Source organism: Triturus cristatus, chromosome 3_1 (genome assembly GCF_964204655.1).
Source record: "Triturus cristatus chromosome 3_1, aTriCri1.1, whole genome shotgun sequence".
Taxonomy (NCBI): domain Eukaryota; kingdom Metazoa; phylum Chordata; class Amphibia; order Caudata; family Salamandridae; genus Triturus; species Triturus cristatus.
In genome coordinates, this window is record NC_140583.1 from 389715495 (window position 1) to 389859673 (window position 144179).

Sequence of the window (144179 nt, forward strand, 5' to 3'; positions counted from 1 at the left end):
CGTTAGGCCAAGTTCTTCCCAGAATATTGAGTGCCGGGGCTCTAGTTAGGAGGCAGTTTGTAACAACACATTTCTCCTGTTAGTGCTGCCTACCGAGGAGAGTCCCGGCACTTTTTATTTGATAAATTACCACTGTCTAAAAACAAACAAGCAAGAAAAACATCAGTAAAACATAGCATTGTTGCAGTTCAAGTCGTAGTACAAACGAACAACATCATTTAGTGTGGTTACTTAAGTTATTATAATTAACAATACAGTGTTCATTCATAAAACGGAAAACTACACCAACATAACAACATAAACTTTCATGGTGCACACTGATGAAGGATAAGAATGAGTAACAACAAAACATACAGATGTAACTTTCTGCTTTATGTACATCACATGTGATGTGGCACTCAGGGAGGTGAAGCTGACAAATGACAATAGAATAATCCTTACACAATGAATGCTGTTGTACACCTATGGCAGACATGGGGTTGATTAATTGATTATTCAACACAAGAAGGGAGTGGCCCCACTAACCAAGAGATGGGGTACCATATACAGTCAATGTAAAAATAGAGATTTCTCTTGGATAATGACTGATACAGGGTCAGATTCCACCATACGATGAACATTCGAGTACTTAATCCACTCTTGATTCGGAACCCGTAAGCCAATTATAAACACACAACATATCTTTCATGAATATCATAAAAGTTGATTTATTAAAACCACATTCCATAATATCAAAAACCATAATTTGAACAGATTTAAAACGATTAAAAATGTATTCTGACACATTTATACATATGATAAAAAGGAACTTATTTCAATATACAAGAGAGGCAAAAACAAGTGAAACCTTAAAAATCATCATAGCTCTGTTAATTCGATTGAACCAATTGCGTTGGATTCTATCAATCCTTTTATGCTTAGGCTCAAATGTTCTTTGAATTTAAAAATACAAGGGGAGCGTCAACGAGTTTCGTGGACTATATATTTTTCGAAGCCACCTTCTTCAGGACTTTATTTTTTATGTCTCTCCTAAAATTGGCACAATGTCATATATGCCTGTTTAAAAAACAAAAATTGTAAAATGTATATCACATATCACAATTCTACTGCATATATCATGGAACAACACATATGAACATCAAATAACATTTAAAAACAAATATTTTATTTAAAAACAATCATTTATACAGTTTATAATTGTTTTAAGGGCCCTTATATCTATTCATCAATTCATTCACACTTCTGGGTATCAGCCAACATCATTCACTCCTCTTTTTTCCTCAGTCCTCTTTTATTCAGAGGTATTCCATATACCTTCCTATGAATCAATGAGATTGTAAAATATAGGTATGCGTCATCATACCCACCTCTAGACTTATTATATATCCGGGATTGAGCCTAAAATGTCTCCCTACAAATATCAATAATCTAATTATGATGACAATGGCATATTTCTGTACATAGGTCTTCAGATACATGTTTGAAGCTTTTATTATATTAATGTGGTATACCTTTTTTTAACACCATTCCATCAAGGAAAATGAATTTCCAAACCTTTTTCATTATCAGAATTTTATATCTTCTGTTCGTTAAATGTTGTAGATTCTGGTTTAGGGAAAATAATAATACAATAAGAATCAGAATAGTCCTGTCCTAGTTGTAATCTCAAATTTATAGTTCTTGAGAACACTACTGACCCACCTCAAACTTTGACGATCATTGATTAATCAAAGAATGAATTGTTGGGGGTCAAAATTCCTTTACCTTAACGACTGCAGGGTGTGATGGCCCTATGAAAAAATATATAGATGAGGATCATAAATATCACGTTCCTGTATTTTTTATGTAACTAATATTACCTAAATAAAAAATATTTAATCATAGATCACAGATCAGATCCACATACCTCCAGTTGCAGCAATATTCTCACAAAAGGCTAATCAGTCTTTCCCTTATTAAGAGAGGGGTGGTAACTCCCTCAGTCATCCAAATAATATCCCAATATTTTTTACACGATTCCCGGGAAATATATACAGAGTTTTAGTGTCTTGGAAGATTAACCCTCCATACATCTGTCTCATCTAGATTTGGGTTAAAAATGTCCTTGTATTCCTTAAATCCAACAAAGAGGGGAAAGGGAGGAAAAGGAAAAGCGTGGCGTTGAGGGGGGATACTAAGTCTCTGCCTAGTTCCGAGTCCTGCCCAGTATTCCCTATTTCTTACCTTTCAGGGAAACCTTCCTTGGCATAAATAAAAATGTCCGGTTCCGCTACGCAATAGGAAGACTAAAAAGCTGGTTTTCCTGCAGTCTTAAATATCCGCGTATAATGCCGCACACCTGATGTTGTTTCAAAACATCATCAAAGTGCGCGTGACACCGCATACGTCGACATTTCATTTAAAGCGATCACTATGTGTGTTTTTGCGCATTCGGGCCAACTTGTGTCCAGAGCTTGTAAATAAACAATATAGAGGAAATGCTTCCAATGTAAAGAGAATATATTTGGAAGTATATTAGTTACTATTCAGACACAGTTATTAACAATAATGTTCTAAAATAAGATCCACAGTGGAATCCATTCTATTATTTACCAACAATTTTTTTTATATATATATATATTATTGTTCAGGTTTATCCACTTTACTGTCGTTATATGTCTGATTTACTATGTATCAAAAGGATTAATACCATGTCTTAGGAATCTATCAGATGTAATATTTTTTATTTCCTTCAAGATTACCAATAGTGGGTCCATTGGTTGTGAAGTAGGTCTCGGCCGGTACAAGAACCCGCTACTCAGACCAAGGTGCTCCATAATGGCAAAACTCTCAGGTTGGGGTACTGCCAGAGTTTTTTTCCAATAGTACAGAGTTAGGTTCAATTAAATACTACTCACCTATTACTCCAAAGACATAATTTAGCCAATTAGTCTCATCCAATCTTCTTTGGAGTTAAGACCTGTTCTCACTGTATCTAAAAGGGAGGTATACCACTGCTCTCGGGTTTTTACATTTAACAGTGAGATTATCTCCTCTTTTATTCCCTTTGATTGTTTTCAGTCATGAACCATTTAAAGTCAGTACATACATGACCTGCCTTATTATAATGGTCCACAAGTGGAGCATTAACCTTACTGTTCTTTATAGCTTATTTGTGCTCTAAGAGGCGGACTTGCAGTTTCGCCCACGTATCCTAAGTTACATGGGCATAAGAGTAAGTAAACAATACTGCTACTTCTGCAGTTATTAAGGGCCTTCGCTAAAAGAGTATGTTTGTTGTATGTGATGTTTTTACCCACTACACAATAATCACAAATCATCTATATAAGTGTGTACCAGTTCTCTTTTTCAATTATTGTTGCGTTTAAATGCAAACAATGGCCTATGCTAGACGGAGGGGAACATAGCTGCCGCTAGTTAGAGCAGTCACAGTCTCTTGCTCAATTCTGGCGGATTAAATGCATTAAAAACACGGTACCTGGATGTGAATCTATGTGAAGCTGCCATAAGGCGGGGGTGGTGTAAGGGGATTTTCGCTCCCGTATTTCTCGGTGTTTGTTGCCTGAAGTGACGGTGGTGACCAGAGTGGTGGAGACACCGCATAGGAGCCGGTGGACGGTAGAGGCAGTGCGGATCGCGAGTGACAGGTGCGCCGCAGCCAGGGTCGGCTTCTGGGGCAGCGGGAGCCGGGTAACGGCTCTGACAGCTCCATGCGTCTCTACGCATTTTTTTCCTGAAGCCGATGCCAACTTAGGATTCCCTGAGACTCGCTTGTTCCGAAGCAATGGCGGGACAGCGCATCTGGAAAATCTGGGCTATGGTATATGGCACTCGTGAATGACCCCGGTAAGGAGGAGGAAAAAGGGGGTTTGGGGGTCGACGTTGAATGTGGGGGAGGGTACTGCTTGTGAAGAGCAGCAAGCCACCAGAAAAAAGAATCAGGCTGATTCACACATTGGCGTAAACAAGCTAAATAGATATACCCTCAGAAGTAGGGGTATCTGGGGCGAAATGCAGTCCCCTTCTGAAGCTCAAATTAGGGAAATGACACCGCCCACGGTGCGAATTAAATCTCAAAAAAACTCAGAAGCCCGCTCCTGTCCCCTTACCCTACAAAATAAAAAAGCATCTGCAGAGAGAAATCCCCTGACCAGGGGAAAAGCGCTAACCAAAAGTAAATCTGCTAATATTCGAGTTACTCCTTCACTCCTACTTTAAGGGACAGGCTCAATCTACCTCACTTACTCAATCCACCCAGTCTACTCAAGCTACCCAGGCTAGTCAGTCCAGCACCCTTACCCCCACGGTGGCCATGAGTAGCAGTAGCAGTATTGGCTGTACGCTATTGAATTCTTTTGAATTGCCCAGGATGGCAAACACTGGGGTTTTGGAAACAGACATGAATAGTGGTCCTCTTGAAAATAGATTCGCTCCTTTGGCCCCTTTGGCAGTAGTAGAACATGACAACAGTTGCTCTCCACATGATCCTAGGTTTGAGATTCCGCTGAATCAGTCCACCTAACAGAAAGATGTGCTAAGGGAATCAGCTACCGGCCCCAATTCAGGGGTCCTATCATCCACAGAAGGCCTAATAGCTACGCAACTCACCGAAATCAGGGAAAAATTTGCCGTCTCTGAATGTAATCAAACAAAAATCCATACAGGCTCCGAAACGGTGGAAGAAAAAATTAAGGACATGATGGAAAGAGTCGGAGCAATGGAGACAGCCTTAGAAGATCTTTCAAAACAAGTGGGAAAAAATTCATCTGAAATTTCGAGATTAAAATACAATGACAAAGATTGAGGGATAAACTAGAAAGTTTAGAGAATAGCGCTAAAAGAAATAACATTAGGATCCAGAATGTCCCAGAAGAGGCTGAGGGAGGGGACATAAGGTCCTTTGCTATTAGCCTTCTTAGAGAATTTCACCCTGACATAGAAAGACAGATCCTGGAAGATGATATTCAGAGAGTCCATCGTGACCCTTATACTAAAAGACCTGGAAAGAAAAACCCAAGAAGAATCCTAGTTAATTACAAAACATACTCAGTAAAGCAGGAGTATATAATAAGGGAGACTGGTCTTTTCGTGTCAGGTCAGACATCTCACGTACCACACAAGACAGGCAGTGGGAATTAGGGAAATATATTCAAGAGTTAAGGGGCCTAGGCGCTACAGCAAACCTACGATTCCCCGCCTCTTTGAAGGTGAGCGATGGTTCCCCGGGGTGAGGGCAATGGAAGGAAGGGGTGGGATGGGTCACAGATAAAAATAAAATTCCAAAAATAAAGGTTTCCTGTTCGTGCACGGGGTAGGGGGAGCATGTGGGAAAAAAGGAAAAAAAATGACAGCCAATTATCTCAAATTGACTTGTATAAACCTTTCATTTCTTTAATCATGTGTAGCTTACATAAGTTTTTCGTTCTTAAGTTATTACATAGCTATCTATATTTTCCATGACAGATTTAGGTAGGACAGAGATAGCAACGTGTTCTATATCCAAGAGTCACACCTGCTTAAAGATGAATGTATGCAATTTAAAAAAATTAAAACTGGGTAGAACACTGTATCTGCACAACCGTGTACAGTAAAAGGGGTTGCTCTCATGTTTAAAAAAGACACCCAAGCTATACTTGGGGATTCCATTGTCGATCCTCTGCGAAGGTGGGCAATTGCCAGGGCCAAAATCAATGGTTCCTGGCTGACTTTTGTGGACTATTATGGACCACATTTAGATGACCGGCCTCATTACATTCTCTATTCCTCCAACTAATCAACATAAATGATCCGATTATACTGGGCGGCGATTTTTACTTGGTTTTGGATCCTAGTCAAGATTCAACCTCAAGTAGAGCAGAGGCAGCGACTCAAAATATGAGAGCTGCCCTAAAACAGCTTTGTGGAAGTTACTGATTTTAAATATTTACATTCATCCGGAAAAGAAAAAGAAAATGGAAAGATTGTCAAATTTGATAAACTTAATAAAAACTTTACAAGTAATATATCAAAATTATGAGATGGTAGTGTCTGGCGATTTTAAATGCAATTTAATAGGGGGTCACCTTAACAAGATCGGACGACAAAGCAGGCATGAAGTAAACAAATGAAAGCAAGACTTGGAATCCCTAGGCCTTGTTATTTTGAATGGGAACACAAAGGGAGACCAACCAGCGTGAATTACCTTTTTAAGTGGAAAGAAACAATCCACAATAGATTACACAATGATCCGTAAGGACCTTTTGAACTTAGTTGATTATTTTTCCATAAAAATTCGACCAGAGAGTGACCATTTTCCCCAAGAAACAGCACTACACTTAAATTTGCTGCATAAAAAGAGTACAGCATCCGTAGCCGTAATGCCGGAAGCACATAACCAAAGGAGACTTAAATGGAGAGGAACAAACATTAAAGAAATAATGGATTCAGTGAATATACATGTGGAGAATAATGAGTCATTGGGCGCCCATTTGATAGTACAGGATTGGGAGCATCTGTGCACGTCTTTGTTAGATAAATTCCCATCAATCCCAGCACGCAAAGCTTTGTACGGATCCAGAAAAGAACCATGGTATAATGTACAGCTGAGAGACCAGAAGAGGAATATTTTAAAGGAGGCAAAAGTAACGGCCTCAGCAGCCAGAATGGGGAAAGTAATAGATAACAGCAAGCTCACAAAAATGAGAGAGGTATATAACAAAATGTGCAGCGAGGCAAAAAGGGCACAGACTGAAAAGCTCTGGGAGAAATTGCTGTGGGCAAGCAAACTACCGAACAGCAGTGAATTTTGGGGATTAATAAATAAGCTAACAAAGGGAACAGAAACCCACCAGAATGTAGGAATAAGTGAGTCAGCTTGGACACAATACATTGACAAATTGTATAATAACATACAAACAGATACTCACAGATGGGTAGACATAAGTCCAGACGAACCAGAGGAATTCAATCTGAAATCTACTACAATAGGCAGTCCCACTTTTGAAAAAGGGCAACCTGTAACGCAAGATCTAATACCTTTTACAACAACAAAACAATTAAAGGTAGTGATAAAAAATTTGAAATCCGCAGGCGCAGCTGGGCCAAACGACCTTCCAAATGCCCTTTTCAAGCATGGCCCGGAATTTTGGGCCAATAACCTCGCCCCACTTTTCAACCAACTATATTCCGAGAATAAGACACCACATTCCTGGAGAGGAAGTCTATTTCATCCAATTCATAACAAGCATTGGCATAGCCAATAGGTCTCGCCTTTGGGACCTTATAAGTGTTTAGCTAAGCAACAGTTGCATAAATAAATACTTATAAGGTCACAAAAGCGAGACCTATTGGCTATGCAAAGCGCTCGCGATCAAACATCAAAGCGGCCGTGGGGCCGCGAAAGTGAAAGTAATCGCGGTAAAGTGCGGCGCACGCGCCCGCGCACATGCACTGTAGCTCTAGGCTGGCCTGGTAGCACTTTTTGGAGCCCTCTCAATAAGTCTCGCCAGACCAGCGCATGCGCTGGGTCAGGCGAGTCCTAAAAACGGCAGCCGAACAGAACCTGGGAACTATAGACTCATTGCCCTTATTGATGTAGAGGCAAAACTTTTTGCGTCTTGCATTTTACAATACTTACAGGAGTGGACGGAGCAAAAAAGAATAATCCCGAAATTTCAAACAGGGCATGGGCACCATCACAAACCTGGCAGCATTGGCGATCTTAATTGAAAAAGCTGCAAATAAAAAAACAGGTCTATTAGCATGTTATATTGTATTGAAATCTGCTTTTGATAGAGTGCCGCAAGACCATCTTTGGCTGAAACTGAAAGAATGGGGATTACCTCAAAAATTGATAGATACAATAATATCTCTATACAGCGAAACTTGGGCCAGGGTGAAGCTTGGAGACGGCAGCAGAATATCATCAAAGATAAAAATAACCAATGGATTAAAACAAGGCTTTCACCATGCCTCTTTAATCTATACTTAGCAGACTTAAACAACTACTTGCTAAAGACAAACGGCCATCCGCCCAAACTGGCAAATGTGTCACTTCAGTTCCTGCAATATACGGATGACATTGTGGTAGTGTGTCAAACTCCAATAGGGCTGCAAAGAGTCATAAACAAAGTGACTGATTATTTTGATCTCTTAAGATTGGAAGTAAATAAGACAAAAACCAAGGTGGTGCGATTAGCAGACCCTAGATAAGGAAAATATAAATCGTATGCAAAGGGACCACAAATTGAGGAAATTAGCTCATATAAATATTTGGGAATCAAACTGGGTCGAAGGATGACCTCTATGAATCAAAAAATGGATATAAACACAAAAGCCCAATCATTAATTTTTGCCTACAAACAGCTCTATAAGAAATTGCAATGTCCTTCCCACGACCATCTTTTGAAAATAATGGCAGCACAACTGCTTCCAACTTTGTCCTATGGCCTGGAAATCTGGCATGGGCAAAAAATTGCCATTTTAAACGAGCTGCAGACAAAAGTATATACAGCAGTTTTTAATCTCCCTAAAGGAGCATCCCCAGCACAGATACACTTGGAATTTGGCCTACAGAATCAGGAATTTCAAAGAGAAGCAATATTGCGAAATTGTGGTGGAAATTCAGAGCATCGGAACCTGGATCGCTGAACAACTTATGCTGGACCGAAATAAGATCACAGTTTGATTTTTTTTAAAACCTCATGGGGCGAATTTCTGTGTACAGCCCTGGAAGTACTAGAGATTGATGAAACCTGGAATAACAAGTTGGAAAGAACAACATTTAATAGAGCGTGTAACGCCATGGCTAAGAAATTATCACTCATGGAAGATAAAAGAAGAGTGACCAAACGACGTCATGCCTGGGCAGTAATAAACTCGTATACCAAGCTAAAACCGGACCCTACTTAGTGGCGTACTTTCGACTATCATTAAAAAAGAGGTTTATGTGGTACAGATTAGGCGACCATAATTCGAAGGATTTGGTCCCTACCTGGAAAAGCAAACAACAAGTTGAAAATTGCCATCTGTGTGGATATCGTAAAGAATCCATATGCCACTTGATGTGCGTTTGTGACTCATTAAAAACCGAAAGAGGGAAGATGCTAAAAGCATCTTTAAATGACATACAGATTCGCACTTACAGACAGGCGGTAATAAGCTGGATGGGGGGTTCTTCAAATATTTTAATTTGTCGTGGTGTAAAAGTCATGACCCTAGTGGACAACCTCTTATTGAAAGCGGATAAAGAACAAATGCTTGGGGTTTGAACAGCTCTGGGAATTTTATAGAAAGTGTAAATATTCAAAAGTTTTATTGATAATATGATATTTTTGAAACTTCAATTGTTATATATTTTATTGTGTTTGCTTTATGGTTGTGATAAACCCAATAAAGTTGTTTTCGACTGACTGACTGACTGATTGACTGACAAACAGCTGATGATAGAGATGGTTTTTTAGGAGGACAAGGGTACCCCAATATGCGAACGAGGGGTGATACGTTGTAGAAAGAAACAGTGGTTCTAGGTGACCTAAAAAGGTCCAGGGAGAATTGACCCTGTAAAGGGCAATGAGGTCAGTAGAGGTATAGGAACTTAATTCTCAGAAGAGAGCAGTAGTTAATAAAAGGAGGGACATGTGGGTCAATGTATGAAAAGTATTTATTACACATTGATGGAATTCAGGTGCTCACACAATAAGTGACAATAAGCGTGACGTGAGGGTGAACTTAAAATAAAAACATCGCACTGACAACCGTAGTAAGTCCACCTTTAAAGATTTTTTACACAGTTTCGAACTCAATTATTCGATAATAATTTAATTTATTGAAATGTGACCGGCAATAATAATTAATTCCCCAGCGCATGCACGTTGCCACTCAGCAGCAAAGTGACTCCTTGATTCCGCCCCACGTTACCAAGCTAATTCCTCCCTCCGGGCAGCACTAACGCGCATTAACAAGCAGGCTATCCCAGCCTTGTTTGGCAGCAAAGCACTCTGCAGACGCCTACAGACACGGACAATTATTACCGTTTCAACCCGCCTAATTCTAGTTGCTCACTCTTAGTCCTGAAGATGAACTTGAATAATTGAGTTTGAAACGTCGTCGACCCCTTACAACATGAACTCCTTAAACTGTGTAAAAAATCTTTAAAGGTGGTTCTACTACTGTTGTCAATGCGATGTTTTTATTTTAAGTTCACCCTAACTTCTCATGTCACGCTTATTGTCACTTATTGTGTGAGCACCTGAATTCCAATAAATACTTTTCATACATTGACCTACATGTCCCTCCTTATATTAACTACTGCTCTCTTCTGAGAATTAAGTACCTATATCTCTACTGACCTCATTGCCCTTTACAGGGTCAATTCTCCCTGGGCCTTTTTAGGCCAAATAGAAATACTGTTCCTTTCTACAACGATGATAGATATGGGACTTTTAGATATTTAGAGAGAGATGGGATGTAAGGCAGGGACAGCGGGGTGAACTTCACTTTTCATAAGAAAAAGTGTGGACATCGTTCCAGGATTGATTTTTTTCCTGGTTGATGCCTCCACTTGTAAGAACAAGTCAGTCAAGTCCCAGAACATTTAACTGATCACTCTGCTGTGGCCTTGGAAATAGCCATTGTGAAGAGACCCTCCTCTCGTAGGTGGACTCTTAATCGCTCACTACTCCTGGAATCCTCAGTAATTGAAAAGCTAAAAATAGCAACTAATGAGTTCTTTGCATTTAATATTAATTCAGCACCCCTTCACATGGCATGGGACTCATATAAGGCCTTCTTAAGAGGTATCTTAACAACTTTCTTTATTGCTCAAACTAAGAGAGTGAGAGATGAAATCAGAGCCCTAGAAGCTGTAGTATACACCAATCAGGTAGTGTTAGAACAAACCCCTGATAATCTGAATATCTCACAAATTTAATAGCAGCAAAACATAAACTCGTGGATTACCTTGAAGCAATATTTAAAAGAAAGTGGGAAGTTAGTAGGCTGTCTCACCACGAATATGGGGAGGGGTGTGGCAAACTCCTTGCGTGGAAAGCCAAGACAGACCAGTTCAGTCCAGAAATTTGATAAAAGATCTTAGATGTTCGAACTCTGGTAATATCATCACTGACGATTCTGGGATTGAAAATGCCTTTGTTCAATTTTTCCAAGGTCTCTATGCAGAGGACTCAACATAAAGTAAAAGTTTTATGGAGGAGTTTCTTCTAGCTCTTCATCTCCCCTCACTCCAGATTGCAGAAAAAACAAACTTAAGTCGCCCCATAACTTTGGAGGAAATCTCTCAAACGATTAGTACCCTTAAAAAAGGGAGAGTCGCTGGCCCCGATTCCATTCCAAATGAGATTTCTGTTATCTTAAAGGAAGAGCTTGCCCCATTTATGCTCCAACTATTCAACTCTGCTTTCACATCTGGTCAAGACCTCCCCTTATCCTGGGATGAAGCCCCTATAACTATTCTCTTAAAACCAAACAAGAATCCAAGATCAATCAATCAATCAATCAAACATTTGTAGAGCGTGCTACTCACCCGTGAGGGTTCCCAAGGCGCTGCAGGGAGGGTGGGAACAGCTACAGGTCAAACAGCCAGGTCTTGAGACGTCTCCTGAAGGTCAGCAGGTCCTCGGTCTGATGCAGGTGGACGGGGAGGGTGTTCTATGTCTTGGCGGCGAGGTGAGAGCAAGATATTCCACCGGTGGTCGTTTGGCGGATGCGTGGGACGGTGGCAAATGCGAGGTCGGCGGAGCAAAGTTGGCAGTTCAGGGTGTAGAAGGACAGTAGTTTGTTGCGGTATGCAGGTCCAGTGTTGTGGAGCGCTTTGTCAGCATGGGTGAGGAGCTTGAAGGTGATCCTCTTGTTGACCGGGAGCCAGTGCAGATCTCTCAGGAGGGTGGTGATGTGGCTGTGGCGAGGGAGTCCAAGGATGAGGCGTGCGGAGGCGTTTTGTATACATTGGAGTCTCTTCTGGAGTGTGGCCGCTATTCCTGCGTAGAGGGCGTTGCCGTAGTCCAGCCTGCTGCTGACGAGTGCTTGGGTGACCGTTCTTCTGGTTTCGGTGGGGATCCATCTGTTAATCTTGCAGAGCATGTGGAGGGTGTTGAAGCAGGAGGAGGAAACTGTGTTTACTTGCTGGGTCATAGAGTGCGTTGAGACCAGAATGACTTCCAGGTTGCGTGCATAGTAGGTGGGTGTCGGGGCAGCACCCAGCGTGGCCGGCCACCAGGAGTCGTCCCAAGCAGAAGGGGTGGATCCCAGGATGAGGATCTCAGTATTGTCTGAGTTCAGTTTCAGCCGGCTAGTCTTCATCCACTCTGCAACGGCCTTCATTCCCTCATGGAGGTTGGATGTGGCGGTGGCCGGGTCCTTGGTGAGGGAGAGGATCAGCTGGGTGTCGTCAGCGTATGAGATGATGTTGAGGTGGTGTGCTCGGACAATGCTGGCGAGCAGTGCCATGTAGATGTTAAAAAGGGTCGGGCTGCGGATGATCCTTGGGGTACGTCGCAGGTGATTGTGGTGGCTTTGCCAGGCCTATTTTCCCTAAATCAGAATCTACAACTTTTAACAAACAGAAGATATAATATTCTGACAATGAAAAAGGATTGAAAATTCATTTCTCCTTGATGGAATAGTGTTATAAAAATGTATACCACATTAATATAATAAAAGCTTAAAACATGTATTTGAAGACATATGTACAGACATATTTCATTGTCATCATAATTAGAATAATGATATTTGTAGGATGACATTTTAGGCTCAATCCCCGGATATATAATAAGTCTAGAGGTGTGGATGATGACGCATACCTATATTTTACAATCTCAGTCATTCATAGGAAGGTATATGGAATACCTCTGAATAAAAGAGGACTGTAGAAAAAAGAGGAGTGAATGATGTTGGCTGATACCCAGAAGTGTGAATGAATTGATGAATAGATATAAGGGCCCTTAAGACAATTATAAACTGTATAAAGGTATTGCTTTTAAATAAAATATATGTTTTTAAATGTTGTTTGAATGTATGATTTTTAATCACAAAGTTGTTCATTTGTGTTGTTTCTATTATATATGCAATAGAATTGTGGAGTATGATATATATTTTACAATTGTTTTTTTTTTAAATAGGCATATATGACATTGTGCCAATTTTAGGAGAGACATTAAAAATAAAAGTCCTGAAGAAGATGGCTTAGAAAAATATATAGCCCACCGAAACGCATTGATGCCCCTCCCTGTATTGTTAACACATTTGAGCCTAATCATAAAAGGATTGATAGACTCCAACGCAATTGATTCAATCGAATTAACACAGCTATGATGATTTTTAATGTTTCACTTGTTTTTGTCTCTTGTGTATATTGAAATAATTTCCTTTTTGTCATATGTATACATCTGTCAGAATAAATTTTTAACCGTTTTTAATCTGTTCTAATTATGGTTTTTGATATTATTTACTGTGGTTTTAAAAAATAAACTTTTGTGATATTCACAAAAGATTTGTTGTGTGTTTATAATTGGCTTATGGGTTCTGAACCGAGTGTAGATTAAGTAATTGAATGTCCGTCGTATGGTTGAATGTGGTGGAATCTGACCCTGTATGAGTCGTTATCCAAGAGACATCTCTATTTTTACATTGACTCATTGATGCCAAATGTTATGAAAAGGGTTAAAAAAAATAATGTAATGATAAAATACATTATGAAAATAAATAAATAAAGAAAACAAATGTAAATAAATAAATTACCATACTTTTATTTACATAAAAACTAAACTTGAAAAAAACTAAAATAAAATAATTATAAATAAGTGACATTATCCTCAAGCATATAATTTTAATAAACTGCTATGTAATTGCTCAACCATCCATGCAAGCATATGGCAAAGGGCCACACTGACTGGACACGCAAAATGGCTGCCTGCCATTGCCACATGGCCATCAACAACAACACAGAGCAAAAAGGCATTGGAAACAAAGATAAGACATTCAGTCCTATGACAAAGGCACACTGGCTACATACACAAAATGGCCACTGACTGACCACATGGTGAACCAGTAAGCAAGGAGGCATGGCCGCATCATAATGATAGAAAAACAACACATGCAAGCCTATGGCTAAAGCACACTGGATGCCTACACAAAATGGCCACCAGCCACATGATCAAACAGCAAGCAATGAGGAATGGGGAACAAAGAGAAGATATATAGGCCTAAGGCAAAATCACACTAGCAGGCTACACAAAATGGCGATGAGCCACATGGTCAGAACAACAACAACCAGGAAGAAGGCATGGTCACTCATAAACAGAGAAGAAATGCAGGCCTATGGCAAAAGCACATTGGCTGGCTACACAAAATTGCCGCCAGCCACATGGTCAGAACAGAGACAACCAGCAAGGAGCCATGGCCACAAACAGAGAAGACATGCAGGCCTATTGGAAAAGCACACTGGCTGGATACACAAAATGACTGCCAGCCACATGGTCAGACAACCACAACAACCAACAAGAAGGCATGCTCACAAACAGAGAAGACGTGCAGGCCTAAGGCAAAAGCACACTGACTGGCTACACAAAATAGCCTCCAGTCACATGGTCAGAACAACAACAACCAGCAAGGAGGATGGTCACAAATAAAGAAGACATACAGGCCTATGGCAAAAACACACTGGCTGGCTGCACAACAAGTCTGCCAGCCACATGGTCACATCAGCAACAACCAGCAAGGAGTCATGGCCACAAACAAAGATGAAATGCAGGCCTATGGGGAAAGCACATTGGCTAGCTACATAAAATAGCCGCCAGCCACATGGTCAGAAAAACAACAAGCAGGAGGCCTGGAAAACAAAGACCACATGCAGGCCTAGGGTGGACACTGACTATACAAAATAGCCCCTGGCCACATGGCATATGGCACAACAAAGGCAAATGATGGCCTATGCCAAACACACATACACCCACACACAAACTGGCCACATAAAAGAGGCATGGTAACACAAAGAACGCAGCATTAATTCACCGATGCCAAAAACGAAAATTAACAGGGCAAAAAACATTCACAACAACACACATCCTCCAAAGGCATTACCCCACCTAAAAACTGTTTTTTAATCCAATGCCATCCATGGCCTAAATGATGTTTCAATTCAACAGACACCCCAGAAACCGTTTTTTCATTCTCCTATGAATAGTACAGGGCCTACTGCCTGGAAGACCCATTGGCAGACTAGGCCACATAGTGAATTAAAGCATTCAATATTGAAAACTTATTAAAAAACATGGAGAAGAAAATGAACTGAAATGTGCCAGAGTCATCTGGATGGTTTCATAGACTTCTAATAGGGCAGCTTCTGTGTAGTGCTTAGGTCTGAGGCCTGATTGGCGGACATGTAGGGAGTTGGAGCTCTCCATAAAGGAGGTGAGTTAGCCATTCACAAATGTTTCCAGTATTTTGGCCAGCGTGATAAGTAATATCTACCAAAGGCATTACCCCACCTAAAAACTGTTTGCAGGGGAAAAACATGAACTACCACAAAAAAACACATTTTGTATTTTAATCCAATGCCATCCATGGCCTAAATGATGTTTCAATTCAACAGACACCCCAGAAACCGTTTTTTCATTCACCTATGAATAGTACAGGGCCTACTGCCTGGAAGACCCATTGGCAGACTAGGCCACTTAGTGAATTAAAGCAATCAATATTGAAAACTTATTAAAAAACATGGAGAAGAAAATGAACTGAAATGTGCAACATTTTTCTTACAAAAGAAGATAGATTTCATGCAAAAAAATAACTAGGCCCTTATTTGTTGTGTTGATGTTCCAATAACACCAACACACCAGTAGCCAGAGTCATCTGGATGGTTTCATAGACTTCTAATAGGGCAGCTTCTGTGTAGTGCTTAGGTCTGAGGCCTGATTGGCGGACATGTAGTGAGTTGGAGCTCTCCATAAAGGAGGTGAGTTAGCCATTCACAAATGTTTCCAGTATTTTGGCCAGCGTGGTAAGTAATATCTATGGATCCAGGCAGAGTCAGCCACTTGATCTTACACTCTGTAGAGCTTCTATATTTCTTGCATGGGCCTCAACACAGATTATGTTGCCAGGATAGTACTGTGGGCCATTTCAGCATCAGGAGTTGTTATTTTGTGTCTTTGTGTGGTAGCGTGACGTGTTCATGGCTGGAGCTACCTCTCAGTGTTTCTTACCATGGGTATGATGGAGTCTCCCATTACAGATATTTTGGTCTTTCTGCCACTCAGGCAAGAGCCACTCTTCTTCATTAGAGATGTGTGTCATGAAGATTGAGATGTTTCAACACTTTTCTCTGTTGTTACTCAATGTGATGAGGATCTGGGTAATGCCCACACATCAAGTAGCGTTGATAATTCCAAAATTGCTGAATTTGATTTGAAATGGGTGTCTGACACCCCTGGAAGGAGTATCCAGTGATTCCAGTCCACCTTTCCAAACACTATTAAAATTTGCAGTTGACTTCAGTCGAGTGCAGGGAACAGATCTTCTGTAATATTTGATGCAATATAATTTAGATTTTACTTATTAAATATGTATATCTCAGTGCTTTTATCGTGCACTCCTTGATCTTGGAAGCCCATGGGAACTGCCTTGATGTGTTATATTGGGTTTTATTTAATTATTATTTCAAGCACATTTAAAATAAATGCATCACATCGTATTCTATCTGAAAATTCTTAGTATTAGGTTCTTGTTGGAAAGCTGTTGGTATCAATAGTACATATTTAACCGTATGATGAATGAATGAATAGATACTTATAGAGTGCAACTGCTGCTTCAAAAGAAGTTTGAACGGGTCAGGTCAGGTCAGAGTGGAGGATTACAGTTCACCAAACAGGACTGTTTTTAACTGGGCCTTGAACACACTTTCACTGGTAATGGTACAAAGGGTGGGAGAGCGTTCCATAGATCGGAGGCCGCCTCATCTGGGTTTGCGGAATCTGGGAATCACAGAAGGCTGTGGTCGAAGGAGCTAAGAGCTCTTTTGGGAGAGTAGCGTTTGAGATTGTCTTGAGAATATCTGGGGCCAGGGCCCTTCTGGTGGAATGCTCTATGAGTGATCATAAGCATCTCAAATGATATTCTAGAGTAGATTGGTAGCCAAAGTAGATCTTTGAGTCCTAGTCTGATAGACTGTTGTTTGGGGATGTCTAGAATGAGCCTGGCTGAGGCATTTGGCACTCGCTGCTGGCGAGACAGCAGATACTGGGGGGGCACCAAGATAGAGTATGCTAGCTTAATCCAGTCTGGAGGTGATTAGCGTGTGTACAATTCCTATGCAGGTGTGAAGGAGGAGACATTTAAGGAGTATTTTCAGGGGCTTTAGCAGACCAAGACAGGTGTCTGCAGTGGCTTTGACGTCTGTTTTGAAGGACAGGGCAGTGCCCATCATAACCCCCAGGCTCCTGACAGAGGAGGAAGGGGACGGAGCCGGCCCTAGGTCAGACAGACAGAGGCGCAGTGCATTGAGGGGAGAGGATGATCCAAACATCAAAATCTCTGTTTAGTCTGAATTGATTTGTAGGCAACTGTCATGTATCCAATGAGCGATGGAAGCAAGGCAGCCCTGGAATTTCCCAGTAAAATTGTCATTGAGCTGGAGGAAGGATAGCATACGTTAAGCATCATCCGCATAGGAGATGATATTCATACCCTAGCTTTGAGTGCCTAAGGCTAATGGAGCGAGATAGATGTTAAATGGGGTTGGGCTGAGTGAAGAGCACTGAGGGATACCGAGGTTTGTGGCCCTGGATTTAGAGGTAAAAGGGAAGAGGAAGACCACCTGTTGTGTGACTGTTAGGAAGGAATGGAGTCATTTCAGGGTGTTGCTCAAAACCCGCCTATGTATAATTATCTTATGCGATACAGTGTAAAATGTGGCGGAGAGCTCTAATGGGATAACCACCGCCCTCTGTTGTGTGTCGAGGTTGGCTCTGATGTATTCAGTGATTCAGAGAAGAACTAATTCTGTGCTGACACTGGCACAGATGCCTGACTGGGAGGGGTGACGAATTTCGTGCAGTTCCACATAGCTGGTGATCTGATGGTTCACCAGGGCTTCTAGCATTTTGCCAAGATGGGGAAGGAGCGAGATGGGCCTGAAATTGCTCAGGTTGTGTGGGTCGGCATTTGCTATTTTAAGCAGAGGAATTACTAGGTTCTTCTGATGCAGCGTGGAATTTTAAATCTTCGTCACAGACCAAATGTCACACTAACATATTCACTTAATACATTCATTGGTGGGGCCCATAACACCAACACTCACACTTCATTGATCCGTTCTCACGGGACGGATACATTGTCCAAACGCTGACATGAAAGGAATACCTTCTTCACCTAAAGAACCTACATTAAGTACCTTTATTAAACTCAGAACTTCAATATATTCCCTCCATTTAGTAGATGGATCAGTTAGTTGAAATTGGATAATTGGTGACTCAATTCTTTCATCTACATTTAATCTTATTCTAATTTCTCCAAATAAATCACCCGACACATTTGTTTGTTGGAATAATAATTTTGTTTATCTAATCATTTGCAATTTTAATAGATCATAAACCAAACCACCGAACATTATATTTACCTAATCTGGCTATTAGTCGTCTTCTAAGTCAATCAAGTCGTGGAAAAGTCTTTAATTCATCAAAGTCAGGCAGCAATTCAGTCTGTCAAAGATTCAGGATAATCAGCTGTCCAGCAGTGTCACCGTCCTCTTCGTCAGCGTCAGCATTCTCAGCCTTATGATAATTTCCTCTCTATTCTACCATCTTTTATAATAAATGTAATGTCAAAATGTAACAAAAATTAGTTTTAGACAGTCCTGATTGGAGGATTTGGGGTCATTCGGTGAAGTTCTCACATAGTCTATTTTGTTAGATCATCACGCTTGCTTGTTCCGGTTTTAAAGACAGTCTTTTGTTTAACAAACTTGGCAACTCTCCCAGTGCGTCCTTGATGGGTACATCTCACATGAGGTCAAGACGCGACCACTCGTTGCTGGCTGTGGCGCAGGCGCACTTCACACGAAACCTTGTGGAACGGTGACTAGGCCGTCGTGTCCATGGATCGGCCATTTTGTCATAGGCCAAATTGGTCAACTTAAGCAAAACAAACACAAAACATAATTAAAACATTGAAATGGCTAATAAAATGTTAAACCCTCACTAATTCCCCTATGTGTATGTAATTATCTAGCACGATAGCAACATTCAAAGCGTTTATATTCACCCAACGATGTCATCTGGTGCAACTTACAATTACATCACAAAAGCAACATGTATCATGCAATATTCTAATTTCTACTATTAGTATGCGTACATATATTAGTATACAAATTAGTTTAGCCATGCAAATGCAAATCCCACGTGTAATTCTTTCATTAATATAGTTGGTTAGATATCACTTCAAACAGATTAATAATATTACAATTAATAGATTATTTGGATTAATATAAACATGCAGAAATGGGGGGGTATACAAAATGTTGTACTATCCGCTCCAGCAATCCCCCCTTTGGTGATTATATCACCACACCATCAAAATTTTGTATCTCTTTTACGGAATTTCAAAGTGATTTCTTGTTTTTATTCATAATTCAGTTTCCCCTGTCTCTTCTCTTTTTGCTGATTTGTACATACTCTCCTTAACTTCCTCCAATTCTATCTCATCAAATTCTCTCTCTTGTTTTACGTCTTTTATCCTTAAATTTTCTCTTTTTAACTTTTTCTGGTTTTTATTCTTTTTACGACAGATACACCCTAATCTTATTATTAATACTATGAAAATCACACATGTTAATGGAAATAATATCTTAGCTAGAAACGTACTACCTAAATTTACTAAGAAATCTTTAATAGCTGATATTTTCTTTCCAATCTTTTCCCATACACCTTCAACCTCCAGTGGTACAATTTCGTCATGCAATTCTGTAATATTTTTAATATACATTTTCAAATCTTTACTTTCATCAGGAATGTAAGTACAACAATGTTGAACTTTCAGCATTCCACAGACTCCACCCTGTTTTGCCAATAATATATCAAGGGCAAGTCGATTTTGCATTACCATAGCACGCATGGCAACCATTTCAGTGTTTACCAATAAAAATCCTCCAGAGGTACTTGTTGACAAGCGATCCACTACTGTTGAAAGTCTTCTAATTTTGTTTGCATTCAGAGATATTCCCACTGCCGGTATCAATGCTCCAAAAATATCACCTACGATTTCTGACCAAGATTCTCTCTTACTACGTGCTAAATTACTACCTAAGCTATGTACACCATCGTCTCCTCTATCCATGTGAAAAATCTTCGGAAAGACCAGGCCTACATAACATGTGCCATACCAGTGGTCTGGCAAACGATAATATGCCCTGTTCCCACAAATGAAATATAATCCAGGAAAAACTGGCTATTTTCCACCTTTAAATCCCCATCCACCCATGATTCGGTATGTATCATGGCACCGCTATTCCCTACAATATAGTTATCATATGCAGTTTTATTCATTCTAATACACAATTTTCCTTTCTGAGACCAATCTAAAGCCCTAGTTGGACTAGTTTCCCCTTCCAAGTGTTTTTCTATTTCTACACCCCAGACTGTTTTCTCCACCTTTCCTTCTGATGCCTTTCTTTGCATTTTCAGTCTCCTTTCTTCAACCATATCTAAAAATGTCTTTTCCTCTTTCTTTAAACTGCAAGTCAAATTGTTTTCAAATATGTATTCTAATGTTAGTTCTTTAGTCTCTAAGAAAAATTCACCTAATACCTTTGCAGGTCTTACCTTGTTTAGCTTGTTAATTGACGGTATTTGTGAAAATATAGTATCTACATCTGAAAAATAATATTCTAATTTCCCTATTTGATAAAATAGACTAGCTATTACACTACATGTTATTCCATAAGTTACTGGAAGGTGGTGATAAGTCACTCCCTCCGATACAGAGGCAGGTAACTGCACACAGACATAGCAGTCCCTTACATCCATGGTCTTTACATATTCATACAACAATTTCGAAAACACATTGTTAGAAAAATTAGTTATAGACCTATCTTTATGTAAATAGTTTTTATCTATTCTAGTCGGACCTACCTTTTGAATCTTTCCTATATTAGTTATGTTTTCACTATGTCATTCTATTGTATCTATAGTAACTTTAAATGAGATCAGGAGAGCAAGTACACTCCATAGAAGCATTAATAATCCTGTACAACAACAACACATCTTACACCATCTCTTCAAAAATGTACATCTACCTTTCCCTATCTATGTTTGCCATCTTTGCTAAAATGGACTGTGTCTTTTGACTTAGCCTCTTCTACTTCACAACTAGTTTTCTAACCCAAAGCTCTAAGCACCTACTTGTTTCTACCAGTCTTTTGTCTTTTTCTGTATTTGTTATTGTCTTTCCATCAGTTGTTTTCTTATCTCATTCAGTTTGGCATTTCATCATCTTTCACTTTTCCTTCGTGATCTATATACAGAATGTCCTGAACATCCGCTTCTTCTCTAATATCGGACAAGATAACTCTCAGGATTTCCGATTCTTCGTCTTCCTCAACCACTTCTGGATTTCCTTGGCTATCTGCCTCTTCTTTTACTCCAGGCAGGGCCACATACGTCCATTCTGGTGATTTAAACTTCTGGTTAGGTTTTCTGGTTCTTTTGCTCTCTTTAATTTCAATGGTTTCTTCGTCTTTTGACTTCACCTGACTTGTCACTTCATTCACCTGTTCAGCCCTTGGTGAATTTACTCGTGTCAGTCGGTATCTCGATCTTTTTATTTTATTCGGCCAAACATCATCTTTTGCTGCTCTTTTCAATCTACTTCTTTTATCATTCTTTTCAGTTCTCCAAGCTCTTTTTCTTAGAGCTCGACCTTCAGGTATTTAATCTTCGCTTTCCTCTGACTCTGTTTCACTTGCTTTTTACTCTCAACAGTTTCTTTTTCCACCACTTCTTTTGTTTTCCCTACTTCTGTCCCTCCTCGAATCTCCGACACGCAATCTTCCTGTTGACTACTTGTCCCTGCTTCTAACTGGATGTTGGAGTTCCCTACACCTCCTCGGGGGTCTTCCGCAATAATCTTTCCCTCTCTCTCTGTATCTGGCACCTGTCCATCTAAATGTGTTGTCTCAGGTGGAATTTCTCTCAATCTTTCATCTAGCACTTCCTTTTCATGAATCACTTTTATTGTCTCTTCACTGTCTTTTTCTTTGGTTTTCCCTTGTTTTTCCCTTGAACACTTCGCTCCTTGTTCGGTCTCTAAATCTGAACTAGTATCAGAGATCTGTAACCTTCTTCTCAGGGAAATACTTCTTGGAACATGTGTTAGACTTTGTTCTGTTTCCCCCCTTTCAGGGTTTTCTTTTGTTTTTGGCTCTCCGTCATCTAACCCAGTACTGGATTCTGCTTCATCAAAATACTCCTTTTCTGTGCTGTCCACTGGATTTGGAATTCTCAATGTATGGCTTGCATGGATCCAGTTTTTCAATTCAGCACACTTAACAGCTGTTGTTGTGGTCAAGATGACTTGTCTTGGTTTTCCCCACCTTGGAACCAAACAGTTTCTTCTTCTGTGAACTTTTATCCTCACCCAATCCCCTGGGCTTAGATCATGGGCGGGCCTCTTTTCAAGGGTGGTGGCATCCGCTCCAACCTGATGAAACACAGAATGAACTGCGTCAGCCAGGCTTTTACAGTATTCCAACACCATGTCATCAGTTATAGTCATCAGCTTGTTGACTGATATAAACACGGGCCGCATGGCTCGTCCCATGATGATTTCATGGGGGCTTAACCCTGTAGTTCTATCTGGAATTGATCATGAGTACCAGAGGCAAGACATCAGGCCATTTCATACCTGTGGCTAAACACATTTTCCCTAGCCTGTTTTTGATAGTACCATTCATTTGTTCCACCACACCAGAAGCCTCTGGTCTGTAGGCACAATGTAGTTTTTGTTGTATATTCAATGCTTCACAAATCAGTTTTATGATCTCATTATGGAAATGTCCTCCTCGGTCTGATTCAATTGTCACTGGGAACCCAAATCTAGGGATAAATTCCCTCAAACGTAATTTTGAAACTGTCATCCCATCATTTCTTCTTGTTGGGAATGCCTCTACCCATCTGGAAAACAGACAGACCATAACCAAAACATATCTCAGTCTGTTACAGGGAGGCATCTCAATGAAATCCACTTGCATTCTGGTAAAAGGCCCTCCTTCTCGACCAATTGTTCCTAGACTTTCTTCCAGGATTGTATTGCTGACATATTAGGCATCTCTGACAAAGACTTTCTGCTACAAGTCTGAATTTTGCATTGTACCAGGTTTGTTTAAATGACCTGACCATAGCATCTCTCCCTATGTGTCCCTGACCATGATACATCCGTGCCATGGCAGACATCATGCTATCAGGCATGACGGGTCTTCCATTTGATACACCCACACAAGATCCTTCTCTCTTGGTGCACATCCTGCTTTTACCCACTGCTTCATTTCCTCATTTCCTGCTTCTTCCTGTAATTGTCTCACTTCTTCCCATGTTCCCACAATGTTAGTAAACATCAAGGAACAAGAAATCACCCCTCTTTCCTTAGCCCGATTAATGGAATTCTGATTTTGTGCACAGTATTGGGCCATGTCATTAGCGTATTTGTTGCCAGTGGCAATATAATCACCACTTTGACTATGGGCAGCACACTTCACAACAGCCAATTGCCTAGGCAGCTGTATTGCCTCAAGCAATTTTCCAACCACTTCAGCATTCTTAATGGGAGTTCCACTTGATGTCAGAAATCCTCTCTGCAGCCATATCTGACCGAAGTCATGTACGACTCCGAATCCGTACTGGCTGTCAGTTATCACAGTCACTCTCACACTCTTTCCAATCCTGCATGCTCTAGTCAAAGCAACAAGTTCAGCTACTTGTGTCGATTTTACTCCTTTCAGATATGATGCTTCCATTACTGCTGCAACCGTACATACTGCATATGCTGCACTTAACACTCCATCATCTGTTCTCAAACAAGACCCGTCCACAAACAGAACAAAATCACTTTCTGGTAAGGGTACATCTCTTTTGTCAGGTTGAGGTTTTGTACAGAAATCAAGTACATCCAGACAATCATGATCTGCTTCATCTCTGACTTCCACATTCTCAGCATCAGGCAGTAATGTTGAAAGATTCACATTTAAACATCTCACAAGACTTACATTCGTGGCACCTAGTATAACTTTCTCATACTTAGTCAGCCGACTATGTGTCATATACTGAGTAAGACTTCTTGTTAAAAGGATTGCCACATCATGAGGTACAAACACTTTCACAGGATATCCCATCACAATTCCCTCACTCTGTTCCATGTGGAAATTTAGCTTGTAACTGAACATTATCTGCGCCATCTTGCCTCTCCCCAGCGCCACGCACAGCGAATGCACGGCCGCCATTTTAGGCACCCCACTCTCTCCCCGCTCATTCTCGATCGCCAGCGCTTTCCCCTGGCGCTGCAAGCATCCCCCGCGCGCCGGCCACCCCCGCTCTCTCATACACGGGCCATAAACCCTCTCATTCTGCGCGACCCTGCCATGGAACCACATCCCACGCCTGGCCGACATCCCATACATGGTCATGCCTCTCTTTGATAACCCCCTTCCTCTGCGCCCCATTGTCCGAACCGATCCCAGGCCATCACCTAGCCCTGCGGATGAAGTTTATTGCCCCTACTGTAAGGGAAACACCCCACATCAAAGGGATTACAGTGGATCAAAGCCCCACCCCCTGAGACCCGGCCGGTTGCACACACCCCCGGGAATTGGCGGAATGTCCAGCTGCGTGATAGACATCTCCTACTGTAGATGGGGTGGAGACTTCTACTGTAGATATGTGTGGGAACGAGCTTGAAGTGGGGGTTCCAAGGAATGTCTTTCCGTACATCAAAGTCTCAATAAGAATGTACCATATGTAATAAAGCAATAAACCTGTGTATAAGAGACCAGGTCTCAGAGATGCAGTTAGAGCACCTCGTGACGATACCTTGCTGTCTGATCTGATGTGTTCTGCTCCGACGGAATAAAACTTTGTTTCCTGTCTTCCAGTCTCCGGCGCCTGCCTCTTTCATTGGTAAATTATCGAGTGGTATGAGAGGCGATTACCGCCGGGCAATACTTGAAGGGTTATCGACTGAAATTGCCGCTACCATTTAACAATTGGCGTCTCAAACGTGGGGCCCATCAGCGACACGTGGATCCAGTGGGAGAGGTCCCGACGACAGAGTGAACGACTGCAACGATCGGGAGAGCTCCTGCCCAATAGACCCTCGTCTGGCAGCCGATCATCCGAACTTCACTGGTTCCGAGCAGACCTCTCTCGAGTGATCTACGGTCCTGACTGGGAACCATCAGGAGTGCCGCGGCAAATACGGAGAGTAGAGGACGATCGGGCGCTGGAGGCGGAAGACGAGAAACTGTCCACGCGGTCCGGGTAAGGTCGTGATACACGACAAATTGCGAAATAATTGATTGATTGTTTGAAGCTTTGGAATACTAGTATTGCTCATTGATTGTGCTCATTGATTGTTCTCTTTGAGATATTCGCTGTCTACAAACGGGGAGGAGTAGAAATACTCTCTCTCTCTCTCCCTTTGCAGATAGTGAAGGGTAGGTAACGCAGACTTTTGTCCCCGTTGAAACCCGTCGTGCCTATCTTTATCTCCCCACTGATTGATTGTCCGAACATTGATTGTTTTGAAGAATAGTGCTCTCTGAGATATTCTCTGTTTGCAAATAACGTAGAATAGAAATATTCTGTCTAGTCTTTGCAAATAGTGAAGGGTAGGTAACGCAGACTTTTGTCCCCGTTGTAACCCGTCGTGCCTATCTTTATCTCCCCATTGATTGATTGATTGATTGTCCGAACACTAGTTGTTCGATATTGGTTCTTTTGGAGGTATTCTCTGCTTACAAATAACGAGGAATAGAGATATTCTGTCTAGTCTTTGCAAGCAGTGAAAAGATAGGTAGTGCTGACTTTTGTCCCCATTGAAACCCGTCATGCCTATCTTCTCCCCACTGATTGGTAGTTGGTTCTGCCCGGACCGCTTATTAGAGGTGGACCATCCGGCCCCACTGGAAGGCACCCCTAATAAGGACATGTTCACTAAATATGGACTAGTCGCCGTAGCTTATACCAAGCTATGGCATAAATATACAAAGAAGGACCCCGAGAGTCAGTGGCCACTGATGGGATCCTTCGACGACCATAAGATAGAAGTGCTAGAAATAGCTCTGCGTAGCAATAAGACGACGCCTACTATGCTTGACAGTATCGGCATGTGGCGCAAAGAAGCAACGCAACGGAAAAAGAGGGAAGAAGTAAAAGCAGAAAAGGAATTACGAAAAGCAGCTCACCTTGCCGCTAGAAAGTTAGAAGAAGAAATAAAGGAGAGAAGGGAAACTAAACTAAGACAGGAGCCCGAAACATCAGGCCAGTACGCTGTTAGGACCCCTTCTTTGCTCTACCCTGAGTTGTCCTCTAAGCAGCGAACAAATGATGAATTACTATTAGGTCCCCCGATCATTTACATGCCCCCTCCATACGCACCCTCCCAATCAATAGTGCAACACCCACAACCCCTAAACACGAGCGAAAGCAGTACAGGGGCCTCGGTCCTCACGGCCTCCGCGCCGGCCGAGCCTCCTGTACTGAACACAACGTCGGCAATAACGTTGGATGACCCTGAGATGAGAAAGAAAGATTCCACCAGAATGAATCGACTAACGAAGGATGAACGAGCAGGAATCGACAAAATAGTAAAGACACTAGTGGAGCGTAAGGAAAGTGAGGAGTATATAACAGACGTATATAACTCGTATGCAGACAGCCGCAGACGACACTTTGTCGTACGACTTTGTTATCATGCCCTAAATGCATATGAGGATAGGTACCGCGATAAAGGTCCCGAAGGCTTAGCGACCCTATATAGGAAGGTAGACATTGGGGAAGAAGGAGAGGGCGATGTAACGAACCTCTTCACTCGTACACTCGAGGTCTATCGACACCTTAGAGAACACAGGCAGACCACCAAAGCAGAAACCCCCATAGCGACTAAGCCCCAAGAAGGAAGGGCTGATACCATGATGCCCATCAAAGAGGCTGCCCCCTACTGGGTCCCCCCACGAGGTCAGGGAACACATGACGACATCAACCACCAAGATGCGAAGGGAAGGGTTGTATATAATTGGGTCTACCAGCCATGGGACCGACAAGATATTTTGACCTTTAGAAAAACTCTACCCGACTTAAGAAAGAACCCGACTGCCTTCTACACCGAACTAGGTACAGCCTTAGGCTCAACAATAATGACTTTAGCAGATATCGACTTGTTCTTCGGATTATGTCTGCCGGCTGATGTGTGGAAACAAATCCGGAAAGTTGACCACGCTGAGCCGTTCGGATATACCTGGGTACAACTCGATACCATAGATAAACAGCGAGAACCGGGACAGAAACCCCCGAAAGCCATATTAGAGCTCCCAGACAAGATTGTACTTAAGTTGAAGACTCTAATCCCGGAAAGAAAGGTAGATTGGTCAATAGTGACGGCTTGTCGCCAGAAACCCCAGGAGGATCTGTCTGAATATTTCTCTCGGTTCGAGACTGTGTTTTCCGATTATAGTGGCCAGGACATGACCACTGCAACCGGACATCACCTCTTTGTCCAGAATTATGTGAAGGGTCTGTCACAAGAAGTCTCCCAGAAGCTGCAGACCAGCGAGAGTAGTTGGGCAGCCTCCAAACCCGCAGCAATCCTCCAGATGGCCCAATACTACGAAAACCAAAAGAATGAGAACGATAGGGCGTCAGAGAGGAAGAAAAAGGAACTGAAGGAGAGGGTAGTGATAGCACAGTTGCAAGGGGTGACCCTAGGAAGGGAACCCCCGAAAGGGAATTACCAACCATCGCCCCTAGAAAGCTACCCCCTAGAGACCATACCCCTGCACCCTACAACGGACGGAGAGACTTAGATGGGAATCAATGTGCGTTCTGTAGAGGGTTCGGACACTGGAAATCCCAGTGCCCGGTCCTTCTGGAAATGAACAAAAATAGGGACCCCAGAGACACAGCATATGACCCCAGAAATAGAGGACAGGGACGAGGGTACACGAACGACGCCATCAACGACAGGCCAGGCAGACCAAACACCTTTGATCGCCCCCGACAAAACCAGTGTCAACAGTCCGACTATGAAAGCACCCATGACTTCGCATAGGACCGCCAGGGGCAAGGGAGGGATCCAGTCGAACTCCGTGTTGACCAGCAAGGTCCTTACGTCACTGCTAAGGTCTTGGGCACAAAATCTCCATTCCTGGTAGACACTGGGGCGACACGTAGTGCGTTATCCAAACGACTGATTCCTAGGGCACCCTTGTCTGGCTCACATGTAACCTCAATAGGCTTCGATGGAACGCCCTCCACTAACCCCTTATCAGCACCAATCTCCTTTGACTTAGAAGATAACACCACTGACACGACCTTTCTGCTCTCCTCCAACACCCCCGATGCTATTATGGGACTTGATTTGCTAAAACATTTTCGAGCTACCATCAGATGCTCCCCAGACGGAGTTCGAGTCATCCTACACGATAACCCAGATCTGTCCAGACCCTGTCACACACGGCGTATGCTCCCTATAACCGATGCTGACCTGTCCCTACTCGACACATTACCTTCACATCTATGGGCTAAAACCGACTCAGATGTAGGGCGCATGGTGATCGACCCAGTACACATAACCGTCCGACCGGACGCAGTGCTCCCAAAGCTTCCACAGTATCGGATATCACCCGAAGGCGAGAAGGCATTGGTGGAAATCATCGAGTCCCTAGTCGAGGCAGGAGTGGTAGAAGAAGTAGTCAGTAATGTTTGCAACAGCCCTATCCTACCCATTGTAAAGAAGCAAGGCGAGGGAGATGAGAAAGCCTACCGTTTCATTGTTGATTTGCGAGAGGTTAACAAAGTAGTCATACCCCAGTACCCCGTGGTCTCAGACATCACCACCATCCTCACCCTGATTCCATCCACTGCCACCACCTTTACTGTTATTGATCTCAAGAACGCATTCTTTTCCATCCCCATCCACCCAGACAGCCGCTACCTGTTCGGCTTCACTTTAAAAGCCCGTTCGTACAGATTCTGCAGGGCACCCCAAGGCTACACTGAGAGTCCCAGTATTTATAGCCAAGCCCTCAAGAGGCAACTAGATGCAGTCCAACTACCCGATGGAGTGGTGTTGATACAGTACGTCGATGACATTCTTTTGGCGGCCGACACCACTCCACTTGCCGTCACAGCCACCATTCACCTCCTCCGCTTCCTTGCGGAGAACGGTCACAAGGTCTCCAGAAAGAAATTGCAATTCTGCCAGCCCCAAGTAACGTATCTAGGCCACCTACTATCCAAAGACGGGAGGAAACTTACCCCTGACCGAATTCAGACCATCCTAGAAACCCCTGTTCCCAAAACTCAGAAGCAAGTGCGGTCCCTAGTAGGCCTCACCTCCTTTTGTCGACAATGGTTGCCAAACTTCAGTCTTATCGTAAAACCTCTGCTTTCCCTGCTGGCTAAAGATGTCCCCTTCCCCCTCCCCTGGACACCCGAATGTCAATCCTCCTTCAAAGAATTACGAGACGCCCTCTGTTCGGCCCCAGTCCTAGGAACCCCAGACTACACTAAACCTTTCTCCCTCTACACCCACGAAAGGGAGGGATGTGCGTTGTCTGTCCTAACCCAGTCCATAGGCCCTAAACAACGCCCTTGTGCCTACTTCTCTGCCACTCTTGACCCTGTAGCCAGAGCTTTGCCCGCATGCCTTCGAGCAGTAGCCGCCGCGGCTATCTCTATCCGGCAAAGCGAGGGGATCGTACTCTCAAACCCCCTCACAGTATTGGTACCCCATGCGGTTGACACCCTCCTGAACCAAACCAAGACTCAACACCTGACTAGCGCACGACTGACCGGTTACGAACTGACTCTGCTTGCACCCCACATCACATTGAAACGATGCACCACTCTGAATCCAGCTACTCTACTACCTCTCCCTGACACTGATCCCAATGCGTCCCCTATACACGACTGTGTGACCCTCACCGACGAACAGACCAAGAGTAGGGTCGACCTCCGAGATACTGCCTTCCCGGACCCTGACGGAGAACTGTGGGTGGATGGCTCATGCATCAAGCTCCCCGATGGCACCACCTCAGCTGCCTATGCAGTCACCACAGCCCGAACAGTTGTTGAGACAGCCCGCATCACACAGCGATCCGCACAGGCGGCGGAACTAATTGCTCTCACACGAGCCTGCATCCTGGCAGCAGGGACAACCGCAAACATTTACACAGACAGTCAGTACGCCTTCGGGGTAGTTCACCACTTTGGGCTCTTATGGAAAGAGAGGGGATTCTTGACTTCTCATGGCACACCCATCCTGCATGGAGATCTAGTCTCTGCCCTGACCGAAGCAGTCCTCCTCCCCACACGGTTAGCTGTGATCAAATGCCAGGCACACAAGAAGGTGACAGACATTATAGGACAGGGAAATGCACTGGCTGACATTACTGCCCGAACCACAGCCGAGAATAGGTCCACGACCCGTATGTACGTGACCAGGTCACAAACTGAGAAATGGAAGGATGCTAGGGAAACAATTAGGGATATCCAACTAGCCAGCACACCACACGAATTAACTGAATGGGCCCGGGTGGGATTGAAGGACGATGACGGTTGCTGGCGAACTAAAGACTTGAACAAATGGTTGCTACCAGATTCATACTTGATCCCCGTGCTGACCATGGCACACTCCCCCGCACACATAGGGTCTGCCCCCATGATCGAGCTCATCTCCAAAGTCTGGCACAACGACAAAATCCCAGACTCAGCCAAACGTCTGGTCCAACAATGCCTAGTATGCCTCCAACACAACCCTGGGAAGGGAACTGCTGTACCCCGGGGAGGGTTTGGGGTCCCCAATCACCCCTTTGAAGTCCTACAAATGGACTATGTCCAGTTAGAAAGGTGCCAAGGTTTGAAGTATATACTTGTCGTTGTGTGTGCCTTCAGCAAGTGGGTGGAAGCCTACCCAACCCATGACAACACCGCTATGACTACCGCAAACGTACTACTGAAGGAATTCTTCCCCCGATACGGCCTTTGTCGAATTTTGTGGAGCGACAACGGCCCCCACTTCGTAGCCGAAGTTATCCAACTCATCTTAAAAGGGTTGGGTGTAAAACAGAAATTCCATGCGGTCTTCCATCCCCAATCTGCAGGCTTGGTTGAGCGACACAACGCCACATTGAAGCTTAAGATAGCAAAAATAGTCGCCACCACAGGACTGAGATGGCCAGACGCTCTCCCGCTAGCATTGCTATCAATGCGTTCCACCCCCACTAAACACCACTTAACCCCCTACGAGGTCGTTTTCGGGCGGCCCATGAACCTTTGGGCTGCTCCAAAGCCAACATCCATCCACGACGTCCCGGACGTCCTCATGTCTGACTATTTGTATAACCTAACTAAAACGTTGTATGTCATCCATCAGCAGGTGCTGCACGCCATTCCCGATGTTTCCAGGGGCCCCGGACACGACATCCAACCCGGTGACTTCGTCTTAGTGCGTAACTTCCAGCGCACCAAGAGTCTGGAGCCCCGGTGGACGGGCCCCCTGCAAGTCCTGATCACCACCCGAACAGCTCTTCGAGTGGAGGGGAAACGCAATTGGCTGCATGCACACCACTGCAAGAAGGTATCACCGACCCTGACAACCACGGACAACATCACCGCCCAAGAAGAACTTCTGGACAAAGACCGACCATCCCTGAGCCGCTGCCCAGATACAGAGACACTCGAGTTAGTAAGATATCCTGATCCCACCGTGCCATCCAAGGAAGGGTATAACTTGCGACGAAAGGAGAGAACTTCGGCTAAGCAGACCACAGGCTAAGTGGAAATCTCAGAGCGGTAGCCTAGTCACCTCAAAGGCCACCAGGAGAGAAACTAAACAAAGTCTGTGGTTCTGCCCGCTACCGAGTCTCTTGAAGGTGATGGAAGCGCCCGACATGAAGATGATGGAAGCAACCGGACGTCCGAAGATCCACTACAAAAACCCAAAGACTGACCGAATGCACAGCTTAAAGACTATTGCACTTTTCATTACCCTTCTCTTTTGCCTTCTCCTCGTGGTCACCTTCTGGATCATGGAGGAGAGCACACCCGCGCATAAGACATTGCTGACCACCGTTCAACCTACCACCACGAAAGAACACCATCTGATCTCACTTTCACCCCAACTCCGAGAAAGGCGTAAGGAGTTCTGGAATAACTATTTTGTGCAGTTGCTCCACCAACACAATCTTGCTGCCAACGCCACTAATTGCTGGATCTGTGGATTGCTACCACATGCCACTGGACACTCTATCCCTTTCATCCCTTCACCTTTTTCTGTCCATGGTTCCTGCCTCGCCTGGCTAATCCTCCTGCAAGAAAGCTACAAGGACAATGCCACTTCCGGCAGAACCATGTCACACTTCTACCATGGGTTCTGGCTGAACAAAACTGGAAGAACTTCTGCCCTCTTCTGCCCTTTGAGATCGAACACTTCCCTTCACATGGACATCCCTGCCAAAGAACGAGTTGAAATGCAAGTGTTCAACAACCCAGCCAGACCCACCTTCTCTTACCTCCGGAAACGGACGGCCGCCACCCTAACAGTGGCCCTGTCCGTCATCAACATCACTGGATTTGTGTGCCTCGAAGGCCTGGGGGCGCAGCTGGTGGGCCACAGCTCCTGCCTCATCACCCGAACATTGGACTCAGTTGACCCACCCTCCTTTGTTGCCTCCCCGAATATGTACTTCGTCTGTGGTACTAAGGCCTACACCTGGCTTCCGAAAGGTTGGGGAGGCACCTGCTACATCGCCTTTGTCCTTCCTCCGACATATGTGGCTCCAGCAAACCATCACCGACAGAAACGGGCCAAAGACATTGTGCAAGCCGACTCCGCCGGAGCACAGTTCATGGACGCAGTAAAAGGCCTTGTTCCACTCTGGGGTCCAATGGCAAACAGCCGTGCCATCCGCCACTTAACCCAGGCAGTCGAAACGGCGATGAACATTACGGCTGGCGCCCTCGCCAACAACACCGCCGAGCTCCAGGCCGTCCGCTTAGTGGCCCTTCAGAACCGCCTCGTTCTAGATGTGGTTCTGGCTGATCGTGGAGGAGCATGCCGCATCATTGGGTCCAGCTGTTGTACCTACGTACCGGATAACTCACCCTCAGTCTACAAAGCAATTGAACACCTCCACAGACTGTCCGCAGAGGTCCATCAAGAGCAAGAAGAATGGTCACTGGGGAGTTGGTTTTGGGACACTATTAAAAGTTGGGGATGGAGGCTGTTTTCATTTATCCTAATACCGATTGTGATACTATGTGGATGTTGCTTGGGGATTCAGTGTCTGCCACCTTTATGTTCGCTTTTTATGAACTGCATCTGCCCTAAGACTTTGGACTTTGAAACAGAGCGAATGAAAGCTCTGTATGAGGTGGAAGCTCGGAGTATTATGGGGATAGATCCGAACTAGACAAGCTGGCGAGATATGTTAAAAGGGAGGACTGTGGAAATTTAGCTTGTAACTGAACATTATCTGCGCCATCTTGCCTCTCCCCAGCGCCACGCACAGCGAATGCACGGCCGCCATTTTAGGCACCCCACTCTCTCCCCGCTCATTCTCGATCGCCAGCGCTTTCCCCTGGTGCTGCAAGCATCCCCCGCGCGCCGGCCACCCCCGCTCTCTCATACACGGGCCATAAACCCTCTCATTCTGCGCGACCCTGCCATGGAACCACATCCCACGCCTGGCCGACATCCCATACATGGTCATGCCTCTCTTTGATAACCCCCTTCCTCTGCGCCCCATTGTCCGAACCGATCCCAGGCCATCACCTAGCCCTGCGGATGAAGTTTATTGCCCCTACTGTAAGGGAAACACCCCACATCAAAGGGATTACAGTGGATCAAAGCCCCTACCCCCTGAGACCCGGCCGGTTGCACACACCCCCGGGAATTGGCGGAATGTCCAGCTGCGTGATAGCCATCTCCTACTGTAGATGGGGTGGAGACTTCTACTGTAGATATGTGTGGGAACGAGCTTGAAGTGGGGGTTCCAAGGAATGTCTTTCCGTACATCAAAGTCTCAATAAGAATGTACCATATGTAATAAAGCAATAAACCTGTGTATAAGAGACCAGGTCTCAGAGATGCAGTTAGAGCACCTCGTGACGATACCTTGCTGTCTGATCTGATGTGTTCTGCTCCGACGGAATAAAACTTTGTTTCCTGCCTTCCAGTCTCCGGCGCCTGCCTCTTTCATTGGTAAATTATCGAGTGGTATGAGAGGCGATTACCGCCGGGCAATACTTGAAGGGTTATCGACTGAAATTGCCGCTACCATTTAACATCCAAACTTCGGCATGTAGCAGCTACTGCTTTCAAACACCCAGGTAGGGCCACAGCTACTGGGTCCAACATTGATGACAAATATGCAATTGGTCTCCTCAGTTCTCCATGCTTCTGTATCAGCACAGAGAGCGCACATCCATTTCTCTCACTGCTATACAACTCAAATTCCTTCTCATAGTCAGGCATACCTAATGCAGGTGCTTCACACAACCCATCTCTCAATCTTTTAAATGCTGCCAATTCTTCTTTGTTCAAATCAATGGGATCTTTCACATCGCTTCTTGTCAGTCGTACCAAAGGTTTTGCAATCAACGAAAAATTGCTAATCCATTGACGACAATATCCAACCATTCCCAGAAACATTCTGACTTCTCTTTGGGTCATAGGTGAACTCATTCTTTTTATGATCTTGATCCTATCTATCGTTATTTTTCTCAGTCCTTTTTCAATGTGATGTCCTAAATATTGTACTTCTTTCTTGCAAAATTGTAATTTTGATGGTGACACTTTAAGTCCTCCATCTGCCAAATGGTTCAGCAAGGCTATAGTGTCTAGTTCACAAGCCTCACGGGTTTTCGACGCCACAAGAAGGTTGTCGATGTACTGAACTAATACTGAATTTTCGGGATTTCTAGACTTTCCAAAGACTTCTTCAATAGCTGATTAAATATTGAGGGGCTTTCTGTATACCCCTGTGGAATTCGGCACCAAGCCAAAATACACTCGCCAAAACGAAATGCAAAAATTAGCTGACTGTCATGGTGCAATGGGATGGAAAAGAAAGCACGGCATAGATCAATTACTGTATACCATTCTGCGTCATGGGGAATCTGATATAAAATCACAGATGGATTTGGTACAATGGGACAACATGACACAACAATTTTGTTTATCTTTCTCAGATCTTGTACTATCCTGAACTTCCCACTAGGCTTTTTCAGTCCCATTATTGGTGAACTACATGGACTACTCATTATTTCTCTCAAAATACCTTGTTTTATCATTTTTTCAATCACAGGAGTCACTCCTTCAATTATTCCAGGTGTCAATTTATATTGAGGGACATTTGGATAACTTACTCCTTCTTTTACTGTTATTTTTACTGGATCTACATTTCTCATTAATCCCACGTCTTCTACTGTGAAATCCCAAACTTCTGCTTTTACAGACTGTTTCAATTCTTTAGGTAATTCATCAGGGTTAAATACAGCATAGGTTTCAATAACCTTATTTTCCCTGTTTGTCATTGTCATTTTATACAGCACATCTTCATCCGGGGTTTCAAATGCTATCCCATCCGGGGTACAAAATATAGTGCAGTTCATTTTGCACAACAAATCTCTACCTAACAGATTCACAGGACTGGTGTCACACACGACAAAGCGGTGCATTTCAGAAAATTTCCCTATGCTAACTTTCACCGGGTCTGTAAGGTAAGTCTTAATCTGCCTGTTGGATACACCAACTACTTGGATCGTTTCATCCGAGAGAGGAAGGTTCTTAACATCAGCTGATCTGACAGTTGATCGAGTAGCACCAGTATCAACTAGGAAAGTAATGCTTTCATCATTAATCTTTCCATCTACAAATGGGCCTGACTTGTCTACTTCTAGAGTTGCGCCACTCTTCTTCCTCCCTTCGGCACCTTCGGCACCGTCAATAACTTTCTGCTGAATCACTCTCATCGCGTTGCAGCCAATACTGCGAAACAGTGCTAGCGCGTGGCAGTTTATTTACCTGTTCTCCGTTGTAGAATCCCGTTTCACTACTATACCTCTGGGAGTTTTTGCTCTGTGTAAAAGGTGGTTTTGGCACCTGATTCTGTTGGATAACAACCTGCTGCTGTCGCTGCGGTTGACCACTCACCTCATTCTGCACCTGTGGATTTAATGATGCATTTTCATCGTTAGTACTTGGGGGAAATTTACACTCGGATTTCCAATGCCGTATTCTACCGCAATTATGACACTGGAATTTCTTCTTAGCTTCCTCTATATTTCCTTTACCTTTCCCAGGGCTGAATGTTTGTCTTGATCCTGTATTATTCGCTTGTTCTGCTAATTGAGCTTCCTGTCTCTCTGCTACCTTCACTTGTGCCCACATAGCATTTTCTTTTCGCTGTTTAGCTTCAATCTCATCACTGAAATATTTAGCATGTCTCAATACTTTGTCTATTTTCTTATTCTGTCAATCTACAGTATGTTGTTTTATCATCTCACTAATTTCTGGACAAAGACCATATACAAACCTGTATACAAAATGACTTGGGGGCATATGTATCAACATCACCATTTGCGATTCTCAAATAGCGATTTTTAAAGAATCGCTATTTGAGAATTGCAAAACGGGATGTATTTAAAAAATTGCAAACTTTTTGCGATTTCTTAAAATTCCTTAATTGCGATTAGCAAATCGCGAAATCGCAATTAAGGAATACCTGCCCATTCATTGCTATGGGCCAGGAGACCCATAGGAATGAATGGGAAGTAATTCTCAAATAGCGACTCGCAATTTGCTAATCGCTATTTGAGAATAATTTCAAAGGTGCAAGGGTGTCATGATGACACCCTGATGCACCCCTGAAATTAGCATGTGTGTGCATATGGTGCACATACATGCCCTAAGGACATGTATGAGCGCCACGTGGCACTTTGTAAAATTCAAAAAAGTGCTTTTTGAATGGAAATCGCAAATTACCACCAACTGGAAGTTGGTGGTAATTTGCGATTTCTTAAGGATAATTCGCACAACTTGGGTGCTTTTTACATGTCATTTAAGAAATCGCAATTTGCGATTTCTTAAATGCTTACGCAAAATTAAGAAATCGCTAAATTAGCAATTCCTTAATTTTGCGTTGGGAATTTGCCTAATACATCCCGTTTTGCAAATTTTTAATCGCAAACACTGTATTTTGCGAATCGCAGCGTTTGCGATTAAAAATTCGCTTGATACATATGCCCCCAGGATCCTATTCACTCAGCTTTTCATCTCCACTAAACTGTTTAAAGGCCAAGATCACCCTCTCATAACATGCATGTACTGACTCTTTGCTTTCCTGATGCGTTCTGTCAATTTTTACCCCATCTGTCTCTTTAGGTGGAACCTTACTCTTCAGAAAGGCAATAACCTGTCCGTATTTCTTCATTACCTCGGGGTCTGGAGCCCCTGTTTTTGGATCCCTTGGGTATTCTTGTGTTGACCAATCTATCATTATTTTACACTCTGTCCATAGATCTGCTGGTACTATTATGTCAAACAGGCTGTTTAGATCAATCCATAATACTTTGGACAATTTCACAAATCTGTCTACCTGTCTATACCACTCGACGGGTTTTTCACGTAGTCGAGGGAAGTCATTTGTGAATGACAAAATATCTTGCCAAGTCCATGGGACATGTACATATCCTCCTCCTGGAATTTCTCTCAGAGGGCACTCTGTTACTACCTTCTCCTTTTCTCTAACAGGGAAAGCTGCAAAAGTTTTATCTAAGGCATCACCTCGTTTTCGTTACCATCTGCTTCTCCATTTGTCCACATCTCCCCATTTTCTCAACAAGATAATTATTTCCTTAATCTGACTTATTCGTCCTGTGGTATTCATATTTTCAATGTCCTTTTCAGTGAAATCTATTCGATATGGTTTCTGTAGGGCTTTTACCTTTTCAATGTCTATACCCATTTCATTTGCTACTTCTTCTAATCTTTCATGGAGACTTTTTGCTCTCCAAGTTATGCTTTTACACAGAAAAAGCAATTCCTCATCCTGGTAAGTTTTTAACTTCTCCGTAGGGATAGTTCCTACTATTAACTCTTCCAGTACCATTCGTAATTTGGCCACATCTATTGACTGAGATTCTTTATCCTTTCTTTGCAAGTTTCTCAACCATTCACTTAATTCCTCTGTAGATGGTCCAACTGACTTCTCTACATTACCTTGTTCTGAATCCTTTTGTGTTTCTGAAATTGACTCCATTGTTGTTATACGTCTTTCTGCAAAATTCTGGCCTACAAACGGATTATTTGAAACATTTGGTTCAATCATACTTATTGTCTGTCTCCATGGATTTTAATTTTGACTCGATTTTGGCTGCTCAACCGGTTTATTGCTTTTATAAGGGACCGTTAAACAATGTTCGCTATCTTTCTGTTTATCAAAAATAGGCATTACTGGACCTATCCTTACCGGAACTGTTACAGCTTCCAGATTTTTAGTAAATTCTCTTATTTTCTCTGTTAATTCTAGTGTTGTCTTTGCTAGTTCTGCTGAATTTTCACCATTTATTCTATTTTCTGATTTCCTCTGTACCTCTCAAATGGAATTGTTTTTCCCTAAATCTTGGAACTCTGGTTCCGATTTTATGATTCGTAAAGTTTCTTTCATTGGGGCACCTGGTGTTAATATTTCTGGTTTTGGCCGATATGGGGGTGGAATTTTATAGAACATGTCATCAAGAACATCATCCTCGGATTCATTCACTCCATACCGTCTCAATTCCACATTATGTCTTTTTTCTGCGCATTTTCTTCCTTCATTCTCTCCTGCAGTTCTTACGGGAAACAAACCCTCGGTCATACTTGCATTCCGCCACCTTCTCATTCGATCATCATGATTCTCATGTCCGTATGATCTACCAAACATGTACCTATACCTTCCACCACTTCTCTTTCTCGGTCATGCATCTCATCTTCCCATTCAGTCAATGCTTCAAACTGTGTCGGTCTAGGTCTCGGTTCTAGATTCATCATTTTCTCTCTTAAGTTTCTCAAAACTGCCAAATTAAATTAACCATGTTCTGGAAAAGCCAAAACTCCGTCATCCTTAGTGTACTTAACCCAATTGTCTAACCCAGGGTTACTCATAGTACGGGCCGCCAGCGGCCCGGCAAGCCTTCCTTGGCGGTCCGCAGACCTTGCAGACATCCTACATGTGTTTTAAAAAAACATTTAATAGTGTAAACACTGCCGGTTGCAGCAGCCCGGACTCTGAGACTCTGCTCTGTGGGGGCCGGGGGATTCCAGTGACTGTCAAAGTGGAGATGCAGGGGCCTAAGAGGTGAAATACAACAAAGCTTTATTAACATGTACATGGTCTTTTAAAGACCTGTGAAGTACTCGGGTGCGGCTGTGTGTGAGTGCTGGGAAGCTGTCTCAGGGCGGCTGTGTGTGCGCGCTGGGAAGCTGTCTCAGCCCAGGCTGAGGGCTGACACACACACGGGTGAGATGACAGAGGGTGACGGAGAGAGGGAGAGGAAGACAGAGGGAGAGGGAGGGAGACAGAGGGATGGAGAGAGACAGGGAGAGAGACAGGGAGAGATAGAGGGAGGGAGACAGAGAGAGAGAGAGACGGAGGGAGGGAGACAGAGGGAGGGAGATGGAGGGGGACGGAAGGAGGGAGAGGGAGGGAGGGAGAGGGAGAGAGAGAGAGGGAGGGAGACAGGGAGGGAGGGAGACAAAGGGAGACAGAGGGAGAGGGAGGGAGACGAAGGGAGACAGGGAGGGAGGGAGGGAGACGGAGGGAGACAGACGGAGGGAGATGGAGGGAGGGAGACAGAGGGAGACAGGGAGGGAGAGAGACAGGGAGGGAGAGAGACGGAGGGAGGGAGACGGAGGGAGGGAGATGGAGGGAGGGAGACGGAGGCAGGGAGACGTACGGAGGGAGAGGGAGACAGAGGGAGAGAGACAGAGGGAGAGGGAGGGAGACAGAGGGAGAGAGACAGAGGGAGGGAGACAGAGGGAGGGAGAGAGATAGAGAGAGAGAGACAGAGGGAGAGAGACGGAGGTAGAGAGACAGAGGGAGAAGGAGGGAGACAGGGAGGGAGACGGAGGGAGGGAGACTTACGAAGGGAGAGAGAGGGAGACAGAGGGAGAGAGACAGAGGGAGGGAGACAGAGGGAGGGAGACAGCGGGAGGGAGACAGAAGGAGGGAGACAGAGGGAGGGAGACAGAGAGGGAGACAGAGAGGGAGACAGAGGGAGGGCCACAGAGGGAGGGCCACAGAGGGAGGGCCACAGAGGCAGGGCGGCGACAGAGGAAGGAGGGCGACAGAGGGAGGAGGGTGACAGAGGGAGGAGGACGAAGGAGGGAGGGCGACGGAGGGAGGGTGACAGAGGGAGGGTGACGGAGGGAGGGTGACAGAGGGATAGACAGGGAGAGAGACAGGGAGAGAGACAGGGGGAGAGAGACAGGGGGAGAGAGACAGGGGGAGGGAGACAGGGGGAGGGAGGGAGAGAGAGGGAGGGAGAGAGAGGGAGGCGGAGAGGGAGAGAGAGATCTGTGTATGCTGGGTCTGGTGGCTCAGTGGACGAAGGCGTCTGCTGCAGGGACCTGTGTTCAACCTCATGGTCACAATTTTTTTTTGCTTTAGCCCCGCCCCTCCCCCTCTGACCCCACCCCCACCGGTGCGGCCCTCGGCCACAAACCACACTGTAAATTTGGCCCCGAGAGAAAGTTTGTGATTACCCATGGTCTAACCAAATACAGGTGTGATATCCATATTTCGCAAACATAAAGGATGCTGGGGTTTTCGGTGGAGGAAGTAATTTCCTTCCCTAGTTACAATCGGTTTGTCCTTCTTAAACCACTTTTTAATTCTACCGAACCAGGACTTCTTCTCCTTTTCTGGTGGATCGTAATACATCTTTTCTGTCTTCATCGTGTTTCACTAGTCTCTCCTCTCGACCGTACCGCTTTTCTGACCAATTGTAGCGCGACTCACACTAACGCACCAATCCGGAGCGTCTACGTCACTCTGCAATTCTCCAATCCCAGCGCGACTCACACTAACGCACCAATCCGGAGCGTCTACGTCACCCTGTGATTCTCTACTCCTAGTGCGTCGTACACTAACGCACCAATCAGGAGCGTTCTACGTTTCCAACTGACTGGCCAAACCCAGCACGGTCGTTCTGACGTCAGCAGCCGCTGCCGCAGCTCCTGCTCCTGTCTACCCCTCCTTTACAAAATTCACTCGGTAAGTTTTGTTTCAAATTTACAAATCTGTTAGTAACAACAACAAAAACACCACCGATGTCCGCTTCGCTAACCAAGTAATAGCAATAGACCTTTCTCACGAGAATTCCGTCTTTCCCAAGAGCAGCGCTTACCTCTGCCCTACTACGGAATCGTTACTTCCGTTGATAAAGTAGCACATCCCTCTACCTTACCCTTATAACAAGCACTAGCTAACAGTTTCTCCAGAAATAAGACACTTGGTTGGAGACCCAATGCTCCTGAGAAATAAAACTAGAGTTTCACAATTAACCTGAATGCCTTCACATTCACGCACTTTCACACAGAAAATGTAGTACATTCACACAGAATCCTGTATTTCCCGAGAACAGCGAACAGTCTGTCCTACTACATAATTATAACATACGTTAATAAAGTAGCACTTCCCTCTACTTTATCCTTCTAACAAGCTTAGGGAGTACCTATTACCTTTCTGGTGATAAGTGTTATCGGAGTGCCATTTGGACTCCTGGTACCTAAGACCAAAACTTCACAGGTGACCTTCGCTATCATACACTTCTTTCATACAGGAGATATTTCTAATGGCAACACGCGACTATGTCACCGAATCGAACCCAGACAATGCGACGTGCAACTTCACTCGTTACACGTTTTCCCTGTGTACCTACAGGGTAACAATTCCGTCTTTCCCGGGAACAGCCCTTACCTTTGCTCTACTACAGAATTGTTCCACACTTCCGACTTCCTACATCCCAGAAGCCTTGCAGACAACATAAAACTCGACACAACTCAACATAGAGTGTTAAGACATAAACCAATACCAATCAATAATCAATAATCGATAAGCAATGTACAAGCAATAATCACCAAACCAAAACAATAACAACCATTATTCTGCTACCAGAAAAACTGATGCAGCGTGGAATTTTAAATCCTCCCTTCGTCACAGACCAAATATCACACTAACATATTCACTTAATACATTCATTGGTGGGGCCCATAACACCAACACTCACACTTCATTGATCCGTTCTCACGGGAGAGATAAATTGTCCAAATGCCGACATGAAAGGAATACCTTTTTCACCTAAAGAACCTACATTAAGTACCTTTATTAAACTCAGAACTTCGAGATATTCCCTCCATTTAGTCGATGGATCAGTTAGTTGAAATTGGATAATTGGTGACTCAATTCTTTCATCTACATTTAATCTTATTCTAATTTCTCCAAATAAATCACCCGACACATTTGTTTGTTAGAATAATAATTTTGTTTATCTAATCAATTTCAATTTTAATAGATCATAAACCAAACCACCGAACATCATATTTACCTAATCTGGCTATTAGTCGTCCTCTAAGTCAATCAAGTCATGGAAAAGTCTTTCATTCATCAAAGTTAGGCAGCAATTCAGTCTGTCAAAGATTCAGGATAATCAGCTGTCCAGCAGTGTCACCGTCCTCTTCGTCAGCGTCAGCATTCTCAGCCTTATGATAATTTCCTCTCTATTCTACCATCTTTTATAATAAATTTAATGTCAAAATGTAACAAAAATCAGTTTTAGACAGTCCTGATTAGAGGATTTGGGGTCATTCGGTGAAGTTCTCACACAGTCTATTCTGTTAGATCATCACGCTTGCTGGTTCCGGTTTTAAAGACAGTCTTTTGTTTAACAAACTTGGCAACTCTCCCAGTGCGTCCTTGATGGGTACATCTCACACAAGGTCAAGACGAGGCCACTCGTTGCTGGCTGTGGCGCAGGCGCACTTCACCCGATACCTCGTGGAACGGTGACTAGGCCGTCGTGTCCATGGGTCGGCCATTTTGTCATAGGCCAAATTGGTCAACTTAAGCAAAACAAACAAAAAACATAATTAAAACATTGAAATGGCTAATAAAATGTTAAACCCTCACTAATTCCCCTATGTGTATGTAATTATCTAGCACGATAGCAACATTCAAAGCGTTTCTATTCACCCAACGATGTCATCTGGTGCAACTTACAATTATATCACAAAAGCAACATATATCATGCAATATTCTAATTTCTACTATTAGTATGCGTACATATATTAGTATACAAATTAGTTTAGCCATGCAAATGCAAATCCCACGTGTAATTCTTTCATTAATATAGTTGGTTAGATATCACTTCAAACAGATTAATAATATTACAATTAATAGATTATTAGGATTAATATAAACATGCAGAAATGGGGGGGTATACAAAAACATTGTACTATCCGCTCCAGCACTTCTTCCAGCTAAGAGGTAACTCACTACTTTGTAAAGACAGGTTAAAGAGGGCATTGATTTGTGAGTTTATGGCAAGCTAGATTTGTATGATGATCAAACCTTGAAATTCTTCAAACTTACTACCTATATTTTTCAAACACAAATAATGTGAAGTTCTCCTACAGCTGTGACTTGCGTACATTTTTGGTTTGCCAGCTAATATTGAGTATCTCAGTCATGACTGATGCATGTCTAGCAAGAAGCTCATTAACTACAATGTAGCCAGAGAGTGAAAAAAACAATTTTTTTTCCGATCTTTAAGTTTCCCATAGACTGGAACAGACAGTAAACCTGCTAATATTCGATATACTCCTTCACTCCGCTCCTACTTTAAGGGACAGGCTCAATCTACCTTACTTACTCAATCCACCCAGTCTACTCAAGCTAACCAGGCTAATTAGTCCATCACCCTTACCCCCACGGTGGCCATGAGTAGCAGTAGCAGTATTGGATCCACATTCAGCTCGCGGTTCGAAGTGACGAAGGACCCGCTTGGAACATCGAAACCCCACAAGTTGCGCTGGAAGGATAAAGATTAAAGCGTTTTAAGAAGGGGTTCCTGAAATTGAGAAAACAAACGGAATAACTCTCTATGAGAGTGTTTAACCACCACACAGAAAAGTCATGCTACCAGCATATGCTAGATCGGCTGATCTAGTGTAATTGAGCCCGTTGGTCCTGAGGAGAACCCCGACATTTGAAGGGGTTCAAAACGCGTAGACCTGTGTTTTGGCCATAAGAATGTTTTGATTTTGTGTTTATTTTGCTTGATTATTACATGTACATACTGTTTGAATCCGAATTCCTTTTGCCGGTTATGCAAAATATTTAATTTGCGGTTTTCTAAGGATTATTGGTGTGTAGTGGGATTGGTTGTTGTGCTGCTGGAGTGTTTGGTGATTGAATGATTTGTTTGACAATGACTAATGTATGAGGAATGAATGGAGACAAGTGCGATGTAAGTGACTTAAAGAATGGTAGAGAGAGGTGTAGTTGAATTGGTGTTTTGTGATATGCCGCTCGTAGGCGTTGACTGTGTTGGGTCTCTGCATACCTTGGCTTCACGGACATTGAGGACGCTGTGCCGCACCAGAAGGGAACATCTAGGAACTTGAAGTTGTGTTCTCTCCCGGGACTGCGAGGACCAGGTAGCTCGGCGAAAATCCACCCGCCCCACCTGATTCCTCTTCCCGGCACCTCCCCCCTTGCCTATTTCACGACTCGCAGCCCCCGCTTCGCGGAAGCCGCTCGTAGGCGTTGACTGTGTTGGGTCTCTGCATACCTTGGCTTCACGGACATTGAGGACGCTGTGCCGCACCAGAGGGGAACATCTAGGAACTTGAAGTTGTGTTCTCTCCCGGGACTGCGAGGACCAGGTAGCCCAGCGAAAATCCACCCGCCCCACCTGATTCCTCTTCCCGGCGCCTCCCCCCTTGCCTATTTCACGCCTCGCGGCCCCCGCTTCGCGGGAGCCGCTCGTAGTCGTTGACTGTGTTGGGTCTCTGCATACCTTGGCTTCACGGACATTGAGGACGCTGTGCCGCACCAGAGGGGAACATCTAGGAACTTGAAGTTGTGTTCTCTCCCGGGACTGCGAGGACCAGGTAGCCCGGCGAAAATCCACCCGCCCCACCTGATTCCTCTTCCCGGCGCCTCCCCCTCCTGCTCACCGGTATATCACGTGACTCAATCCGTACGCGCTAGCGGGACGCGCGCGGGTCGTCGCCCGGAGCGAAGACCGGTCTAAGAGCGGGCCCTCTAAGGCCCTCCGAGGCCGAACGAGGCAGGGCTTGGCCTGGTCATTGACATTGAAGGTATCGTGGTATATCACTATTGTAATGGCCTTGATAGAGAACAAAATGCTAGGGGATAAATTGGGGGGCGTGGCAAATGGCCCCTTAGATAGCTACTTCAAGAAGATCTGTATGGATGATGATAGGGGTACTTTAATGGCCGAGTGAAGAACTGAGCGCCGACGCTCAATTGAGAATATGAAACGTAGGGCCCCAGAGGTCCCTATCCCTCAGGCCCCTCCAGATGATTGTGATAGTTGTGGAACCAGTGATGCCCTTCTTTCTCAAGATAGTGTTCCGCTACTATTACGTGATTGTTCCCCTACAAATTGTGTTCCCACTGTACATGTTATTAGTGATTCTTTTCCTTTAAATGATATAAGAAATCTTAAAGTCCTCAACACACGGCTTCCAGGCAATGGGAAACAAAAGGGGAAAAAGGCAAAGAAACCGGCTAAGGGGAAAATTTATGGTCCTCCAACTAGGAAAATAAGACGCAAGGAGGGGGCGGCCCCAGTTTTCTCTAGGATTAATCATTCTGATTTTGGCCAACACAAAAAGACTATAAATGAAATCTCATCTGGGCAGGCAGTTGGGCCAGAAAGTAGGCCCATTTCGGCCACTTGTACCCTCTCTGTAGGCCCCGATTTAGTTGTGATTAACCCCGAGCCCGTTGTGCCTGCTGATAACTCCCCACAGACTCCTGTTATTTCTACTGCTCTCCTAACCAAACTGGGAGATTTGCTTAGTACTCTTATATTGCCCATTACTGATAATTTGAGGAGGCTGGAGCACAGGCTAGAGAATATTGAATCCATATTGAGAAACATGACTGCCGCTGATAAGGCTCAAACGAATGGGGCTAGTCTTCAGGTCACATTACCTACTAGTAACATTCTTCAGGATATTCCCGATTCTAGTAAAAATGTACCACAGGTCCTTGATTGCTTAGCACTTGACTGTGCTAGAAAGGGCCCTCCAACGACTTTGGAACATTTAACTAGTAAGCCTGTTAGTGACCTCGTGGAAGGGCTTACCACTGCACCACTGGGGATTACATGTCAGGAGCAGGGAAGCATCAGTTGGGATGGGGGCCTAAGGGCACATGGGCCCCAGGTTGATTTACCTCCAGAAGCTGTGCCCTTGGTGGTGGTTTTGACAGGGGTCCCTACATTGGCTGATAATAAGAGAGAAGACTTTTATCAGCTGAAAAATAAAATTATACATTGGTTACGAACATATAGACCTATAAATAAGAACGTTAATGCTGAGATATTGTATTGCAGACGTCTCCCTTGGCTTGGTGGTAGAAGTAAAGATGTTGAGGGAGATACAGTTCTGATTAATTTTAGAGATCCAGAAGTGGTTGATTTTATATTGAATTGGCCTCTAGGTAATGGAAATAGCCAAATTAGCCCCCGAGCCTTGACTTATTTTTACCCTAGGTCCCTGGTGTTCCCTCCAACACATGCTAGGAATATTGCTAGAGCTTACCCAGCTATTCCTACAGCATTATATGGCAAGACTTTATGTTCCGATCCACAAGGCTGGAACATGATACCTCCTAGAGGTCCTAGGTTCAACAACTGGAGAATGGAGCACCTGAGGCCTTTTACGCCCTTGGAGCTAGGGAACAGGTTTGATGCCCTTTCGAGCATGGATGACTGTGACTGAAGATTACAGTACAGGAAGGGAAAGCGGGACAGCCAAAGTGCTGTCAGGCTAGAGGGGAACGTAACTGAGATATCCAATGAGGTTGATGAACCCCTTATTAGTGATAAGGTTCTTTTGGATCCGAAAAGTAGGGTTGCTACTAGATCCCTTTCTATTAATCACTCACTACTTGTGGGTGGTAGTAGCGACGTTAATCAGCCCTTAATTCGGGGAGAGCATTCTGAATCACCCAACCCAGGGGTATCGGTTGGTGAAAATGGAGTTATACCTGAACCGCCTATTAGCGGTAAAGATGGTATACGACTGTTATCTTGGAATATAGCTGGGTTGGGAAAAAAATTGATTCTCCCTGATTGGAACAACTTTATTGAAAAATTTGATATATGTATGTTCCAAGAAACTTGGAGCCTAGTACCAGTATATAAATCTGGATATGCAACCTTTTGTGTACCCGCTTATAGCTGTGGTAAGGGCAGACCCTCGGGGGGCTTACATATATGGATAAAAATAGATCTAAATTGGAATATCTCAGTTCATGATTCGGATTGTAGGGACATTCAACATCTTTCATTTCCAAGTCAGGTGATGGGAAGCAAGTTTGAGTTATTCAATATTTATGCTAGAGGGACCCAGGGAGATAAAACGCCTTGTACTTTCACGTTTCTAGAACAGGCATTAGCCAATTGCCCCTCAAATTCTAAAATACTTGTGGGGGGGGATCTTAACTGTACATTCGAACCCCTAAGCGAGGATGACCTCCTGGGTACAGAGGAGGACGATGCTAGCTGGTCCATCCCTGCATTGTTATTACCTCCGATTAAAAAATGGTCCGCCAAAGCATTACAGATTAACGCTCTTACTGTGGATTATAACCTAAGAGCAGTAAATGGTAGATCACCATCTGATCGGGACGGGGCCATGACGTTTAATAGACTCAGCAGCCCGTCCCGAATTGATTAAATCTTACTGGACATCACTGTGTGGCGTGACCTAGTTGACATGGAGGTGGTCCCCTCGCAGGACAGTGACCACAACCCCTTATGTTTGACGTTAGGGTGGAGAAACTTAAAAGGTGGTCCAAACCCAGCCTCATTGAAGCTAACAAAGGAGGTGACTCCCTATGATGGCAACCGAAGATTGAAATGGGATAAGGTTGGCTCTCACCCAGACAAATTGGCAAAGATTAAGATGCACATTGACGTGCTGATTAGAGAGTTGGAGGACCTAACCATGGGAACAGGGGCTGCTCAGGAATCGTTTTTCCCTCAGATATACAAAAATGCTATTGAGGAAGTTGGTAAACAATTTGTAACCCCGAACTCTAATACAAAACCCCCTAAACCCAGTAATCCTTGGTACTCTGCAAAGTGTCGGGCTAAAAGACGAGAGTTAACTGTTGCCCTCCGTAAAAAGAACCAACCTTTAGATAGAGTAGCCAGGAGGGAGTATGCGAATGAACAAGTGCGGGCAAAAAAAGAGTGGGAGGAACAGCATTGGCAGGACCTTAAAAATGCATCTAAAATGAAAAATGCTTCACTGTTTTGGGATTTGATCAATAAGGCCAGAAATTATAATAGGCCATTGTTGGCTAATCATATTACTAGCCAACAATGATACTCCCATTTCTCATTAATATACGGTGGACAAGATGCAACTGAACTCTTTTTTTATGATCCACCCAATCGGGCCCCCCCTTTACCAACGCTTGAGAATCCATTTATGCCTTCGGAGGTAGAAGTGGCCATAAGAAATTTAACCCCGAAGAAGGCAGCAGGCCAAGATGGCATTCCGGGGGACCTCCTTATGAAAGAACCCACAGCTTGGGCCACACTTGTTGCATTAATAATGAACCTAATTTCCAAGGGACACCCTGTCCCTGACTCGTGGAAAGGGGCTGAGGTGATTATGGTTTATAAAAAGGGTGATAGGGACGACCCTGCCAACTACAGACCAATCAGTCTGATAGATGTGATACAGAAAGTGGTTGGCAGGGTCATCATCTTGCGAGTCGGTGCTTGGATGGAGGAGGAGCAGGTCCTCTCCCATTTCCAGGCCGGGTTTCGGAAAAAAGTGGGTACGATGGACCAGGTCTTCCGCTTTTTTGCGATCTATTGGAAAACTGTGACAATCAACCATGGTAGTCTCTACCTGGCGTTTATAGATCTCAGGATGGCGTTCGACCTGGTCCCCCGAGCTAGGCTGTGGGATATTTTGGAGGAGATGGGCTTGCCGGGTTACCTTCTGGACCTTATAGTCAAACTCCATGAAGATAATTATGCAAGAATCAGATGGGGTACCCAAGGCCAATTGACCGAGAGGGTGCCCGTGAGAAGGGGAGTCCGCCAGGGTTGTGTCATGGTGCCGACACTTTTTTCCCTTTTTGTGAATGGTGTGGTGGACCATCTGAGGGACGAGTCGGCGGATGCGCCATCCCTGGCTGGGGAAAAAACACCAACACTCCTCTTCGCGGACGATACTATTCTGATTTCGAAAACCCCAGCAGGCCTCCAAAAACTATTGCACCGCTTCAGTGAATTTTGTAACGACAGGGGTCTTACAATTAACACCTCGAAAACCAAACTTATGGCCCTTTCCCCTTCCAAAAGGTTTCGTAACAACTTTTCGCTCAATGGGGAATTTTTGGAGATGGTGGAGTCCTTTGATTACTTGGGTGTTAGGGTGAATAACCGGATGCGCTGGAACGACCACCTGGCTAAAATGTTATTAAATTTTAAAAGAGTTTCAGGGGCGTTATTGCGCGAGCATAGGGAGTCTGTGAGTAAACCCGTGGCCCCGGCATTAGCAATATATGAAGGCCAAATATTGCCAACTGCCCTGTATGGTTCTGAACTCTGGGGGTTCGAGAACGATTACCTCAGAAAATAAGTTCTTGAGAGATTTGGTTGCCTTACCTGTTTCTACCCCATTGTTACCATTACGTCTTGATATGGGCAGGCGCCCGCTTAAAGAAATAGTACGCCTTCGCCCTTTACTCTTTTGGGTCCGACTGAGAAGGACTGAGGAGCTCAAGAACTATGCAGCTGCATTGGACGAACTCATCTTGTTAGATAAAGGTAACAGGATTAAGTGGCTGAGTAGTCTGAGGCAGTTGGTTGGATACATAGGCCTAAGTGATCTTTGGAAGAGCCAATCCCCCCCACCTAAACTAGTTATCAAGAAGCTGTATTGGGAGTGGGTCCAGCAGGAGACTTCCCGTAGAGGCGTTGGGGGTTCTTCTACTGAGCGCTTCCTAGAAATTAAGGGGCCTAGGTTATTTGAACCATTTCTTGATTATATCGAGAAACCCCTAGATAGATCACTATATTTAAAAGTTAGGTTTGGAATCCTTCCTGTAAATGTTTTTACCTTTGGGTGGAACCCTAAAGGTAGTCCAACAAAGGTGTGTCCGTGTTGTGCAGCCCCCATTGAGTCTGTGGCGCACCTTATGTTTGCTTGCCCGGCTTACAAGGTGCCTAGGAGGATTTGGCTAAAACCCTTATGCAAGGGCCTGGGCCTTCGATGCCATGTAATGGCCCTGCGAGTTCTCTGTACCGACACATCCTCTCCTTCATTGGTATGTGGTGTTGCCAAATTTATTGGAAGTGCTTGGGTGATCCGTATGAGGAGACTTAAGCTCCAACTTACCTTGTAGGCTGAAGCGTCTAAATGAAGGAATGGCCCTAGAGCTAGGTTAGTGGCCGCAGACATTATTTATATAGTAGGGGGAATGTGTAGTTATGTTGTTAATGTGGAGTAAACTTGATGAATTTTAATTGTATCTTTTGTGTACGATCTATTATGATGCTTATGTTGAACAAATTTTAATGATCTATATTGTATTTTTGTAGTGTGTGTTCACACAGGTTATGATTATTGTATATTCACTTTTATGATGAATTTTTTTTTTATCGAATAAAGTATGATGATGATGATGATGATGAGTATTGGCTGTACGCTATTGAATTGCCCAGGATAGCAAACACTGGGGTTTTGGAAACAGACATGAATACTGTACCTCTTGAAAATATATTAGTTCCTTTGGCCCCTTTGGCAGTAGTAGAAAATGACAACAGTTGTTCTCCACATGATCATAGGTTTGAGATTCCGCTGAATCAGTCCACCTAACAGAAAAATGTGCTAAGGGAATCAGCTACCGGCCTCAATTCAGGGGTCCAATCATCCACAGAAGGCCTTCTAGCTACGCTACTGAAATCAGGGAAAAATTTGTCTCTGAATGTAATCAAACGAAAATCCAAACAGTCTGCGAAACACTGGAAGAAAAAATTAATGACATGATGGAAAGAGTCGGAGTAATGGAGACAGCCTTGGAAGATCTTTCAAAACAAGTGGGAAAAAATTCATCTGAAATTTCGAGATTAAAAGACAATGACAAAGAAATGAGGGATAAACTAGAAAGTTTAGAGAATATCGCTAGAGGAAATAACAGTAGGATCCAGAATGTCCCAGAAGAGGCTGAGGGAGGGGACATAAGGTCCTTTGCTATTAGCCTTCTTAGAGAATTTCGCCCTGACATAGAAAGACAGATCCTGGAAGATGATATTCAGAGAGTCTATCGTGACCCTTACACGAAAAGACCTGGGAAGAAAAACCCGAGAAGGATCCTAGTTAATTTCAAAACATACTCTTTAAAGGAAAAGATCCTTGCCGGAGGGTTAAAAGCAGGAATATATAATAAGGGAGACTGGTCTTTTCGTGTCAGGTCAGACATCTCACTTACCACACAAGACAGGCAGTAGGAATTAGAGAAATATATTCAAGAGTTAAGGGGCCTGGGCGCTACAGCAAACCTATGATTCCCCGCCTCTTTGAAGATGATGTGCAACAACAAAATGTACAACTTTAAGGACCCCTTCGAAGTCAGCTCCCTGATTGATCAGATCAAAGGCCCATTCAAACGATAAATCTAAATTTCCTGTCCAGATAGAGTCAGAGCCCGGAAGTAGAGGTTTCCTCAGCATACCTCTAGTATTGAGTGAGAGTTCCCCGGGGTGAGAGCATTGGAAGGAAGGGGTGGGATGGATCACAAATAAAAATAAAATTCCAAAAATAAAGGTTTCCTGTTCGTGCACGGGGTAGGGGGAGCATCTGGGAAAAAAGAAAAAAATGACAGCCAATTATCTCAAATTGACTTGTATAAACCTTTCATTTCTTTAATCATGTGTAGCTTACATAAGTTTTTCGTTCTTAAGTTATTACGTAGCTATCTATATTTTCCATGACAGATTTCGGTAAGACAGAGAACCCAAAAATCTTGAAAATACTGTCATGGAACATAAATGGTCTCAGGCTTCCCCCCAGAAGAAGGAAACCTTTTGAATATTTGAGACTTTCAGATAGCAACGTGTTCTATATCCAAGAGTCACACCTGCTTGAAGATGAATGTATGCGATTTTAAAAAGTCAAAACTGGGTAGAACACTTTATCTGCACAATCGTGTACAGTAAAAGGGGTTGCTCTCATGTTTAAAAAAAACACCCAAGCTGTACTTGGGGATTCCATTGTCGATCCTCAAAGAAGGTGGGCAATTGCCAGGGCCAAAATCAATGGTTCCTGGCACACTTTTATGGGCTATTATGGACCAAATTTAGATGATCTGTCCTCATTACATTCTCTATTCCTCCAACTAATCAACATACATGATCCGATTATACTGGGCGGCGATTTTAAATTGGTTTTGGATTCTAGTCAAGATTCAACCTCAAGTAGAGCAGAGGCAGCGACTCAAAATATGAGAGCTTCCCTAAAACAGCTGATGATAGATATGAGGCTTTTAGATATTTGGAGAGAGATGGGACAGCGGGGTGAACTTCACTTTTCATAATAAAAAGTGTGGTCATCGTTCCAGGATTGATTTTTTCCTGGTCGATGCCTCCACTTGTAAGAACACGATTAAAGTCAGTCATGTCCCAGAACATTTGTCTGATCACTCTGCCGTGGCCTTGGAAATAGCCATTGTGAAGAGACCCTCCTCTCGAGGGTGGACTCTTAATCGCTCGCTACTCCTGGTATCCTCAGTACTTGAAAAGCTCAAAATAGCAACTAATGAGTTCTTTGCATTTAATCTTAATTCAGCACCCCTTCACGTTGTATGGGACTCATATAAGGCCTTCTTAAGCGATATCTTAACAAATTTCTCTGTTGGTCAAACTAAGAGAGTGAGAAATGAGATCAGAGCCCTAGAAGCTATAGTATACACCAATCAGGTAGTGTTAGAACAAACCCCTGATAATCTGAATATCTCACAAATTTAATGACAGCAAAACATAAGATCGCGGATTACCTTGAAGCAATATTTTAAAAGAAAGTGGGAAGTTAGCAAATCAGAATCTACAACTTTTAACAAATAGAAGATATAATATTCTGACAATGAAAAAGGATTGAAAATTCATTTCTCCTTGATGGAATGGTGTTATAAAAAGGTATACCACATTAATATAGTAAAGGCTTAAAACATGTATTTGAAGACATATGTACAGAAATATTTCATTGTCATCATAATTAGAATAATGATATTTATAGGATGACATTTTAGGCTCAATCCCTGGATATATAATAAGTCTAGAGGTGTGGATGATGAAGCATACCTATATTTTACAATCTCAGTCATTCATAGGAAGGTGTATGGAATACCTCTGAATAAAAGAGGACTGAGGAAAAAAGAGGAGTGAATGATGTTGGCTGATACCCAGAAGTATGAAAGAATTGATGAATAGATATAAGGGCCCTTAAAACAATTATAAACTGTATAAAGGTATTGCTTTTAAATAAAATATATGTTTTTAAATGTTGTTTGAATGTATGATTTTTAATCACAAAGATGTTCATGTGTTGTTTCTATTATATATGCAATAGAATTGTGATATTTGATATATATTTTACAATTGTTTTTTTTTTAAACAGGCATATATATGACATGGTGCCAATTTTAGGAGAGACATTAAAAATAAAAGTCCTGAAGAAGGTGGCTTAGAAAAATATATAACCCTCCGAAATGCGTTGACGCCCCCCCTTGTATTGTTAAATTCGAGGAACATTTGAGCCTAATCATAAAAGGATTGATAGACTCCAACGCAATTGATTCAATCGAATTAACACAGCTATGATGATTTTTACTTGTTTTTGTTTCTTGTGTATATTGAAATAATTTCCTTTTTGTCATATGTATAAATCTATCAGAATACATTTTTAACCATTTTAAATCTGTTCAAATTATGGTTTTTGATATTATTGACTGTGGTTTTAATAAATAAACTTTTGTGAAATTCATGAAAGATTTGTTGTGTGTTTATAATTGGCTTATGGGTTCTGAATCGAGAGTGAATGTCCGTTGTATGTTTGACTGTGGTTGAATCTGACCCTGTATGAGTCGTTATCCAAGAGAAATCTCCATTTCTACATTGATTCATTGATGCCAAATGTTATGAAACGGGTTAAAAAAATAATCTAATGATAAAAAACATGAAAATTAAAAAAAAAAATACAAATGTAAATAAAAAAATTAACATACTTTTTTTTACATAAAAACTAAACTTGAAAAAAACTAAAATAAAATAATTATAAATAAGTGACATTATCCTCAAGCATATCATTTTAATTTATTAAACTGCTATATAATTGCTCAACCATCCATGCGAGCATATGGCAAAGGGCCACACTGACTGGAAACACAAAATGGCTGCCTGCCATTGCCACATGGCCATCAACAACAACACAGAGCAAAAAGGCATTGGAAACAAAGATAAGACATTCAGTCCTATGGCAAAAGCACACTGGCTACATACACAAAAGGGCCACTGATCGACCACATGGTGAATCAGCAAGCAAGGAGGCATGGCCGCATCATAATGATAGAAGAACAACACATGCAAGCCTATGGCAAAAGCACACTGGATGCCTACACAAAATGGCCACCAGCCACATGGTCAAACAGCAAGCAATGAGGAATGGGGAACAAAGACATGATATATAAACCAATGGCAAAATCACAATGGCAGGCTACACAAAATGGCCATCAGCCACATGGTCAGAACAACAACAACCAGGAAGAAGGCATGGTCACTCAAACAGAGAAGAAATGCAGGCCTATGGCAAAAGCACATTGGCTGGCTACACAAAATTGCCGCCAGCCACATGGTCAGAACAGAAACAACCAGCAAGGAGCCATGGCCACAAACAGAGAAGACATGCAGGCCTATGGGAAAGACACTGGCTGGCTACACAAAATGGCCGCCAGCCACATGGTCAGACAACAACAACCGTCAAGAAGGCATGGTCAGAAACAAAGAAGACATGCGGGCCTAAGGCAAAAGCACACTGACTGGCTACACAAAATGGCCTCCAGTCACATGGTCAGAACAACAACAACCAGCAAGGAGGATGGTCACAAATAGAGAAGACATGCAGGCCTATGGCAAAAACACACTGGCTGGATGCACAACATGTCTGCCAGCCACATGGTCTGACCAGCAACAACTAGCAAGGAGTCATGCCCACAAACAAAAATGAAATGCAGGCCTATGGGGAAAGCACATTGGCTAGCTACATAAAATGGCCGCCAGCCACATGGTCAGAACAACAACAAGCAGGAGGCAATGGAAAACGAAGACCACATGCAGGCCTAGGGTGGACACTGACTATACAAAATAGCCCCTGGCCACATGGCATAATGAACAACAAAGGCAAATGATGTCCTATGCCAAACACACATACACCCACACACACTCTGACATACACCGATCGGAGGAGCTCCACCACCAGCTTCATCACCTTGGTGAAGCACAACGGAGTGGAGAACAGGCCGAAAGGAAGGGAGGTGAACTCGTAAGTCTGCGAGCCCCACAGAAACTGAAGAAAACGTCTGTGTGGGGCAAAAACCGGGATCGTAAGGTAGGCATCCTTCAGATCCAGGCAGACATTCCAGTCCCCTTCCTGAAGTAGATCCCGTAAGAGGTGAATACCTTCCATTTTGAAATGGTGGTAAGTGAGCCACCCGTTGAACTCTTTGAGATTTATTACAGGGCGATAGACCCCGTCTTGCTTTTTCACTTGGAATATGTTGCTGAGGAACCCCCAAGGGTGGATAGTGGAGTAAGTAATGGCCCCTTTCCGCAGTAAGTCTGAGATTTTGTTGTCTATTAGCACACTCTGAGCCCGAGTAAAGGCTCTAGCCCTGGGTCGAAGGGGTTGCTTGGGTAGGCCTGAGAACTCTATTTGAAATCCAGTGACGGTTTGCAAAACCCAAGCGTCGGAGGTAAGCAAAGACCAATTGTGAAGAAAACATTGCAGTCTGCCCCCCAATCGCACACACCTCGCATTCTGAACTCTCACCTCTCTGATTGTTCTATCCACCATCTCATCTGCCTATGCCGCCGCCGCGATGAGGAAAGCTCCTGGTCGGGTAGAAGTTCCCGAATTTGGCCGGGTCTTAATAAAGTCCTCTGTGGGATTCGCCTTGTTTATATGAGGCTCTATTGTAGGGTCTGTCGGTCGAGCACCCCCTGCCACGTCCGGCTGCACCAAAAACACGCGGGGTAAAGATGCGTTTAATTGACGTTTGGGCTTTGTCTAAGGAGTTGAAAGTATTGACGAACTTGCCAAGTTCTTTGACGAAGGGATCTCCGAAGAGATTACCCTCCGCAATTGAGCGTGCCTCCGAAGTGGCTAGCTCTCCTAGCTTGGGGTAAATTTTAATGAGTATGGACCTACGCCTCTCAGTCGAAATTGCCACATTAGCATTTCCCAGAAAATGTATCACTCTCTGGGCCCAACTTGAGAGTGTGTCCGGGGAAATCAGAGTGCCTGAGGCCTTGGCGTCTTCAGCCATATCTAGAGTCTTCGCCAAAGGCCCCGCTGTGTCCAAGAGTTTATCTTGGAACGCTCTCCAGGAGCGATCAATGCCTTTCTTGGGATCCTTCACAAATGTTGTCAAAAAGGTTGACATCTAGGGATCTATCTCCGGTGTGACTGCGACCTTACCCTCTAGGGTAGGACGTGAGCACTCTGCACGAAGGCAACTACGTACTTCCTGATCCAGGGGCTTACGCAGTCTGGCCGCCATATAGGCCGCCACCTTAGGGGCCGGAACCCATTGCGACAAGCGAGGATGCAGCAGTTCGTCAGGATTGAGCATGTCTGCAGCAAGGTCTGAAGATGCTGGCTGGGGTGAGATGGGCGCCATGGGCGCTCCGACTCCCCATCCCCATCAGAAGTCTGAGGGGATTCATCAGGGTCCAATGTAGCTACATCATCAGGAACCCCGGAGGGTCCGGCCGGACTCTACTCTGGCTTACTAGGGAGTTCAGAAGTCATGGCATCCAAAAATGCTTTCTTCAGGCGCGAAAAAGCGTCTGAGTCTACACCCGCGTCCTCGGAACGCTTCCGTTTAGGATCTACCGAACTAGTGGAAGGTTGGCCTGGAGGTAGGGGAGTTGTGTGCCCCGAGAGACCTTCCCTCTGACTGAGGGGTTGACACTGTGCTTGAAGCAAGTCTATTTTCTTCTCCAGTGGCGCAACAACCCGGGACACTGCCTTCAGTATAGAGGAGTCCATAACCTGACAAAAATGGTCATCAACCAGTAGGTACATGACCTGTTCTTCCTCCTCTTCAGATCTGAATAGCCAAAATGAAGGGGATCAATAGAGGGCAGAACCCTTGCAAATTCAGCCCACACTTATGTGGGATCGGTAATAGAACTCTGGGACCAAGCACCCTCTAAATTCTGAGGTAAATGACAGTAACCCTGCCTGGGCTGGTCCCTTTAATTCAACTAAAATCTTACCCGCAGCGCGGGTGTTCAGGCTCCAGGCAGGGGCTCTGTATACTTAAATTAGCCCAAACGATTAAAATCGCTGAAAAAATGCTGTTCCCCCATGGTCGCGCATGCCCGTCTGAACCACTAGAACCGTTAAAGCAGAACTAGACGACTCGCGACCGCCGGGGGGTAAAGCTCCCTGAGGAGCGTAAGCGATCGTGCACACGGTCCCCTAGCGGCGGGAGGCCGCACCGCGCTCAGAGCCTCAGAGGTAATGCCGTGACCGCGAAGGAGCGGAGAAAAGCTCCCGCGGTGAACCCAAAAGAAACGCTGGCAATCTTACAGCAAACACAATTGCTAATCAAAGCGTTATAAAAATATTGCCGCGCAAGCCATAATAATAACATTTTACATCATAACTCAGTCAGAAATAAGTAAGAGACAAAAGAACACTTATCTGTATGCTGCTGGAGCAGCGAATAAAGAGGAAGATAGAGCGCCTACAGAGGAAGATATGAGGCGTCCTGGCATGGGATTGGCTGATGCTGTTTGGGACATTTTCTGTTTTCCCTGTGTTCATGGGAAATGTGGCTTTAATGGAAATTATGATCCTTTGAAAGGCTGCTGGAGTACAATAAATGGAGAAAGTGACAACCTAATCAGAAGCCTCCGCTCCTGATATAGAATTACGTGCTGTTCCACTTAGCTGGTGATCTGATGGTTCACCAGGGCTTCTAGCATTTTGCCAAGATGGGGAAGGAGCGAGATGGGCCTGAAATTGCTCAGGTTGCGTGGGTCGGCAGAGGAATTACTAGGTCCTTCTTCCAGCTAAGAGGTATCTCACCACTTTGTAAAGACAGGTTAAAGAGGGCATTGATTTGTGAGTTGATGGCAAGCTCCCCCTTGTCGAGCAGAAAGGGGGGACAGGGATCGAGGGCCGAGCTAGATTTGCATGATGATCAAACTTTGAAATTCTTCAAACTTACTACCTATATTTTCAAACACAAATAATTTGAAGTTCTCCTACAGCTGTTACTTGCATACGTTTTTGGTTTGCCAGCTGATATTGAGTATCTCAGTCATGACTGATGCCTGTCTAGCAAGAAGCTCATTAACTACAATGTAGCCGGAGAGTGAAAAAACAATTTTTTTCCCCTATCTTTAAGTTCCCCATAGACTGGAACAGACAGCATCCGAAAAAGAATATTCCACAGGCAGGAATTGTACGCCTTCTAATTATGTTATGATTGGTGCCACCTCGAATTAGCTAGTGAAATGACATTCCTAACATTACTAGGGAGGTGCAGTAAATTACAGACAATGTCAAAAACAAATTTCACATTGTTATGAATCACCTGTTCCCATTCAAGCCGTCAGAGGTCCTCCTACTGTCCTCAGGTGAGTGAGTGGCTTTGTATCTGTGTAGACTGAGACGTGAGGTGGAAACCATGCCCTAAAACGTCACGAGTCACCCCTCTGATGATTAACCACTTTGTTAGGCTGATTGCTTCACTCATGCCGTGTTTTTTTAAAGCTGTCTTCAGCTCCGGAGCAGTGCCTGCGTTTGTGTTTGGTGTTTTTTGCGGTATACTCGCCATTAAAGTTTGGGCGTCTGAAAAATAAGAACTGCTGCATTCAGGGAGGAAGTGTCACTGAATGTGTCTTCAAAATGCACTAACAATGGCTGCCGATAAATAATAGTAAATATTATAGGCACATGCTTACAATAGAAATTAGATGGAACTACTGCGAGCACGGGATGCCGGCAAAATTATAGTCAGGACATATAACCGACATGAAAGCACATCAAATCCTGAGGCACAAGCCAATGGAGGCGGGAATAAGAGGATCAGAGCTCTGATTTTAATTCTGGAGCACATAGAAACCCCGTGTCTGCCATGATGGGAATGGGTCACAAGTTCTAACAAGAGGCCAGGTGGGATCTATAGTCATTTTTAGTCAGTGCTTCATTTGTTTAAAAAAAAAAAGTGCAGATTCTGAAGTGTTCCTAACCAGTCGAATGCCCGAGTTACCAAATAGCAAGGCTGTCAGGCCGCGTGCCTTGTTTCCACCTAACGCCGCGTACTTCCGCTTCCCTACACTTCCGGTCTCTTTATCTCGCTCTTTCAGGTTGTTTTCAAACCCTGCTTTCTCAATCGCCTGTCTTTTTGGTATTTTTCTGCCAAGGGCCACCTGGGGAGGCAGGAGTTTTTTTACTTTTGGCCTGTAAACCTTGGAAATACCTTTGTCTCTGAGATCTCAATCTAGTCATACTCATTTTAATAGTCGCTAAAGACATGGCTTGTTGTCACCTCCTCTAAATAACTCTGCTTCTCTGGCTGTTTTCTGAGGTTCCGCTAGCGCCAGGATACTTCGAGATTAGCGCGCTCAATAAAACAATCACTTACTTACTTTTCTATCTTTCTCTCTTTCTCTCTTCCTTGCTCGTGGAGAAAGTTTGGCGAAAAATAAGTACTGGCCCCCAGTATTGCAGCTAATCGCCAGCAACCACTGGCACAAATTAAGCAGTGGTAAATGCTGCTTTATTCGACCTATGAGTAGACTGGCCTGATCTAAGAACCGTCGTTTCACCAAAAGGTATGGGGTAGTAGAAGTGATAACATACACCCTTTGACCTTGGATGGCATCACAGAGGTGCCCGTCTTGGCCCATCAACAGCTCATGCATTTCTGTGAGCCTGCAGGAGTGCAAGTAGTGGAAACTGCAAATAAGAAACAGAGACCCCAGAGCACGGTATCCATTCTGTTCCTGCTGCTGTCTTTAAAAGGCCAGATACCAGGGGTGGCAATAGGTGTCAGGGGGTAGCATGTGCTGAATACACCTCATTGAGATCCACAGCGAGGGGCAATCCAAGCCGCTCGGGGGTGACCGGAGCCAATAAGACTTCACCAGTGGTCCATGGCTCAGGCATTGGTCTTCATTCGGGTACATGGTAAATGCCGGCTGTGGAGTTCCATTGTAAACAATCATACAGATCTGCTCGTGCTATGGAAAGAACTGAAGACTCACAGCTTTAAAAAGTACCCCCACCCCTCGGCCAATAAACTGCACTCTCCTCCTTTGAAACCCTCCATTCAGCCTGTGCCTTCATTTTATGTCACCTCCATTACTAGTAAAGCCCCCGCTGACCTGGTGGCTCAGGGTGTGCTATATACATTCCTTACATAAACAAATAAATCATTACCTATGATTAATAGACTTCGAGAGGGCCCTGTCGCTCAGTCACACATCAAATCTGTATTTATTAGATTTGCAAAATCAGCTCATTACTTTATGGTTGATTAAAAGGCAGTTGCGGAACAATATGCAACAAGATTCCCACAACCAATCAGCGGTCAGCCCTGGAGGAGTGTGAATGCCCACAGTGCTGATGATGCCATGGTGTACTGTGCCATCATTACATCCAGCTGAAATGGCTCAATGGCGGTTTGGATTACCAAGCGCTTGAAATGGAAATAGAGAAGTGCTTCTGGGAAGTGATGGTACACTTCTGGTGATAGTAATGCACACTTCCTGTGAAGTGCTGGCCCTGTATCTTTTAAGTTAAGGTGTTTCAGATACTTTTTACTGAATCTAATACCTGCTCACTTAGTGTTACCCACTGAAAATTATCAACCCTGCAAAGTGCACAGGGGCTGCATGTGTGAGAGTAAACACGAACTCAAATTATTGGGCTTTCTTAGAAACCCACCCTTTGCATGCCTTATAGAAAAACACTTCAAAATTCACCGTTCATCTTACAAGAGCACAACCTCGTGTCATACCCTTATCAATTACCATGTTTGGATGATATTAATCTACAAAAAGGTGACTTTTTAAGTTGCAGGTGACGGAAGAGGCCCTTTGCTCAGACAGATCTTGAAATGGTATAGACTGAGCTAACATCTTGGAATGGGCTTCCTCATAATGCCACAGGCCCCTAGTGGCCTCTTTTTGATGTCTGCCCTCTTCCCTTTAGGCTGTTACATAGCCAAGACTCAGTAGAAGGCGGCAGTGCAAGACGTGTCTTTTTAGTTGCAAACAAAGACCAGAAACACGGGTTGATAACAATGTGGGGCCTTCAGACTCTGCCAGGGATGTAAAGTGAAGAGTCCGGTTTTCTACACTCTATTGACACTAGGTGGATTTTTAGGCCTGTGTTACCCAAGTCTTTTTGCTTTTACTAAAAGTATATAATTAATATTGTTACCTATAGGCGATTCCAGCCAGCCCTCTATCTACATCCCCTTTGTCTTTCACGTTTTCTTCCACTTACGGTGACCATCCGTCCATAATTTACACGGACTGTCGTAAATTAACCCTACTCTCCGTTGTCCATGACTGGTGTTTCAAAGGGCAGCATTTGTACATAATTTTAGCCTTTCTGCTAAACGACAAAGGTAAATTCGAACAGTTGAGATGACTCAGCTGAACTGAGAACGCCTCCTCTGCTATGATGCCGAGGGAGGGACAAACAGCTGAACAATAAAAGAGCCTTCTTGACAGGGTGCCTGCTGCCTGAAGGAAATATAAATGTGTGCAATTGATTAATCTGCAAATGTAAAGGCTGCTTGGAAGTGGATACAGGCATTAACTGATGAAGTCACTTTAAGCTTCCTGATGACAAAGACTTAATATTTTTGAGAGGTATTGTAATTGTGTTCTGAGCTGGGCTGATGAGTGTGTGGATTTTATGGATAGTTGTGAAAATGTTTGCACCAAAACTAAATACAATATACGTATTACAAAAATGTATATCTTTGAAGCACTTTTTTCATATTTAACCTAAACGTATTTCCGCATTTTGCAGCAGTCTGTCTTATACTATGTGTAATGCTTGTTTAACATAATGACGTACACATTCACAGTGCAGGGACGGACCGCTCAGCACTGAATCTACACAAGTCACTGTTCCCTGCTGCTCCACACAGGATTCAGTTCTAAGAGCCTCTGGTTGCACACACAGGCATCTGCAGTGCTCCCACTAACCAGTATTGGTTTTGTAACATAAAGCAATACTTTTCCCACTAATTAGTTTAGATTGGATTTATTTGTCTTTAAAAGTGTGTGTTATTTTGTATGTAATTACTTGATGGTGGAATGATCAACAAAATAGCTATGTAATATTTTGTTCTTTTTAGCCACACCTTTGATTCTACCTCCATGTTCACTGGTCCCATTTCCATTGCGCTCAAGATCCCAGTACTCATATGTTTTGTTAAAACACTCCCGCCACTGCGTTGAAAAGCTTTGTAAAGTCTGACAAAGCTTGTGATATCTCCATGTGGTACCCTGCATTCCCTTACCTTCACTATGTACCTTTTTTGGTTAAAGTATTGGGTAATATTAACCTGTGATCTGTATTTATTGAGTGTACTATTATTCTGACAGAATTATGAAAAAATAATGTCCTTTGGTGTTAAAGGAGACTGAGAAAATATTTATTAATTTAGTCAGTGCTTAATTATATTATGTGTGACCAGGAAACCCAGCTTCAAATTCTGGCTTCCTTGCATGACTAAGTTGTGTAATCTATGTCAAATCAATTTACTGAATGTGCCTGATTTACTTGATAGTGACATTTGATAGCAGTTTCAAGTAATTCAGTTCAAGATGGAACCTGTACAAAGACCTTACCTGTACATGGTTTAATAGCCTGTAAGATTCTACCACCCAACACAATAATATTGGCCATGATGTAGGGGACACCTGACAATTTTTTCACTTTGTTTAGCCATGGCATTGTCAGCCGAGAGGGTTAAAGCATGTTCATGTTTAGAAACTTTTATTTCATATAAATGTCAATGCAATTTTGTGACCTAATGTACTAAATTGAAACTCTCCTGTATGTTAAAGAAACACTTTCTACATTTTAAGGTTCATGTTCTTACATTTTGTTTGCTGTGTAATTTACATCCTAAATATTTTAAAGATTCTGCACCTTCTTTGGCACTTAGAGATGAGCCAGACCACTGGATTGGCATTGGCTCAAATGCAGAGTCATTTTAAGATATGAGCAGTGTGAGCAATTGCCCAGGGCTCAACCTTCCAGGGGCCCAGTCCCTGCCTGCCCTCCACAAGCACAACCAACAGACTCTTGTATGAGCAAGCAGAATTTGCCTGGGTTGATGTTTGCTGGTTGTTTTTTCAACCACTTGACAGTGCCTCTTCTGTTTCTGGCCTCTCTGCTGAGATTATTCTCCAGGTGTGCAATACTTTTCAATGCTCATGGTGGGCCCAATTTGTCTTATTTCCACCTTGTTCTTCTCTTCCTTCTTTTTCCGGTTCTTAGCAACAACCCTTTGAATCAGTTTCTGAAGCTCCCCCATCTGTACTCAACTTCATCCTGCTCTTTTATTTTTTTTATCCTGTTTGTCTGGTGGTCCGGGCTCCCAGTTCGGAGATCTAATCCAGCAGTCGGAACTTCCTGGTGTTGTGAGACTATAGACAATTTGTGGATAACTCACATCTTGACATTAAGGAGCTTATAATGATGGCGGTCTGAAAGCATCTGACCTTTGGTCGAAGGCTTTCCGACCGCCATCATCAGTTTCAATTACGACCGGCTGATTATGACTCAGACGGTCGGAATTGAAACCGGCCAGTCATTCTGGCTGGCTTCTGACGGGGTCAAAAAGCTTGTCAGCCAGTCGGAGGCCGGCCCGTAATCCTAAAGAACAGTCTTTCTGCCCTTGGGATTACAATACACGATTTCCGGCAAGGTTGCCATGCCGGCCTTTCCTACATGGAAACCCTGTCAGAAAGCGTGTTTTGGGGCCCCTAGCAGGGCCCCCTTGAGTGCACAACCTCCGGTTGGGGGCCGAAGCCCCCTGTCAATCCTTGCACCCCGTGGCAGGCACCACAAGGTGCCTGTCACGAGGTGCAGGAATTAACACCACCTCCCATTTCCCTATGGGAACATGTACTACGGTCGGTTTATGGCTTTAGCACATGCTCCTATGGGGAAATGTCGAAATGCGACCGAACAGTGTTCAGTTGCATTCAAATCAGGCAGTCGGGTCCGCCGACCGGAGGTCAGTCGGTCCGGTTTACGACACAATATCGTAATCGGCCCCCAGGTGTGAGACTGTTGCTCACACGATATGCTCTGTCTCATTCATTTTGTTAAGTTTTACATTAAGTGGAGGTGAGATGAGCCAGGTGTCCGTTCAACCTGTATTAACTAGCAGAAGGTGAAAATTCCCTTTCCCTAATGTTTCCCAAGCTGTTTGGATAGATTTGGGTGATGCCCTTTACACCGTGCACAAGGGCAACAATTTACTATTTCTCAAGGACATAATGTGCCACCTGAATGTAACATACCTAGAGCCAATCACATATGAAGCACAGTGAATAAATATAAAAAATAGAAAATAAATGCACTGACAAAGTAGTGGGGTATGGCCTCTCCTAGGATGTACCAATAAAACGGACCTTTTGGTCTGATTTTTTGTCTTGAATTTTGATCCTTTGTACTGAATGCTTACAGGCTTTTCCAGAATTTGCCTGCATGTCAGATAGTCACCTTACTTCCACCCACTACAGCATATAGGATGGAACAGTGGATCAGTCCACTTCAGCTGATGACTAACTTTATTGACCAGTGACCACATTTTGCCTTTTCAAAAAGAGTGTATACACACACAAAGTAGTTCCCTTAAGTGCCAGATAATATGCTGTGACTACATGGGCTCTTTGAGACCAGAAATATATTTATGATTTCAGTCAAAGTTTTTTTTCAGATTGATAAGGGCCTGGCAACTTTCCAGTAATTGTTTGCGCGAAACAATGCATATTGACAAAACCAAAAAGCTGGCAGCTAACACCAAAGCTAATGCAGGATATTTATTAGTTTTATTCACGTCCATTGTCCTTATACATCCTTTCTATTTTGTGGTTATGACAGTCACCACTAAAGTAATGATTGACTATGCCTGTCCTGTGTGCCCTTCCTCATGCAGCTCTAACAGCATTTGGTCCAGGTGAACATGAGTGGGAGTGGGGAGGGTTTCATCATCATCAGATTTATAATCTTTGAGTTCCTGTGGCAGGCCACTTCTTGTGACAACTTTGTATAAGATTGCCCAAGTTGCTATATTTTTACAGCAGTATTCCAAAACCTTTACACTTATAGAAGAGTGTGAAATCTGACCACTTGTATCCCTATGGTCCGTTCTATGATGGATCGATGTATTTGTGTGCTGTGTTGTATCTGCACACTCTCAGAGTCTGTGGTTATAGAGGTAATGTGTTGAAATCCAAGGTTGCACACCATGTATAGTGTCAGCTGCAACACAGACATGTGAGTGATGGGTTCAACAGATGCAAGTCCAGTCATTCTCACCAAGACAAGAGGGCAGCAGTTTAGCACAGCAGGGCAGCAGTTTCTTCAGAGCAGCAGTCCAGTGGAGTTCACAGCTGTTCTTCTTCCTTGCAGAGCATCCACAGGTCCAGAGCAGAAGCAAACTGAAGAGTTGGTGTCTGAGGGCCAATATTTATACCCAGTTGTGCCTTTGAGGTTTGAGAAGTTTCTAGGGGCTTGCTTTTGGAGTACACGTGTGCCCTGCCTTCCTTGTCATGGCTCCAAACTAACTACAAAGGAGATGCAGTCCTTTATGTGGAGGTAGGACACAGCCTATTCAAGTGTAGGTGGGGATGTGATCACCTCCTCCCTCTCCTTCTCCCAGTGGTGGCCCATCCAGGCATACCTCGGTTCCCTATTGTGTGTGACATAAAAAAAGCCCAACTGTCAACTACACCCAGTCATGTGACGCGGATACAGGCTGCAGGCACTAAATGGCTAAGGCAGGAAAATGCCAACTTTCTTAAAGTGACATTTTCGAAATTGTAATTTAATATCTGACTTCACTACAAGTTAGGATTTTGAAGAAATATTGGCAGCTAGGGGACTGTCACCACACTGTCAGAAGTGTTTCTTGTGTCTTAAGCAAATGCTACTCATCTCTAATGACCAGCTATCAGTTGGTCATACATTAGACAATTGAGAGGCAACAAAACAGAGTACAAATATGATAATAAGCACATTGAAAACCGGAAGGCAATAAGACGAGTAGCTTTGCTTGTTTTTGTCTTTTAATCAATTTCTTCTTCACAGAATACAGATAAGCAGAAGGTTAAGATGGCGCGGGGGAAGGAGCCCTGGAAATGAGCTCCCGGGCTTTGGGATAACTTTTGGTGTAAATCCCTGCTGGCCCACCCTCCGGCCATGTATGAAACTCCAATTCTAAGCTAAAACAGCTACAACAGACTTGCTTGGAACTGTGTTCTCAGACATGTAAACAAGGAGTGTCATCCTTCAGTTCTTGGGTGGAATCTGGAACACGGAATGTGGGGTCCAGATTTCACAGAAGGACGGTTAGCTCAGGCGCTTGTTGAGGCAGCATATATGCTTATCTCCTGTTTACAATAAATTACAGAAACTTACCGCAGTATCCTGCCATCCATTCCCGAGGACTTCACACTGGCAACGATTGGAACATGAACCAAGACTTTCAAGCCTGAAGCCCTTCATCTGAAGCAGACTGTGAATCTGTTGATTGTCAGCTGACAGAATTTCCTTCCGGAATTCGTCCGATTCATATCCTTGTTGTTAATCGAGGCGACCGTGAAAAACCCCGCCCTCATTAATGCCTGCAGTGAGACTTTGTGCAATTTCATAAATTGCATGCATTTTTAATACTGTGCCTCGCGCTTTGAAGATTTACCAGCGTCTATAAGCGTTTGTCTCGCGCTTTCACGCTCGTGCTGGCATTCTTCAAATGAGTACTGCGCTTCCTTCAAACTGCATTTCCAGCGCCTTCTTCCTGATTGTGACGCTCAACATATGACGTCAACTTATTTGCATGCCTGATGTTGCCAAGCTCTAATCTAGACACGTCACAAATGATGTTGCCTAGCAAGTTCTGCGCTTGTTGACCTTCATTCCCACATCGTGTTTTACCGCATTTTCAGTTCTCGCTGACACACACAGCTCTAAGATCATTATTTCAACATTGTGTATCACCGTGTTTTCAAGTTCTCGCTGACACACACAGCTCAAATTATTATTATTAATTTTTAAAGTTCTGTGTGTCAATCTACACTGTTTTTTAAAGGCTGTAACTCGCTGGCACACACATTTATTATTTGGTGTGTCATTTTTATACATGGAGGGCATTGATGCTCCGCCCCCATTTTTAGCTACTCCAGGAGAACCTCCTTTGGAGTGGAAACAGTGGAAAGAAGGCTTAGAAGCCTACATTGAGGCAATTGGGGGAGATGATTACACTGACAAACGCAAACTTGCTATATTAAAACACTATTTAGGCGCTGAAGGAAGACGACTATTGAGCCATTTATCCCCATACCTACAGACAATTCCAGTGACGACGACATTGATGTTTTTGATAACGCCATCAAACAACTTGACAAACAATATGTGAAGAAAACGAATGAAGTTGTTGCGCGACACAAGTTTCTAAGCAGACTACAATTAGCCAATGAACCTTTTGACGTTTTTGTAAACGACCTAAGAATTTTGGCTGCCAAATGCAACTATTCTACTTTCCATGAACAGATGGTACGTGACCAGATGGTACATAATGTAGCTGATGCTAAGTTGCAAGAAAAATTACATTTGGCTGATGAGTTATCTCTTTCCAAAGCTCTTGACATTGCCCATCGCTTTGAAGACATGAAATTAGGCATGAAAGAACTGTCAGAGAAGAAAAATACCACAGCTTAGGTGCATATAGTAAAGAAGAAAACCGCTGATGAAAACACCAACAATAAAGCAAACCAACTTCTTCTAGCTACAATTTAGAAAAAAAAAGAATATATTTGTTTCACATGTGGAATTCCGGGACATTTGGCCACTGACAAAAGATGTCCCGCAATAAGTCAAGTATGCAGATATTGCAAGTCTAAGGGACATTACGCTAGGATGTGCAGAAACAGGAACAAATTTAGAAATAAAAGCATGGATGTCAGGAACCCTAGATCAGAATATGTTAAAGAAGTTAATTGGGATATTGATGAATCTGAATTTCTATTAGCTGTATATGAAATTAATGATAATGGGAAAGATGCGCCATTCTGTACGGTACTAATAGGCAATAAGGAAGTAAAAGTCATGGCTGATTCAGAAGCAAGACACACTCTGATTGGTGACGAGTGGCTAAAGGAGTTCCGTGATGTACGCCTGCTTTCTCCTGACATCAAATTGGTGGGATACAGCAAAAAATCGATTGAAGTTTTGGGGTTTTTCTCTTCGATCTTAGTTTTTAAGGTAAAACCATAAGTGCTAAAATTCATGTGGCCAAAGAGGGACCTTGTCTGTTGGGTGGGCCACAGCAGAGAGACTTAATGATCACATTAGACCCCAATCATCCTGATCAGGTGCTGGGTTATTCTGACTTGATCCTTCAGGTCGGTAATGGTCCAGCAACGGAATGGGAAAAAATGTTTCCCAAGGTATTTTCCCCTCAGTTGGGATTACTAAAAAAGTTTGTGCATAAGATCATTTTAAAACGTAATGCAATTCCTAGAGTTCATAAAGTCAGGAATATTCCTTTACTTTTGAGAGATGCTGTAAAGAAGGAATTAGAAATATTGTGTCAGTTAGATGTCATAAAAGAAATTGAATCTTCTGAATGGCTTTCGCCCGTTGTTGTCGCACACAAACCTAACAGAAAGGTTAGGTTATGTGTAGACTTAAGAGATCTGAATGCTAACGTATGGGTGGACAGACATCCCCTGCAAAATATTGGTGAAATGTTTGTCAAACTTAAAGGGCCCACAATATTTTCTACTCTAGATTTATCAAACGCATATCATCAGATAGCCTTACATGAAGATAGCAAACAGTATACTTCTTTCATCACGTCTGAAGTTGCCTTTAGATACAAAAGGATGCTTTTTGGGCTAATTTCAGCTTCCTCCATATTTCAGAGGGTCATGCATAATTTTTTCAAGGATATTAATAATGTTTTGCACTTTTAAGAGGATATCCTTGTTTTTGTAAAGAATACCCAAGAACACACAGAGATTTTACACTAAGTTTTATCTATTCTCCAAGACAATGGTTTAACGTTAACTAAGGAGAAATGCAAATTTGGGGTAGACTCTGTTGATTATCTGGGTCATTCCATCAGTAAGAATGGCATTTCTCCTAAACGAAATTTAGTTAAAGCTATTGAAGAAGCTCCCAAACCCCAAAATAAGGATCTTTTCTTGGTCTGGTGGAGTACTACACCAAATGTATTCCTACATTCGCAGACAGAACAGTTCACAAGAGAAATCTAATGAAAAAGCACCAAATGTTTCTATGGGATCTCAATTGTACCAATGAATTTTTCAATTTTAAAAAATGCATAGCCTCAGCACCTGCCTTGGCTCCTTTTGATACTGCATGTTATGTTATGTTATGTTATTTATTCTTTTGTATCGCGCACGGCTACTCAAAAAGAGTGTCCCGGCGCTTTTTTTTGGAAAAGGAAGGCTGCAACACAATAACATAACACCATTAAAAGAAAAGACAGAATTTCACATGTGAATCTATTATCATTTCTGATGCCAGCAACCTTGGCATTGGGGCAGTGCTTATGCAAAATCAAAAAGGACATCTTTTCACCATTGCATTTTCTTCGAGGCCTCTAAGAGGTGCTGAAGATAAGTATTCCACTCTTTGAAAAAGAAACCCTTGCTTGTTGGTGGGGCATTGAATATTGCCGCAAGTATGTGTATGGTACTGTATTTAAAGTTAGGACAGATCATCGCCCTTTGGTAGAATTATTTACAGCTAAATGTTGTGGGTAAGCGACGCCTAGAATTGCTAGATGGCAATACAAATTACAAGATTTTCATTTTAAGGTAGAATATATTCCTGGTGTAAATAATTTACTAGCTGACTGTCAAGATTGCCTGTGAAAGATGATAGTGTCATCATGGATGATTGTGAACTTGAAAAAGTTGTGTCCATCTGTGAAGTATCTAAGGGGTGCATAGAAGAAGATCAGTGGAGAACAGCCTGTGATAATGATGAGGATGTCAGCAAAGTGATGTCTTTCGTGAGGTCATCCTGGCCCAAGAAAGCTGATTTGCCTCAAACCTTTTCTTCATGTTGCACAAGAATTGTCCATTCAGAATGACATATTGATGAGGGGTTTACAATTAGTTGTGCCTAGTGACCTCATACACATCGTCTTAGATATGGCACACAAAGGATATCCTGGTATGACCAGTATGAAGAGGAGGATTAGGAGTGAATTTTGGTGGCCTGCTGTAGATAGATGCATTTAAAGAAAAGTCAGATCTTGTATTGAGTGTAGTGTTAGTGACAAGTCACAAAAAACCCTTGTTTATCATCACTCACCTGTTTCTAGACCCACGCGAGTGTGGGAATGCATGTAACTCGACTTAGCTGGACCAATGTGTTTGGGACATAATCCTTTATATGCCATTGTTTTAATCTACCTACTTTCACAGTGACCTGAAGTTAAACTGGTTTCACAGGTTACCTCCAGAGTTGTTATACAATTTCTAAATGAGATATTTGAGAAGGAGGGTATTCCTGAATCGATACTACAGACAATGGTGTGTAAATAACTTCTATTGAATTGAAGATATTTCTTGAGGATCGTGGTATTACACACAAGGGTTCTTCAGTTTACAATCCCCAAAGCAATGGAATTGTAGAAAGATGGATAAGAGTATTGAAAGAAGGGTTGCAGCTTGCAATCAGCAATGGGAAGAATTGCCATGATGCTATCAAAAAATTACTCTGGAATTACAGAAACACTCCCAGAAGCGAAGGGGATGTATCTCCCTTTGATAAAATGAGAAGTAGGAAGAGTTTATGCAATTTGAATCAGAGATGGATGAGGGATCTAGTCTGCAAAGAAGATGTAATCAGGAAACCCGTGGTAGATCAGTCCAGTGTTAGAGACAAAATTTCCTCCTCCCCTTTGCAGTCAACGATTGGGTGCATGTGAAAAAAGGTAGAATGGTGAGGACAGGTGAGTCTAGGTTTTTCGCTCCCATGAAGGTTGTCAGGGTAGGAAGACAAGTGGTGGAATTGACAGATGGAAATGTTTGGAATATTTTCAAAGTTGTGAAAGTTCCAAGTTGGCTTTCTCTGGTTGATGTTAACTCTAGGTCCCACAAGGCATTATGTGAAAACATGAACTGGCAGAAAAGTGTTCAACCACGTCCCAGCTATGGGAAAAGACATGATAATGTGAGACAGAGACAGGCACCCATATGGTGCAAAGATTATCACATGAATGTGTACGTTTTTTTTTTTTCTCTTATGCTTTGTTCTACTGTAATTGGAGTTTCATGTTTACATGTTACAAATCTTTATTCATGTTTCTTTATTTATATTTTCTTGTACTTGTTTTGTGAGGAAGGGGGGTGTGTGGCATCCTTCAGTTCTTGGGTGGAATCTGGAACACGGAATGTGTGGTCCAGATTCCACAGAAGGACGGTTAGCTCAGGCTTGTTGAAGCAGCATATATGCTTATCTCCTGTTTACAATAAATTACAGAAACTTACCACAGTATCCTGTCATCCATTCCCAAGGACTTCACACAAGGTCCTGCAGACTAGCCCATTGTGGGACTCTGCATGTTATGTTTTCTATGTTTTCAGTAGTCAGCATCTCTAACAAAGTGAAATGAGTTTTCTGTAGTCAACACCTAGGGAGAACAGGTCTCACAAGTTTACCTATTAGGTCGCTTAACATTTAGCATTTTAAAACAGTTGGTATATGTATCACAAACAAATAGAAGTATCCCATTTCACCCTAAAATGCTTCACATCATATATAGCTAAAGAGTTAAACGGCATGCCCCTAGGATTTCAGTGAGTTGCCAATAGGACTAGCATCATACCTATATTCTGACGCACCTGTATCAGTGCATACGAGGTATACTCCAAAAAAGGAAGCAGTTAACGTTTCCAATTGGGAGCTTGACAGTATAAATATGAACCATAAGCAAATACAAATGTCCTGCTTCACCCTAAAATGTTTCTTTATTAAAGTGGGGTAAAGTTGGAAAACCTATGATATGCACTCAAGATGCCCTTGGATTACCAGTAAGAATACCATTATCTCTGTATTCTGACGCCCTATGTCGGTACATAAGAGATGCATTCCATGAAAGGAAGCAGTAAACAGCTACGTACTGTCAGTAGTGAGACATGATCAAATTCCCATTTAGTTGCACAGCTATTACATGTTGATGGGATCCCTATGAGAAACAAACCCCTCATAGAGCATGTAACGAATACCCCCATTGAGTTAGCAGACGTGAACAGAGGACACAAAATCTTCCGTTTAATGATCCATAGTCAAAATGCAAAATAGTAAGACAATCAGTTTGGTTCCACGAAGCTTCTTCCAAACCATAAATCATGTTTTCTTATGAATGTTTGCAGCCCCGAGAAAGCCTGTAACAAGGTGAAATGCATTGGCTGTGCTTAGCTGTATTCTGTGAAGAACTTGATTAAACAAAAACAAAAACAAGCAAAGCTACTCGTCTTATTGCCTCATGGTTTTCTATGTGCTAATTCTCATATTTGTACTCTGTTTTGTTGCCTCTCAATTGTGTATAAACATATCTAATATGTGACCAACTGGTAGCTGGTCATTAGAAATGGGTGGCATTTGCTTAAGACACAAGAAACACAACTGGCAGTGCAATGACAGTACCCTAGCTGCCAATATTTGTTCCAAATCCTAGCTTGTGATGAAGTCAGATATTAAATTACAATTTTCAAAATGCCACTTTAAGAAAGTTGTCTTTTTTCTGCCTTAGCCATTTACTGCCTGCAGCCTGTATCTGTGTCACATGACTGAGTGTACTTAACAGTATGGCTAAATAATGTTTTCTTATGAATGTTTGCAGCCCTGAGAAAGCCTGCAACAAAGCAAAATGCGTTGGCTGCGCAAGGACCTACTTGTCTTATTGTCTCCTGTTGTTCTGTGTGCTAATTCTCACATATGTACTCTGTTTTGTTGCCTCTCAATTATGTCCAAACAAGTTAGGATTTAACATTACAATTCCAAAGGCACCAAACATGAACTGGGCACCTGTTCCAATTTAGATATTACAGCATATTAAAGGTATTAAGGTGACTCGAATGTTATCCTATTGGAGAGGTAGGCCTTCTCGTAGTGAAAAACAAAATTAAGAGTCACTATTAAAATATGTAAGACTTGAAAGTGCATGTCCTACTTTTTAAATGCATTGGACCCTGCCCTCTAGGCTGCCCGGGTCCTTCCATAGGGGTGATGCATATGTATTCAAAAGGAATGTTTTGACCTGGCAAATGGTTTCTTTTTTCAGGTTGCAAAAACTGCACACACAGGCTGCATTGGCAGACCTAAGACATGTATAAAGTGCTACTTAAGTGGGTGGCATGATCAGTGCTGCAGCTACACTGGCAGAATTTAATTTACAGGTTCTGGGCACATGTACGGCCACTTTACTAGGGACTTATGAGTATATTAAATATGCCAATTGGGTTTAAGCCAATTCTACCAAGTTTTAAGGAGACAGCAGACGCACTTTAGCACTCGTTGGCATTGGTAAAGTGTGCAGAGTCCTAAAGCCAACAAAAACAAAGTCAGCAAAACAGGAGGGTTGAAAGCAAAAAGTTAGGAGGAATACCATGGCGAGGATGCCAGGTCTAACAACAACCTTGGCTGTCTTTTGTAATTTAAGAAGGTGTACACTGCAGACTGCCTCACTGCATCTTGAGTTTTAACAGTGTATGTCACACAGACTGACTCTGTTTCTTGTATATCTATAAAGTGCACAGCGGAATCTGCCGGACCCTTCCACCTGCATTTTGAGTCTGGCCAAGGCAATTCACCTCTATGCTTCATTATCTTAATATGTTTAATAATTGTGCTTTTTTAATTTTATAAGTATGAATGGTTGGGTTAAAAACCTATAGAAACAGCTTAACATGTTGTCATAATAAGTTGTACAGTACAAAAAGTTGTTCAGTACATTAATTCCACTCTACTATAAAGTAAATTAAAATGGTCCATAAATTAATTCAATCTGATACATATTTCCATATTTCATTATCTTCATCTTTTATAATTGCCCTGTGTGCTTCTTCTTCACCTATCAAATTTCTAGAAGATCAGAGAGACACTAGTAACCTTTTACATGCGCTCACTGGCCACATTTGGTGGTAGATGATGTGGCAGTTATCTTCCACCTAGCGGTAGCAGAGTCATTACAAACAGTCATCATTTATCAATCAATCAATCAGGATTTTGTAAAGTGCGCTACTCACCCGTGAGGGTCTCAAGGCGCTGGGGGGAGGGTGTGGTGCAGCTCCGGTTCATTCGAAGAGCCAGGTCTTGTGGTTCTTCCTAAAGGTGTGCAGGGTCAGGGAGCATCTGATGTTAACAGGGAGCTTGTTTCAGGCTTTGGCTGCGACATAGGAGAAGGCTCTTCCACTAGCACTGTTTCTGCGGATGCAGGGGGTCTCTGCTAGGGCGAGGTCGGCGGAGCGGAGGTTCCTTTTGGGTGCGTGGAAGGAGACTCTCCCATTGAGGTATTTGGGTCCGATGTTGTGGAGGGCTTTGTAGGCATGGGTGAGGAGTTTTAAGGTTACTCTCTTCTCAATGGGGAGCCAGTGGAGGTCTTATAGGTGTTGGGTTATGTGTTCGTGTCGCGGGGTCCCGAGGACGAGTCTGACTGTGGCGTTCTGGATGGATTGGAGCTTGTGTAGCAGAGTTCTGTTGATTCCGGCGTAGAGGACGTTGCCATAGTCCAGTCTGCTGGTTATGAGTGCATGGGTGATGGTCTGTCTGCATTCGGGGGGTATCCACTTGAAGGTCTTGTGGAGGATGCGAAGGCTGTTGAAGCTGGTGGAGGAGACGGCGTTGATTTGGCGTGTCGTGTTGAGGGAGGAGCTGAGGATGATGCTGAGGTTCTGTGCATGGTCTGTGGGAGTGGGTGGGCTCCCGAGGGCGGCGGCCCACCAGGTGTTATCCCATGCAGAGGTGGAGGGTCCGAGGATGTGGACCTCAGTCTTCTCCAAGCTGAGCTTCAGGCAGCTATTCTTCATCCAGTCTGTGACGTCCTTCATTCCAGTTTGGAAGCAGAGTCTAGTGAGGGAGAGGATGAGCTGGGTGTAGTCGGGCGTATGACACTATGCTGAGCCCATGTTGTCTGACGATGGTGGCGAGGGGGGCCATGTAAATGTTGAAAAGCATGGGGCTGAGCGATGATTCTTGGGGTACTCCGCAGTTGATCTTTGTGGGTTCGCAGAGGAAGGGAGGGAGTCTGATCCTCTGGGTTCTGCTGGAGAGAAAGGATCCAGTTGAGGCCTTCAAACCTCCTTGGTACCCAAAAAAGGGCAAATGCTAAGCCAAAATCCGAGAAATACATTTTGTGGCGTTGTGCATGACAATTTTATTAAGTACCTTTGTTGTGAACTCATGTTTGAGAAGGCCGTAGTATCTTTCAAGTTTGTTATTACATAATTAGGTAAGATCTTTCGATTTGGACTTCTAAACGTAAGATTTTCACTGGAGACCTGACTTCAGCTCTATGATCATGATGGAGCAGAAATCCCATCTTATTTGTAGGGAATATAATCATGTGTAGAGTGCACCGCATATAATCTTGCAACTATATTAATGTGGAGTGTTAGAATTATGAAATGTATTAATGTAGCTATGTAATATATTTTACGTTATAGACAAGTAGCATGGAGAGTTAACGTAGGAAATGGATGTAACTAGCAGAAAACGTTAACATGAAAAACTTGTGTTGTGAAACTGACAAATACTCATGTGCTAAAAGTGTTTACTAATGGTGACATTTCATACGTAGGTAAATGCATTAGTAGAAAATCTATTAATGATCATGTGAATTTGTATAGCTTATATGGTGCATTCTTATGTTAGCTGAAATCGGAGGCCTGAAATGCAAGTCCCTGACACCTCTCACTTTTGAATTAATAGCTTTAAATTCATGTGCGCTGTGAAATTTGTTCTTTGTCATGTTTTGTATTGCAGGTGAACAAGCGTTCTTTTTGGCAGAATAATGTCTGTTTTACTAGCTAGGCAAGAAAATAAGAAGTTACAATCATGTGACTTGAGTCGATAAAGAAAGGACATTGGGATTCACATGGGAGAAAGCCTGGGAGTCAAGGACAAATTGTTGCGAGGCAGGTACACGGACGACACCGTGGAAAAGTACACTAAGGACTGTACCCATAGTGGATGGCGTGTGCGAGGTGCACTATGGGAATTCTACCTGTGTATAGCTGATTGTTGGAACTAGGGAAAGTGCCCTACCTTTTTCCTGCCTTCAGAGAGAGAATCCTAGAACAAGCTCTTTCTTTGCGATGTTGGCATTATGCTGCCTGACCCATCTTGACGTGGAGAGACTTCTTAGGAGGATTTGAAGACGACTGACAACAATTTATTTTGCTCTTGACTTAAATTGCTTACCCAGTAGGGTAGGGATGTCACCTTAGCGATAGAGTAGGGATAGATTTAATGCTTTTCATTCACCAACCATTGATGCAGGGACATTTGGACTCATGCTTCCTGATTTTCTATATCCTACTTCTTGAATCAATAGTTTTTTTCATGCTGGACTGTCTAAATTGGATGTGTACATTTAGCTTCATGCTAATTCCTTTGTATTTCTATACCCTCGTGTTGAGATGTCTCTATGTTCAGTTATTTTTGACTTTGTAATAAACTAACTAACCTTAAGTATTTGTCCATGAGTTATTATGTACCTGAGAGAATTATTCGATAATTAACGGTTTAATAACAACTTTTCTCGCCTTTACCCTTCCATGCTACGAAAAAGAACCATCAGAGTGTGTCTCTAGAAAGAGTCTAGAACTAATGGGCCCGGTCTTTTCAATCATCATTCATGTAAATTACCTTGGTAATATCATTCAAATGCTCACTACACATTTCACTATATTGAGTGGGCGACAAGGGTTTTGCCAGCCATTTGTAAAATGATTTTAAAATTCACTGGAGAGTGCCTCATTTCACTCTGTTCAGTGGAAGCGATCATCCTGATGGTTCGGGGATACTGTCTCCTCGGTCCCCTCTTGTCTACCCTGTTAATTGTATCTCATTGGGTACCCAATTCCCAAGCTTTGTCTAGTTTTGCCACCCTTGCATGTTCCTTGGCCATAGTTCCCCTCTTACTTAACTGCCTGCATCCTATTTAGAAGCTCAATGCACCCTCCTGTGTTGCATTTATCACTTCCATAGGACCTCTGTCCAGCAATTTCCTATTTCCCGTTCAGCACTTTCATAAGCCTAACCCAGTCCTATGTATGTCTCAATCCGCGCTTTGAACGTCGTCTAGCAAGCGTGGATGCCTGTGTCCCTTTCACAGCTCCCATCACCAAATGTCCCGCTTATGTCTCATTCGATACTAACAGCCCTGCCCACCCATTATTGTCCTTTCTGCTGCCTGAAGTGCTCCTCACACTGCCTTGCAGCACAGTAGTGCTGGCAGCCAAACAGCGAACTCCTGCTAGACAGCCTCTCCAGGGATACTAAGCCATCCTCTACCTTGAGAGAAACCTAACACAAGGGAAGTTGTTGATGAAGTTATTGGTGTGGAACCGATAGGCCTGAGTTTGAACCCCAGCTTCCCCAATCAACCATACTTAGTGGTCAAACCAGGTTATCCACTTGGGCTTTGGGTTCCCTTATGTGCCAAAATAAGGGAACTAGGCTAAAACATTTATTAAGTGCCATATAAAAGGTGGTTATTTGAATTAAACCTGGTGTCTCTGATCACTCTTTGTGGTGGGATGTCGTGTCTATACTTTGCGTAATGATACCTGGTAAAACCCTGGCATTGTATCGGCAAAAGCACAGCTATCTAATGAGACACAAGATTGCAAAAGGATACAATGCAAGCATGCACTGTGATGACATATAAAACAGCGGCTGTACAAAAGGGGGTGGTGATGGACGGAGCATCAAACACTCACACCCAGTCAACAGATCTGGGTTTGATCCATCACCGTTCTTTAGCCCACTCTGCCACCCCAGTTCAGACATGGCCATATGCAAATCAGTCTTACCCTGTGCCTCATGGGAACAGTCCAGCCCCAACTGCCAAGCCATGCCTTCCCTGGACCGGAAACAAGCTTCCTAAGACCGGTTTCTGGCATTTCAGCCGTCTTCAGCCAGGCTTGCTTGAATCCAGTGGCAAAGTGAGCAAGGGACTCAGGTCTGAGCATACCCTGCCAACTAATGGCGAACAAAGCGGTACAAAAGGGGGTGGTGATGGACGGAGCATCAGAACCAATCAAACACTCACACCCAGTCAACAGATCTGGGTTTGATCCATCACCGTTCTTTAGCCCACTCTGCCACCCCAGTTCAGACATGGTCATATGCAAATCAGTCTGACCCTGTGCCTCATGGGAACAGTCCAGCCCCAACTGCCAAGCCATGCCTTCCCTGGACCGGAAACAAGCTTCCTAGGACCGGTTTCTGGCATTTCAGCCGTCTTCAGCCAGGCTTGCTTGAATCCAGTGGCAAAGTGAGCAAGGGACTCACGTCTGAACGTACCCTGCCAACTAATGGAGAACAAAGCGGGAAGGGTATGCCCAGACGTGGGTCCCTGGCTCTCCATGCCACTGGAATCAAGCTATCCTGTCTGAAGAGGGGTGGAACCCCAAAACCGGTCCTAGGATGCTTGTTTCCAGTCCATGGAGGACCTGGCTTGGCAGTTCGGGCTGGACTGTTCCCATGAGGCACAGGGTCAAAACTGATTTGCATATGGCTGGGTTCAAACTGGAACGGCATGGTAAGCAAAACAACGATGGATTTAGGCCCAGATCTCTGTACTGGGGTGAATGTATGACACTGTTCTGCATTCTGTCCATCAACTGTTGTTTTTGCATATAAAACAGCGGCATCAGGCTGATGAAAGCCAAACTTTCTGATGGCAAAAGGTGCAGGAACCGGCTGTTACAGCCTTAGCTTTCGGATTACAAACAGCACACCTGTACTGCTTTCCTACAAGCCCATTTCTCATTGCTGAGATATTGTGTTGATACAAGTGCAAATTGACATGGTTTAGAACCTGAAACTCAACTTCAGAATATTGTGGGACACTAATATTGTAGGCAGAATATCGAGGCAGGGACATCTTAAGAATTTTGCGGGCCCTGGACCAAAGGTAATTTGGGGGCCCTTGTTTGTAGCAGCTTTGAATGTATGATTCACTTTCAGCTCTTTAATGCCCTCTTTGGCCAGGGCTGTGTTTGCATCTAAAATTCAGGGATGTGTGGTGTGTTTTCAATATTGTACCGCACCAGCAGCTCACTAACATTACTGCAAATTATCTGTGAAGCCCTCCCATTGCTCATATGTGAGGTCCTATTGTGATATAAAAGAAACTTTTTTATGGATGTTGCACGAAAGATAAACATAACATTTCCGTGCAAAATGTCTGCAATAGAATCTCAGACATCAAGCACGCTAAAAATGAATTAAAGGAAAACGGTATATAAAACACTTTGTTTAAGAACTATTGAAGGTCATCGGGACAAGATTCTCTGCAAAGAGTGCTGGCTCTATTAGGTGGCCCCCTGAAAGGCTGGGTCCCTGGCCCAGAGCCCACTTTGCCCACGCCTTACAATGCTTCTGTATCCAAGGATAAAATATCAAAAAGTAAGCATGTATAGATTTTCTTTACCTAACTCCACATCTGGTACACAACAACATACATGGATGTGGAGTTAATAATATACATCCATCAACTTAATATTTCAATATTTTAACTTTGATATTTTGTTCACAATATTAGTGTGCTACAATATTCTTGTACTCCATATTCTTGAGTACAATCAGTGACACAGTATAGAGGCATTGGATGGGCACTTTATTATTTTGTGTAATGGTGGTGGTGGCGGTGGTGTGTGTGTGTGTGTGTGTGTGTGTGTGTGTGAGTGTGGGTGTGTGTGTGTGTGTGTGTGTGTGTGTGTGTGTGTGTGTGTGCGCTATGCTCCAACTGATTTGCTTATGTGACGAAGACTAGCACAGCTGCTGCTCCTGGTGTAACTGGTCTGTGTGTGTGAGCACAGCTTGCACCATTGCGGCTGCTTTTGCCGCATCTGTTCTGTGTGTTATGGAAAGTTACACTGCTGCTGCCTTTGCTCTGCTTTTGATGTGAGTGTTAATTGAGCTCCGCGTCCCCTGTTCAGTGCACAAAAGCCAAAATGATGTACATTGTCTACGCTTGGTATTATTTTTCTTTTTTTTGCTTTTGGGGTGTACTACAGATAGGGTTGCCATCTGGCCCATTTTCTTTTTACTGACAGCCTGATTTTAAGCCCATACCAGAATAATATTGAGAAAAGCTGTGAAATCCTGTATTTTTTATTAAATAATTTTAAAAAGGTATTTGAGTACTGTCTAATTAGTTGGTCAATGATTATTAAAGCAAATGAACGGATAAATGCCATCATACTTACATTATTTTTAACCTCCCAGCACTTGGTCCTTCCAGAAGAGCCAAACGTAAACCAATGCTGATATGTTTTTTGTAAAGGTGACAACCAATTCTAGACTGTCTCACCACGTCCCAAGGCTTCATACTATCGCAAGAAGGGCTGTTTTGACCTGTCCTACAGAACCCACTAACGATGTATGAAACAGACGGCCTGAACCTGTCTCCGGGGTTTGGATGCAGTGTGCCTGAGCCCAGTTTTCTGGAATTGGACATGGAGTACAGTACAAGCTGCCTTAACAGGCTTGCAGCACGATGTGCTCCCCAGGCTATTTCTGCATGTAATGACAACACTTATCTGGCCCTGCAGGCTGCCTGACCTGTCTGATTGCCATGTAACGCACAGTCAGCTATTTCCAAACTATGACTGCTCGTTTCATCTCAAGCGACCACTTCCCTTGACCCAGGCAAACTGGGGCTGGAACTGTTTGCAACACCTTAATCTTTGTTGAAACTGGGTAAGTCATTTTTTTACCTGGCTATGTCATACTGATACTTTTCTTAAAAGGGTCAAATGAGAGATTGTGGCTTTGGTTTACGTTTGGAATTTTCCTAGCTGTGGATTATCAAGTTGCACTTTGCAATTCTTGTGTAACTTGACTACACCAACTTTAGGCCTTACACAGGGTATGGAGGAGCCAGGGCTCATGCCTCGTTCTTCTACCACGCTACACTCTCAACCTGTTTATCTCTCTCTTCAGACTCTCTTTCAAAAATGCTCTCAGCCTTTCCCCCTGCTATCCTATCTTTCTATCTATTATTGCCCTTGCTGTCTCACTTTTGTTCCCTTCTCTCTCTTGCTCTGGTTCAAAGTCCGATGATGAAGAACAAATCGTGGTCGCCACAAATGTGTACTGTTGCCCACTACCTGAAAAAACAGCACCAGGTAAGCACTGGAAGGTGCCATACAAATACCAGCACAATACAATACAACCAACTTATGCCAGCGACTAGTCAGGAATTTACAAGGCCCTGAACCATCAAGTCAATGACCTATATCAGGCTTCTCCGAGCAGCTCGCGAGCTACTGGTAGCTCTCCAACTACCCAGGAGTAGCTCTCCTGTGTGCAACCCAGCCTACTGACTTCCCAGATTTAGCTTGGTTGAATGATTATACATGTCGCACAGATCCGTGCTGGCTGCCACTGCTGGTAATCCTGCTCTGAGGTGCACATGGCTGGTAATCTTGCATTGGGTGGACTCTATAAAATCTTTTCTGTGACTGGCACTAATAATATGAATAGCTCGGAATGATTTTAATTAAACATAAGTAGCTCTTACTACTGAAAATAAGGTTGGAGACCCCTGATATATTACGGCTGTGGCACACCTTCTACTTCCTGCCCTGCAGACCCGGTTGCTGCGCGTGCAGCACCCAGTAAAGCCCCTCCTTCCAGCATAGACTGCAGGGCTGCAGGCCTGTGATGATGAGCAGCAGCATCGCCGCTAGCCTGCTCCCCGCCTCAGCTCTCTTTGTTGTGGCTAAGCCTGTGCTTCCAGGCATTACCCATAATGGCTGAGAACTCTTAGAGGACACTTGAACATATTACTGCTGACAGGGCGGTATTTTTAGGGCCTCCGGTAAACCTAGTTTATAAACCGCAGGCTATTCTAGGATCCCGCGTCCTCTGTGGCCAAAGGACGACCATGAATGCGACTTCACGGGGCTGAGACTTGCCCCTCTGGATAAACAATCGCAGAGCTCCAGAACAACACAAGGGAGACACCCCAGACATAGCAACAGAGACAAACAACAGTGGCAAAAAGAGGCCAAAGGATGACTGTGCAGGGAGCTCCAAAAACGGAAGCGGCTGCGAGGAAGGGAAACGTCATCTGCGTGCGACTTTAAGAGGCCTAAAGACAAAGCCAGGCCCAGATTAACACGCATTCCGTGGATGGACCCGAGATACTTCTTTACTGACCTATAGTGCAGCCAAAGACAATAACCAACTCTGCAGGACACGCAGGAGCCTTTGCAGCCTAAAATCTCAGGCCGCGTCGTGAACGGGGTTACACTCCTGGTCAAACAGTTGGATTTTTGCTCATTGAAGCTTTGGACAAACACAGTAGCCTGATATGTTACTTTACTGTTCTGAGCAGCCATACCCTCCCCCCAGCCCTCTTTACATTCTTCCGTTTGAGCTGCCATTGCCGCACCTCTGTTAAACCCGCTGCTCTCCACAGGGTGGTTTTAGGAAACTCTTTTTGGTTATTTCAGTCGCTGACACAGACATTTAGGTAATGTCACATTTGTTTAACACAATTCCAAGGCGCGAATACCCCCTTTAAAATTATTTTACTTCTGCTGCTCTCAGCGGTTTCTAATTAGTAAGACTCGCGGCCTCTTGCATACTTTCGCCTACATATTAAAACAGACATTTTATGTTATTAAAAGGTGCCACGTAATAATGGCCCTTTTAGTTGGGATTTCATTGCTTTGGAAGGGTGACAATCCTGTAAGGAGTTGTGGCATAAAAATTGGTTATTTACTCTGATAGAAGTCCAAACGGAAACGTGTTTAATAAGCAAGCGTAGTGGAAAGGTGTGTTGATTCATCCATGCACTGGAGGTGCCTGCGGCCGCCTGCGTGCCGAGCATTTCACAATTTTGAGTCCTAGCTAACAATGCTAAGATGCTAAGAGAAGCATTGGCAAAGCCAATAGGTCCCTTGCATTTTGAGCTCAGATTTTTAAAAGCGTGCTGCACTGAAAAATAAAGGAAACACATATTGCTTTCTTTATGTAGTGCATTTAAGACATCAAGGATTTAATGTGTGAGGGTACACGGCACTTTTGAAATGCAAAATATCTCCCCGTGCACTTTAATGCAAACCAGCACTCCACATTAGTCCCAATGATACCTCGAACAGTCAAAGCAACCGATAGCACGAGGAAAGAAATACTTCTCTGGGAAAAGCTAAGCGCGCTTTCTGAATATTGTAACGGATTGGTAACAGCAGTTCATCCAGACAGCTGCGCTCTCAAGCCAGACCTAATAAAAGATGAGGTCATTAGATCCTTGTTAACAATCAGATTTAACTTTCCACCTTCTAAAGAACATTTACGTTGCAGAATTATCCAAAGACTACAGGGTCCTCGTTTCTGTGAAATGTAATCCCCTGGTAATGCTGGGGTCAAGGGGGGTTTGCACACACAACCCTGTTGATTTGTTCCCACAGGTGGCATGTTGTTTGTCATCCTGCACCCTGATCTTTGAGACTGGAGGTGAATACATTAGAATTGCATATGATCAGTTGCAGGGCTTACTGTCCTTGCTTTCGTCCAAAAATAAACTGAAGACTGTGAAAAGAAAGAAATGATCTCCAAGAGAATATCTCGAAATCGGCGAATCCCTTTCCGAGAACGGCGTGGAATATTTTATAGAGTACATTTGGACATACATACAAAAGAAGGGGGGAGGAGGGACTGTGTTGAAACAGAATTACATAAATGTCTCAAAAACCAGCAAAATGAAACAACAACACACTCCACCAGATTGGGACCGTAGCAGGCGGTACAACTTTAAGAGGGCAGAGAAAGACTTTCAACCCCCCTAGGCGCACCATTGTCGAACTGCCAAAGCAACTGCCTCATAAAAATAGTTCATGCACCAGATCCAATGAAATGGTCAGAGAGCTCCTTCAAACGTAATAATACAGCTTCATTCTGGCACAAAACATGGGCCCAGGAGTTCATTGTCCTAGAGTACAAAAGTAGCAATCACCAAAACATTGATGCCGGCAAAGACGCCTGAGTAAGCAGCAACCTTAATAGAATGATGCAAACGTGATAAGAATATTACATTTTCATTTTCATTGGAGGTATTTATAAAGTGCAAAACTAGACACAGAAGACAGTGGAGCACTATGAAGAGTAACAGGAAACATATAAAAAATGTGAGGACACAGACAGGCAGGTATGTTTACAACGAGAACCCAGGCCAACACAAATGTATTATTATAAAAGGGAAACCCGGCATCACCGTGGTATGAGCCGGGGAGGGGAGGGGAAGGTATATATGTAATAAAAGACGATAGGAAGATGGAGAAGAGGTGGGTTCTGAGATGGTTTCTGAATTGCCCCACTGAAGGATGATGTCTAAGGTGCAAAGGTGGGTCATTTCAGAGTCGTGGTCCATGTTCTGGTTTGTGTAAGTGTGCTTTGTGAGTCTTTTGGATTTCGAGCCTAGCAAGAGATTTGTTTCTACTACTTCATGCACCATGTTGGGTTTTTGACGTGCTGGGATAGATGCACGGCAAGATCAAAAGACAGGCCCCTTTATTCACCAAATATTACTCTTGAGGGACTCCCGTAGGCAGGGATGGGTCCCCCTCTTACGCAGCGGCATTTGCAGGGCTGGGAGGAGGCAGGAGTGCTGACGGTTGGGGATTGCTATCGAGATGGTACGCTGCTCCCGTTGGAGGACTTCTTGGAATATCATGACTTACCACAGGGACAGTTTTTGAATTAACATAAGATACGGGGGCACTGGCTGAGCTGTGGGGAGGAGACACTATAGAACCTGCCACTCATGCGGCCCTTCAGGCAATGGTAACTTTGGGTACAGTGGGACACCTGGTAAAATGGCTCTACCTAGCAATAATGGAAATGACTCACCGGCCTTTGCCTCGAGTACAAGAGAGATGGGAGGGCACCCTAAATAGAGAGCTGACCAAGAAGGAGTGGAGGAAGGTCCTGGGAAGCCCCCAAAAAATGTCTAGAACTGCTGCTTTTAAGCTCCTACAATTTAATATTCTACATAGAACATATCTTACCCCACACAGGCTGAATATAGTGTATGATAGGGGTGATCAGACCTGCGCCAGAAGTTTATTAATCAACGCCAATTTTGATCATATGGTATGGGTATGCCCTGGGTTTAAAGATTACTGGACCAGGATAGTAGACACTGTCAACAGGGTCTTGGTACATAATTTGGTGCACTCCCCAGGGGTATGCCTTCTGGGCCAATTTCCGAGACCCAAATCCAAAAAAATGGGTCATAGGTTTATAGACCTGGCTTTTCTCTTGGCTAAGAGACTAATAGCCCTCCAGTGGAAGGCAAAGCTGAGTCCCTTGGTCATAGTTGGGAAAATGATGTATCCTGTTGGGCTAGAGCAGAGGAGAAGGCCTTGATCAGGAAGGATAAGATTATGGAGAGGCGAAAGCCTTTCGCAGAGCGGTGGGCAGACATACTGCGAGCATGGGACACACGCAACACACCTGATCAAGAGTCACATACGAGCACGACTGACGCTGAGGGACCAGGGAAGGTGCACAACCCCTAATCACTAGCTGACTATCGCAGTGCTTGTGCGTGATTGAGCCTCGGGGGAACAGGTTGGGTTAGCCCCCCCTATATCAGGCCGCTATTTGGATACCTCCCTGGATATGTCTGTTGCTGGATCACTGCCCTTCTTTGTATGGGGCTCTCTCGGCGTTCCCCTCTTCTTTCCCCCTCCCTCTGGAGTCCACCAACCCAATAGTAGCGCTAATCACATTGTCTTTGATAATGGAATTGACTGAAGACCCCTGGTAGTTTTACAGTTGTTAATTGTGCATCAAGTTTATGGATGGACTGAGTTAGTTTCCTTTCCTTTTTATTTTTTCCTTTAGGTTTTTTCCTTTCTCCTATTCATTTTCTGAGTTACTGTATGGCAGTCATGTATGCACTCTAAATACATGTATATCTGTGATGTATAATGTTGATAACAAACCCAACAGCTCCCACTCACGCACGTTGCATTAGCAAGGGTTTAATATATCATTAACATAAAGCCAGAGGTGTTGGTCACGCTGGAGACGATAACCACAAACTCAATGATGTAGAGAAATAATATTCTGAATCAGTGATACATAAATAATGTGACTGTAAGAGAGCTGTTAGAAACTGTTTTAGAAATGATACTCTTGCTGTGGATATGAAACTGTATTGAATATGTTAATGTTAACCTTTTTCCCAATGCCAATAAAAGAGATATTTTTTTAAAAAATGTTGGGGTTTGAGGCAAGATAGGCAGGTTTTTGCATCACACAACAAAATGTAGCATTTATTTTGGCATTGAGAGAGACAAAGTAATTCTACTTAGGTATCAAAGATATGTTCTGTTTTTTAATTGCTGATGAGTTTTGCACCTAATTTAAGAAAAGATTTGACTGATGTTAGTGAGGTCTCCAGGTGAACAGTGGATAGTGCTTTGCCTCCAAAATTGTGTGATAAAGTGAGGGCCTGGTTTGGAGGTCTGAAAGGCATTGTTCTGTGTGGAAAGAAGTGTGCAAGGTATAGAAGGGAGTGAGGTCAGGTTTTCCCAAGATGACAAGGTTTGCAAAGGCCTAAGGGGGCTCGGCCAAAAGAATGCTTAAGGACCACCCATCACTAAATGAAGCAGGAAGACCAAGGATTTGGCAGGCAGGGTACTCCGTTGTGTTTGTGATGGAGTACCCTATCCACCAAACTCTCAATCAGGTCCTATGTCACTTTGAGTGACTTCAGCATGACAAAGAACCAGGAGAGGCTAACTCACAAGTGAACACTAACATATAGAAGAAAATGATGGATGGAGTACTTGAATTTATCTCAGCAACTTGTGACTACTCAGTCCGCATCCCAATCCACCATTATTTTGCACACCATGTCACCTCAGTTTGGACCCAGCTATATGCAAATCAGTCTTACTCTTGACCGTGCTCCAGTGGGAACAGTCCAGCCTGAACTGCCAGGCCAGGTTGTTGGAACTGGCACGTTCTGGTTGGCTGAGGTGAGGCCCTATCCAGGCAGATCTTACCACTCCTGTCAGGGGTGGGTAATTGCACTCACCGTATAACCTGCGCTCACCCTTTGGTTAGCTTGGCACGGAGCAGTGAGGCTTAACACAGAGGCAATGTGTAAAACATTGGCACAGCACTCTCACACAATAAATACACTGAGCGTCACAAAAGAGACTACACACATGATGAATGTAAATAAAGTTTGGATTCAACAGACACATTAACTAACACAACAAGAACCTCATGTATTTTTGGCCATAAATCACATTCAGAAATATCACCAGTAGTACTAGGTCCAACTGTGTTAAAATGACATCAGTAAAATGCACACTTGGGATAGATACATACCCATCCCCCCACCCCCCAGCACCCTTATGCGGGGCAAAACGTTATCAGAATGAGGCCCACCCTGGCAATTATTATAGCTCAATACTACACAGTTATCGGGTGCACTCCAGATCACAACAATATCAGAAATATGTACACACAGATAATTGCAACACTTTTAAACAGCACTGTGGGCCAAGCCTGCACTATTAAAAAACAATGTGAAACGTAGAATTATTTTGGCAAGGAATCAACATGTAAAGCAACACCGCTGTGCGGTGTAATTAATAACAAGCACTTAATCAGCACCGATATGCGGTGCCACAGATATCCGGCAGATCCGGATGGAGCACAATAGCACACACAAGCACACCGCAGGGTAATGTGGTGCAACTGATATCTGGCAGGTCAGTTGAAAATGCAGATACGGACTCCGTGGCCCAATGCCCTCCTCCACCATTCAGCTTATGCTGACTAACCTACAGCCCGTGCTGGAGATAAAGAAAACCTTCCCCCCTGATTCTAGGCCGATCGTGTCCTGAGTCACACTTAGTCAGGGTCCCAAGAAAGAAGGTGGGAAAGGTAGCAAGGCTAATTAGGTGGCAGTAGACAAATGAAGGTTTGGCCTTTACTCAGGAAGTTCACCTACGGTATGCGGAGCAGAAGCATGCTGAGGGCGATAGTCATTCACTCATAGGAATCCACACTGTGCCTTCAGGCACATCTCGGCACATCTCAGCCCTGCAAATAACAGGGGGCATCACGCAATCTCTTGACACCCTTCCGATCGCTCTTGGAAGCGCTCATTAGCCTAGTCAAGTACTCTCACTACCCAGGCCCAGTCCGGGCAATATTACCTAACAACATGGTGTCGCCGGGGCGGTGAGAAGAGGACAGTTGGGACACCACACTGAGGGCAAACGAAAAAATCAATCTTTGCGGGATGAAACAAGGGAGCCTCTCGTTGCAAACTCAGTACCTCCCTGGAAATGAGGTGCAACATCTGGTGCGCATTGATCTGAGTCACACCAGACAATTCTGGTCACACACATAGAACGGTGGCAAATTCCGTACCGACCTGGAAAGAAGGCACATCTGGTGCGTGTTAACACAGGTTGCGGACAATTCCGGACACACACAATGAAGAGTTGCAAATTCCGTACCTCACTGGAAATGAGGCACAATGTCTGGTGGGCACTGATATGGTCGCACCAGACAATTCGGGTCACACACATAGGCATAAGTTCAGCAGTGCCACATGAGGTAGAATGAGACACTACTACGGGTATGCCCTCACCTTCGAGCGTTGCAACCTGTAAATCAGACAGCGCAGGCAATGAGCATGCAGTCAGCGTGTAGCATGAGAGAGATGCAGCACGATCAATGAAGTGGACCTTCGGGGTCCCGTCCCCTGTGAATCCGCTCACCACCAACAAGACTCTTTATGTGTGTTGAGGCCTCAAGATTCAGGAGCACACCTTAGATGCGGGCAGTACATTTGGGGCTCTGCACAAGGCAATCCACTCTCCAGGCACAATACTTAGTTCCACACTCACGCGCTCTACCAGTTTGGATCCAGGAGACGATGTGGGCACTTAAGAGTGCACTGGTCCCAGATGTCACAAGTAGACAGTGCGGGTCCATCGTGGGAGCTCTTAGATATCCCAAAGACCCCCACAAGAGAACACGGAGCAAGCCAACAAACTCTTGGAGAGCATGCTTCAGGGTGCCTTACAGCAGCAGGTAGTCAGCCCAGGCCAGCCACTTTTCAGGAAGGGTGGACGGTCCCCTCCAATGGCAGAAATCCTCCTATTGCACAACAGATTCCACTGGCAGTGTGCACCAGGCAGTTCCAGGTTCTCCAGTCCCACGTTCCCACAAGTGTCTCTCTCTCCTGCTGAAATATGGAACTAGTAGTTATACTGTAGTGTGCCTTTGAAGTTTGGGGTGGTTTAGGGGGTTTCGCTTTGAACCACAGATGTCTCCCCTACATTTCAATCCAGTCTGCCATGGGGCCGTGGATTGCAGATCTTAATCTTTAGTAGGGCCATAATCTGGCTCCCAGAGGCCAAGTGTCAAAACCACTCCCTCCAATCTATCCAGCCAAGTCCTCAAATGGCAAAGGTCTGTGGTTCCAGTTGCATGCCCAATGTTTATAGCGGTCTCTGGGAAATGCACAGATGTGTTCCTCCAACTTCCAGTGTGGACTAGAGTCAAACTAAAAGGCACACAAAGAGTTTTAGAGCAGATAAATGCCCACTCTCTAGAAGTGACATTTCTAAGCAATTAATGACAAATTACTCTTTCCCACAGGAGAGGGATTGTCATTGCGAATCCAATGATAGGAAACATTATGAGGCTGCTCTACTGTAAGCCACTATTTCAGCTTAAAGTAATTTCAACCATTCCCCAATGTTAACCTCTGGGAAGAGCAAACCTCATAGGTAGTGAAAACACAAATGGGTATTTTTCCCTACCTGGGCAGGGGAAACCCATGTGTACCTGCCCTGCCTTTCACCTACCACTTACTCCACTTCTCAGGGCTTACCCTGGGGGTGCTCTAGTGGTATTGGGAAGCCCACTCAGGGTTGGCTAATGAGTTAGAAATGCAAACCTGAACATAGGCACAACTGTGGACCCACAGGCCTGCAATGGTAGGCTTGATACATGTTTGTAAGGCTATTCTGATGGGTGGCACAATCAGTGCTTCATCCCACCATTAGCTAGTGCAGTACCAGCCCTGGGTATGTGGTGAACCTTTTTACATGGCACTCACATGTTCAACACCTAAACCAATCAAGTAAGCACCTCTGCTGGCATGGATAGGAAGGGCGCTCACGCTTTCACATTGCTTTACAGTGGTAAAGCGCTCAGAGTCCTAAGTCCACTAAAAGAGAATCATCAAAACCTGGTGTTGTCCCACAGGAAGATCTGAGCTCCTAGGTTTGGGAAAAGTGCAGTGCCGGCCCTGGGTATGTGGTGTACCTTTTTACAGGGCACTCACAGGTACAACACCTAAACCAATCAAGTAAGCACCACTTCCTAGTATGGCTAGGAAGGGTGTGCTTGCTTTTACACTGCTTTACAGTGAGAAAGCTCCCAGAGTCCTAAGGCCATGAAAAGGGTATCAGCAAAAACCAGGAGGAGAAAAAGTAAAGGTTTTAGGGAAATCCCTTCAGTAGGGCAGTGCCCAACACAGGTACTCCCTGAAAGGGAACACAATCAACCCAAGACCAGTTTCATCCTTATTAGGGCTCATCTGTCGGGTATAGCTTTATTCCAGTTGCACAGTGTGTAATGGACCCATGTTGGTTATATACATCTCACTTATGGTGTCATACTGAAGTAAAGAAAAAAGTGATGGAGGGAATGCTTGAACTAATCTCAGCCACTGGTAATTACTCGGGCGACATCCTGGTCCATCATTATTTTGCACACCATGCCACCTCAGTTTGGACCCAGCCATATGCAAATCAGTCTTTGCCCTGCTCCAATGGGAACAGTTCAGCCTGAACTGCCAGGCTTTTTTTAATACTTCAGTACACTCACAAGTGAAGACATTCAAAAAGAGCTTCTGGCTAAAACCAGAAGGAGACTTCACTTTTGCTCTTAAGATTCGCGAGTAGTTGTATCAGTCCACTGGGGGAGGATAAAAACCATATATGTTTAAACTTCCACATCTCTAAAAGTGCTGAGAAGTGGCTATCTGGAAAGAGAAGAAATTTGAACATAAAAGCTCCAACTGGAAGAAGGTGCATTTTAATATTTGAAACAAAATTCAAAATTGCTGAACACTGTTATTGCCTTACATAGACTGGCTCTCTTATTGGTTGGTTTCCTGGAGCTCACATTGGTCCAGTGATCAATATTTGCCCAAACAGATGTATTTATGAAGGCAAGATTGGGTGTGTTTGTTTTAGATGGAAGGTTTAGGCGAGAGATGTACTATAATATAAACTCAGGTGAAAGTTCAGAATATGTGTCAGGTTTGAGTAAATGTCTCACAAGTCACTAACCACATTACCCCTGTAAAGCTGCCAATGATAGCAACAACACAACTACTAACCCTCACACTCCTACAAGTGTGACAATTTGGACTATTTCAGGCCTCCAAAGCTATTAGAATGACTTAAGCGGCAGGTAATAGTCATTTTTAATATATATTGAATTAGTGGTTAACTGTTGGGTGTGGTCATCTCTAAATTAGTCTGACAGCGCCATCTTGTGTCAGACTGATACAAGAGCTGGTGTCGACAATTAAGTGATGGTGCAAAGCACCAGAAACCACTGGCTCAAATTAAGAACTGGGGCTGTCAGCAGTGAGAGCATGCCTGCACCACCATATTGCTATTAATGGATAGGGATTCAGGATTCAATTGTGTTTCTCAAATAGAAAATGCTGGGGCGGAGGGCTGCATAGTACAACATAACTTCACTTCATCGTTCAAATTCAGTATATGTCAGCTCTTCAAATAGGTTGGAAATGCCACAAAAAGGTGGTACTTTTTGAAAAGGATAAGGCAGCAGACAGTGGGCCATATGACCATTCCCTGGTGGTCTCAGCCACTGTAGTCTGCACATGAAGAGTGGAAGCTCTCACAAATGGCCAGCTTACACTGTGCAAATGCTTACCATCTGCCTTTGCCAGTCTGTAATAATTTCATGATTTGTTACTCCAGAAGCAGTCACAAAGCATGTTGCAAATACGAGAGAGTGCCTCATCGATAACTTCTTCCACTTGCAACTTACAAACGTTTGCAGTGGGTCAACTTCAGTTTGCAATTGAAAATAGAAAATGCAATGCACGTGTGAGAAATCTGCTTTTTCAGTGCAGTCACCCCTGATTTTTCTCCTTTTGCTGGATCCTATATTTTTGCTGGCTTTAGAATTCTCTGCACCTTAACCTGCAAACCAGGAGTAAAAGTTACTGAGCCCCCCACTTTAAACGAGGTTAAATTGACTTATTCTCAGTTGGCACATTTAACTTGCCTATGAGTCCCTAGTATATTGTATAGAAATGTTGTTGCCCATATTTGACTGCAGAACCTTTCCTGCCATCCACTACAGTGGCAGGGCAAATATAAGTGCATGTCTATCCTGTGTAGTCTGACTACTTCAATGTAAACCCTGCAGTGCAACATGTCAAAATAACCCTTTGTGATAGGGAAAAAGCTTCCTTTTCAACATTAATAATTTACCCTATAAAGGCCTTGCACTCCAGAAGGCAGGGTGCATGGTATTTAAAAGAGGGACATGTAGAAAAATAATGATACCATGTCCCTACAATGACAAGGCCGAAAACACTGTTCGCACTGCAGCAGACCTCACTGTGCTGTGTAGAAAATCAGAGTTCAGATTAAAATACGTATAATGTATCTCAGGAACAAGATAAGCTAGAACATGGGTACTTACAAACTTTCTCTCGGGGGCCAAATTTACAGTGTGGTTTATGGCCGAGGGCTGCACCCGTGGGGGCGGGGTCAAAGGGGGAGGGGTGGGGCTATAGCAAAAAAAATTGTGACCATGAGGTTGAACACAGGTCCCTACATCAGACGCCTTTGTCCACTGAGCCACCAGACCCGGCATACACACATCTCTCTCTCTCTCTCTCTCTCTCTCTCTCTCTCTCTCTCTCTCTCTATCTATCTCTCTCTCTCTCTCTCCCTCCCTTTCTCCCCCTCCCTCTCCCTCCCTCTCCCTCTCCCCCACTCCCTCCCTCCCCCTCCCTCTCCCTCCCTCTCTCTCTCTCTCTCTCCCTGTCTCTCTCTCCCGGTCTCTCTCCCCCTGTCTCTCTCCCCCGTCTCTCTCCCACTGTCTCTCACCCCTGTCTCCCTCCCCTGTCTCCCTCCCCCTGCTCCCTCCCCCGTCTCCCTCCCCCGTCGCCCTCCCTCTGTCACCCTCCCTCCGTCGCCCTCCTCCCTCTGTCGCCCTCCTCCCTCCGTCGCCCTCCTCCCTACGTTGCCCTCCTCCCTCCGTCGCCCTCCTTCCTCTGTCTCCCTCCTCCATCTGTTTCCCTCCTCCCTCTGTCTCCCTGCTCCCTCTGTCTCCCTCCTCTCTCTGTCGCCCCCCCTCTGTCGCACCCACTCTGTCACCCCCCCTCTGTCTCCCTCCCTCTGTCGCTCTTCCTCTGTCGCCCTCCATCTGTCTCCCTCTCTCCCTCTGTTTCCCACTCTCCCTCTCCCTCCGTCTCCCTCCCTGTCTCCGTCTCCCTCCCTCTGTCTCCCTCCCTCTCCCTCCATCTCCCTCCCTGTCTCCATCTCCCTCCCTCTGTCTCCCTCCCTCTGTCTCCCTCCCTCCTTCTGTCTCCTTCCCTCCCTCTGTCTCCCTCCCTCCGTCTCCCTCTGTCTCCCGCCATCTCCCTCCGTCTCCCTCCCTCTCTCTGTCTCCCTCCCTCTCCCTCCCTCCCCTCCCTGTCTCCATCTCCCTCCCTCCGTCTCCCTCCCTCTGTCTCCCACCCTCCCTCTGTCTCCCTCCCTGTCTCTCTCCCTGTCTCTCTCCCTGTCTCTCTCCCTGTCTCTCTCCCTCCCTCTGTCTCCCTCCCTCTCCCTCTGTCTCTCTCCCTGTCTCTCTCCCTGTCTCTCTCCCTCCCTCTCCCTCTGTCTCTCTCCCTGTCTCCCTCTGTCTCCCTCCCTCTGTCTCCCTCCCTCTATCTCTCCCTGGCTCTCTCCCTCCCCCTGTCTCCCTCCCTCTTCCTCTGTCTCCCTCCCTCTGTCTCCCTCCCTCTGTCTCCCTCCATCTCCCTCCCTCCCTCTCCCTCCCTCCCTCTCCCTTCCTCCATCTCCCTCTGTCTCACTCCCTCTGTCTCCCTCCCTCTGTCTCTGTCTCCCTCCCTCTATCTCTCCCTGTCTCTCTCCCTGTCTCTCTCCCTCTCTCTGTCTCCCTCCCTCTCTCTCTCCCTCTGTCTCCCTCTCCCTCCCTCCGTCTCCCTCCCTCCCTGTCTCCCTCCCTCCCTCTGTCTTCCTCCCTCCCTCTGTCTACCTCCGTCTCCCTCCCTCTGTCTCCCTCCCTCTGTCTCCCTCCCTCTGTCTCCTTCCCTCTGTCTCCCTCCCTCCCTCTGTCTCCCTCCATCTCCCTCTGTCTCCCTCCATCTCCCTCTGTCTCTCTCCCTCCCTCTCCCTCCCTCCCTGTCTCCCTCCCTCCCTCTGTCTTCCTCCCTCCCTCTGTCTCCCTCCGTCTCCCTCCCTCTGTCTCCCTCCCTCCCTCTGTCTCCCTCCCTCTGTCTCCCTCCCTCTGTCTCCCTCCCTCCCTCTGTCTCCCTCCCTCTGTGTCCCTCCCTCTGTCTCCTTCCCTCTGTCTCCCTCCCTCCCTCTTTCTCCCTCCATCTCCCTCCCTCCCTCTCCCTCCCTGTCTCCCTCCCTCTCCCTCCCTCTGTCTCCCTCCCTCTGTCTCTCCCTGTCTCTCTACCCGTCTCTCTCCCTCCCTCTGTCTCCCTCCCTCTGTCTCTCTCCCTGTCTCCCTCTGTCTCCCTCCCTCTATCTCTCCCTGTCTCTCTCCCTGTCTCTCTCCCTCCCTTCCTCTGTCTCCCTCCCTCTGTCTCCCTCCCTTCCTCTGTCTCCCTCCCTCTGTCTCCCTCCATCTCCCTCCCTCTCCCCCTCCCTCCCTCCCTCCCTCTCCCTCCCTCCGTCTCCCTCTGTCTCCCTCCCTCCCTCTGCCACCCTCCCTCTTTCTCCCTCCCTCTGTCTCCCTCCCTCTATCTCTCCCTGTCTCTCTCCCTGTCTCTCTCCCTCCCTCTGTCTCCCTCCCTCTCCCTCTGTCTCTCTCCCTGTCTCCCTCCCTCTGTCTCCCTCCCTCTATCTCTCCCTGTCTCTCTCCCTGTCTCTCTCCCTCCCTCTGTCTCCCCCTCTCCCTCTGTCTCCCTCCCTCCGTCTCCCTCCATCTCCATCCCTCCCTCTCCCTCCCTCCCTCTCCCTCTCTCCGACTCCCTCTGTCTCCCTCCCTCTGTCTCCCTCCTCCGTCTCTCTCTCTGTCTCCCTCCCTCTATCTCTCCCTGTCTCTCTCCCTCCCTCTGTCTCCCTCCCTCTCTCTCTCCCTCTGTCTCCCTCTCCCTCCATCTATCTCCCTCCCTCCATCTGTCTCCCTCCCTCACTCTGTCTCCCTCCGTCTCCCTCCCTCTGTCTCCCTCCCTCCCTCTGTCTCCCTCCCTCTGTCTCCTTCCCTCTGTCTCCCTCTGTCTCCCTCCATCTCCCTCTGTCTCCCTCCATCTCCCTCTGTCTCTTTCCCTCCCTCTCCCTTCCTCCGTCCCTCCCTCTGTCTCCCTCCCTCTGTCTCCCTCCCTCTGTCTCCCTCCCTCTGTCTCTCCCTGTCTCTCTCCCTGTCTCTCTCCCTCCCTCTGTCTCCCTCCCTCTCTCTCTGTCTCCCTCCCTCTGTCTCTCTCCCTGTCTCCCTCTGTCTCCCTCCCTCTCCCTCCCTCCCTCTCCCTCCCTCCGTCTCCCCCCCTCCGTCTCCCTCCCTCCGTCTCCCTCTGTCTCCCTCCCTCTGTCTCCCTCCCTCCCTCTGTCTCCCTCCCTCTCCCTCTGTCTCTCTCCATGTCTCCCTCCCTCTGTCTCCCTCCCTCTATCTCTCCCTGTCTCTCTCCCTGTCTCTCTCCCTGTCTCTCTCCCTCCCTCTGTCGCCCTCCCTCTCCCTCTGTCTCCCTCCCTCTGTCTCTCTCCCTGTCTCCCTCTGTCTCCCTCCCTCTCCCTCCCTCCCTCCCCCTCCCTCCCTCTCCCTCCCTCCGTCTCCCTCCCTCTGTCTCCCTCTGTCTCTCTCCCTGTCTCTCTCCCTCCCTCTGTCTCCCTTCCTCTCCCTCTGTCTCTCTCCCTGTCTCCCTCCCTCTGTCTCCCTTCCTCTATCTCTCCCTGTCTCTCTCCCTGTCTCTCTCCCTCCCTCTGTCTCCCCCCTCTCCCTCTGTCTCCCTCCCTCCGTCTCCCTCCATCTCCATCCCTCCCTCTCCCTCCCTCTCCCTCCCTCCATCTCCCTCTGTCTCCCTCCTCCGTTTCTCTTTGTCTCCCTCCCTCTATCTCTCCCTGTCTCTCTCCCTGTCTCTCTCCCTTCCTCTGTCTCCCTCCCTCTCTCTCTCCCTCTGTCTCCCTCTCCCTCCCTCTATCTCCCTCCCTCCCTCTGTCTCCTCCCTCACTCTGTCTCCCTCCGTCTCCCTCCCTCTGTCTCCCTCCCTCCCTCTGTCTCCCTCCCTCTGTCTCCTTCCCTCTGTCTCCCTCTGTCTCCCTCCATCTCCCTCTGTCTCCCTCCATCTCCCTCTGTCTCTCTCCCTCCCTCCCTCTCCCTCCCTCCCTCCCTCCCTCCGTCTCCCTCCCTCTGTCTCCCTCCCTCTGTCTCTCCCTGTCTCTCTCCCTGTCTCTCTCCCTCCCTCTGTCTCCCTCCCTCTTCCTCTGTCTCCCTCCCTCTGTCTCTCTCCCTGTCTCCCTCTGTCTCCCTCCCTCTCCCTCCCTCCCTCTCCCTCCGTCTCCCTCCCTCCGTCTCCCTCCCTCCGTCTCCCTCCCTCTGTCTCCCTCCCTCCCTCTGTCTCCCTTCCTCTGTCTCCCTCCCTCTGTCTCCTTCCCTCTGTCTCCCTCCCTCCCTCTGTCTCCCTCCATCTCCCTCTGTCTCCCTCCATCTCCCTCTGTCTCTCTCCCTCCCTCTCCCTCCCTCCCTGTCTCCCTCCCTCTGTCTCCCTCTGTCTCCCTCCCTCTGTCTCCCTCCCTCCCTCTGTCTCCCTCCCTCCGTCTCCCTCCCTCCCTCTGTCTCCCTCCCTCTGTCTCCCTCCCTCTGTCTCCTCCCCTCTGTCTTCCTCCCTCCCTCTGTCTCCCTCCCTCTGTCTCCCTCCCTCCCTCTGTCTCCCTCCCTCTGTCTCCCTCCCTCCCTCTGTCTCTCTCCCTCCCTCTCCCTCCCTGTCTCCTTCCCTCTCCCTCCCTCTGTCTCCCTCCCTTTGTCTCTCCCTGTCTCTCTCCCTGTCTCTCCCCCTCCCTCTGTCTCCCTCCCTCTCCCTGTGTCTCTCTCCCTGTCTCCCTCTGTCTCCCTCCCTCTATCTCTCCCTGTCTCTCTCCCTGTCTCTCTCCCTCCCTCTCCCTCTGTCTCCCTCCCTCTGTCTCCCTCCCTTCCTCTGTCTCCCTCTCTCTGTCTCCCTCCCTTCCTCTGTCTCCCTCCCTCTGTCTCCCTCCCTCTGTCTCCCTCCATCTCCCCCTCCCTCCCTCCCTCTCCCTCCGTCTCCCTCTGTCTCCCTCCCTCTGTCTCCCTCCCTCCGTCTCCCTCCCTCTGTCTCCCTCCCTCTGTCTCCCTCCCTCTATCTCTCCCTGTCTCTCTCCTTCCGTCTCCCTCCCTCTCCCTTTGTCTCCCTCCCTCTGTCTCCCTCCCTCTATCTCTCCCTGTCTCTCTCCCTGTCTCTCTCCCTCCCTCTGTCTCCCTCCCTCTCCATCTGTCTCCCTCCCTCTGTCTCCCTCCATCTCCATCCCTCCCTCTCCCACACTCCCTCTCCATCCCTCCGTCTCCCTCTGTCTCCCTACCTCTGTCTCCCTCCCTCCGTCTCTCACTGTCTCCCTCTATCTCTCCCTGTCTCTCTCCCTGTCTCTCTCCCTCCCTCTGTCTCCCTCCCTCTCTCTCTCCCTTTTTCTCCCTCTCCCTCCCTCTATCTCCCTCCCTCCCTCTGTCTCCCTCCCTCTGTCTCCCTCCCTCCCTCTGTCTCCCTCCATCTCCCTCCCTCTGTCTCCCTCCCTCCCTCTGTCTCCCTCCCTCTGTCTCCCTCCCTCTGTCTCCTTCCCTCTGTCTCCCTCCCTCTCTCTGTCTCCCTCCATCTCCCTCTGTCTCCCTCCATCTCCCTCTGTCTCTCTCCCTCCCTCTCCCTCCCTCCCTCCCTCTGTCTCCCTCCCTCTGTCTCCCTCCCTCTGTCTCTCCCTGTCTCTCTCCCTGTCTCTCTCCCTCTGCCTCCCTCCCTCTCACTCTGTCTCCCTCCCTCTGTCTCTCTCCCTGTCTCCCTCTGTCTCCCTCCCTCTCCCTCCCTCTCTCCCTCTCCCTCCCTCCGTCTCCCTCCCTCCGTCTCCCTCTGTCTCCCTCCCTCTGTCTCCCTCCCTCTGTCACCCTCCCTCTGTCTCTCTCCCTCTGTCTCCCTCCCTCTATCTCTCCCTGTGTCTCTCCCTGTCTCTCTCCCTCATTCTGTCTCCCTCTGTCTCCCTCCCTCTCCCTCTGTCTCTCTCCCTCTGTCTCCCTCTCCCTCCCTCTGTCTCCCTCCCTCTCTCCCTCCCTCTGTCCCCCTCCATCTCCCTCCCTCTGTCTCTCTCCCTCTCTGCCTCCCTCTCTCTGTCTCCCTTCCTCTGCCTCCCTCCCTCTCCCTCTGTCTCCCTCCCTCTGTCTCCCCCAGAATGCGCCTCTCTGTCTCCCTCTCTCTGTCACCCTCTGTCAATCTCTGTCTCCCTCCCTCTCCCTCTGTCTCTCTCTCCCTCCCTCCGTCACCCTCTGTCATCTCACCTCGTGTGTGTGTTAGCCCTCAGCCCGGGCTGAGATAGCTTCCCAGCACGCACACACAGCCGCACTGAGACAGCTTCCCAGCGCGCGCACACGGCGGCACCCGAGTACTTCACAGGTCTTTAAAAGACCATTTACATGTTAATAAAGCTTTGTTGTATTTCATCTCTTAGGCCCCTGCATCTCCACTTTGACAATCACTGGAATCCCCCGGCCCTCACAGAGCAGAGTCTCAGAGTCGCGGCTGCTGCAACCGGCAGTGTTAGCTAACACAATTTTTTTTTTTTTTAAAACACACGTAGGATGTCTGCAAGGTCCGCGGGCCGCCAAGGAAGGCTTGCTGGGCCGCTGGCGGCCCGCGGGCCGTACTATGAGTAACGTGAGCTAGAAGAAGAATTAATCAACTGATTTTAATAGGTATTGCAAATCAAATATACTCACAAATTTGGAATTTTAATAAATATTAAGGAAAGGTGGCATTTAGAATGTTGCAATTTACATGTCTGAACCCTCAGAAGGCTAATTAGTATAAGCCTCTGCTAGCACTCAGCCTGTGCCCAGCCTTGTACAGGTGTGAAATATGTATGAGGGCCAAAAACACTATTCTCACTGCAGCAGACCCAGCTGTCATGTGCAGAAAACCAGAGTACCGATTAAGATACTTATGCTGTAGCTCAGGAATGGGATCAGCTAGAAGAATAATCAAACAACTATTTTAGATAGTTATTAAAAATCCAATATACTCATGAAGTCAGATTTTTAATAAATATTAAGGAAAAACAACTTTTAGAATGTTACCATTTACCTGCCTGAGCTGTCAGAAGGCTAATTAGTATAAGCCTCTGCTAGATTTCAGCCTTGCACAGGTGTAGGAGAGGTGTACAACTCTTCCCAAGAACAAATAGGCTGACCTGAATAGGCAGAGTTCTCCTCTGAACTTCACAGAATATTCAGTGTGGGGGCATTGAGCAACTTGTTGCTCCAAGGTGTCACATCCTGCTTGACAGGTCTGTTGAACCACATGTAACACTTGAAAGGGAGTGTACAGGATGCCAATACAATTATCGTGAATCTCCTTTCTGGTTGTTGTAGAACCCTGATTTTGTTCTACCAGACTTCTGTCTTTAGGTTTGTTGTGGGTGCAGTGCCTGCCTCAAACTCGATTTTGGTGTTAGATGTGGAAGGACACTAGGATTACACACTGAAGAACTTGGCACTAAGCCTACCCCTTCTTTTGTTTCACCAGCCAGGCTAAAGCCAAACTCAGACGAAAGGGAAGAAATGACCAGAATCAGTTTTGGAGTTAGACAAAGTGGCGTCCCCACCTAAATGCTGGCACGTACATAAAAGTGGCATCCCCAGAACCTGAAATCAGAACACTCCTAGGCCTGTGAAGGCTCAGAAAAAGGACTGCCCTGCTGTCTTGAGCCTGAAGGAAGACTAGACCTGCTTGCCTTGGACACAGGGCCCTAGATGTGACTCCAAGGGTAAGTTGGCTGACCTCCTGTGTGAACTACTGGAATACAACAAATCCCAGTGGCCTTTCTGCTTCTCAGCTGACCATGCCCACTATACCTGACCTGCTCCCCTCTGCTGACCTCTATTGGAGTAAGTCCTAACCCCTAAAGTGCTGTCCTCAAGGTCCAGGACCCTTGGCTGGAGTAAAAGTGCACTTTCCCTAGCCTAACCGAAGGTTTGATCAACTCCGACAAAGAGCAACCCAGAGTCCCAGAGAGCCACGTCAACCCTAACCGAAAGGCTTCACCTGATCAAACACAGAGTGTTGCAGAGCCCTGCAAAGCCACGCAGCTCCTAACTTCAGGCTTCACCGGACCTAACACCGAGTGAAGCCATGTCAGAGTCACACTGCTTAGCTCTTAAATGGAAGATTCACTGTACGCCGATCTGGCACCAAAACCAGGAGGCGACATTTCCAGTGATACAAACTTGGTCCTGTATCCAGCCCATATTCTGTTGTGGTCAGCCTCAACTTGTGACTTTGTCCTGGTCCAGTATGAAGTTGGTTCTTCACACCTCTTTGCAATAATTTAACCTGAAAACTTTTAAAACTCATACCTCTGGTTCAGTTTATTGGATTTTTGTTGTTTTGGTTTCATTTCATTTATTAAAATTCACTAGAGTTTTCATAATTGGTTTGGGATTTTTCTTTTCTTATGTTTTCACTTTCTTACTGTTTGAGGTCTGCATAAATACTTTACACATTGCCTCTAAGTTAAGCCTGACTGCTTTTGTGCCAAGCTACTAGAGGGTTAAGCACATGTTTAATTAGTAATATTTGTGGTTCACCCTGACAAAGACGGAGATCATCTTTTGAGGTGGGTTCTCACCCTCCGCAATGGGTCCTCCAATTTCTTACAGTGGTAGCAGTGGTGGTAACCAGTGCATTTGTCTGTGCAGTGCCACTCAGTGATTTGTGTACAACCAAAAATCCCTTTTGATAATCTGACATCTAAATCGATATTTGGATTTTTAAATTCTCCTTTAATTTTAATTAGGCATTCTTTGTCTTTTTCCTAATTTGCACACCTTTTCCTCATATTTTGCACCTGGGATTTTTGCAAGGATGGAGGTAGATCTCAGTAACATTGACGGCATAACTGTGGCAAAGCTGAAAAAGTAGTGTAAGGAGAGGGGGCTGAAACTACCAAAGAACCCCACCAAACTGGAGTCCCAGATATCCCTTAGACAGCCGCGGCCCATGCAGGTAAGAGCAGAGGGGCAGTGTGGCCGGGTCGGGGGGATTTTGACGGACGATGATGAGTGAAAATGAATTCTTTACTTAATTTTTCCTCGTCACCGTCTGTCGAAACCACTGCACCCCTCTCCCCCAGGGTCTTACCTGCACAGGCCACGGCTGCCTTTAGAGCCTTGGAGGCGGTCCGCATGTTGCAGTCTACATCACAGGAGCAAGAGGATGATGATGCAGAAGAGGAGGATGGAATACAGGAGAAGGAAGAGAATATCCTGGCCATGGCCCCAGAGCCAGAGGAGAAAGGGCGGCCCACAGGAGTGATGTCCCCGGTCAGGAGCAGTGTGTCCTCCCACAGTCAGACCACTGAAGAGCTTGAGGACAGGAGTGTCAAGAGAGAACTGAAGCTGCAACTGACTAAGCTGGCCATGTAGGAAGCAGCCACAGCCAGTGCACTGAAGACGAAAAATGCTGAAGCTGGGAAGACCATGGAGGAGAAAAGGCTAGTCCTGGAATCATAGGGGCAGATTTATGTTGCCTGGCGCATCCCTGCAAATCAGCAAGGATGCGCCAGGAATGATGCGTCACGCAAGTTTACCCTTGCGCCACACATGATGCGCCGCATTTATAATGCGGCGCATCATGGCGCAGGAATAAACAGATGCGTGACGCATCCAATGGCGTAAGGTTGGCGCAGTGCTTCAGTTGCGTCGCAAGCGCGACGCAACTCCAGCACTGTTCCAACCAACCCTATCCCTAACATGGTGCGTCAAGCCTTACGCCTGCTTCAAGCAGGCGCAGGGTTTTGGCGCATCAGCGTTGGGAAAGTGACTCAGTCAAATCTTATAGATTTGACTGAGTCACTTTTCAGGGGCGTTCCTGCGACGGAACGCCCCCCCCTATGTCGACACGCCCACGTGAAACCTGACGCAGGTTTTACGTGGCGCAGGGCTTTACATCGTGACGCATCTCCATAGATGCGTCACGATGTAAATATGGCGCAACGTGGCGCAGGGTTTACACCGCCGCTGCGTCACAAAAGTGACGCAACGGCGGCGTAAAAGTGGCGCATCTCCGACATAGATCTGCCCCATAGTACATATTGCAGGCACATGAGATGAACCAGACGGAACTAATAGCCAGGAGGGTCCCAGAGTTCAGTGAGAGTGGTAACAGTGAAACAGAGGTGCCAAGAGGAGGTAAAAGGGTCCACGTTCCCAAAGACCTGGTGCCTACCATTGTGGTGGGGGGTGATATTGGCAAGTGGTTTCAGACCAATAAAGTGGCTTTGGAAATGTATAAAGCCCCTAAGGAGTATTGGGCGTCAAGTCTCAGGAAGCATATTCCCACTTCGGGGAGGGATACTCTACTGGCCCTAGGAAAGGGTGACAGAATGAAGTATAAACTAATGAAGGAAGACCTTGTTGTGAAGCATGGTCTGAGTCCAGAAAAGTACCAACTAAAATTTAGGGACAGTAAAAAGCCGTCTAACCAGCCTTGGGTTTATTTAATGGATTACCCCCTGACGGTACTAGAAGGATGGGTGAAGCAAAGTTGGGCACAGATTTATTTAGATACTTTGGTGGTTCACCCTGACAAGGATTGTGATTATTATTTGAGGTGGGTTCTCCCCCCTCTCAACTGATACTCCAATTTCTTACAGTTTCCATAATACACTCTCCAAACATGGCATTTTGGGCCTGCTTGAAGTATGGCAGACAGGAACTGCTGCAAAAAGGGGTAGTATTACCCCTTGGAACCTGTTGTTAGATGGTAGGTTTCCCGCATAATACCCCTGGTGTACATCAAGAACTACCCTTCCCATAATGCACCAGTATAGTATGTAACTTGTGTGCCTTTCCATACTGCACTAGGATCTGATCAGCTGACAAGCACAGCTTATAAGCTGGGAGCAACCGATCCCAGGTGCTTGGCTTTGTTTCCTGTTTTGAGCCACGCCCTGTTCTCTTTGGATTGTTACAGGCTCTACCTCCTTCAGGACTGCCCTTCGATATTGGATGCTGTGTTTCTGTTTCCCGTAACTTTGTTTCATCGCGAGGTCACGCTGGGCAGTACGTCCCTATTCCGTGGTAGCGCGAGGACGCACTGGTCCATACCTCCCTGTTCCTTGGTAGCGTGAGCACGCGCTGGTTAGTACCCATTGATTGACTCCATTCTTCAGCGCAAGGTAGCGCTGTTTGTTGATCTCCCACATCAGGTTCCCGGCAACGCCAGGACGCGCTGCCTTTATGTTTCGTAGGGCACAAACGCTAGGAAGCGCTAAGACTATCATATTTGTGGGTGCCTTTAAGAGCGCTAGTACACGCTGGTTCCTTTTTTACTTTTGCCGGTGATCAAGTGCGCGCACTGACGCGCTGCCTTCACGAGTGGATACACGCTAGCTTCAGGAAGAGCTGCATACCTTCATTACCATGTGACCACAATCCGATTTACCTTTTGGCTTTTCGGGAGCATTTCTACCTAGAGAGAGGACGCTCTCTTACTTACAACCTCTGTTTTTCTGCCCAGGAGAAAGAAAGTTCACTTATGCCTTATGATGTTTAATTGACTTTGTTGATAGAATCGCGCTTACAACCAACCTACAGGACTGCAAAGGATTGGTACACGCTGTGACATCTCAAAGCCTTCACTCTGTGTGAGTTTTCATTTTCCCAGGAGTATACTTTGGTTCTGTGATACTAGGCAGAAGTATGCCTTTATCTACATTCCTTTTGGAGGACTCAGATGCTCTCTTTACAAGCCCCCTTCTGCTGGTTTTCAGTGTAAGTGTGTGAGGGTACACAATGAATACCGATAGTGAGTGGTTATAGCCGGGTTTAGAAAAGGGGTTTGTCCTAACCTGTCCCTCTTCTGCTTCTTTTGTTACTGCAGGTTCCTTTTATCCATGGAGTCGCTCCATCTTCCCTAAAGATCAATCCAGACGTTCCCTGGTGGCTCATTCCGGTCTCTTCGCTCCCTAGAGATACTGCTCCAGCCTCTTTTTGTTTTAGTAACAGAGGGGTGAGTTGTCTCTGTGGAGAGGAAAGGCAATTACTTCGCTCCTGCGGATATTGGCAAACTGTACAAGAAGTCCGAGGCCTCAACACCTGTACCTCATTGGCTCGGGGGGCATGAGTCACCGCACCGACTACCTAGTGCCAGACATAAATGTGTCACCTCCATGCACTCACTTCAAAACACTTTCTGGGCCTGCAGAAAATCAGAAGAGGACAGTATCTGCTGTCTGTGACATAAGAGGAGCCCTGAAGGAGTGGACCTGCTCCCTTGTGTAACCAGGAGAAAGAAATATACTCCTAGGGTCATTTGGCTGACCTCCTGTGTGGCTGCAGACAGACAGCAAACTGCAAGAGGCCTTTTCCTGGAAGTACTCAACTAACCAGTGGAAACTGAACCTGGACTGGGCCCAGCTGTAGGCCTCTGTCTGATACCCTGTGAGACTGTAAGTGCTTCGCCTGAGGTCCTTTACAAGTGTACTCCTGTGGTTATTTGGGACTTAAAAAACTTAAGTCAAAAGATAAAATCTTTCACCAGGACAAACCTGGTCGTTGCATCTGACCCATGCTCGGCCTAGGTTCTCAGTCTACCGCAACCATTGATTATAATTGGTGCTTTCTGCTTCTACTTAAAACTTTAAAAATGAATACCTCTTGTTTCCCTAATTGGATTTCTGTTCTTTTGGTTGCATGTTGTTTAAAGTTTAGTCTAGTTTACTAATTTGATTTGGGATTTTTATTGTTTGGTATTTTGACTTTTTTTTAAAACATTTTATTATTTTCCAGTTTTAGAAAGAGACAACTCACTGTCAATAATGCAATTCTAGCAATAAAACAACAAAATATCATCATTAAGTCCATAGACAGAGCTAAAAGTCTGGCACAGGGCCAACAGCAATCCCTATGTTTTGGGCAAGGCCCTGCCCATCTGTCCCTCTCAGTGGTTGTCATCTCAGCGGCCCTGTGTGCCGCCACCCAGGTATCCCCCCACCTTTAAAGTTCCTGCTCTCTGAGTTCCATTCGCTGGCCCCATACCTTGTCAAATTTCATCAGGCACCCTGATGCCTGGTACACTACTCATTCCACCAACATGCAACAATCCACATTCTGTGCCTACTGAGTTGTGCTCGGTACTTTGACTTTCTTTATGTTTTGTTACAGCACACATACTTTTCATATTGCTCTAAATTAAGCCTCTATACTCTGTGCTATAGCTATCAGGGGGTTGAGCTTGGGTTTCTTTAGTGGCTTTAAAGGTTCATCCTGACAAGGGTTGTGATTATCAGTGCCGGCTGACTTGGAATGGAGGTAGTGGGGTGGGCGGGGTGGAAATTGATTAAATAAATAAATAAAGTACCTTTTACTTCGCTGCCAGGCCACTGCCGCCTCTCCTCCTTGCCTCTTCAGGTCTGCTACAGCAGCGGAAGCACTCAGGCTTCCAGGCTCTCCTAGCCATTCACGATGCTCAGAAGCAGCGTCCTGATTGGTCTGAGTGTCCAGTTTGGACACTCATGCAGTGCCTTGGGAGGCTGGGCATATTCTCCACGGGGCTGTGCAACACAGCCCAATGGAGAATATGCCAAGTGCGCATGACAGTTTGGCTAGCCACAGAGGGCCAGCCAAACTGTCATGTGCACTTAGACCACTCCTCACTCTGCTTGGTGTCACGGAGCCCATCCCCGCCCCCACCTGGCTCTGAGTGCCACATAGAAAAATAAAATGATGATAACGTCCTGTTATTATCACTTTCTTTTGTGCACTGCTTAAATAGTAGTGGGCCGACACGCCTCCGCCTTATCGGAGGAGCTGCCACTTGTGATTATTCCTTGAAGTGGGTAGTTGCCCACCCCAAATAATAATCTAATTTCTTACAGTATGTTTGTGCATTTCAAAACAATAGGCTGGCTTAGATTAGCTGTGGTACCTTTGCCAAGTCAAAGTGGTTTTGTAAATCTACAGCTTTTGTTCGGCATTTGAAAGAGTTAAAAGCCTGATGTGCTAACAGACCCGCTGTCTAGACGCCAGGACACTCTAGCTTGAGGACCTGTGCGCCCATCCAAATCACCTATTTCATTTCATTTCAGACAGGTCGCAAATAGTAGGAGCAAATTGCACTGTACCTGACTTGAATTTGGTGATGTGATCTAGCTGCTAATTATCAAATATCGGATTCACCCGGGGTCGCAGAATGACCTGCCTAAACAATGTTAGGCATTTCTTTTTTGCGACCCCTGTGATTGGCCATAAACACAAAAATGGTGCCTTGCAAGGTACAACAGGCCACCTTCCCTGCGTTCACATGTTCAAACGGGAAACATATTTTTTAGACGCAGCCGCATTCCTTACCTGAGAGGAAATGGTACTGTTTAAAAACAAAAACATGATTCCCTTTAGGGAAGATGTGGGGAGGGTGACTGAGGGATGAAGCAGATAGCTTCCCCTAAACCCACGGAGGCCTTTCAACCGATTCCCAAAGGGGATGTTGCCCAAATCGAATCAGTTGCCATTTCCTTTGAAGTGTCAGTAACTTGCCAATAGTTTACGACTAGAATAATGTTAAACACATGTAATAAGTCACTGTGAATGCCAATCTGGGTGACGCGTCCTTTTCACCCTCCCTCTGAACAGCGGTTCAGAATGAGTCACAAAACCTCTTTTGCAATTTGGAAAGGCTTTTCCAAATCACAAAAGGGTTTAGCACACAGCAAAATAAAATTCTGTGGTCACAAAGCCTGTCTGTGAGTTTGCGACTCAGCACTTAAGCTACTTAAAGTTTAATCACCATGAGAACTCTCCTAAAATAATATTACTTGTGCAATCTAGCTATAAATATCAAAAGATTTTAGAAGGTGACAGAGAACAGAGCAAATGGTTGGTCAGAAGAGGCCCCATTCCATTCTCTTGGTTTGTCCACTACAAGAAGAGTGAATTTAGTAAACTCACAATCTGAATTTGACGAGAAGCAAAGTCACGCAGCCAAGCTATTCTCTTCAGATCAACCTGTCCGTGGGAGGCCAGAGCAACACTTGAAATGTCAGCTGTTTCTGAAAAGTAATCGATTGTCCGCCCCTCCCCTTCCGACACCGAGAGTTCCACTAATCTGCTTCCAGCTGGGCTCTGGGCTCACACGCCTTTGCTTGCAGCCGGCATAACAGGATTGGCGCTGCCCCGCAGGGCCTTGGATCTGAGGGCGAATGGCTCAAAAAGGAACCTCCCTGTAGCAATGTTCAGCTGTAAGACCATCTGGGAGTAGCTGATAACGCACGAGCCACACAGCCGCTCCATCAAAGGGTCACTCTTCCAGTAGCACGGGTTTAAAGGGCCTCGTGCACTCACTGACAGACTACCAGCGGACACTTCCGCATACAGATATTTTTTGCACAATAACCGAAAAGCTTTTGGAAACATTTTCTCTTCCGTTATATGTTTATTTGGTGAAAACAACATGCGACTTAAAGTAATAAAAAAAAATATGGGTAGCGCTTTAAGAGACTGTACCTAGGAATGCAACCTATTTCTGAGAACGGAAGATCAAAACAGGACCCCTAAATATTACTACCGGGTTATGCTTTCATAGGGAAACTTTGCTCGTTACATGTGAGTGGATGGAGCGCCGTCCTTTCCCGGAGTCAGAAAATTGTTTGTATGTAACAAGCCGTTTATTTTTCTCTTTTGAAACCCGGTACACTGTTACACAGGGCGTGCGGTCACAGATAACTTTCAACACTGGATAACTGCCCCGTAGGACCCACACCCCATGGTGTTAGAGGTGATACTACTTCGCTGCACAAACCACAGCTCTGCAACGCACGCCACCCGACCGGTGTATTATTTATTCAGAGCGAACACAGTATGCCTGCAGTGTTTTAAACCTTCAGTCACACCAAATAACTCACATGTTTCAAGCTCAGCTTGTCTCTCCTTCCATTTACTGAACGTCTCTGTCAATTTACTGAAATGCCTCTTGCATCTCTCAGTGCTTCTATGCATCCATCCACCTGTTCACCAGCCAGTCTTTTATCCACCCGCACCCTTGCTATCAATCCATCCATGCATCCACCCATCTGTCCCTAGGACCATCCATCCATCCACCCATCTGTCCTTGGGACGGCCATCCATTCATTCATCCATCCATCAATGTATCCACCCATCCCTAGGAGCGAATATCCATCCTTTCAGTCAAACACATTACTACATCTTTGTACTGTCCACCCGTGAGCAAGCCCGTCCACCTCTTCCCCATCCTACTGTTTTTGTGCGTTTAAATTCATACTACCTTTCCTCTTCATCCTCCACTCATCCACAAACGAACCCATCCTCTTCCTGCTTCTCCTTCTCTGACCCAACCAAACTCGCCCATCTATCCACCAACCGGCCTCTCCCTCATCTATCTCGGTCTCTTCCAGATTCATCCCATCCACTTCGATTCTTCCGAAATTTGTTCACTCATCTATCTGTCCATCCGCAGTTTGTTCGTCCACCCAGGCCTATCGGCCCATCCATGTGCTCTTACAGCCCACCCAAGTAAAGGTCTATCGAAGAATCCAGGCGTTCGAGAGACATAAAAGGAGGGAGATGGAGCCGGGAAAGAGAGGAGGGAGGAGTACTGTGGGAGAGGGAGGGCGGGGAAAAAGAGTGAGAGGAGGTGAGTGTAGCATGAAAAGAGATAAAAAACTGAAAATAAGGGAAAGTGATAAAGGAAAAGAGAGAGGACGACTGGAAAGGGAGAAGAGTCGTGGAGGAAAAGACCGGAAGGGGATAGGAGGTGAACGGAGGAGCGGTGAGATAATGATGAAAGAGAGATGGGTGAAAGGAGGAAAAGTTCCCGAAATGGAGAGGGGACGGGGGTCATAGTAAACAAGCATTTGCAATGCAAATGGTCTCGCATTTGCAACCTTTTGAGCTCTTGGCATTGTAAATGACAATGCCTCTTCTTTATGTGTTGGTTTTTAAAACATAAATAAAAGGCATTATCATTTACAATGCCAATAACTTAAACTCTTGCAAATGTGAGACCTATTGCATTGCAAATTCTTGTTTGGGATTGGCAACTAACTGCAAGTTGGCAAGACATAATTTTTCATTAGTTCGACGGAAGCACACCAAAAACTACGAAACCCAGATTGCACTTATTTGTATGATGTAGATTAGGGCAGAACCTAATCTACAACATACAAATGTATGCTTGGCAAGCATGGAGTGCTCTGTGTGCGAATGTATCATCAGGAATTGGCATGAAATAAGGAATGCTCACAAAACTGCTGTGAAGAAGACACAGTGTGGGTGTCTAAGCTGTGCAACGCGTCGTGCATTATGCACCAGAAAAAGAAGCTTCTGTTAAAAGAAGACTGCTACCTGCAAGATGCTCTCCCAGAAACCCAGAGCACTGGAAAAGTAAGGTGGGAATTGGGGGTGAAGAACGAAGGGTGGCAGGGCCGGACTGGGAACCCAAAGCAGCCCTGGCAATTTGGCGCTATGTCATGATGTAGGGCACCTCACAATCATTGGAGACCTGCTGTGCAGGAGAAGAGCCATAAATTGGAAGAGGAAAGACAAAGCTGCTGACAACCTTCCAAGCACTGCCCGGCCGATGTTATCACAATTTCAAGGGAAACAGGTCAAATTCATCCCAAAAGCATGCCGACAGCGGCAATCCAGGTGTGAGGAAGCATGCCTGACTCTCAGTCTCAGATCCGTATTTTAACTGTTCATACAATGGCATCTAGGAAGTGAGGTATATAGTACACACAAACTGTGCAGCAGGTCCATGCCCTGGGAGAGGGTTAAACACAAGAAGAGGCATGACGCATGAATACCATAGACAAAGGGGGACAAAGGATATGATGGCCAGCTGAACGGTGATAAAAACAGAATTGCTGTTCCTAGGAAACAATACTGGGCCCTGGACTCCGATCAGCTGGCCACAAGACCTGTGCACACCCTCTATCCCCAAATAGTCAATAAAGAATCTGGGGATGTGGCTGGAGCACAACCTATCAATGGAAATACAAGCAAAAAAAGTAGAAGCTACCTGCTTTGGTATACTCTGAATGATCCGTAAGATCATAACACTCATACCCGAACAAACACGGAGAACTGTGGTCCAGGCCTTAGTGGTCTCTCACCTTGATTACGGCAACTCCCTGTATCTGGGTTCCCCAAATTATGTTGTACACAGATTGCAGGTAGCTCAAAACGCGGCAGCTAGTCTACTTCTAAAAATACCAAAACAGGACTCAGTGAAAGCTTCTCTGAAACAGCTTCACTGGCTGCCCATCCAAACCAGGATCACATTTAAATCTCTCTGCCTGGCTCACAAAGCCATAAATGACAGGGACCTAGCCTTGCTTAAGACACTCATTTCCCCATATGTGCCCAAGATGTCCCTTGGACCATTGTCAGACCACCTCATGAAGAGATTGAGGATAAAAAGGTCAAGAAGGTCAAGAAGGGGAGGTAGATCATTCTCATACCTGGTACTGAAGCTTTGGAATTCCATGTCCAGTGAACTGAGACTGTTAAAAGATGAACACAGCTTCAGAAAAAACTTGAAACATGGCTGTTCCCATGATCATTCTCTAAGTCTTCTCACTACAACCTCCTCTTCTCAGTGCTGGGAAGCGCTGGGGCAGCCATGTGCTCTATAAATCCCCCAAACATATACATAAACAGAGCGATAATATAGCGAGCAAATGGTAAGCCTTTGGGCATGCTGAAGCCCACACATTGTACTGAACACGTCTCTTCGAGACAGAGCATGCGCTGTCTACCCGAGACCTAAAAAGGTCGCCAGCTGAGCAGCAGGTTCCTGATGGATGAGGCTTAACAAGAGGACAAGTGTTCTTTGTCTGTGTTTGAAAAAATCCTGGTTAAATATAACATTTTGACATAAGGAGTCCCGCGGGGCTTTAACAGTAACGCTCTTGCAATGTACGGAAGGATTCAAAGCTCTTTACAAGTAAATATATCTCTGTAGACAGGGCAACTAGCAGAGTCATGGCCTGAATCAGCCATGAACCAGCAGTGCTCTAGGTCAGAATTCCATGTCCTCATTGGAAGGCACTCCCATCCCTTTTCACACAACTCCCTCCATGCTACGGAGCTCTCAACCTTCCAATTTTTTGTGAAGATCCTCTCCCTTGACATTATAGCCCTGGTTCTACCTCAACGTCCCATTGAAATACACAAGATTAAAGGGAACATTCGGAGGATCAAAGGCAGAAAATATTCACTATTTATTTAAAATTATGGGAAAATGATGTTCTGTCACAGCAATTTACACTTTTTCTTTCATTAAACATTGACTTCTGTCAGATGCCGTTCAGGGCTACAGGGCAGACAGGGGCTAGTGGACTACAAAAGTGGTGGTTGCAGTCGTTGGCCAATGGTATCCTGCGGTCTGTCCTACTATGATTCTGTAAATGAGTGAAATACAACTATTTCCACACTTGGCTCTAAGAGTCGCAAGGTTGAGCAGTCACAGGCTTCTCTGAAAGGTTGTGTAGAGGGCAAGAGCTCAGAACTCAACAACCAACCAGCAGACACAATAGCACAATGTCCAGCCCAGTACTGTTATTATATGAAAAAAGAAAGTACTTTAATCTACCAGTATGATTAAGTGCTACACAATCCAATGAAAACATCATACAGGGGTGTGGTAAATTGTGCTTTAACAGTAAGGCACAGCACACACCCTTCATTCCTAGTAACTGTACTCCCTCACCATGTGGTCGATATCCTGCTAATACAATCTTTAATACACTATGGGCATAGGCAAAGATTAGGCTACTGTATAGATAGCTCAAAAGCTTCTCATGAGTCAAATGAACAACTCATTTCAATGTATTATTGTAGTTCTTTGCAAAAAAATCTAAAGTGGGCACAGCAGATTTGCTCATGCACCTCAGTCATTTGTCCCCAGGTGCAGGCTAAGCCCAGCGATTTACGTGCTGGTTGTCTTGTCCTGGCTGTGCGACTGTTGTGGGCAATGTTCTGGTCCTCATGTTGTTGACTGCTTTGCAGGCTATTGCAGTGGCTGCCTTGCTCAGGACGATTTTCTCAGGACAGACTTTGTGAGGTGGACCTGTACATTGCCACCAGTTTTCAGCAGTGGTGGGCCTCCAGGACTGGCTGTAGATCAGCTCTCAGCTTGTGGCAGTATCGGGCTCCAGGCCAAGTATTCTCACACTGATGTCTTTGGACCAGTTGTGGCCTCTGAGCTGGTCTTAACTTCCCACTTCGGTGGAGATTGAATTTCCTTCTTCTCACCATCAGCAATAGCACCAGTCTCTTAAGACTGCAGAAAGCAGTTGACACAGGATTAAATACTTTGGAACAATCTTGCTAGAGCTCACATTGGACCTATGTAGAAAGACTCGGAGGACCCATTCACAGCACGGGGCACACCTGGATCACTCTCTAGGGGTTGTTGGCTTCCTCTAGGTGCTCCTCACTCTGGAATATGCTGGGTATTTCCTTGACAGTCTCCTCCTGCAGAGCCAGGCTCCCTTCTCCCCTTTCTCAGCAAGCAGGCAGGTAGGATACTAGCCTCTTTCAAGCAGAAAGTGCTTTCTTGATGTGATGCCCCTCATCTCTAGGAGACTGGCTGTCAGGCAAGCACTAGCGCTGGTTGCACAGCAGCTGTTTGAGTACTCCACGGAACACTCCCTTTCCACATGGAGAAGAACTTAGGACTGAAACAAAGTGGGGTGGTTTGGATTCCACTTGTATACACATTTTCCAGACAGGGGGTATGGATCTACTGTCTAAAGCTTGCAAACTTGTTTGTATTGGTTGTTTTTCAAATGTCATTTCTAGGATGCTCTCCAGGCACTACCTTTGTGCAAAGTAGTGTCTCTCACAACATGTAGCAATGGGGCTGACTCCAAGTAGGAGTACCAAAAAATATGACGGCAATGAAGGGTGAGTTCTCTGCACCTGGCTGTCATCAGCCTTTCTGAAGTAGTAATCAGAGACGGACCAGAGGGCAGGCTTAGCCTCGCCTTGAACAGAAACTGTGTCCTCACCCCTGGTCTCTATCATCCACCAAATGGAAGTGCTCAGGAAGAACTAATCAGTAGTTTTTTGCAAACAGGGAACATATAATTTCTAAACGCAGTCCTGTCTCTATAATCCTTACTTCAGTGTCTGGGTCTCCATCCTCTAGCTACAGGTATGCAGGCAACAGACTCCCAACTGTCTGGAGAATCTACCCTCATCCTCCATCTTACGCCACACCACGCAAATTATCCCCCTCTCTCTCTCAACATGCACACGTGATGTCAATACAGTGCTTTGGATTTCATCTCTCCCTGACATAGAGATAAAGATTTTGAGACACTATGAACTCACAAGCACGATACGCTGCCACCAGCACTTTATGTGATTTACCTACAGCACGGGCAATAGTCCACTCCCTGCTGTGAGGGCATGCTCGGTACACCACTCTGGTTCACATGACAGGTCCTGAGCCTCACATTACCAGGGACAGGCCTTCATTTCTGCACATATGCTACGTTTGCATGACACAAGGCCAAATAAAAGTCAGGCTATCAGAATGGCATGCAGACAGTGACTCAGGGCAGGGTAACGCGTCTCTCTACCATGCAGGGGACAGGCCCATCCCAAAACCATTTTTCCGCATATCTATTTGTTCTAAAGCATTTCAATGACCAAAATACTGGGGGACCTTTCAAAAGAGCTTTGGGCAGCATCTTGCAAGGACATTTATTTCCTTTGTCTTTTTATCTCAGTCACCCATCACTAGGCTCATTCCCATGACCTAAAAAAAAAGAATCAATAAAAGGTCCAGGAAGAGGAGGAGTATGAGTGAACCACTAGGCCATGGTGCCCTCACTTACCTCTCTTAGAGTGCAGCACCAACCCTATTCCTTCTCCAGTGGCCAGGAAAAAGGTTAAACTCAGGAAGAATCAGGTCTGGGGTGGCTTGTGAAAAGAGTTACCATGTTTGTTTAAAGAGACCATCCGTTAAATTGTGTGACAACTTATAGAGAATATTAGCGTTGCTCGACAAGGTAAAGAGGACTATTTTTGGTGGATAACCCAATTAAGGTGAAATGTGGACTTTAAGCTCCCTCATGCTAAAAGGTTACACCCCTTTCCATTGCTCCTTTTTAGACACAGTGCATACATATATAGGTGCTTACACACCATCATTTGTTCTTGTTCATTAAATGGAGCATTCACCCATCTTTCAATATAGTAGTACTGCAAATGGTAGATATTCATATCAGCCTACCCAGTTTACTTCAAACGAGTTTTGAAACCGTGACCTTCAAGGTGTCCTCGCAATTTCACACTATCAACATTAACCTTGTATACTCTATTAGCTGCTCTATCTGCTGGCTAAGTGTATAAGCTAATCTGATGGCTCGGTGCGTTATAGCACCCACTGCACAAGTGTATACACCAGGTTGTATCCTCTCGTACTGTGAGATAGGTTCCATTGCTAATGTTTATTTCATAATATTCTGTCTACTGTGTAGGTCATATGTAAGAATCTGGGTTCAAGAGCTCTGTGAGTTAATGCGTTTGCTGCAGAGGTCCTGGCATAACCTGCAAATTGTAAGATCTAAATCTGATAAAATAATTCAGTGATTTACACACTCACTGCAAAAACCTGCATGTTATGGTTGTATGACAGAGGCACACATGGCTAAACCATTCTACCACTCTGCCCCAACAACGAATGTGTCTTAACAACACATTCCTTTACCACGTAATGCCTTTACCACGCAATTCTGTGGTAAATGCGTGATTGGTAAAGGGATATATGTTGTCACACCTCAGCCACCCCCTGCCCTGAGCCCTAAAATGCAGAACCCACGTACTAAAAGCTACACCGAGACCAGAGCCACCCTTGAGCCCCAAAGCTGCCCCAGCCCTGAAAACTGTGTCTCCCCACCCTGAGCCCTAAAACTCACCACCACATCCTAAAAACTTCCCCAACCCAGCCCCCCACGCCTGTAGCCCTAAAACTGCCCCCAGCCCTGAAAACTGTCCCTTTGCCCGCCCCATCGAGTACCCTAACAACTGACCCGTCATCCTAAAAACAACACTGACCCCAGCCCCCCACCCTAACCCTAAAAACTGAAACAGGAGAAGCCCTGCGCTGATGAAAAGCCTGGGACAAGGCGAAGATTGAAGACGCCTGCAAAGCCCCCCTCTTCTTTTTAGTTTGTTCTTTTTATTTTGTGGTTTTCCCGAAGAGACTGGGAAGCTATCCTGTTTAAATAAGGCCTATGCCTCACGAACTGTTGGTACCCTCCAAGAAAGGAAGTGATATTAATATAGGCACATACCCAGAACCTAGAAGGCGTATGAGTACTCTATCTTTACCGAGGGGAGTTGGGGTGATTGACACTAGCAACCGACCACACAGACGTTGTCTTCTCCTGATCCTTTCTCTTCCGGTGCCCGCCGATTTGTGCATCTTGGTGATAGGGGCTGTTATGGGAAGGTCGAACTTTTAAGACCTTCTGGGAAGGGAGGCAGGGTATACAAGGAAATACCCCTCTTAATGTGTGATAATAGAACCCCAAAGCAAATACATTTCAAACTAGAATTTTAGATTACTAATCACTCACTGGCATACCAAATTTGACAGAAAGTAAAAATATCAAGAACCAAAGTTTTTTCCTTAACAATTTAAATGACAACATGCCAAAAACGTATACATTTTAAAAAGTGCATACAATAGAATATTGTTGTACATTAATCAATCTAAAATATAAACAATCAATTAAACATGGAATATCACAAGATTAATTAAATATGTGACCCAAATAAATAAGATTCCCCCTAATAGTGTAAACAATATATAACATCAGTAGACGCATACATTGATTTACTTCCATTTAATATGACAACAACATATATAATCCGGCCCCAGCTCCGAACGGGGATGTAGATGTCATAGGGTGAGAATGCCATGGAAACTTAGTAAACACCCACAAGCTCACAGCTATATAAGTATTCATAACATTTTCACTGAAATGTGCCAACATGGATCCGGTCAGAGGTTTACTTTTCTTCTGTAAATACGTATTCAGGTAGGAAATAGAGAGGCAACAACCCCACAGACCATGGGTGTTTATCCACACAGAAAATAATTTCCCCTTGAAGAAAAATGTTACTATGTGAAAATGCACTTTTGCAAGGTATGCCTAATTGTAAACTTTATAAAATTACTCATTTGTAACTGGTTAAGAAAGTGAGCAATACTGCAATGCTGAGACTGTTGCAGCTTCCCCGCAGGACTTCAGGGATTGTTTGAGAGTTCCAAAAATAAATAGATATACCGCCAAACATAGATGTAGATCTTGAGACGAAGATTTATAGGTTTGTTTTGGAATCAAACCTCTAGTAGTCTCCACATGTTTTAAATGTAAATTTAATAAAGACTGTGACTCTTTTTAAAAACCATTGCCACCATTAAACTATATCCTACTTCTCACACAGCGGCTCTTTTGAAACATTCCCCGGAATTGCAAAATTTGCCATCACTAGAGAATGCTGTATCATAAGATGTTTTTTAATATGCTAAAAGGGGTTTACGCTATGGTAAAAGTATTAATGTCATCATGGACCACTATAAACTTTATTCGCACAAACAGAATGAAAGTGAATCCACTGAAGAATATGTACCGACTTTAATTTGTTTTGCAGCTACATGTGATTTTAAGCACATTAATTATGAACAGGTACTTTGCGATCACATCTTGATGAAGACTAAGAATATTAAAGTACATGAAAGTCTATGGATATCCATTACTTAACTCAATCTGATGTCATAAATATTGCAAAGTGAATAGATCATTCAGAGAAGTTTGGACAAGACATAAGGGGAATTATTATGGTAGTGAATACCATTGTTAATGAAAAACAAAAAGAAAAGTAAAACTTTGAGCTAGGGGAACATAGAAAGAAAAGGAGGGGTTCAAGCTACAGGTTCAGAAGCACTAATCATTTCGGAAACTGGCAATTGTGCCTTGCTATTGACAAAAATTGTAATTGATGTAGGAAAAAGGTTAATTCTGGAAGGGTGTGCAGGAATCCTAATGCAGGCAAGATTCTCATAATAACAGAGAATGATGATGTGCAAGAATTCAATATTGTCAGTGCTGTGCATTGGATTGAACAGAACACAAAATAAATTACCATCAACCATGATCAGGTTAGAAGGGCAGGAGATGCGTATACTGACAAATTCATGCACATGAGATTCCTTCACTGGCAATTAGTTATTCTAGGGTTTTTAGCTAGGAAGGAAGCTCCTGCACACAGAAATGTGACCAGCCAGAACGGGACATAAACCACAGAATAAACAAACAGGGGTTTGGTAAAATTTTAATTTAAGGGCATAACTCTCAATGCAAAGCTGAGAAAGTTGAATCTATTTTAGCATGGCCACAACAGAAAGACTTGGGAATCTAGTTAGATCCCAGGGCTGATCCCCCTTTTTATAATGTTGAGAAGATCAAGTCTCAAGAGAAAAGCTGAAAGTTGGTGGAGTTAATATAAAGGAATTTGACTCAATATTTGCTGACAAATTAGAAAGGTATGAGGGTTTGAAATATCAAATTGTAATGAAGGAAGGATGTATATTGATCAGCACAAAGTAAGATATGTGCTTCTTAGTTGCAGGGGAAAATTAAAAATAATTTTGTGTTACTTGTTTGACAAAGAAATCATGGAACCCACTAAATTATCTCCATGTTTTTAGGTCTCGCCTGACCCAACGCATGCACTGGCCTGGCGAGACTTATTGAGAGGGCTCCAAAAAGTGCTACCAGGTCAGCCTAGAGCTACAGTGCATGTCGCGCTCGACCGCGATTACTTTCACTTTCGCGGCCGCACGGCCGCTTGGCATAGCCAGTAGATCTCGCTTTTGGGACCTTTTAAGTATTTAGTTATGCAACTGTTGCATGGCTAAACACTTATAAGGTCCCAATGCTTGTTTCCCAATTGTAACTTAGCTGTAGAGTTTGAGAGATCACCATTTATGTATAGACTTCTGCAGTCTTATTTATTCCATTTGAGTAGGTCAACATCCTCTGCCCAACAGTCGTGAGATGGTATCCTCTCTTGAAGACGCCATGTTTTTCTCGACAATGGATTAGGAAAGTGCCCACCATCAAGTGATGTTACATGAGAATTTAATGTAAGAAACTGCATTTATAAAGAATGAAGGTTTATTTCAGTACAAACCCATGCCATTAGGTTAGAGAGATCATCATCGGTGTTCCAGCATACAGTGAAGTAGGCCACAGAGGGTTTTCTAGGAACCATTGCATCCCAAGAGGACATCAAGGTGTTTGGTGAAAGTTATTTTGAATATGACTACAGTCTGAAAGAGGGTTTTGTCAAGATAGAGATTAACTTTGTGATAGGATAAATGTAGATTTCGTCATTCGAACATGGAGTATTTAGGTCATTGCATATCTGCAGAAGGCATCATGCCAAAAGCAAACCATGTTAAGGACATGCTGGAAGAGCCAACACCATAGTCAAAAGAACAAGTGATTTAGTTATTGAGTCTATCTGAATTTCAAGGTAAATGTATTCACTGATATCTTTAAAGAGAAATTCAAAATGTGTATGGACGTAAGAGCAAGATGAAGCTTTGGGAGGTTGAAAAGGCAGATTGCACATACCCCATAATATTTTGTCGGGGGAAAGCAGTGCATTCTTGGAGTGGATGCAAGTAGTTGGGCATTGGTGTGATGCTTATGCAAAGAGATGGAAAACAAAAATGCACTACTTAATATGGTTCATGTATGCTGAGTGAGGCAGAAAGAACTATTCTGTTGTGGAGCAAGAGTTATTAGCATGTACATGGGATGCAGAAGACTACCGGATGCTCATATGGGGATCACCATTTGTGTTGATAATGGATCTCATGCCATTTCTAAATATGCTTTCTCGGGGGAAGGGTGAGTGTAGGATATTAACAGATTAGCAGAAAAATTTCAAGAATACAAATTTGCTCTTGAGTATGACCCGGCAGGCTGCAGAGGCTACCTTAGCAAGACGAAGTAATGGTAGTAACAGAGAGGGTAAGAGTGTGTGGTAGTATTCACTTTTGAAATTGTTTTGCTCTCATAAAGACCACATTGCCATTGTAGTACCTGGAACTCTTGGAAACTTCTTTGTGTGTAGATTTGCTTTGCTCCTTATGAAAGAGCAGAATGATGTCACTCACAGTAAAACTAGCCAATGGCTGAAGTGGGCTGACACATTGCTCCATTCTGTATACTGTAGTGGGTGGAAACTAAATATGAATGGCACAACAACAGACCCATGAATAAAGAGGGCTAGGTCAAACCCCTGATAAGTAAGTATATTATAAATAACATTTTAGTAAAATCAAAAGGTCTTGGCTAACGCCACGTATAAAAGGGTGAGTGAGTATGTGAATGGTAAATGACCAAAAGAGAGGGAGATGATAGAAGGACTTAAATTCTTCTATCTGTGGAGAATGGAATTTTAGTTTGTGGAGATAAGGATGTGCCCATTTGGGTCTGAGGAAGAGAATTTTTAAACACTGTCCTGAAGAACACCCCAGAGTATAGGCTACAAAAAGACATATAGGGAGTGGATTTGGTGGTCAACGATGGATGACAATGTCAATGGATAGGTCAGAAAGTTTGATGCTTGTGTGTACAGCAATAAATCTGCAAGGACTTTTAGGGAGGAACCAAAAGCAGGAGGTATTTCGGTAGGCCTGTGGAGGTAAATTGGTGTTGACATTCTTGGGCTGTTTGTGGTCATACCTAGAAAAGAAACCTTTGAAATCGCCCTGGTGGATTATTATTCAAAGTAGCAAGAGATTAGGATGGTTGACAGGGTTATTACCAAAACATTAATTTCATTTCTCAATGAGAGCTTTGTGACAGAACGGTTACTACAAAGTATTTTTAAGACAACGGTTTGCAATATATTAATGACGAAATGGCTAGATTCTTCACCCACTTGGCCATTTTAAATAAAAGAATTGCAGTTTTCCATTTGGATGCAAATGGCCAGGTGGAACAATTCAATAAAGTGATTAAAGATTCTATTCAGTTGGCACACAATAATGTAATGTACAAAATTAGTTTGATCCGCACACATTACCATCTCGCGTACCATCTCGCCATATGGTATGGCATTGATGGTGCTCTGGGAATGGAAGCTCGAAGCGTGCAACACACTATTGCACGCAGTTGGTTTCCTCAATACATCGCTCTCAATTCTCCCTGGTTTCACATACAATCTGAGGTCAGGAAACCCAATTTCCTTTTTAGTAAAAGTCATGGTTAACTTGACATTTCATCTATTTGTGTTAAGATAGGTGTAACATTCCATCAAAGTTTCAACATCACCATTCCAAATCATCAGAATTTCGTCAATGTAGCGACCGTAAAAAATGATTTTGTCAATCCATTTTTGGGCTCCCCTGCCATAGGTCTGCTCCACCTCATACAAACCCATAAAAAGGTTTGCATAAGATGGAGCAAACCTTGAACCCATTGCTGTTCCCTGTCTTTGAAGGAACCAAATCCCATCATGCAAAAATACATTATTAGTCAAAACCATTTCTGTCATCTCTATCAGCATTTGGGTATGGTCAAGATGACTTGCACTTCTTCTATACAAGAAGAATCTCAGTGCCTCAAGTCCACATTTTGTTTGTATGCACGTGTATAGACTTTCAAAGTCCATAGGAACGAAAAACAAATCTTCACTGTCCCAAATGAAGGCTTCCAATTTATCCAGGACTTCACGGCTGTGCTTAAGATATGATGGAAGATTTTTCACATAAGGTTGTAGGTATCCATCTATATATTCAGCTAGGCATTCAGTAGGCCCCCCCATTTCCCAATATTATAGGCTTACCAGGAGGATTCTGCAGGGTCTTGTGGATTTTTGGGAGCAAATAGATGCATGGGAATCTTGAATTTTCAACTTTTAGGTAACTATACTCCATATCTGATAAGAGGCAGGTTTCATGCCACTCCCTCAGATGTGCATTGATGTTACATTCAATTTCAGGAATGGGATACCCCCTCAATTTCTCATAGCATAATTCATTATTCAGTTGTCTATTAACTTCTCCCAATTAATCCTCCGTATTTAGGATGACAACATTGCCTCCTTTGTCTGCTTCACGTATACTGATACTCTTATAATTTTTCAAGCCGGTAAGGGCATTCCTATCTTATCGACTATAGAGATCATTGTTCAGGTGTTTATCCTCTAATTGATGAAAATCAGCCGTTACTTTTCTATAAAACCTCTCAATAGTTGTTTCATTATGTGACGGTGGAATAAATTTGGACGGCGGTCTGAGTCCTCTATCCAGTGTTAGATCTTGTTCAATGTTTAATTCATTTGCTAACTCTCTTAAATCACCATATGTTTCTTCATCTTCTATGGTGGTGAGTGTATGTATCACATTTACATCTTTCATAGACAGTGAAGATTGTAAAGATACATTAGGTATATTGACACGAGTGGACTGACGTTCCATGAAAAATTATTTTAATTTTAATTTCCACACAAATTTAAATAAATCAATATGTGCATCAGTGAAATTACATTTTTCAGATAAACAAAAATTCAAATCTTTGCTTAATACATTTTCTTCAGTGGCAGATAAAGTGCGTAAAGTGCATTTAGACAAGTTAACAATTTTGAGGCTTGTGGTGTCAGTGTCATTGGCTGTGTTTGGAATACCCATTTGTGTGGGGAAGTCTATTTCCTGTTCTGATTGGCTTTGGTTTGCTGTCTGGTTTGGACGCCTGATCTTCTGTTTACCTCTGCCTCCTCCTTGTTCTCCTCCTCTTCCCATTAGTCTCTTTTTGTTGCCCAGACAATATCTTTTAACTTCCCTTAAAAAAAGAGAAGCTGGTTTATCTGTGATTTCTGAGCCTGACGCCTCCCCTTGCTCACTCTCAACTGAAGAAAGGGAGACACTGCTTGATGAAACACTTATGTCCCTGGTTCTGTTCAAACCATTTGTTACTTGTCTGGCTGGAAAATCGTCGTACTTTTTTGCGAAGGTGAAGATTTATACTCTATTATAATCACCTTCGTCCCTCAAGATCTTCTTTTGTTTCTTATCTCTTAAGTATATTTGGTAACTTGCTAGCTCACATTTTAAGATATCATAATTCTTTTTTGTTACATCATCCAAATTAATTTCTCTGATCTCCCTTTCTAATTTATCAATCTCTTCTCTTAATTTAGCAAATTTCCTCTCAGCATTTTTAACTAAAAGCTCCATCATCCTGTATGATGAATCATAGAGTCCTTCTTCCCAAACTTTAAGCAAATCTGTGTCAAGATCTTCGAAATTGGGAAATATTATAATTCGAAGTCCTCTAGGGATTCTTCTATTCTCTAAGTATGTGCGCATGGTGTTCCCATCCCACTACTTGCTTAACTCTTGTTTTTTTAGACGCTCAAGTTTAATAAACTTTTCTTTAAGTCCCTCACTTCTAGGGACCCGTGATTCCATATTACTGGCTGCCATGGGTTTTTTACTGAAGAAGTCACCAAGTATGGCCTCACGATTGTCTTCAAAATTAATAATGGAGTATCTGAGTGTTAATCCCAGAATAGTGCTAGGTTATCCAAATACAGCAAAGGATTTCCAATAGAGGTCTTGGATATATAATCCACACTTATTTATGTCTCTTGAGGTTATTTACATATGGTGCAATGATCAAAAGAAACAAGACCTCATATTTTCTTAGTCCGTGAACAACTTTTCAGATCACGAATTTACAAAATTAGTTTGATCTGCACACATTAATGGCAAAAAATCAGTTCCACCAAATGAAATTGTTCACACGTTTCTTTATTCTTTAAGCAATTTTTCTTTTTCTTCACAGTTAGCCAACGCGTTTCGTCCTATTAAAGGACTTCTTCAGGTCTACAAAACATAGACAACATACATAATGTTTTAAAAACGTATTCTTAACACATATATCCAAAATTCTGAACATTTATGTGACCTATACATAGATATAGTTCATACTCTATTTACATATTTACACTGATTTATTTTAAAATAATCTACTTTTTTATTATGAAGTGCACCTAATCGTGCATTGTGCGAAGCCATGATCCATATATAAATGTTACTCTATGAGTCATCATTTTTGCCATAAAAAGGTTAAATTGCCTGTCATTATTTCGAATGTAAATCCATCATCTAGAAATGTGTCGGTAAGGCAGTATGGGAAACCTATGTTTAGGTACCGTCTTACTGTTATGATTTAAAACTATATTATGAGGTTTCCTTGTACACGGTTGTATACGCTGAATGGGAAAACCTAAGTAAGAGATTCAAATAATCCAAATCATTACATTTAACGCAGAATCGTTGGGAGATCAGCAAGCCTAAGTAAGTGATTGAAATGAGCTGGAAGTAGTTTTTTCCGGCTATGTTGCTTTCTTAGAAGACACCGCTATGTCCCATCACTGGCTGTTGCCCATTGCAGATCTTAAGAGAGATGCATTTTGGGATTAAATTGTATGTTGGTGGCTGAGGACGAACTGTGACATTTCATAAAATGTTAATCCCAATGCTATTACTGTGTTTATGGTTATAAGGACAAACTGAAGGAGCGTATTTGTTTGAGAAGTTTTCGATATAACATGATGCACATTAAACCGGGACAGTTAGTACAAATTAAATCACCTCATCATGCAGGTAAAGGTCTCATTCTGAAGGGTTAATTGAAGTTTTCAAAAGAGCGGTGAGGGTGGAAGGAGGTAAAGCGTGGAATGTCGGTCCTGTGTCAGTTTTCAGGGGTCATGTGAAGAAATTTTGTGAATCTCTCATTCATAAATACATTGCATTTCTAGATTATTGTACTGAATCGCCTTGTGGCGGATGTCTGATTGATACTGTGCCTGGTAATGCAGCAGTTAAGCTGTGGGTTTGCATCAAAAATACTAGGGTCAAGTCGAGAAATGGTAGGTTTCACAATTATTTTGATTACTTTTTGCATCTTGTTTATTGGAGTTCTGTCTGTTTTTTTGGGGCGGGGGGCGTGGTGTTCTAGTGGACTGTATGTGCCTGGAAGAGACAGTACGACGTGCGGGTGGATGTCAACGGGCCTGGGTGGCGGGACATAGAGTGGAATGGTGTGAGCACATGGATAGGGTGGTATGAGGGATGTTCGGGGCGATTGAGATGGCGGGCGCTGGAGGTGTCCTTGCATGGAACCCTTCTTGAAGGTGAGTTCCAGAACGCCCAACACCCAACATTCTCCCAATGACACAATACGTGCTGTAGAGCAGGTAACAGCCGGTTTCCTGTCCTTCTTATTGAGCCCAATATCAATCGATTGACCTCAGCCTCGCCACATCTGGCCGCCATTGCAACGGTAACCATCACCATAAATAAACAAAACTCAAAGCACATCTTCGTGCTTGGCACACAAGGCGCCCCGCTATAAACGCAAAGCCAGACCTACAGGCGTTTAATGTTTGTCTTTTTTGCGAGGCGGTAATTGAGGAGGAGAGAGACAACAATAGGTGTGTCCACAAAGCAAGAGTTACATCACCCCTCGACACCTTCGGAGCAGCGTCCAATGACAGGAGGGCAAAGTTGTCTAACAGGCAGGCTCGCCTTCAGAGAAACATTGGGAGTGTCAATAAACTGAATATAATGCACGCCGGTGTAAGTCAATGGGAGGCGGCCGAAGCCGGAGAACAGAGGGCTCAAATCACCAGAGATTAGCAGACGCACAAACAAGGCCAGTAAGACTCGAGGGGATAGAGAATCCGCCCATGTCGTATCAATGGCGACCTTTAGTAAAGAGATGTGTGTTGCCTACGACGGCACAGTCCTGCACTTTATTAAGAAACGTCTGCCAGAGTATGTATGAGCACCAGGCTGGTGCTGAAGAACGCCGTGTGTGTCTACGGGCCTTAGGTATGCCACTGCCCGTTAAACACATTTTGTGGTGATGTATTGTGTCCACACAATGCATTAGAACGCTCTACAAATCCACATTACATTACATCATATTATTATTGTTCATGACAATCAGTTCTTAATTTGTAAAAAACAAACAAAAAACAATGTTTAAAGGCCAAAGTTTTTCTTAGAAACCTACCAACGTCCCTGCAGAATGCTTGGGCTGCCGAAGGCCGAGGTTGCTGAATGCCAAGGCTGCCTGGTTTTGATTCCACCTCATGCCTCTTTTTGCGCTGCCCCTCATTTCCCTTAGTCCCACAGCAGCAGGCTATTTTACTTCCCTGTTTTCTCACCTTGTCTCTGTTTTCCTAGTTTGACCTTCGTCCTCTTTCTCCCATTTCTGCCCTTCCTCTCGTGTTCTAGGTGAGAGCCTGATGATGAACAAGAAGTTACAGCCTCCAACAATGCATGCCGGTGCCCAATACCGACAATCACCGGCACACATGAAAGCTTTTATGATAATTGAAATGCTCTTAAGGGCATATTTACTAGAAAATGTCGGAGCGTGGAGCTGTGCTAGTTCTGGCAGCGCCGCACTCCAACAAAACGCAGGGATGTGCCGTATTTACAACAATACGGCGCACCCCTGTGTTTTCCTGAGCTTTGGTACTAAATGTAGCTACCCAGTGCCAACGCAGGCACCTTTGCACCATAGAGCAAGGATGCCTTCATTGCAGGGAATGATTGTTTATGTGCAGAAAGGTGTTACTTCCTGCACATAAACAATCCATAATGGCGATTTGTTACTTCCATGTGTGCTGCATTATGCAGCACACAAAAGAGTAGCAAACCGTAATTATTTAATGATTGTTTATGTGCAGGAAGGAACACCTTCCTGCACATAAACAATCGATAATGGCTTTTTGCTCTTTCTATGTGTGCTGTAAAATGCAGCACACATAGAAAAAGCAAAAACGAGGAGAAATAAAAGCATTTCTCCTTGTGAGCCATTCTCTTGCATGGTGTTAGTTTTTGGCACTGCCACAGATGTACAACTCCTTGTAAATCTGGGGCAGTGTCAAAAAGCAATGGGTGTTGCGGTGGAACGCCCACAGCAATACCCATGACACGACCATTTGCCACATAAGACGGCGGTGGCAGGGGGCACATTTACAAGGTGGCGTTAAGCCACGCTGGGTGGCTTAGTACGATGCTAAGTGGCTTAGCACCACGCTAAGTGGCTTAGCACCACGCTAGGTGGCTTAGCACCACCTTGTATTGATAATGGTGCTACGCCACTGGAGCACCAAAAACAGTGACGCTCCGGTGGTGGTGAGGGCTTATAATATGCCCCTTAGTCTTCTTCTCCTTCACTGAAAGAGAGTTGGATACTCTGCTGCCAAAGTAGACCAGAAGGGAACCTATTCTTGTGAAAGAATACTATAGCATCACTTTACAGGAGTGTGAGTTAAAAACGGCAGCTCCATTATGGCTTAAGAACATTTCCTGCACCTCCAGCCAAACCGCCGGCACTGACAATTCAGGGTATGGAGCGGGATCAGAAGGGCTACTTCCTGTGTGGAACAGACTGTGTGCACACACCAGGCGGCTCTGCAAAAAGATATGAGTACTTTATGTAGGCTGATGCTGGTACTAACATGTGAATGGGGGTTCTGTGGGCTTGCAGTAGGTGGAACATGACCTTACGAGGTGGAAAGCCAGAGAGGCGGATCAGTGAGCAGTCCCAACCTCCATGTCATGGTGGAAGCGCAGAGTGACGGGGACCATGGTACCAAGAAGGGGGAAGAATTTGAGTTTTCCGGGCCGGATAGAGAGTCAGGGCCAGAGGCGCAACTAGGGACACATTTCGGGGAGGGCTACTAAACATTTTGGGGGGTGGGGGCTGATTCTTTCAGCAATAGGCAGAGTGGAGATGCAGGGGCTCTAAGAAGGGGTGAAAAAACAACAAAGCCTCGTAAACACGTAAATGTTATTATTAAAGACCTGTGAAGTACTCGGTGCGACTGCAATAAGACAGACACCAGGCCAGCCAGCCCAGCCAGCCCAAAGCAGCTCAAAAACTGTCTGTGTGTGTGCCCGGGAAGCTGTCTCAGCTGGGGCTGACACACACGACGGGGGTGGGGGGCTGAAGCCCTTTGAGCCCTATAGGCGTTGCGCGCCTGGTCCGAGGGGATACAGTAAGACTCTAGATGTGATCAGCTGCTGGAGTGGAATGATCTAATGGAGAAAGCTTTGAGAAATCATGGAAACAGGCATGATTAAATCAGATCAAGTGAATCATTCAAGGTATATCAATACTACTGGGTGTACAGGGTAAATAGCGCTCATATGGTAATCACCTATTTTTACTACACTACGTCATATATTCTGGTGCATCCAAAAAAATGGGGAAGGGAACACCCTACTTCCCTAGACTCAATCCGAGGATTGAACAAACACTTTTACAGACTTTTCGGAGCACACAACTTATACAGTGCATTTAGCATTTGAAGTATAACAAATTCAAACACAATTCAATTGAGCTCTAATGATCGTCTTCTTTTAATATCGTTAGTTCCAATCCCTTATGCCAACGCGTTTCGCCGTGGTCGGGATAACCTACGGCTTCCTCAGGGCTGGAAATAATACAAAATGCATACTTGTAATCACATGATATGGCCATTAATACTTGTGCCATACAACCCAACTTATGACAACCATGTGCAGAGGACTATTCAAATCTATGTTTCGTGCAGGGCAAACTAAATATACATTCATATTTACAACACTTTTCAAACATAAATGGTTCAAATTGCATGAAAAAAAACATTTTTAAATTCGTCTTATTCGAGGACTATATTAACCTCATCTTTATATCCAGTAGTGTTCGTAATGTTGTGATCCTAATATTCTAGATATTTTGCCTAAACCCAAGTGCTTATTATGCTTATATAACCCATGTGAAGGCCAGAAGTAAATTCATTTGCGTCATGTTGGCGCCAATACCTTTAGTTTCTCAAGCGCGTTTCTGTATACCAAAAATACAAACAAGAAATTACATAAATAAATTATTCTGACATTGAGGGATACACGAGGCAGGAGTATGCTAGCTGACATACATACATATTAGCCACTAAAGTCATCATCAAGGATCCTACCTCCAGAAGTATCCATCCATGTGGTATACACCAGTTAAAATCCTTTCAGGGTCAAAAGTGCTTCAGCTCTAAGCAAACCAATAATCATCCATTTAGTATCACTAGGCCATCAGATCGTCAAACTCGTAGTTAATATGAATACTTCTTCTCTTACCTTTTCACAAAATTAACCAAGGCTAATCGATTCCAAATCCACTATAAATTCGTCATATTATCCCGATTCCCAAGTTCTCAGGCTGCACCTTTATATGTCATTAACACTCTAAAAATAAAAGTATTACAAACACCATAACTATTTGACATCCTTCCTATTGATAACACGTTAGTCATATTACATATTGCAATTAAGGCGTCCCTACCGTAACATTCCAACACTTCCTGTAACGCCGTCAATCCCTGTTAAATAGACAAAACGATGTTGTCCATTACTCTTAAGCCTCTAATTCCTTTGTTAAAAAACCTCTGTCTGAGGAACTATCCCCATCTTACCTCTCCGTGACAACGCGTTACTGCACCCGAGTACAGGCGAGGAACACCGTCTTCCGGGTTCACGACGTTAATATCATCCTGAAAATCAAGAAGGGACTATCCCATTCCGTTTCGAGCGCCATCTTAGCCTAGTGTTACTATAATCCAAGGTTCATACTCGTCATCTCCTATTAATCATACTCTAAGCGGTAATTCCCGGTGCTCCGGTGAATATATCCATTTGAGGAACCACCTTCCTCTTACCTCTCTGTCTGAACTCATTTATTCACTCGAGTACAAGCTGGGCTCCTAAAGCTAATATCTTCATAATGATCGAGAAGGGACTAAACCATTCCATTCTCGAGCGCCATCTTAACCTAGTGTTCGTATAATTATCTCAAGTCATACCAATTTCAATAATGCATCGTATTTGTTTACCAACTACTCCTCCACCCGGGTATAAACAAAGACAATACCTAGCAAGTTGATACTGCTAGTATCTACATGCACTATTAAGAAAGGGAAATGTTTATTCCCCAGTTGCGCTTACCATCTTTACCTAGTAAGGAAGCAACCCATTGATTGGAATTTGTATTAGCCAATTAATTTCTATGAACAACATCTCCACAAGTGCATGAATTTCACATGAATCAATCTCATCATCCATTATATGCAAACACCAGATTGTCATATTAAGAAATATCGAAAGCTATTCAGAAACCTAATTATCAGATTCCTCAATAAACTACACTCCAAAAAATAAAGAAATAATTGTCATCAAAACACTAATCATGATAAGCTTATCTTTAATACCCATGAAGTAGCTTGTCAATCAGTACACCTACAAAAACTGCTAATTGAAGGATGAGACTTAACTCTGTTTGATACACAGTCAATGCATTTTTAAAAAAAACTAATGTATATTGTATCAATCACCCCAAAAATACTGTAATTCCCGATCAAAATTTAATCCATCCTCTACTGCTCGTAAGCGCATAATCCACCTTGCCTCGTGTCTCCGCAACATCAGTTCTCTATCCCCACCCCGTGGGTCCATTTTGATATGCTCAATCCCAAAAAATCTAAAACCCTTATTTTTGTCTTGAGCAATACATTTGTGTACATGTTCTGCTATGGGGTACCGTATATCATTCTGTTTGATTGCTCGCCAGTGTTCACTCATTCGTTCCTTTAGCATTCTTATAGTGCTACCTACATATATCTTTGCACATTTGCATTCAATCATATAGATAACATATTTGGTAGTGCATGTTATATGGGTTAGCACATCATACACTTTCCCATCATTGATCTGAAATTGCTTTGTCCTATCCTTCGCACATTTGCACATCCCACAGTGACCACATTTAAAAAAACCTTTGGAATGCTGATCCAGCCATGTTTCCGATCAAAAAAGACCACTGGTACTGCACAATGTATTAGGATGATTACTGATTTTACACCGATTGGGAATACTCTATTGAAAAGTATGAACAAGCATTGGCACATACTGAAATTGGATAAGGCTTTGGAAGGTCATATTGGTGTGCAACCTCAAATTACATTCCGTAGAGGTAAAACTTTGGGTTCAATGTTAAGCCCGAGCTATCCATACAAGAAACAATCGGAAACGTGGCTGGATCAGCATTCCAAAGGTTTTTTTAAATGTGGTCACTGTGGGATGTGCAAATGTGCGAAGGATAGGACAAAGCAATTTCAGATCAATGATGGGAAAGTGTATGATGTGCTAACCCATATAACATGCACTACCAAATATGTTATCTATATAATTGAATGCAAATGTGCAAAGATATATGTAGGTAGCACTATAAGAATGCTAAAGGAACGAATGAGTGAACACTGGCGAGCAATCAAACAGAATGATATACGGTACCCCATAGCAGAACATGTACACAAATGTATTGCTCAAGACAAAAATAAGGGTTTTAGATTTTTTGGGATTGAGCATATCAAAATGGACCCACGGGGTGGGGATAGAGAACTGATGTTGCGGAGACACGAGGCAAGGTGGATTATGCGCTTACGAGCAGTAGAGGATGGATTAAATTTTGATCGGGAATTACAGTATTTTTGGGGTGATTGATACAATATGCATTAGTTTTTTTAAAATAATGCATTGACTGTGTATCAAACAGAGTTAAGTCTCATCCTTCAATTAGCGGTTTTTGTAGGTCTACTGATTGGCAAGCTACTTCATGGGTATTAAAGATAAGTTTATCATGATTAGTGTTTTGATGACAATTATTTCTTTATTTTTTGGAGTGTAGTTTATTGAGGAATCTGATAATTAGGTTTCTGAATAGCTTTCGATATTTCTTAATATGACAATCTGGTGTTTGCATATAATGGATGATGAGATTGATTCATGTGAAATTCATGCACTTGTGGAGATGTTGTTCATAGAAATTAATTGGCCAATACAAATGCCAATCAATGGGTTGCTTCCTTACTAGGTAAAGATGGTAAGCGCAACTGGGGAATAAACATTTCCCTTTCTTAATAGTGCATGTAGATACTAGCAGTATCAACTTGCTAGGTATTGTCTTTGTTTATACCCGGGTGGAGGAGTAGTTGGTAAACAAATACGATGCATTATTGAAATTGGTATGACTTGAGATAATTATACGAACACTAGGTTAAGATGGCGCTCGAGAATGGAATGGTTTAGTCCCTTCTCGATCATTATGAAGATATTAGCTTTAGGAGCCCAGCAGACAGTGTTCTTCGCTTGTACTCGAGTGAATAAATGAGTTCAGACAGAGAGGTAAGAGGAAGGTGGTTCCTCAAATGGATATATTCACCGGAGCACCGGGAATTACCGCTTAGAGTATGATTAATAGGAGATGACGAGTATGAACCTTGGATTATAGTAACACTAGGCTAAGATGGCGCTCGAAACGGAATGGGATAGTCCCTTCTTGATTTTCAGGATGATATTAACGTCGTGAACCCGGAAGACGGTGTTCCTCGCCTGTACTCGGGTGCAGTAACGCGTTGTCACGGAGAGGTAAGATGGGGATAGTTCCTCAGACAGAGGTTTTTTAACAAAGGAATTAGAGGCTTAAGAGTAATGGACAACATTGTTTTGTCTATTTAACAGGGATTGACGGCGTTACAGGAAGTGTTGGAATGTTACGGTAGGGACGCCTTAATTGCAATATGTAATATGACTAACGTGTTATCAATAGGAAGGATGTCAAATAGTTATGGTGTTTGTAATACTTTTATTTTTAGAGTGTTAATGACATATAAAGGTGCAGCCTGAGAACTTGGGAATCGGGATAATATGACGAATTTATAGTGGATTTGGAATCGATAAGCCTTGGTTAATTTTGTGAAAAGGTAAGAGAAGAAGTATTCATATTAACTACGAGTTTGACGATCTGATGGCCTAGTGATACTAAATGGATGATTATTGGTTTGCTTAGAGCTGAAGCACTTTTGACCCTGAAAGGATTTTAACTGGTGGATACCACATGGATGGATACTTCTGGAGGTAGGATCCTTGATGATGACTTTAGTGGCTAATATGTATGTATGTCAGCTAGCATACTCCTGCCTCGTGTATCCCTCAATGTCAGAATTATTTATTTATGTACTTTCTTGTTTGTATTTTTGGTATACAGAAACACGCTTGAGAAACTAAAGGTATTGGCGCCAACATGACGCAAATGAATTTACTTCTGGCCTTCACATGGGTTATATAAGCATAATACGCACTGGGGTTTAGGCAAAATATCTAGAATATTAGGATCACAACATTACGAACACTACTGAATATAAAGATGAGGTTAATATAGTCCTCGAATAAGACGAATTTAAAAATGTTTTTTTTCATGCAATTTGAACCATTTATGTTTGAAAAGTGTTGTAAATATGAATGTATATTTAGTTTGCCCTGCACGAAACATAGATTTGAATAGTCCTCTGCACATGGTTGTCATAAGTTGGGTTTTATGGCACAAGTATTAATGGCCATATCATGTGATTACAAGTATGCATTTTGTATTATTTCCACCCCTGAGGAAGCCGTAGGTTATCCCGACCGCGGCGAAACGCGTTGGCATAAGGGATTGGAACTAACGATATTAAAAGAAGACGATCATTAGAGCTCAATTGAACTGTGTTTGAATTTGTTTTACTTCAAATGCTAAATGCACTGTATAAGTTGTGTGCTCCGAAAAGTCAGTAAAAGAATCATTCAAGGTAACTGAAGAGGGTTTCCCAAATCACACAAGATATGACCAATGGCATGAGAACAAAACTCCCCATCAGAGACCTTTCTAAAACATGCTCAGTCAAAAGTATCTACCATGCAGTTTCCTGCAGTAAATGCCTTTTGAGTTCAACGCCACACCAAGTTCATCGTCGTACTCATTTTGTAACACTCTTCTTTAAAAGGATAACTTAACTTTACTAACTCAGTCTAGATAGCAAATTAACCTTTTTGAGGTCTGGCTTGACTACGGGACTTATTCTTACTTATACTCTAATATATATGCATAGAGTAAGCTTTGGCTCTACCCCGGAGGAGTCACACACATGCTATTGACTGTTGGAATGTATCATTCCTCCTTCCACTGCAAACCATTAGGGACAATTTAATTCTAAAAAGTATACCCAGATATCAATCAATCAATCAATCATAGCATTTGTAGAGCGCACTACTTACCCGTGAGGGTCTCACGGCGCTGGGGGGTGGGGAATGCTGCTACTGCTCGAAAAGCCAGGTCTTGAGGAGTCTTCTGAAGGTCAGCAGGTCTTGGGTCTGCCGTAGGTGGAGGGGGAGGGTGTTCCAGGTATTGGCGGCGAGGTGGGAGAACGATCCACCGCCGGAGGTTGCTCTTCGGATGTGGGGGACTGTGGCGAGGGCGAGGTCGGCGGAGCGGAGCTGGTGGGTGGGGGTGTAGAAGCTGAGTCGTCTGTTGAGGTAACCTGGTCCGGTGTTGTGGAGTGCTTTGTGTGCGACGGTGAGGATCTTGAAGGCTATCCTCTTGTTGACGGGGAGCCAGTGCAGGTCTCTCAGGTGGGGTGTGATGTGGCTGCGGCGAGGGATGTCGAGGATCAGGCGTGCAGAGACGTTCTGGATGCGTTGAAGCCGTTTCAGGAGTTTGGCGGAGGCTCCTGCTTAGAGGGCGTTTCCATAGTCCAGCCTGCTGCTGACAAGGGCCTGGGTGACAGTTCTTCTCGTTTTGGTGGGGATCCATTTGTAGATCTTGCGGAGCATGCGGAGGGTGTTGAAGCAGGAGGAAGAGACGGCGTTGACCTGCTTAGTCATGGAGAGGGTGGAGTCGAGGATGACCCCTAGGTTGCGTGCGTGATATTATATATTCAGTTCTCTTTTATACATGTTTTTCTTTCTCTCCCAGAAACAAAAGCAGAATTGTGATGACATTTAGTCTTTATTGCCCATTGAAATAAAAAGAGGACTATAATGAGGAAAATGGATGGTTCAGGATAGCCATTTTTTTGTTTATATGTAAAATGAAAATCAAAAGGGCACTGCACTGTCTTAGGTTTTTATATGACATTGTAAATAAACAAATACTTTTGCATGCCTGTGTTTGCAAATGTTTAAATATTAAAACTAGATGTATTGACTTTGACAATACTTATTATTATTATTATTATTATTATTATTATTATTATTATCAGCGTGGTGGTTTAGCTGTCTTAGGGTGCAGTGACGTAGGCTAGTGTCCTGATCATTGCCAAAATCTAATAACCCCACTTAGCTTTTGGCACATGTGTTAGCGTGATTATGCATCTATTTACGTTTCTAAAAGTCACCAGTGAACCACTGTATATATCCAGTGACTAAGACTAAAAGGATATAGTTGAGACATGGCAAGATGCCGGGACTTCTATGTCTATATCAAGGCACTTGTTCCAAATGGTATTGTAATCCTGACACAGGTGCAAGCAGGGGTCTGAGCCTGAATCTATTGTACAAGATGCACAAAGTTATACCACATTAAGAACTGTACTGTGTAGTTTTCACCAGAAAAAATCAGACAAAATACGCACTGAAAGAGCTAGTCAAAAAAGGAAAATCTAGTGGCATAGCGTAAAATGATGGAGCCCCCCTCCAGAATGTGGAATTGACCCCTCATACTACCATATCTCACAAATATTCATAGGCCTTAGGCTAACTATGAAACCCCTGAAAGTTGTGTGCCCCTGTTTTACTTCTGGGTTGTGACTATTTAGACCTTTCATAGAGTTATGTTATGTTATGTTTGTTATGTTAAGTTTATTTGTATAGCGCACTACTCACCAGAGAGGGTATCTTGGCACTGAGGTATGTGAACAGCCATGTCTTTACCTTTTTGTGGAGTTCAAAAACTCTCTGATGTGCAGGCCAACTCGTTCCAAGCTATAGGAGCTAGATAGAAGAAGGCACACTACCCGGAGCTGGTTTTGTTTATGTAGGGGCTAAGGGGCTGTGCAAGCAAGAGTCTGGCAGACCAGAGGTATCTGGTAGGTTTGGGAAGTTTATGGGGTTGTGGAGGTCCTGGGGTTAATATTGTGTGAGGCTTTGTATGTGTGCATGAGGAGTTTGAAGAGTGCTTGTTTGTGGATTGGGAGCCAGTGAATCTCTTTGACGTGTGGAGTGATGTGAGTATGGGGTGGGAGGTTTATGGTGAGCCCGGCCACTGAGTTTTGAACAGTCTGGAGTCTTCTGGTCAATTAAGCACTGATGGCAGAATCTATAGTGCATTGCCGTAGTCCACCTTGCTGTTGATGAAAGCTTTGGTGGCAGTTCTGCGACTGTTGGTGGAAAGCCATTTGAGCATCTTCTCGAGCATCTTGAGTGTGTGGAAGCAGGAAATGGAGACTGCATTCACTTGGCCGTTCAGGGTGAGTTGGTTGTCGATTACTATTCCAAGGTTCTTTGTGGGGGTGTCGGGAGAGGTGTGGGTCTGGCGGGCCACCTGGTCAAGTCCCAGAGAGCTGAGTCTTATCTGAAGATTACTAATTCCGTCTTTTGTGTGCTGGGCATAAGGCATCTGGAGTTCATTCATCAGGCGACTTCTGTCATGCGGGCAGGGAAATTGGTCCGGTGTTTGGCGCTTTGTTGTGGAGGGAGAGTATGAGCTGGGTGTCATGAGCGTCGGATAGGAATCTGATTCTGTGGGTGCAGATGATGGAGGTGAATGAGGTCTTGTAGGCAATAAACAGGGTTGTCCTAAGTGAAGATCCTTGTTGAACTCCACGGATGAGGTTTACGGGATCTGAGGTGAAGGGGGCCAGGATGACTGACAGGGTGTGGCCTGTAAGGAAGGAGCAAATCCTGTGAAGCGTGGGTCCTTGGATGCCGGCTTTGTGCAGTTGTTGGCTAAGGATGGGGTGAAAGAATATTTAGAAGGCTGCGGAGAGGTCCCGTAGGATGAGGAACTTGGTGTGACTTCATTTTATGGCTTTTACACTTATTTTTAATTTTTCATCCGACCTCCCCTTCCTCCACTTTGCTGTTTTGCCTCCCTTTCAGTTTTCTTTGGGTCCAAGACTGAAGGAACCTCTTTTTCTTTTTGTGTTTCCTGCCTTTTGCTTCTTTATTCAAACTGACAGTTCCTTGGGGTCCAGGGGTTCTCCCCAGTTCTGAATTGGTATGAGGGCTCATCATAGCTGCACTCATCACAGCTACACACCGTGGAGTTTGGCTTCTCTTGAATTATTATTGCATTGAATCCACCAACCAGTATTTGTTTGCAACCTTGTTTTTGCTTGCTCAGGGTGTCATCCTAGATTCCAAAAACCCATTGTCTGAAGCCCCAAGACTGAACTAGATCATGCTAATAACAGGCTCCTGTGTCTCTTTTTTTGTTTCCCCTCGAGAAGTGTTATTTATTAAAACCTGTTCCCGGAGAGCAGGTGAGAGTACTGGGACACTCAGTGGCTCCATCTCCGTCTGCCAAGATTGTTTATCCACTACCATGGGGTTGGCAGTGTGGTCCTCAAAAGGAAAATGAGCATTACCGTAGTAAGACTGGTCAAATGGCGTGATATGTATAGACAAATTGAATCCGAGGCCACACTATGTCATACTGATGGCATGCAAGTGTTGTGTGAATTCAACAAATTTACATAGTGCACTTTCTGCCATTACTGTGGCCTCCTAGGAAAATCGCAGTCAGGTGCCTTCTTGCCTCATGTCTAGGATACTGACATAGGACCGGAGTCTACTTGCATTTATGAATTGTAACAACAGTATTGCATCTGGAATTACTGTCAAGGTAAGGTGGCGGAGGAAGGAAGCGGCTATCTCCTGGTGGTCTGAGGACACGGGAGGAGGGAGCTCCACTGGTCAGTGCAGCGCTGGCCTCATTCGACCAGCAGCAGCGCCGAAACCTGTAGGAGAGAAGGTCTAGGTCCATTGGATACGGCTACAACTTGACTCCCTGTGTTAGTGTAGAGCTGTTTGGCTCCCCTCTCCTTCCTCCTTTAATCCTTAAAACTCGCTGATTGTGGTGGGTGACTCCCCCAGACAGAGAACTGGACCTGAAGGGGAGTGCTCATAAGCGGACCGGGCACCCATTTTAGGTGACTGAGCACCAGGAAAAATAGGGGCCATTGGATGAATTGTGAGGCTCGCTCGAACCTTCAACTGAAGACAGAAATGGGAAAGGAGTAAATTGATGAGCCCAAATGATAGGTTACACTGATGGGTTATCTAAACAGTGAGCCACATAGAGGCAGGATACATCAGTTAGACTCCACTGGAAGGAGACCCAACATCATGGGAAGAGACAAACGACCCCACAAACAGGGCAGGGTAAAATAGATACATCAGTTTGATGGATCAGCAGACGGATGGCCAACGAACCATTCCACACAGTGTTGCCCCCACTTGAGATGCCACTGCTATTATATACAAGCAAGAGGGGAGACACGAATATCACTTAAAGGATCAGAGAACTAAGCCTAGAACTCTCACTACTTCGACAAGACCTACGCAACACTGTAGATCGATTAACTGAGGCTGAGAGCTCAATATATATGACAGAAGACTTAAGAACAATGATGACGACCAAGATGTCGGAGCAACAAAAAACATTCAAACTTCTGTAAGACAGGACCGAAGATGCTGAATAGAGGTCTAAACAAATAACATCAGGATCATAAGCCTTCTGGAAGGTGTGGATGGCACCAGGTTGGTAGTGTATCACAGAATGGCTGAAATCTGGATACCACCTAAAGACCTAGGCTAGATAGCACTTAAAGGCCTATCACAAAGCTTCCTTACTGTAAGAGCTCTGAGGTCTCTCACAGCTCAGACACCCACTCATCCCCCAGGCATTTTTCAACTACGCTGAAAGAGACACCAAACTGAAAGCAGCACGAGCTCAAGAAAACCTGCACTATGGTTTGGCCAAACTAAATATTTTTCTGCAATGATGGTCTTTCATGGAAGTCAAACAAAAGCTAAGAACACCTCCAACTGATATATATGTTACTCTTCCCTGCAAGACTGAAAGTCATATTCCAAGACCAGAGTTATTTCTTTGTTCTTCAGGAAGTACCTTGGACTGGGTGTAGGAGAGGAAAACAACAAACCCACTGCAATTTCGGACTTCTGGTGGTTTGTCCTTCAGAGCGGTGTCTCTTTCGTCGCTGGTTTCTATGCTCTTTGGATTCCAGTTTTGCAGCACCACCAGATGATGTAGGCGGATGTGAGTCGGGGAGATGAGGGGAGGCAAGTGGGTTATTTCAGTAGGCTCCACACGGCGAGAGTTTCCACAGCACCAAGGAGAAGAATCCACAAGTAAGTTGCTTATGAAACCAAAAAGTGTTTATTTAATACACCATCGTGCAGAGCATGGACAGTCTACGCGTTTCGGCTCTCCGCCTTCAACTGGACCATAGAGTCCCATTTTCTAGATCGGCAATTTAAAGTCAACAAGTGCAATTAGATCCCTTTGTCTATTTCTACTATTGTGCATATACTAGACTGCTTACCCTCATTTTAAACAGAAATGGTGACAAATGTCCGCCATTTTTTCACTACTGATGTTAATATGTGTAAAGTACATTTAGCAGTTTTTATCTTGGCAATAAAGTGCAAGTGCATAATTTCACTGTTACTCCGAAAGGAGATGTAAGAGTTAAGGCTTTTGTGCAAAATACGCAATTTAAAACGGAATGTGCAATTGTGCCAGTAATGTTTAAATAAACCTTCTACTCAGTTTGAATACATTACTATATATATGTATATATATACATATATATATATATATATATATATATATATATATATATATATACATTTATATATATATATATATATATATATATATATATATATATATATATATATATATATATATATATATATATATATATATATATATATATATATATATATATATATATATATACATATATATTATCTACTGGCGGTCGCCAGTAGATAGTTATAGTTAGGACCCTGTTTCCATAGGAAATCCGCAACATTCTATTTGGAATAACTTTGGCGCCGGTCGACGAATCCTCGCGAAATTTTCAAAATAGGTGAATGAATGAATGAAAAAATATTTAATAAAGCGCACTACGGCCAAGCGGCTTCCTGGCGCTAAGGACCTGGTCAGAGCTCACGGGAGGGATCCAAGGGACTTATGAAGAAAAAGCCTGAGTGAAAAGAAAAGTTTTAAGGGCTTTTCGAAAGTGGGTATAAATGGGGATGGAGCGAATATGAAGTGGAAAGCTGTTCCAGAACTGGGGGGCCAAAACGGAGAGGTGAGTGCCACCAGTTCTGAGTTTACGAAAACGGGGGATGTACAGAAGAGAAAGAGAAGAAGAACGGAGGGTTCGACTAGTGACGTGGGATGAAATAAGGGAGGTGATGTAGGGAGGGGCAGAGCGGGAGTGAGCTCGAAAAGCAAAGCAGGCTAATTTGAAAAGAGATCTGAAACGAATAGGGAGCCAGTGAAGAGATTTAAGGACAGGAGTAATGTGAGAAAATTTGGGAAGGGAGAAAATAAGGCGGGCAGCTTGATTTTGAATGGCCTGTAAACGTCGAGATTCGTAGGCAGGAATGCCCACGTACAGGCCATTCCCATAGTCGAGGCGAGATATGACTAAGGCCAGGACTATGGTTTTAAGTGCCTCAGTAGTGAAAAAGCGTGAAATTTTCCGGATGAGACGGAGGGAAAGAAAGCAGGAAGACACAACAGAGCTAATCTGACTATGCATTGTTAAGTCAGAACTGACTTTGATGCCGAGGGTGCGAACAGAGGGAGAGGGCGTGGGAGGGGGACCGAAGGAAAGGGGCCAGTGTGCTGGGGACCAGGGGTTAGATGAACCACCCGTGAGAACAAGTTCCGTCTTATCGGGGTTGAGCTTAAGATGGTTAGCGCTCATCCACTCGGAAATGAAGATTAAGGTGGAACTGAACTTAGGAAGAGAGTCAGGAGAGGAGGAAAGATCGAAGACGAGCTGGAGGTCATCTGCGTAATTATACACAGAGACCCCCAGCTCAAGAAGAGAAGTGACAAGGGGACAGATATAAAGATTAAAGAGAAGAGGGGAAAGAGAAGAACCCTGGGGAACACCACAGGTGACCGGACGGGGGGGGCAGAGAAGCCGGAAAGATGAACCGCCTGGTACCTATCCCGGAGGAAGGATGCCAGCCAGGAGAAGGCCGCACCCCGAATGCCCGCTGCGCTGACACGGGCGAGAAGAATGGAATGGTCAACCGTGTCAAACGCAGCGGACAGATCGAGAAGGACCAGGGCTTGGGGGAGGTTGGAATCAGCCTTCCCCTTGAGTTCATCCAGAACTGCGAGAACCACTGCCTCCGTTGAATGACCTGAGCGAAACCCCGCCTGATGGGAAGCGAGAAGGCCATTATCCTCGATATACGAGGAGAGGCAAGAGGTGACATGGGTCTCGAGGATTTTAGCTAAATAGGGAAGAAGGGAGATGGGTCGGAAATGAGCAGGGAGGGAGGGATCCAGACCAGGTTTTTTTAGAATGGGGAGAACAACGGCGGATTTAAATGATAAAGGAACAGACCCAGAGGCCAAAGAAGAATTAAGTAGAGTGAGCGGGGGGACAGGAGAGTCAGTAAAAAGAGTTTTAAGGATGCGCGCCGGGGCACAGTCTGCCGGGGAACCAGATTTAACCTTGAGCAGGTAATTATAGAATAGCTCAAGAGAAATAGGAGGGAAAGTGGTGAGGGAAGAAAGCGGGGAAGTAGCAAAGCACATGGGGGTGGGTTGGGGTACAGTTGGGATGTTAGCTTTGATCTTCACAATCTTGTCTATAAAAAAGTCATTGACATAGGTGGGGCGCTACGCTCCGCTCCTACCCTGAAAGTCTCGGGGGGATTCGTCAAGCGGGGGCTGAGAAAAAAGGGGGGTCCCAAAACGCGTTTTTCCCATGCATTTTTCCATAGGACCTTTAGACACAGCTACAGCCCGAACGGCTGAACAGAGTTACTTGAAATTTGGCAGAGAGGTAGTCCTCAGGTCAAGGAAGTGCCTTTTGTAGGTTTGGTGTTAATCTGGTCAGTAGATCCTGAGAAAATAGCATTTAAATCAATATATATATCTGTGGCAGCTTACGGTGCACTTACCGTGCGCTTACGGTAAGCTTACCGTACGCGTACGGTGCCGTGCGCGAGCGCGATTCTGATTGGCTGTTAGATCTAAGTAAACATTCGAATCGGACGAAACCAGGAAGCGGCGGCCGCCATTTTCTCTCTCGCACTCTGAGTGAGGCAGCAAAAACTAAGGCAAAAAACATCTAAAGGGGCAATGTATTCAGTTCCTAACCACCTAGCATTGATGATGATGTCCCCAAAGTCCCCTCAAGGCCCAAAATTCAATTTTAATTTTTTCGAAAAAACGCCGATTACGCTTACCGTACGCGTACGGTAAAAATTAATAAAAAAAAAAAATACTCTCCACACTATCCCCACCCCGTGTGCAAATGGCGCCCGATGGGCACCATTAGTGCATGGCATATACAATTTCAAATGAAAATACAAAAGATTACCTTTCACAACGAAGCACATAATATGTCCTCCATGTGCGAACGGTGCGCGAAGCGCATCGTGCGTACATGGCCCATCCCGCGTAACGTGGGCACGGCACTAACTGCGTAAAGTGGGCGCGCGGTGCGCGAAGCGCACCGCGTGCTCACTGTGCGCGCACGGTGCGTGCACGGAACGAACTGCGTTAACTGGGCGCGCACGCCACGAATGGCGTAAAGTAACTTAGCATTTAAAAAACCGTACAAATTCACTGAAAAAACCATAGGTTTCACACACGTTATAGTTAGGAATTAGCATTTAAAAAACCTTGCAAATTCACTGAAAAAACCATAGGTTTCACACATGTTATAGTTAGCTGGACATTTTACTGATAAAAAACCAATGAAATTCCCCCGTTATAGTTAGTGCAGGCAACTATAACTCACGCGACCGCAATCCTCTGCTGATGCTAATACTGTATTTAGACACTTATTTGCCCATGTCTTCTTCCATTAAATTTTAGCTATACATATATTACAAATATTTTTTTTTCATAAAGACACATATGTCATCAGCAGAGGATTGCGGTCGCGTGAGTTATAGTTGCCTGCACTAACTATAACAGGGGAATTTCATTGTTTTTTTATCAGTAAAATGTCCAGCTAACTATAACATGTGTGAAACCTATGGTTTTTTCAGTGAATTTGCAAGGTTTTTTAAATGCTAATTCCTAACTATAACGTGTGTGAAACCTATGGTTTTTTCAGTGAATATATAT